General features: G+C 36.1%; 6 protein-coding genes and 1 pseudogene across 8 annotated transcripts; 3 read left to right on the top strand and 4 right to left on the bottom strand.

Annotated features, from left to right (window-relative positions):
- Nucleotides 1-5,871: 5,871 nt before the first annotated feature.
- LOC108327910 (putative serine/threonine-protein kinase) lies at nucleotides 5,872-11,902 on the bottom strand. Of its 2 annotated transcripts, XM_017561642.2 has the most exons (7): nucleotides 11,501-11,897; nucleotides 11,304-11,419; nucleotides 10,105-10,208; nucleotides 9,810-10,020; nucleotides 9,364-9,601; nucleotides 7,806-7,956; nucleotides 5,872-6,408 (listed from the first exon to the last, which is right to left on the bottom strand). In XM_017561642.2, exons 2-7 carry the CDS (start codon nucleotides 11,377-11,379, stop codon nucleotides 6,049-6,051), a joined length of 1,140 nt encoding a protein of 379 aa, XP_017417131.1. In that variant the 5' UTR covers nucleotides 11,380-11,419; nucleotides 11,501-11,897; the 3' UTR covers nucleotides 5,872-6,048. The 2 variants fall into 2 exon arrangements, with proteins under 2 accessions (XP_017417131.1, XP_052728913.1); XM_052872953.1 differs by having other exon boundaries at nucleotides 9,873-10,020; nucleotides 11,304-11,902.
- A 19,340-nt stretch (nucleotides 11,903-31,242) lies between these two features.
- LOC108328625 (uncharacterized) lies at nucleotides 31,243-33,572 on the top strand. Its single transcript, XM_017562512.1, has 3 exons — nucleotides 31,243-31,945; nucleotides 32,065-32,823; nucleotides 33,264-33,572. The coding sequence occupies exons 1-3, from the start codon at nucleotides 31,316-31,318 to the stop codon at nucleotides 33,336-33,338; spliced, it is 1,464 nt and encodes a 487-aa protein (XP_017418001.1). The 5' UTR covers nucleotides 31,243-31,315; the 3' UTR covers nucleotides 33,339-33,572.
- Nucleotides 33,573-35,836: 2,264 nt separating this feature from the next.
- Nucleotides 35,837-38,169, top strand: LOC128195295 (nucleolin 2-like). The gene is made up of 7 exons (XM_052872537.1): nucleotides 35,837-35,890; nucleotides 36,405-36,512; nucleotides 36,621-36,737; nucleotides 36,930-37,007; nucleotides 37,111-37,209; nucleotides 37,352-37,444; nucleotides 38,137-38,169. The coding sequence occupies exons 1-7, from the start codon at nucleotides 35,837-35,839 to the stop codon at nucleotides 38,167-38,169; spliced, it is 582 nt and encodes a 193-aa protein (XP_052728497.1).
- Nucleotides 38,170-55,651: 17,482 nt separating this feature from the next.
- LOC108327747 (uncharacterized) lies at nucleotides 55,652-59,741 on the bottom strand. Its single transcript, XM_017561441.2, has 6 exons — nucleotides 59,452-59,741; nucleotides 59,110-59,256; nucleotides 58,906-59,017; nucleotides 57,952-58,066; nucleotides 56,656-57,609; nucleotides 55,652-56,199 (listed from the first exon to the last, which is right to left on the bottom strand). The coding sequence occupies exons 2-6, from the start codon at nucleotides 59,234-59,236 to the stop codon at nucleotides 55,972-55,974; spliced, it is 1,536 nt and encodes a 511-aa protein (XP_017416930.1). The 5' UTR covers nucleotides 59,237-59,256; nucleotides 59,452-59,741; the 3' UTR covers nucleotides 55,652-55,971.
- Nucleotides 59,742-62,007: 2,266 nt separating this feature from the next.
- On the top strand, nucleotides 62,008-68,500 carry LOC108327325 (pentatricopeptide repeat-containing protein At3g61520, mitochondrial). Its single transcript, XM_017561041.1, has 2 exons — nucleotides 62,008-62,112; nucleotides 67,562-68,500. The coding sequence occupies exons 1-2, from the start codon at nucleotides 62,008-62,010 to the stop codon at nucleotides 68,498-68,500; spliced, it is 1,044 nt and encodes a 347-aa protein (XP_017416530.1).
- A 609-nt stretch (nucleotides 68,501-69,109) lies between these two features.
- LOC108328508 (protein yippee-like) lies at nucleotides 69,110-72,000 on the bottom strand. Of its 2 annotated transcripts, XM_017562384.2 has the most exons (7): nucleotides 71,841-72,000; nucleotides 71,458-71,579; nucleotides 70,318-70,407; nucleotides 70,154-70,197; nucleotides 69,685-69,793; nucleotides 69,535-69,590; nucleotides 69,110-69,374 (listed from the first exon to the last, which is right to left on the bottom strand). In XM_017562384.2, the coding sequence occupies exons 2-7, from the start codon at nucleotides 71,551-71,553 to the stop codon at nucleotides 69,290-69,292; spliced, it is 480 nt and encodes a 159-aa protein (XP_017417873.1). In that variant the 5' UTR covers nucleotides 71,554-71,579; nucleotides 71,841-72,000; the 3' UTR covers nucleotides 69,110-69,289. The 2 variants fall into 2 exon arrangements, with proteins under 2 accessions (XP_017417873.1, XP_017417874.1); XM_017562385.2 differs by lacking the exon at nucleotides 70,318-70,407.
- A 14,582-nt stretch (nucleotides 72,001-86,582) lies between these two features.
- LOC128195294 (uncharacterized) lies at nucleotides 86,583-93,759 on the bottom strand (annotated as a pseudogene).
- Nucleotides 93,760-113,104: the final 19,345 nt, after the last annotated feature.

The raw sequence follows: 113,104 nt of genomic DNA, 5'->3' as shown, positions 1-113,104 counted from the left end.
AGATCATTCAGTCTTTTGTTGTCACTCAAGTGCCAAGTGTATCTATTTAATAATATATGTTTATGATATTATTCTTACACGTAATAATCACCATGACATCTCCTAAATGAAACAACATATTTGTTACTACTTTCAAACCAAATATCTTGACAAACTCGTATATTTCTTGGGGATTGAGATAGCATAATTCAACAATGGTATTATTATATATCAAAAGATGTATGCATTGGATATTTTACAGAAAATTAGGTTAATGAACTCAAAGTTTGTTGACACACCCATGGACCCTAATACCAAACTCTTACCTAATTAAGGAGAGTCTTTCTCATATCCTAATAAGTATAGAAGATTATTGAAAATTTGAATTATCTTACTATTGACATTTCCCTTATAGTTAGTATGATGCATCAATTTCTTAATTCTCTATGTGCATATCATTGGATCAAGTCATTCATATATTAAAGTAAATTAAAGGATCTCTTGGAAAATGTTTGTTATATGGTCACTGATGTCCATGTCATGCTCGACTCAAATTAATGTTACAAATTAAATGCAGTATACTAGGCAATGACTCCTAAGTCGTCTCTCAAGGACCAATTTTAGTTCAGTCAAAGGATCAAACATGTAGTGGGGGGTTTTTGAACAGTTTTGCGAATTTAAAATAATAGCACAAATGACTTAGATTAAACAACGATTAAAAATGTTTGGTCACTAGTTCAATTGCAATGTTTTCTATCCTTGATTAACAACAAATTACACGCTCTTCTCACTACTAATCCAACACAAATTAACCAATTGAGCGAAGGTTAATCCGATTTTCAAATATTCAAATTAAGCTAACGCAATGCAAATATCTAATAAATTTTGCACCACCACAAGTTAAGCAATTGTGGCTCTAATCAACTAAATGGAGATTAAATACAAATTATGTAATTAAGCGTGTAACCAATTGCAAGCACAGAACAAATTATACGATGCAAGGAAAGATGAGCAGAAACACAATAATAGAACAATAATCTCAAAGAAATGATGCAATCTCCCTAGTGTCCAACCAAACAGAATAATGCTTCCATTAAAACGAGTTCAACACATCAAAACGATTTAGAAAACATTAGAGCATAGGCAAAACAAAAACGAAGAGAGCAAAATGAAAAGAAATAAAAACTGAAAAAAAACAGAAGTGCAGAACAGAAGCGAAATCACTAAAATGAAATTGGAAGTAAAACAAAATTGGAATTAAAACTGAAAAACAAAATTACAAAACCTAAGAGCACAATTGTTGTTCACGTTTTAGAGAAAATAGAATGAAATAGAATGAGTTGTATAAGTTGTGGCTGTATGGGTTCAAAACCCTAAGCCAGCCAAGTCAGCCCAATAATTGAGCTTCTTCCTAATTGACCAAAAATGGGCTCGATGTTCAAGTTTACCCAAAATTAAAAGAAATAATTACAAACTAAATTAAAAACAAATGATGATGTGGACAATATTAAATGACGTGGTAGCCCCTCTTGAAGTCCAAAATATAATTCCAAATTTTGCCCTGAAAATAATAATGGGAATAATTAAATCCAGATAATACAAATTAATATAAAATATGAATTACTAGTCAAATTAAGCCTAAATAGCAAAAATGAGAAAATAATGGACAATTAAGCACAATTTAATAATTAAATTTGGTATAAAGAGCTAAGTGAATAGGACAAAATAATGATTCATCAATCACAATAACCGTACAAAGTTTTCTATTATTCAAATGTTGATTGGACATGATCTCCTTTTAATAGAAATTTACTTTCAAATATTGTGTTTTCATTGGGGTAACTTGATTTCTCGGAAGAGTAAGAAACAAAGTGTTATGTAAAGATCTAGTGCAAAAGCAAAATATAAATATATGGTCTTAGCCACTTTTGAAAGTGTTTGGCTTAAAACATTACTTAAAGAGTTTCAATTAGGAGATGTCACTCAAATTATGCTTATATCTGACCATCAAACTGCTCTTCATATTAGTTATAATCTTGTTTTTCATGAAAGGACCAAGCATATTGAGATCAACTATCATTTTATTCAAGAAAAAAAATATATTTAGACATTGAGACTGATTTTTTTAACTTAAGTAGATATTTTCACTATGTTTACGAAGACGTAAAATTAATTATATTTGTAATAAGATTGATATAATGATTTATATGCACTAGCTTAAGGATTGTTAGATATTATTAGTTACAATATATTATGTTAATTACAATATTATATTTATTTAGGCTTAGCACATATTTTTCTTTGTTATCCTTCATTATAAATATATTACCCTATATGTATTTTCTAAACAAGGAAAATTAACTCTACATTATTTTAACACCATATTCCTTTTCCAAGTAGAGCTTCTTTGAAAATTATGATGTTTTTAACCTAATTGTCTTTGACACCTTTGGTGTACAAATTGTCTCTCATTTATCTTAATGTATTTTTCTTCTCTTTCATTTTCTTTTTCTATAGAAACTTTCCTTCAATACTCATTAACTCTATAGACAATGAATTCCCTACTTGGGTTGTCATTAAGGATGCAGACATGCCTTTTTTGTGTCGAATGAGATGAACCATCTGCTACGAATCCACTTGAAATGGTGTTTATATGTCCCTTAAGCGGGGCCATCTCTCTTTTGCTCCTGCTCTGACTTTTGCGCCTTGATGATTCCCTCATCCATTGGGCCCCATACTTTGTTCTTTTGGGACTACATGTTGGGCTTTGTTAACAAGGTGAACTTCTGTCCAAGCAGTCCTTCTTCACGAATTGCCTCAAGTGGCTAGCTTTGGTGAGCTTTTAAATTTTATCTCTCAAGGATAAACACCCTGTTTGGTTGAGATTTCTCTGATAAAGGCAATGCTTCTTCCCATTGGCATTGGGTGGGGTCAACTTCTTCTTGGGGATGGACATTAAGTTAACATTGAGTGTCTCTTCTAAAATTTTGGCTTAAAGCACACTTAGCGGGGTGTAATTTCTAAAGCGACGACCATATTCAGTCTTTCTTTACCTTTGGACGATTTCTTGTTTGTCCCCTTCTTTTTTCCTCTTGGAGATTCCGCACGTATCTTCTTGCGGAAGTCCCTCACATCTTCCACTTGCATGTATTAGGTCACTCTCTACCTCAGATTGTTCATGCTCTCAATGTGCTTCATACATAAGTTGTCGGTGAACAACACTGATTGTAATGTTGTGATTAGATGATGCATGGCTACATATGAGTTAAGGTTTTGGATTTGCAAAGAGACCTTTATGAACCTCTCTATGAAGGCCCGTATGGACTCTTCTTTCTTCTGCCTAACATTGACCAAAGCGATTGATGTCAAGTGATGTGGTCGGCTTGTTGTGAATTAGACTCTGAAATCTTACTCGGATGGCCGCAAAAAAATTTATGGAGTTAGTTAGCAATATAGAAAACCAGGGTAGGGCTTCCCCTTTAAGAAAGGTAGAGAAAACTCGACACCATATGGCATCACTTGTAGTATACAACGTCATTTGATTCATGAAGATCTGGATGTGCTTATTCGAGTCTGTAGATCTATCATACTTGTCAAACATTAGCATCCTCCGGTTATCGGGCAAAGGGGTCTCTATGATCCTTGTGATGAATAACAACAGAATGAAGGTGCTAACAATTGTGATAGAGTTAGAGTGGTGTTTACTTGCACCGAAATTGTTCGCCTGAACTATTTGGTCTAGCTTCTCCCAAGGTTGTTTAGTTGGTCCTAAGAGATGGGGTGAATGGCGCAAGAACTTTACCACCTTTCTCTTGCCGAATGATTTCGTTCTCTATCCACAGTGCTTTTATTTCTTCCTCATATTTCCTCTACATCTCATTCATTTGCCTTTGCATCTCATTCATTTGCCTCCGCATTCTCTTTATCATTTCCATTAGGTCCATCTAGTTTTTAACAATTTCCTCCGGTGCTAAGTTGCTTACCATGTTTCTTGTGGTTATCCTGTGGGATTCAAAAGTTTTCACTCGGCCCCATAGTGGACACCAAAATATTTCGGTGTAAGATCAAATGCCCATTTAAAACAATTTTCACATTGTTTACTCTTCAATTGTCATTTCTTTGCTTGGATAATCTGTTTTCCAACCGACCAGATGTACCCACTAAAGATACTCTAATACATAAATCAGTTCAGAATCGACTAGTTAAGCAATTAATATTATAATAAATGCATTGTAAAAATTTCAACAACAATATTTCAACACGTGTTTATAATTTTGTTCATGAAGTTTTGATTAGGATTGACTTAATTACGACCCAATTTAGTCTAAACCTAATTACTGACTTAAATTAACTAGATGATTAGATCATTCTAATCGTACTCCATCAATCTCTTGAACGATTGATCATAACATCTTAATCTATAATTGATACATATACTAAAGAATGTTTTCTAGTATGTTATGTGATGCCATTAAAAATAAAATAGATGAAACACAAAGTATTCAAACCGAATATTTTAATTATCAATTTATAAAAAAAAACACATGGGTGCCGTGCTTATATACCTAACGTAAGGTATAACTCATTTTTAATTTTGACATGTATTTATAACATCCTTATTTTTTTATCCTTATTCATGTAAAATATTTTGAATTTGATCCTAATACATATTGTAAAATTTTAATTTGGTCCCTTATATATACATATATTTAAACTAATCTATAATGATTAAATTAAAATGATAAGAATTGAAGGTATATTAGATGTTGGGATTAAATTAAGAATATATTAACCTAATTTCGATGGTCAAACCCTAACAAACTAATAATCTCAACTTCACACACTTCTTTTGTTTGTACAGTGTTAGGCACTTCTACTTATGTCGTTTGTTGCATTTAAAAGCCTAGGCCAACCATCCTAGACCTTTGTATCAACATGTATTCACAAATCAACATTATATCAACATCACATCAATGAGACAGATCAACATGTATTCACAAGCAGTGTTCAAAATCTGGTGGATGAAACTCAAAATTTTGTGTTCTTCTCGTTGCAATCTATCAAATACAACAAACATTTTTTTCTCCTAATAGGGTAATAAATGATAATATCTTACCAAATAGTAAAAAAAATTCTTAAATTAAGTAAAAAGAGTTAAATTGAGTGAAACTTGAGATAAATTTATATTATTAGTAATTATTTTATGTATTATTTCAACATGATGTTTTAATTATTTATTATTACTATTGAAATAAACAACACAAATATTTTATTAATATTTACAGTATAATTTATTATATATAAATATTGATACAATCTTTACATTATTTGGATCAACATTTTCTCTTTCTTGATATTTATACTTTCTGCACCTTTCATAAAACAAAACGCACACTTCCACAGTCTTTTCTTCACTTTTCCCCGTCTCGTCCATTTCGTCGCCTAAAATAAACACATCTTCTTGAGAATGAATTAAAAAATTATAAATATGAGAACGTTGGTGTGTGTGGACAAAGAACACAACGCATTCACACATTTATTTAGAAAGGTGACTCAGAACATGTTTGTTTGAACGAAGTTTTTATGAACTTTTATGACAAAAATAAAATGAAATAAAGTTCTTATAAATAAAAATTAATTTATATATAATTAGTTTATAAAAATTCTATCATATAATTAATTTCTCTAAATTTTTTGGTTTTAAATTTTACAATTAAATTTAAATTAAAGAAACAAATTCATATTTTTCTCTTATTTCTAATGAAGAAATCCATCCATACAATTTTTTAAACCCTGTGAAATTGACAAGAAAAACATAGACTATATGAAAAACCCTATATCTTTGAGGATTGACAAGAAACAAGACTATTATCACACTACTAACAGCAGAAAGAAAAAAGAAATAGCAAAGTAAAATAAGTATAAAGCATACACACACGTATACATGCTGATGAAATAAGGCCAATTCTCCCACGATCATATATTTCCTTTGGAAACACATTGATCTTATTCCTAAAACTATAATGCTAAATATTATCACATTCCACTATTATGTAAGTAACACCATCATCATCTTGGAAGCATCTCTGTCACAATATCTGTACCACTGAAGTGAGCTGAAGCTGCTTCATGTGGATTTCCAGTTTTTCTGGGCTTGATTGCCTGAGATGATGTCTCATTCAAAGAACCACCCCTTTTTCCAGTGCTGTGCCATCTGTATATTCCAGGCTCAGTCAAAGCCTTCTCATTAAGATGAACTTCTTTGGAAAGCATTTTCAATACTTGTTTCATGCTTGGTCTATGCTGAGCAGCTGATTGGGTGCAAAATAGAGCCACCACAAGGAACCGATACACCTCACTCTCATCATACTCACTTACTTCTGAATCAACAAGGTCTAGAAGCCTATTTTCTTCTTTCAGCTTCCAAGCCTGCATTCATGAATGATGAGTCAGGAGAAATCAACATATTTCTGCTCTTTTTTATGATCAATAATAATATAAAGGGATGCATCAGTTTTATTTTATTTTTTGAGTTATGTTCGTCAGGGGAATTTACTGAATGAAATTTAGTCCTATGAAAAGGGAGGTTGACTGAGAAAGATTCTGGAGGAAGTTATTAAGAGAGATCTCATGATAAATAATTTATCTGAAAATCTGATCTTTAAGTGAGCTGAATGGTGTTTCACAATCCATGTAACCAACCTCATTAAGTGGGAAAAGACTTTTGTTGTTTTCATTGTTGTGCATTTTGGTTTTTTGGCTACTCAAGATACTGGCTAATGTTTTTCCATGTTTAATATCACACACTGCGAGGAATTCAAGTATACAGTTGAAAATCTCGCATTGGGTAGACATGACTGAGATAAACAACATATAAAGAGAAAGTTTCTCAAATCCATTGCCTTGAAATTTTGGGTTGGAGGTGACGTAAGACCCAACATCATTTCAACTTCACAATAGGCTAGGAAAACAAGATGTGATAGTAAAGCTACTACATTCAACTTCTGATGATTTAGTGTTAGTTCAAGAATCCCCACTTTACTTATCCATTCTAAGCAATGATAAAACAAAATGTAGGAGACGGCTAGGTGTTAGTCGAACAGTATGGATATGAAACAAGGAAAGCTACATACAACTAAGAATTTTATAAATTAAAGGGTAGGAAAATCTCAACCTTGAGTAACCTTGAGGGAAAAATTAGGTTTTCCATAAAGCCTCTCTCTAGGTCCAGTTCACAAACTGTGTAGCATCTCATGGCTGCTCTAAATTGCTATATTTTGCTATTGATAACTATGCTGTTAGGCTGAAATTTCTATCTTGTGTTCTAAATTGTAGGTTAGTAAGTAACCAATGTGTTGAGTGTGTGAGCTGGTATACTTTAATTAGGCAGAAGAGGCCAAAACTCAAAGAATACTTGCTTCTGAGTAGTGAATAGTGAGAATCTCACCTCTTGTTGGGGGACTGGACGCAAGTTCCAACCTGGCCAAACCAGTATAAAACCAGCTGCACAATCCTTCTCTCTATCTTCTTTATTTTAATTGATATTGCTAAGCGTCTGATTTTCTGGGTTTATCAATTACCTGTCTGCTAAAAGTTTTATCAGCACTAAATTCTTAATCAAGTTTCAGTTTTAAGTCTGTTATACAAGATAACGTTTTGAAGGGCTTGATTAAACCACCTTTTCAAGCATTCTACTAGTATTTATGACTTTATTTATCTTTATGTGCTCCTATATATCTTGAAATTAAAGAAGCCAAGAGAAGATCCTAGCATGCATTGTATCAAATCAATATTAATCATACTCGAGAATAAAAAAATATATATACCCATTCCACCAAAACCAAATAGTCCTCATCAAATGCAGCTATGCTACTACTTTTCCCACTGATTACTTCAAGCATGAGAATCCCAAAACTGTAAACGTCTGCCTTCTTTGTAAGTTGTCCCAGAAGTGCATATTCTGGTGCAAGATATCCCCTGCAACAGAAAAGGTAAATTTGGTTTAATATTATGGCCAAGTCTCTTATAAAGAATTATAAAAAATGTAACTAAACTGATAAAACGAGGGAGATAAAGATACAATATCTTAAGTTTCCATGTTGCAAAGATGCTACTTTAGCCCAATAAACATGAGAAATTACAGACAGTTACTTCTAGTTTTGCACAGAACAGCTTAGTTTTTGGTTTAAACCTCCTTTCCCTGTCCATTCTTTTTGCTATCCTACTGTGTCAAACATAACATCTCAAGCACAGATTCTTATTGCTAAATAAATTATAGAATCACATGAGTTTTTCTGTAATGTTTCTAAAATTTATCTTAATTAATGTTACAATAATAGAGAAATCATCAGTGTATGTAAAGATTATGAAACAACCGAATGCTCAAGTAATTTGAAGCATATTACTATTTTAGCAAGACTGAAGTCTAGAGTGATTTCATGATGTGACATGGATGAGAAACAGAATTGCTTAGTTAATACTTAATAGAATACTGACAGATTGATAAACTAGACGAACATTATTCTAAGCATAAAAATCACACTCAGTAGAAATACAATTGCTGTCCCAGACAAACTCTATTACAGAGAATATTCTATGTTCACAAATTGAAAATAATAATAATACACCTATTTCACACTACACCCTACCACCCACATTTTCAATGGTAAAACTGCTCCTAACTTTCTACCCAAAACTGCCAACAAGACAGTTATTATTAAACATGTTATGATAATACACAATCCCTAATAACTCTTCTACTGATAACTGCAACCATGACAGTTATTTATCTTCATTGAAATCCACTTTCAGACAATAACAGTGAAAGCCAATGGTGCTCCAAACTCAGTTCCCATTGTTAATCTCGGTTCAATAGTATTCATATTGTCTACAAAGATTCATAAGAAATTATATAAGTTAAGAATGCTGATAACTTTTTCCTTCAAAAATCTGTGTCTGGAGATTAACATTGGAGTTCAAATGACTGCAGAAAGGCTGAACTTATGTTAGGTACCTGGGTTTGGAACCTAACAAGAACACACTAAGAAGATAGAAAGAACAATGAAAGAATGAGTTTCTATATTGAAATTGAGAATGATGTACACTGATAGCGCTAATGGAGGCCTAATCCCCCTCTTAGCCCTAACGGAGGCCTAATCCCCCTCTTCTGGCCAAAGTCCAGATTTAGAAAATAATACTCAATGATGCCCCTGACAACATAACAAGGTCTTATTTATACAATTTCTCCACCTTCTATCCTAAACCCATTACCCATTATATCTTCTTACCCTATATCCTAACAACTTACGTACAAGCAATTACTAATAGGGAAAATCTGGCACCAGTTAGATAAATGGAAACATTAACAGATATATATGTGCTTACACAGTTCCTGCAACTCGAGTACTAACATGGGTGACATTGTCAGGAAAAAGTTTTGCAAGACCAAAGTCCCCAATTTTCGGATTAAAATTCCCATCCAACAATATGTTACTGGCCTTGATATCCCTATGAACAATGTTTGGTTGAGCCTCTTCATGAAGAAAACGTAGACCAGAAGCTGTGCCACGACAAATAGCAGCCCTCTTTGGCCAATCCAGAGCAACATATTTACTTTTTGAACCTGTAAAAATGTTCTCCTTGCATTAGCATAAACCAATTCATATATAAACCCTCGATTAGTTTATTTAAGCAGTATCATACATCATGGAAACTATCAAACCCTTAATTCCTCATAACCAAACCAAACAGGGAAGTCACTAAAAACTTTCAAACTAATCAAACTTATAAAAGAATCATATCCATTATATTTAAATTGTACTAGTATTTACCAAGCAAAGAGCTTGCAAGGCTATTGTTCTCCATAAACTCATAAACCAGTATTCGATTACTACCCTCAATACAGCAGCCAATCAGTTCCACAAGATTTGGATGTCGTATATTTGATATCAAATCAATTTCTGTCATAAATTCATGAGCCCCTTGTTTAGACTCAACAGAAAGAGACTTGATAGCAACCCGAGTACCATCCCTTAAAACTCCCTGCAAATATTAATGACAACCAGCAGGTAAGCATTAGAACAAACAAAAAGAACGAAAATCAAAACTGATAGTCATGACTCTCACCTTGTGGACAACTCCATAACCTCCTCCACCAATTTTGCACGATGGGTGAAAATCGTTTGTTGCTGATCTCAATGAGTTATAGCTAAACTTTTTAGTTGCAACAGCTGTTGGATCACAAACATAAACTTAGATAAATCACAGGATTTAAAATTTTCAAAAAGACAGTACAAAGAAATCACGAATGCAAATTTGGGAAAGTATGTCCAAGTCAAGGTGTCTCACGTGAAACAGAGATATATGCATATTTTGCTTATATGATTTGCAAAAATTTATACTCTTTGAGGGTATTAAAAGAATACAGGTACATTACATAAACAAAAAATAATGTAACCACACGATTGCCAGGAGCTTATGTTAGCATCTTCAGTAGTAGAATTTCAATATTACTTCTAACCATTTTAAGTAAAATACTTCCCATAAAGTTATGACTCGGGGATACTAAAGTGGTTTAAGAGAGATAAATGATAATTCTTCTGGTAGATCTCTTGTTTGACCTGCAATTAATAATTTTCAGCAATAGATAGATCCTGGCGTGTTATAAACATAGAATCTGCAAGTGACCATGTTTGCCATTTTGACTGCAGGGGAGTGAGAACTAAAGAAACTAACTGTATCAATAATTATGCCACCAAATGACATCCTAACACTTAGTTTTTTTTTTTTTAATTTAACACTATTTGCATGCGCAATAATAATAATTCAAAACATCATTATCCAGGACTTAAGCCTTTTCTTTCTTGAGGAATTAAATAAAACTATCCGGTCAGTACATCAAAATCAATTTTGAAAGCATAAGGTAATTACTATCAACATCCCTCCAATCCTCCACCTAGCCACACAGTTCACACAAGAACCTGTTACAATTTTATATAATGTTGTCTTCAGGTTCTCGATTGTGGAAATTGACAGACAGAAAAAAAGAAAAATCTTTCCACAAAAATGCAGTCTCTGCATTAAGAAATCATCCCTTCATTCCCACCAATAAATAGGCAATTGAAACCTTCGTAAGAACACGTATGTTGCCCTTTCAGCAGGAAATATATAGAAAGGTGAAAGCGAGAGAAGGATGACCAGCAGGCATGAATAATGACAAGTACAAATTCAGCAACCTATTCAATTTGACACAAACAATTGACCCATGCTGCAATTTGTTATAGGCAATTATTATCACAATTCACAGATATAATCCTTTTTAGTACCTTGTTCATGTGGCTGGTCCGCAGGATCATCCCTCCTTCCAAAACAATTCAAAGCACCAAAACAATTACAAAACATGGCTATGCCCCAGCTCCAGTCTCCTAGGCTCCCATTAAACCTTCAAACACCATTTATCCTTCAAATTTATCTCACACACCAACGCCACCAAGTATGAAAACAAAACACTCAAGCCAACTACCTTGGAAAACATTGAAACAAGTTGCAAACTTGAATACAAAGCAGGGGCAAAAGACTTCACAGCATGATTTGAATCACTCTTAGACCCAAAATCCTACCCTGAATTTTCCAACTGATGGGGGCTTAAAAGGGTTGAAAAGCTAAGGTTTTTAGTCTCACAAAGAGAAAGGTAAAGCGTTTATAGTTTATTAGAGGCAATAGTATTACCGGGTTGGAAGGAACGTGTGAATCCATAAATGCTTAGGAAATGGAAAATGAATGAAGGGTCAAGGAAGCTATCAACGGCAAGGAGCGACAACAAAGATCTAAAGAAGTAGGGGTTAAACTATGAAAGAGACATGTAACTGTCCAATTTTTTTTCCTTGCTTTCTTATTTTTTTTTTCCTATTGATATATTTCCTTGACAAAATGAACCATAATGGATTATAAAATGACTAAGATTACGAAGACAAGAAATGACTAAGTCAGAATTCAGAGAAAAGAAGAAAATGAGAGAAAGACAAAAAACAAAATCAGAGAGAAAACATAAAGACTGCGTTTCTTACTTTCTTTCATAAAGAGAGACAGTGATGGTTGAAAACTTATGTGATTTGGTAATAAATGTAAAAAAAGTTGGTGGGACCATATGGCTAACATCCACCATATGAAACTATGCGTTTTGCATGAAAGCACAGATGACTCGTGTTTCGAAATTTCCCTTCCTTCAATTGTAAAAGTATTTGGGTTGATGTATTTATTAATTTTGGATTTATTCACAAACACTACTTTTATCATGTATATACGTTCCTTCTAGCTATCCTCATTGATCAAAGCACATAACCATTTACAACATAGTTCTAACCCGTGATGAATACCTTACAATTCTTGCTTCTAGCTATCTGAGTCTTTGTTCTCCCTTATCACACTGCAGCTGCAACGAGCCTTCTTGTTCTTCCTCACGTTAACAAGTTCTGTGGCTACTGGAACTCATGTGGCAAGGGTGTTAAGGTAAACGAGTCTAGTCTAAGTGAGAAGGGGATCACAGATAATAGTGTTGGATGGAAGATTAAGGTATTCTATGAATGGTGTGAATTGGTATGAAGGACGGTAAGTCCATGGAGTAAGGAAGGCTTCCATGTTAATAGGACAAGAAGGTTGTGAAGTAGGAAATGTGGTAAATAGACTTCTTAAGTTAAAGACTAAGATGACACACTAAGGTATTAGGTAAAATCAAAGTAAGCAAAACAAGAAATTAAACTTTTATACTAAGCGGCGCTAAGTTTGGTACAAGACGCACGTAGAGTCTAAAATTGTTTAACTATTGAAATGATTAAAAGAGTTTGGAAACTTTTTGCAATTTATGTTAAACGCTGTTTGTAGGGGTTATAGTGTCGGCAAAGAGTGTTTATCACTTATAGATTTTTTTAAAGCTTTTAGAAACGAAGTAAAGGGATAGCTGAGATGAAAACTCGTTTTTATATTGATTTACTCAAGTTTTCCTTTAATAACTTTTAAAGAGTTTCAGTAAGGTTTAATCATAAACAATTGGTTCCTGACAATTTTTCTCAAATAGGTCTCAGTTATTTTTTGTCTCAATTAGGTTCCTAATTATGAAAAATTCATGCAATTGGACCTCGGACATTAAATTGGTTGAACGACATTAAATATCAGCTGACGTGGCACAATGACATGATTTAATTAAAATACGTCGCAAACTTAGAGCATTTTACATGGGGCAGTGATGTGGATTTTGATATTTTAAACATTAAAAAATTAGTAAAATATAATTAAAATCAAATTGGGAATTTGGAAGGAATTTGCATTTTGTGAAATTAGGGTTCACTTATACCCTTTAAGGTTCTATCCTCCAAATTGGGGATTGATTGAATGAAATTGAGGATTGATTGAGCAAATTTGTTGGTTTCTGGTTTTCTACAAGTGGTTCCCATGGCAACACGATTTGGAAACTCGTTGTGACTTATGCGATTTGGCTTTTGCGTTTTGGGGTAAGCTTCTTAGTGGTTCGATGAAGATTCTGTGGTTGCTGTTTTGCGAGAGAACATGGAGGATAGGGCTTGTGAACTGTTTGTTAATTTGTGGTTAAACGAACCTGTGTTTGTTTTCGCAAGCGTGGAGGTGTGAGATGTCGACAAACTCGCATTTTCTGTGAGGAAGACGATGAAGGCACGGTGGTTTTCATTGTGGTTACTGGTTTGGGTGCTATGGAGAAGCAAGGTTGCCTTCGCCATTCACAGTGTTTTCATGAATCTGGTGGTTGATGGTGGCACGAGGATGCGAGATGGTGGTTCTGTTTAGGTGGATTACCACCGTTAATGGAGGATTTTGCATTGGTTTCTACGGTGGCTAACTGTTTTGATGGTGGCTAAGGTTTTTTATGGCTGAGATGGTTTGGTTTTGCGTGAGAGAAAAAGAAAAGAGAGGTGAAGGAGTGACCTTCGCAATGACTTGTGAGTGATTATTTTCCTCATCCTCCAGTTGTCAATGAAATTCGTTTGAGCGTTGTCATCACTAATCCATCCTTCAAGATTTGGACCACGATACATATTCTTCCTTCCGATAGTCTTGATCCTTTTTCTTTGAGAAGACAGAGAAGTCCGTATATAACTTATATACGGATAAATCCGTATATAACTTATATACGGATAAATCCGTATATAAGTTATATACGGATTTATCCTGATATAATTTATATACGGATATATCCGTATATAACGTATATAATTGTTTTAGAAGAGCTGAAAAAGTCATTTACAATACCCTGAACATGCCCAATTCATTTCATACAAACAGACCTGGACATTATAACTAAACATTCAAAATTCATATAAGCAAACATGGACATTATACATTGCACATTGACATAGAAATCCACAAAGGAAACATTGAAGATGAATACATAAATATTGTTTACATCAAAATATTCCAAGATTAAACATTAGGTAAGTTCATATGTTCTGCTTCTAAATAAGTTCAACAGTAATGGAAATTAGTTGTATAAAATGCCTAATAGTGCATAAAATTATTTTCATCTTGTGGTTGGTGGTCTGGTGATTGTTGTTCTTGAGGTTGCTGTTGTGGAGGTTGTTGTTGTGGAAGTTGTTGTTGTGGAGGTTGCTGTTCTGGAGGTTGCTGTTCTGGTTGGACATCATTAGGTGCTTGATTTTGAACTTCAGAATTTTGGAAGTTTAAAAAGTCTTGTGCAGCTATGGCTGCTGAAGGCGGAAGGAATGGCAGGAGGATGCCAATAAAGCCTTGAAAATTTTCAACCTGGTGACCATATTGTTGTAACTGTGATTTAAGTTAACAATTTCTTCTGAATTTTGTTTTTAAGTAGAAGAAAATGCTTGTGTCTGTTCGATGTAACTATCGACACAGTCATCTTGGGAACTGACATTTCCAATGCCGTATACACGTCCCTTGTATTTTCCACCAACAGCCTCTAACCAACATCGGTTTCTCAATCCTTCCTCCTCCGTAGGGTCTAGAGGACTACATCCTGAGGCACCAACAGATGCAGTCTCAAATCTTATTTATGCAAATTTTGCTTGAAATTGTTCCTATTAAATGAATAAATATAATAAGTAAACCTAAGGTTTAAAAACCAAGAATGTATAATGTGATAGAGTTAGTAGAAACTTACATGGGTCCGCCTAGACCTTTCGTCCACAAATTCCCCTGTTGATTGGCGAATATGTGTTTGCTGAAATATCTCATCAACATGCACAGACCGACCAAGCTCTTGTGACTACAAACAAAATGAGTTGTTAATAAACATTTGTAAAATTTATGATTACAAATTTAAGAAATAAAATGTACAAGTTACATACCAAACGAATAACATGCTCATGCACGCTAATAGATCCTCTAGTGTGCAAACAACCACCATTTTTAGATGTTCGATTCTTCTTAGTTGTTTCACACTTTTGTCTATAAAGTGGCATGTTCCACTTTTCCAGAAGACCATTCCAAGTATCCTCCCCCAGCCAATGAGGGTTTTTTCCTAGAGTTCTACATTTTTTATACATCTCTGAGTATGAGATGCCTTGGTGTGAAAATTTGTTTTGACCTTTTCCTCATCTTTAGGCTTCCATGAAACCTTTCTCTGTTATATTAAAAAGAATAGGTTTGAATAATAATAAAAATGTTGAAATCTTTATAACATATACATGTGGTCTAAGGAATAACTAGTTTGGTGTATGATAGTGAGAAGTGTGTACCTTAAATCGGTCAAAGAAAACATCTCTAGTTTCCTTAGGGATTTGTCCCCATGTTAGCCATGGCTCATCAAACTATTGCTTGATGGTGGTTGTGATTGCCTTTGATGCAATTCTTGTAGGATAAAACCTAAACCAAAATTAAACTCGAACATTAGAATAATAGAACAATGAATTGTGTGTATATATATATATATATTAATTGAGTTAAATTTTTTTGTTACCCTCCTCCAACGGGTGTAATCATTGGCCGACTGTTGGAACATTCTTCCTCGTCATTATTGGGTGAACTGGAATGTGGATCTGCATCCACTGTACCAGGTGATGGTGCAATATTTGTGGGAGTTGATAGGTTAGAACCAACATTGGGAGAGAGTGATGCCATTTGATTAGTAGGCACTTGGTATGAAGTGGGTGTCAAGACAGGTGTAAGACCCTAGAATCTCATGAACTTACCTAGTTGTAAAAAGTTTAAGTTATAATGTAAAAATAAAGTGCTGTCAGACTTGACATGGTTTACTATTTTAATTATAACTTTTTGTAGAAAATATCAATTTAGCTGATTCTTCTTTTATTGGATAGTACACTCAAAGAGCTTCGATTTGAGTACTCATACGCATATTTTCGACTTCGGTAAGGGGGTCAACCGGACTGTCAAAGTTGCGGTAAATTTTGCTGTTGGGGATTTGCGTGAGCAGTAAATTTTTTTGGATTGTAGGCAATGTGAGCTGACTTGGCTGCGGTTCCTTTTGTGAGAATATTTTGGGGACCCTTTCAGACATTCCCTCCATTTTTTGGGGCTGGAAAGGAGTATGGGGCATTGTTTTATTGAATTATCATTGCTAAATAACAATTCCATGGGTCCTAGTGTGTCTAGGAATCATTTCCTTTAATTCCAAAGCTGAATGAGTGTTTTGGACAGCAGAGAAAGGCTCTTAGCAAGAGTATTTCGAAATTTCTAAGTGTGCTAAGTGTGGAGGTTGTCTTGGCCTGTGAAAGAAGAGAGGGATTCCAAGAAACTAGAGTTCTACCAAGGTTGTGGAAGAGATCAAGTTAAAGTGTTCAAGGCAAAAGGTAAGGGGGTTTAACTTGGGATCTAACATAGTGTATGATGGGTAGAAGGTAACCATACAAATTGTTTCATGCTTTCTTCCTTGTGTGTTGAGATTAAATTTAACATGTTGAAGCATGTGTTTTTCTTCTTGGTTGTGAGTTTTATGAGTTTGAGTATAACATGAGTTTTGGATATAAAACGCAGAATCTAAAACTGAACTGTTGCGATTGTTCCCAGATTTATTTGAGACCCTTCCCGATATCCAAATCAGTCTTGTGAGTAGTCAAATTAAAGATAATTGAGTCTAGTTTACAGAAAATCAAGAATTAATTCAATTGGAGTTCGGTAGAGAGAGTAATGAGCAAAACCATAAGCAAAGGTCAAAACTGAGAAGACCAGAGAGTGGTGAACTTTTCCGCTTTTTAATAATTTTTACTGCAGCTAGCCCTGTAGTCCAAAAATTTAGATTTATATGTACAAAGAAAGATATTTGAGTCTAGTTTCCAGGAAATCAAGAATCAACTCAATTGGAGTTCGGTAGAGAGAGTAATGAGCAAAAGAGTCATCAAAGGTCAAAGCTGAACATACCTGAGCGTGATTAATGTTTCCGAGATTTAATGATTTTACTGCAGCTAACCCTGTAGTCCAAAAATTTAGATTTATATGTACAAAGAAAGATATTTGAGTCTAGTTTCCAGGAAATCAAGAATCAACTCAATTGGAGTTCGGTAGAGAGAGTAATGAGCAAAAGAGTCATCAAAGGTCAAAGCTGAACATACCTGAGCGTGATTAATGTTTCCGCGTTTTAATGATGTTACTGCAGCTAGACCTGTAGTCCAAAAATTTAGATTTATATGTCCAAGGAAACATATTTGAGTCTAGTTTCCAACAAAGCAAGAACCAACTTAATTGGAGTTTGGTAGAGAGATTTATGAGTAAAACAGTCAGCAAAGGTTAAAACTGAGAAGACCAGAGCGTGGTGAAAGTTTCCGCTTTTTAATAATTCTACTGCAGCTAGCCCTGTAGTCCAAAAATTTAGATTTATATGTCCAAAGAGAGATATTTGAGTCTAGTTTCCAATAAAAAAGAAATGAACTCATTTGAAGTTATGTACAGAGAATTATGAGTAAAATAACAAGCAAAGGTCAGTGTGGACAACATTCAATTTTTTACTCGTTGGGAATACTTATCTACACTCTTTGGCCAAGAGTGTGGGTAAGAGGGTATTGAGAATTCTCTTCCATTGTTGGAAGAGGAAAGAATGAATTATGAGAATGAGAGGACTGAAAGAGATTGAGGTTCGAGTGTGATGGTGAAACTGTGAGAGCAAGCGTTCTGTCATTTCCTTAGAATTCTTGTCGAATCGATGGTGTTCGTATTGCGATACGATAGTGTGTTGAGTCTCTGCGGAGACTGAGATTCGAGTGTCACCCTTTCCTCGTGCGCGGGGACTAGAGGGGGTTGAATGTCTCGCCCAATGACTTCGGCTCGTGTGAGTATAGTGCTCGGTGGGTGCGCCTAACCGAAGTTTTTACTCGTAATTCCTTGAGAGGTCGGGGAGATAGGTCTGAAGTTGCGATGGAGGACGGCTCGAATCGCCCTGTTTTGCGAAACAGGTTTGATACGACAAAATTCAAGGAAACAACAGAAGCTTGAGTAAATGATTGAGTTGTGAGCTTAAAATTGTGATGTATTGTAATATTATGATCTTGATAGTCTAAGTGGTGATGGTCTGAGTTACGAGTTGAATATTGTGTTGTATTGTAAGGTTGTGACTAGGATAATCTAAGTTATGATATTTTGATATTTAAATTATATGCTATGTTAGGTTCCTCGTTACTCACCCTGAAATGTTGTGGTTGTGGTTTCCACCTACGATGATCGTACTTGTACGGGAGTAGATGGCGTTGCAGATGAGGCAGAGATGAAGTAGCACGACGAGAGTTATGGGAATGACTATGGGGGACTTATCATGTTTTAAGTAATTTTATGTTTTTGAATATTGAATTTGATATTTGTAAGGTTTTAACTTTATGTTGTAAGACGCTTAAACTTTATGTTGTAAGACGCTTAAACTTTTGATGGTTTATTTCCGCGATGTTAAAAAAAAAAAAAATTGGCGTAAAAGTTTTGATTTCGTTATTTTCTAGTGGCACCCTGATAAGGGGTGTTACAACAGGCCCTTGTATTGGAGATGAAAGAGAGGTAGGTGTAGATGTATGTGGAGTGGGATTGAAGTCGGGAACTTGTAATGGGAATGGAACAGATGTACTAGTGGAGGTAGAGGTAGGGGTAGTTGGTTGACTGCTTGAACTAATTTCATTATTGAAACGCGTAATCAACTTGACTTCATAAGATTTCTTCCCCTTCCCCTTATCAGATTTTCCTAAAGGTGGAAGAGGAGGGCCAAAACCCCCTGATGACATATTCTTGAAGGTGCAATCATGGAATTAAGAGTGTAAACATGATTCAATCAACAAAAGAAAATATGTTGCAATGGTAATAATATAAATTACATGCCAGAAAACAGGATTCAATCAACTTTTGTGTAATTCACTGTATTGATATGTTAGGTTGCAGAACTTTAAAAAATAAAATCAAGTGTCTACTTAATTAGACAAAACTCTTCTTTGTCTAACAAATCAAAAAAGAAATTGTAAGACACACCCATAATAATGCTATGGAAATTTGATGTGTTAAAACTAACTTGAAGACATATAAATAAGTGTAATTGAAGACAAAGTACAAAAGTTTCACTCTAAATTGATTAGTGGTGATGATACAACCAAAATGAGGGAATTGTGCATATATTGCTACTGGAATCCGAGAGGAAACTGGACAACAACTTGTACCCATATCTTTACTTTAAGCAAGATCACAAAAAACATAATAATTGTACCCAGGGAAGATTAAATGTGAGATGGTCCCCAAAAATCACAAAAAATTAAGTTGAAGATGGAGACTATAAATTCTTATAGAAGGGTGGGAGTTAAGTTAATAAGATTTTTCCATTCAGCATGCCACACAAAAATCAACAGGTGTTTTTTATTGGAGATATATTACAGCATTTAAAAACATTGTCTAAAATAATAGATGAAGGAGAGGATGATGTAACAAGATTTTTATTTATAGAGGGAACATGGTTATCATGGGCAAACTTGCTAACACTAACAAGATTTTTATTTATAGAGGGAACATGTCAAAGATTTTTCAGATAGAAAGTGACATGTGGTGTAGTATGTGAGGCAAAAGTAGCAGAACCAAAGAACTATACAATCAAACTTTGTCCATTCCCTAGAAACACATTGGCATCTCCTTCAGTAGGAATGGCTTCCACATGATTGTTAGGATCAGAAGTACTATGATGTGAAGTTCTTGAATCTATGAACCAATTTTGAGATTGTTAGGCAGGAGTATATTGAAGGCTGAGTTTGTTGCTGCTGCTGCTGTTGTTTCCTCATCAGATTAGGCTTTGGGAGTTCCAAGTCCTGAGCCTCCAATAAGGTTTGTTTCCAATCAAGTCCACTGCTAGAAACCTGCTTAGAACTTAAACCCATGGCTAAATAAGATCTATCGAATCGTGAAAGAAGAATCCAAGTTATTGGAAATCTTTAGCCCTTTGATTGAGATGGGAGGAGAGAAATGAATGTGAAGTCTAAGAAGATGAGATTGGAGGTTCGAGGCAAAAGGGTGTGGTGGAGGTATAAGGAAGTTGTGTTTACTGGATTGAAGAAAGGCCTATGAAGGTGATAAGAAGAAGTGAGCATATGTTTTATGAGATGTCTATAAGTAATGGGTATTTATGACGTTATTAAAAATTACTTGAAGGTTGTGTGTGTTGAAGGGTTTGATTACTGTTTGTGGGGGTAGTTGTAGACGAGGCAATCCTACAAAATTGAATGCAATCTTTGGTAACAACAGTTGTCAAACACTATCAAACACTTACATCATTTACTCTTGTAATCTCATATATTTGTTAAGGTTCTTCAAGATGGAGCCCTACCACAGAACAACTCATGATCTTAGAGCAACTCTACAGGAGTGGCATTAGAACTCCTAGTGACTCACAAATTCAGCAAATAACCACACACCTTTCTTTCTATGGTAGGATAGAAGGAAAGAATGTTTATTTAAGGAACCTATGTGTCTGCAATTAAAATCAGTGATGTATACTGCACAAAATGACACACATGCATTAGGATTGGGGAACAAGAGTGAAAATACAATGAAGCAAATACAATTGAATCCTACATTGGAATCCTACAAATCTAAACTGGACAACATTATAAATGAAGAAAAAATAAATGAACAGAACACGCCCTAACTCTATTCAGTGCTGGAACTTTGACATTCATCTTCATTGTCATCTTCATCTTCTCCCTCTTCATTGTATTCTTCTGATTCAATTGTATCTTCATCCATTTTCCCTTGAAATGATGAAATATTGTTAGGGTCCACTTGTTCAAGACCAGCTTCTACATCTTGTAATCGAACAACTTCTTCAACTTCAATGACGTCATTAACATGTGACATTTCCTCCACTTGGTATGGCACATCGATTTCTACATCATTAGAATCAATGCGTCCTCTAGGCTTCGTCTTTATCGCAACACATCAACCTCTTTTGTCCGTGCGTGATGTAGGATATGGTACATAATAAACTTGTTATACATTATGTGCAATTATAAAAGGATCAAACAACACATATCTTTTATCCATTCGAATATCCACAATGCCATACTTTGAATCCACCCTTGTACCTACTCTTGATGGATCAAACCAATCGCAATAAAATAATACAATTTTCTTCTCAGTGGTTGTTGAATTGTATTCCAACTCATAGATGTGTTTAATGACACCATAAAAATCATCTTGACCTCCTTCTGTTAGCCCTTTAACATGAACCCCACTATTTATTGTCCTTTTGCCCTAGCTCCATGCATGGGTATGAAATTTGTATCCATTAACAAAGAAGGTGTGACATTCCTTTACACACCTTAAAGGAGCAAGTGATAAATCTCTAAGATGTTGGTTCCTCACACTTAAAGGCTCGTCATGAACCTACGATTTAGAAAGGATATGAAACTATTCAATAATGTAATCATTAAATAATTAAGGAATAAATGAATGAGTAAGAATGATTGGAAGTCGTACTTTTTGCCTGAACCACAAAGGGAAATTAGCATGTATGTATGTCGAACTGTTTGACTCAGATAGTTGATAGCTATGTAAGAATGAGTTGTCGACATATATGACGAGATTGGATCAAAGACAATTAAATATATCAGTAAGAAATATTTGGGAAATATAATTGATTTAGGAGGCTTACTCAAGGTAAGGTTGAACTTCATTGCAATTGATCAAAACATGAACATGAGCTGATCTCAATTCTTCATCACTTAACCAATGGGTTGATTCCCTCCCAGAATGACGACCAGGTTGGTCAAACACTGATAATGTTGTCGTAAGGTTTTCTGTTTCAGTGTCTACTTCATTTCTACTGCTTTGTGGTGTTAACATGAAGTTTTTGAAATAGTGGGAACAAAAATGAGTTGTCTCTCTGTGCAAGTATGATGCGCAAATAGATCCTTCAACCCTAGCTTTATTCTTAATCGAACGTTTAGCATATCCCATGAACCTATAATTACGAAAGTGACATGTTAGGATTTTTGAATTATGCCAAGTAAATTGAACAATAAGATGTCATGTTGTCACCTTTCAAACGGGTACATCCACCTATAGTGGACTGGTCCACCAAGTCTTGCCTCATATGGAAGATGGATAGGGAGATGTTCCATAGAATCAAAGAATGAGGGAGGAAATATTCTCTCCAGCTTGCAAAGAATGATTGGAATCTTTTCTTCCATCTTCACTAGGTCATCCTCGTTCAATGTTGTAGAACACAAATCTCTGAAGAAATGACTTATCTTTGTAATGGGATTGAGAACATGAGCCGGTAAAGAACTAAACGCTATAGGAAGTAAGCATTCCATAAACACATGACAATCATGACTTTTCATCCCAATGAGCTTTCCCCTATTCATATCAACACACCTTGACAAGTTAGAAGAATATCCGTCAGGCATCCTAAGATCTTTTACCCAATGACAGTCTTGTTTTGTTTGATCTACTGAAAGTGTATAATTTGCTTTTGGCTTGTACATGTTTCCATTGCTATGACTTTTTAGCTCCAAATCTTTTCGTCTACAGTACAAAGATATATCCATTTGTGCCTTTTCATTGTCTTTTGTCTTTCCCGCAACATTCATCACAGTGTTGAAGATGTTGTCAAAGAAATTTTTTTCAATGTGCATGAAATCAAGATTATGCCGTAACAAATTATCCTTCCAATAGAGCACATCCCAAAAGATGCTTCTTTTCGTCCAATTATGCCACTCACCGTATCCATCAATTTTTCGTGCACCATTTTCAGTTATTTTAGGATAACCGTTGATTCTATTCCAAACTTCTGCTCCCGTCAGATATGGTGGTGCATCATCCATCTCCACTTCCCCCTTCATGAAAGAATTCGTATTCCTCCTAAAGGCATGGTCATTCGGTAAAAACCTCCGATGGGAATCAAACCACAAATTTTTTGCCCCATGATATAATCTAAAAGCCTTTGTATGCTCCATGCAATGTGGACATGCCAGTTTACCATGAGTGCTCCAACCAGACAACATACCATAAGCAGGAAAATCATTAATTGTCCACATCAGCATGACCCTCAAAATAAAGTTTTGTTTCCTTGAAATATCATATGTTATCACACCCGTCCACAACTTCTTCAATTCATCTATCAAGGGCTCTAAGTAAACATCTATGCCAACCTTTGGATTGAATGGCCCACGAATGAGACATGTCAAGAACATGTAAGGTTTAGACATGCAGATTTCTGGAGGAAGATTGTAAGGGGTGACAATAACTAGCCAACATGAATATGATATATTTGATGTCTGTACATATGGGTTAAAATCGTCAGAGCATAAACCGAGTCGTACATTGCGTGGCTCGATACCAAAGTTAGGATATACACTATCAAAGTGCTTCCAAGCCTCTCCATCACATGGATGACGCAAAACACCATTCGTCGACCTGTTTTGATAGTGCCATGTCATATGTCTTGTAGTTTGTGTTGAGGCTTACATTCTTTGTAGTCTAGGAATTAATGGCAAATAGAACATTGATTTCACAGGAACTTCTTTTGTAGTTGTTGCTCCCGTGTTACGTGGTTGATATCTTTGCTTTCCACAAAATTTGCATTCAAGCAACGCGCCATCATTCTTACCATATTCATTATCATAGAACAACATGCAACCATCCACGCAACAATCAATCCTCTACGATTGTAATCCCAACTTTGAACACACTTTTTTGCATCGTAGTATGTTTTAGGCAAACCTGATTTTATGGGTGTTCCATCCATAACCATTTTTGCAATAAAATCTAAGCATTGGTTAGGGATATTCCAATTTGACTTGCAAGCTAATAGCCTAACACACATTGATAATTTCGAGTCTAATGCTCCTTCATACAACGGCTGGTTTGCATCCAACAAAAGATTATAAAACCTTTGTGTATCTTCATTCGGAGCCTCTTCAATGTTATCTGAAGTAGTTGCTTGACACGACTCATTTTGCCTAAGAGCATCATGCACCATGTCTTCCATTGTCATAAATTGGTTAATTGAACCACTTTCCGTCTCTACACCCATCCAACTTTCATGATTCTCTACATCATCTTCTGGCATTCTTTTCTCATGATCCTCCCAAATGAAATAATTAGGCTTGAAAGCCACCTTGTAAAGGTAAATCTTGACAACTCTTTCGTTCAAAATCTTTGTACAATCGCACTTTAAACATGGACATCAAAGACCCCCATCTTTGCGATAACGTTCTTGTTCACAAGCTTTAGTTATAAACTCTTCAACACCTAATACAAAAGACTCTTTCAAAGCACCTCTTCCTCTATGACACCTATCGTACATCCATGCATGATTTGGTGGAGCACGATCCATGTTCTGTACATAAATCGATTACAAAAAAAATTAGCCAATGCTTAATACACGTCTCTATATTATGACACGTGACCTATCAAATGGCTTCCTAAAGAATAACCTAAATTAATTTAGGTCCTCTTCTCTCTATCTTACAATGTTTTTCAACATGTCTCTATCCTACTACTTGTTTTGTACATGTACATCACTATGTACAATATTATTGTTTTATATTAATCACTATGTACAACATTGTTTTAAGCTTTGAATATAGAAGGATATTGGCCAACCTACAACATTGATTTAAACCTTTCGCTACAACCAAACATAGTTAAAGAAAAAACAAATTAGGGTAGATAGAGGTTGCTGTGTTTAATTGTTTAGCCAAATAATTTTAATCCAAAAAATCCACATTTAAAGAACTAAATAACCCTCAAAATATGTTACATACAGTTGCATAGCCATACATTTCCAAAAGTACAATTATTTATTGGTTATGGTCTTACTAGGAGCTTTGGTTGATTGTCAAAATAAGCTTGTTGTATACTGGATTGCAAGTACCAAGTGCAACTACAAAAGAAACAACATCACATATAAATTTATAATAAAGTAATAAAGGGGCAGTCAATTTCAAATCCTTTTATATCAATAGGAAACTTATTAACAACATTTCCTCCACTAACTAACAGATGCAAATAAATAACTAAGCAAATCAAACATTTATGAAGTTGAGGATTTGTTCAAATAGTACACAAGGTTAGTAGGATTCCTTGGACTGTGTTAAGAGGAAGTGTGTTTAAAGTACAAGGGAGTTCACACTACAAATGAGTTGAGAGTAGAAGTAGATGAGGGTTGATCTGGAAATAGTGAAGATAGCTACTGTTTTCTTTGGGTCTTTGAGATTCTGTTATAGTATTGACCGAGGACAACCTTTAACTCAACTAAACCAACTAATGGATGACAAGGTGGAAGACAAAAGAAGGACGTTTGGTTCAAGGCAAGGTTGATCCGTATAAGTGATAAATTCCAAAAAGCTAAAGTAAAAATCTGTTAATGAAAGGCCATTATTTTATACAAAACTTAGGTGAAACCTTAAAACTATAAGAAATGGGTTACAATATGGGAACTTGTGCTGAGACAAGGTTCAACCATCTCAAAAGTATATCAATTATACAAAACCAAATATGCATTGTCATAAATATAATTTATTTTAGCACCTTAAATTCCTAAATTTACAAAGTCTTAAAGTATATTCATGTTATATGCTTGAATGTAAATAAACTCTATGAATCACATATATAGGTATGCATTTTGTATAAGTTAAAATGTCAATTCAATATTTCACCTTTTCTCTTCTTGACAACTTACTAGGAGCTTTGGCTGATTATCAAAAGAAGCTTGTTGTATACTGGATTGGAAGTACCAACCTCAAAAGTACAACTGCAAAACAGATAACATCACATCTTATTCAAAAAATATCACATTGGATTTTCTTATTTTGCTAAAATAAGACTAAATTGTCTACATTTCATCATCAAAAAATCTGCACTAAAATAGAAGAAACATTTACAGACAATAAAGTCAGTCTTGGCTACCATCATATACACATCAATTTTAACTACAGCTAACTTATACATAATGATGTTCATCCTCTAAAATTAAAAAACTATTGTCCTTTTAAGTGATCCCAGGTTTTCTTAGGAGGTACAAAGAGAATGCAGATTATTAACCCTTTTAGGATCAATACAAGCGAGAATCCAAGAACAGATAATGAGGGAAGTAGTTGAATTTAACCAGCCACATACACTGAACCAGCCACAAAGATATAAAGCCACCTACATTGATATGTTTATTTATTTATTTTACTTTCTTTAGGAAGGAAAAAGGGAAAATGCAGACAAATGACTTTTTATACAGAGGTGCTCTCTCAATTTTGTCTTGGTAGAAATAGGTTTCAATGTGACTATGGGAAAGGAGGGAAGTTGAAATAGTAAACTGGGTGAAATATCTATACAAAGTTATGATTTTTACTGTCATAAGACATAAGTTAGAGAGTTGTTACCTTGTGAAAAGTGGTTCTTCAGTATGAAAGTTGAGTGCTCCAAGTTTTAGGTAGTTGTGCATTTCTTTACCAGTCAGTTTATATATTTTAGTAGTGTTTATTATTCATGCATTCTGGTTTCTTAACACTACTCTGAGAATACCTTTTGGAAGTACATTGCATATTAAAAGTACTTATTTCGATCATATTTTTTTATAAGTTTTTATGGTTAACAAAACAACAAAGCGACTAAAATTTTAGTTTCTTATAGTTCACACTTACATTCTTCCTATGCTACATTTTAGGGGAAATATATTGGCTAATGTTTAATGGGACAGGAGGCTTTACCATAGAAGGATAGTGTGGTATGATATGGTCAATTGGTGAAAGATGTTAAAATCTTTTCCTAATATTCTGACAATACAGTCAACACTTATGGATTGAACCTCTACACTCAATTATTTCTTCACTATGGGTCCACATTGGAGAATTGAACTTTTAATACTTAAATGAAATGACTCCTAAACAATATCAGAGGAGCAGTTGGAGCGGTCTTCTAATATTTCCTATATGGGTGTTGGATTTAAAAAGGAGGTTATGTGATGTTTCTTTTTGCTACTACATCAAATTCATGAATGTTTGTTTCTTTTTGCCTCAAACATCTTTAGGAGATGATTGTATAACCTTGGTACCTGAAGGTGGTCTTACTAAGGGAATTTCTATGCCAGGATCAACCATAATTTCCAATATGCCAATATCTGATCTGCTTCCTATGCCTAAAGACCCTCATATATGCCAACAGGTCTTAATGGTCAGACTGGTTCATCAGAGCGCACACAATATAACTCTATAGAAGATCTTGGGTCAAGACGTGGTACTAACACAATATAACAGATTATAAAACATGTACTAAACCACATCATTTCCACTAACAACCGAGACATACAACAAACAATTGTACTAAAATAGAAGGTCATCATGAGAAGACAATACCCATTTTCAATCATATCCAATAAACACAAACCCAAGTCTAACGAATTAATACCTACCAGGTGCAGAAGGCAATTGGAGCTCCACCTTTTCTCTTCCAATGCCAACAAACCAACCTAGGGTTTCACAAATCGGGATTTCCAACCTCCAAAGAAACAAGAACAATAATCGGTCAATGTAACATTATATATACTACGAAAATGAAGGAAATTTAGATTACTTACCAGATGAAGGTTTCAACTAACCACGGAGGCTGTCCTATAGTGTTTGCTGAACGACATTGTTTCGGCAACGACGCACAACCACATTTAGGGAAAACACTTCCAAGCCCTTCAGTGCGTTCGATGGAAGAGTCTTTCACTGTGTTCGACAGAGGAGACTTCAAGTTAGGGTTCGAGAGGGGTTCGAGTAGGAGCAGTAACATAGAGAAGAAGGCTCCATGAGGGAGAACAAGGCTCGACGAGGGAGAAGGTTGCAGTGAGTAAGGACGATTAAGGACGAGAATGAGGCATAGGTAGGAGTGGAGAAGGACGAATAGTTAGGGCTCCAGAAAGGGGAGAAACTTTGGCTCGAGGGATGGAGGGAGAACAGTGATACAAGAGTCTTAATCAGCTGTTCTATATTACTTAGTTTTATGTTTTAATTACCAATTATCTCCATATCCGTATGAAAAATCAGCGGCTAAATATTTTTTCAACTTACATACGGTCTTACATACGAACCTATCCTTGGCAAAGCTCCTGCCAACACGCACCAATTTTGCCCATCGATATTATATACGGATAATCCGTATATAACATTTTTACCCCATTATATACGGATTTTTCCGTATGTAAGGCTATTCGACAGATCCGTATATAACATCCCTATTATATACGAAAAAAATCCGTATATAATAATCCGTATATAATTGGCATTTTTCTTGTAGATGTGGCACGCAAAGACGTTAATAGGTGGACTTAAATGATTTTTTAATTTAAAAAAAAGTTTAAAATAAGGTATGCTACGAGAACGCGAGAAACCCTAGGTCTCCATGGTGCTATGCGACGACTCTTGAACTTGGCTTCTGGTTTGCTTGCAGGTCTGATTGTGGTTGCAGGTGGAGGCAAGCAGCGACACGGTTAGTGGTGGAGAAGAGTGGCGATTCGCGATCTATAGCAGCGGCGTATGGTGGACGATTCTGTGGTGGAGATTTGACAGTAGTGATGCTGGCGCGACGACGATTTGGCTGGTGCGTGGGTGAAAATGTTGAAGATTGGTGGTCGCGACATAGCAAGGGATCGCGTTGGGTGATGGCGCGAGAACGAAGGTCGAATCGTGATGGGTTGCGATTTCCATGGTGGTGGTGCTGCGGTGTAGAGCTGGCCTCAATGGAGGGCTTCACGATTTGGATTTTGGGTTCTACTTTTTTGGGAATGATTGGCAGGTCCGGTGAGATGCGAAGGTGATGGAGGTGCAACAGAAGGGAGAAGACGCTTTGGTGGTGGCGCGTGATGCGTTGGAGAGGACGGCTGCCGGCGAGGATGGTTGCCGGCAAGGATGGCGGTGACAACGCTGGATGTTGTGACGGCTAGGGTTTCTTGGAGAGAAATTAGTGTTTGTTTGGAGATAGTGATGATGACGTGTCAGGGTGGTGATGTGGCAGAGACTTTTTTAAGCTTTTTTTAAATTAAAAAATCATTTTTGTCCACTTATTAACGTCTTTGCGTGCCACGTGCTTATGAGATGCCACCTCACCTAGTCATTAGGCAACACTTTTAACGTCGTCCACAGAATTTAACGGTAAAGGATTTTATTGATTTAATTTTTCATAAATAGAGACTCAATTGAGAACTTTCAAAATATGAGGACCCAATTGATATGAATATGCAAAATAGGAATATTCAAAATGATTAAATCTTTTTTTTGAACGCTTATAGAGTCGTGTGTGGACGTACATTTGGTGGTTGGTACTGAGTGTTAGGTACAAAAAAAGTCTCACATCGCATAAAATATGACATATACATGGATTTATATATATATAAGATACACCTTTTAACAAGAGGTCTTTTGGATATCTTACTAATGAAGAGATATATAGATATCTGTGTATATTAAACCTACATAACAAATGAGGATCCAATTGATATGAATATGAAAAAATAAAAACATTCAAAGTGATTAAATTTTTTTTTGAACGCTTATAGAGTCGTGTAGACGTACGTTTGATGGTTGCTACTGAGTTATGGAAAGACAATTTAATATTTTGGACTCTTTCTTCAAGTTGTAACTTTTATCTGCAGCGCAACTCTCAAATTTTCCGTTCTGGACAATTTGGTTCCAAGCTTTCATAATGTCAGAAAGCATTTCTAGTTCTTTACTCAGTGAAAGGGATTATTGATTCAACTGTCTCAAAGCTAGAATAAGATTGTAGTTTATAAACCCTTTGGTTTCCGTGAGTGATACATTTTGAAATATTGGCGGTGACATATCACTTCAATTCTTTCTTGAAGTGATACTTGAAGTTAAAGAGCTTGGTATATCCTGTATTATTAATCATTACATTCTTTTGTCAAATCACTATATTAATTGATATCTTTTTTTTACGCTGCTCTATGCTGTTGGACTGTTTCGTAAATTTAATTGAGTGTTTTAGGAGTAAATGAAATTATGTAAATGGATATGATATCATAAGTACTCTATTATTTTTTCTGATAAAAAAATTGAACAAATCCGTTCCAATTCTGAAAGTCATTAATTGCATTTGAAATCAATTTTAATTATAAGAAGAATATTAAAGAGACTATATAAAATGTCCCTTCTATTCCATGTACTTAAAAAAACGAAAGCTAGAATTGTGTCTTCTAAATATATTATAATTGCGGATAATAATTTTAAATTTTTTAATAAAACAATAATATTTGATAACATTTTCTTTTTATAATATTTTAATATCATTATATTATTCTATTATTAATTTAAAATTATTTTATAATTAATAATAATAATTATAAATACTGACATAAACTAATTACATAATAACATATAAATTATATTAAAACATAAATAATATTAAAATGTAAAGTATTGTTATCCTTGTGTAAAATATAAGTTGGACAACCGGGTCATTATATCTAGTGCTGAGGGGAATAAAATTGAAAGCTAAAATTCAATTATCGGGAAAACTTTTGGTTGACTCGGTAATTGGAAATAAAACTGACAAAATTTGCGTGTAGAGGCAAATTAAGATCATTAGAAATGATAGTGAGTTATTTTTGGAACCATGCAATAATAATAGATATTTGATCAATCCTAGCATCCTAGCATAGCTATTCCTATAATTCTCTTGGCTTTCTTCTTTTCTTTAAATATCTTTACAATTAATGAATTTTTACAAAGAAACAAGTTCATTTTACAGCCTATGTTTGCTTACGTTTTCCGTATAAATACCTGAGCCTCTTGTGAGAAAACAAAAGAGATACTTTCTAGCATTTTAGAACAAAAAAGTTTAGATACTTGATACTTGTTTTCATTCAACTACAATGGCTGCTGTTGGAACCGAGGAACGTATTACCTTGAAGCTTATGGTGCTCAAAGAAGAAAATAAAGTTATCTTTGCGGAGGCAGGTAAGGACTTTGTGGATGTTCTGTTTAGTTTCTTAACATTGCCATTAGGAACCATTGCAAGAGTTGCGCGCAAGGAGTCTAAGTTGCAGCCATCTGAAGTTGCATCTCTCAGCTCGCTCTATCAAAGTGTAGAGAATCTTGACAAAGAGTGTTTTCCCACAGATACCTGTAAAGAAATGCTACTGTGTCCCAGAAATTCAATGGAAGCTTATTGTAGGAGTTCGAAGATAAACATTGACGACACAGAGCCCACTGAGTATTTCGTATGTAGCAACTTGATCTGTTGTAGAGACGAACCCCCTGTCTTGATAAGCACCTTCAGAAATAAAAGGTGCAGATGTGGAAGTATGCTAGCAAAACCTATTTCTCCTGAAACATTTGACTCCTTTGATGGTTTTGTTCAGACTAATTCCAGTTTCATGATCACGGACGATCTGAAGGTTTTCCCGAATTCATTGGATAAAATTATTAATGTGCTAAAGGACAGTGGAATAGAAAACATGTCTTTAATAAGCGAAAGGACGGTGAATATAACTAAGAATCAGGTTTGTAGTTGAATTTGAATTTCATATTAGGGTATTGCTTATTAAGTGATTCACTTAAGACTGTTTATTGGGTATTGGGTGTTGCTCATTATTGCTTATTCGAATTTATTGTTTTTTAGGTTGTGGATCTGCTGAAATATTGTTTCTGCTCAATATCAGTTTTGACAGATTTGTTCTTAGAAAAAGGAGGGAGAGATTACAGGGAGACATTGCTTAAAAGAAGAAGAATCACTCCCTGTGATCTTAAAGCGAATAATTGTGATGGAATCATAGTGAAAATAGTGTTAAGAAAATCTACTGGGAAGATATTGTTTGCTGAAGGAAAAGCAGATTTTGCAGACTTTCTTTTTACTTTTCTGACTATTCCTTTGGGAGCGTTATGTTTGATGGGAGGGTGTCCTTACGTTGACAGTGTTGATGGTTTGTATAAGAGTGTTGTTGATCTTGATGAAGATTATTTTACCACAAAGGAAGTAAAGAATAAGTTTGTTGATCCTGTTCTTGCCCCACAATTCAAGTTGCACAATTTGCTATCTTTAAAGAATGGTGATGTTCCTAATTACTTTTGTTACGTTCTGAATAACGGATACTTTCGTAATCGCGTAATCGAATGGACAATTAGAGCTTGTTCTTTAACTCCCATACATAAGGTAGTCAATGGAGTCTCTGAAAGCTGTGTGGCTTCGGAGTTTCTCCATCCCCTGTCTGATACAAGTAACAACGGTAAAGGCTATGTTAAAGGACCGACAACTTATATGGTAACTGATGATTTGGTCGTGACGCCATCGTCCTCTCTTTCTGTTGTGTCTTTGCTGAGGACTATGAACATTCCCCGTCATGACTTACAAGAGAAAGTAGTTAGCATTGGCAAAGAGGAGGTAAGTTTAGTAGAGAATAAAAGGATTATGCTTTTTAATTATGTGGATTGTAATGTTTTTCAATTTTAGGTTAAAAAACATTTTTCTTCTATATAGTCTGGTCCTAACCAATTCTTAGCTTAGTTTCTACCTAAATTTTTCATCTGATGGTTGAAATGTTAGTGTCATCTCTGAATGTATTTCTCACTTTTTTCTTAATTTTTATTTTTACATATAATATATCTTAGTTTGTTTTACATATTTTAACATATCTGTCATATAAATTTTAATTTGTTTTACCTAATATGCTTTTTATCTGGTGCATGAACTGTTACTGACGTATCTTTTCACTTTTTTTAATTATATTTTTTACATATTTTTTCAATATATTTATATAAAATGATTAATTAAAAATACTCAAATTTGTAAATAAATATTTGAAGTTTATGGTGTTGTTACAGGGCGTGCGCATACTACAGGCCTCATTGAGTTCTAGATCAGCCCTAACATTAGGTCTCAGCCACTTAACCAAGTGAAGAAGGAGGACAACTGAGCTATATAAAGTAGCCCTTTTGTTTCATGCTTTTATATTATTTTATTTTCCGCAATTATATTTCTGCATTTAAAAATGTTCTATTGTCGTACTATTTATTTTGAAGTTTGGCAGTAATTTCGGTGCTTTATTATTTGATATTTCTATTTTAGTTGGATGATCTTGATCATGTAATGGAGAATGTCTTGCAACGTGAAAATAGTTTATTTTTAGGATTTGAGAGGCTTTTTAGAAAGTATCGTAACAGTTGTTTTTTATTAGTACCAAGGGCACTTGTGATTGCAAATGTTTTTTATTAGTACTAAGAGCAGTTGTCTTTCATTAATTGTAATATCTTCAATATTTTGCTCATTTGCTGATGAAATATTTTCCTTTCTTTTTCTAAATTTTATCTTTCATATATTTCACTTCGATTGTAAAATTTAGTTTCATTAGCTATACTTAAAATTTGAATGAAATGAAAATGCAAATATATTAATAATAATTTCGAGAAATTTCATTTTCAAACGTATGAATGCTTTGTGATTGTATTCGGTCTTGGTATTTGTTGTGTAAATAAAAAAGAATAAGTAGTCTTCCAAAATTTATATAAATGAACTCTTAACCAGAGAGAGAAACATAGTATATCATTATCAAGTCAGCCTTGGAATTTTTTAGAGTAGATTCTTTTACATATATATTATCATTAGATATTATTTATCATCATCTATATGATCTTTATTTCCTCAACTAGATTTTTTTCACAATTTGTTTTTCAGGCGAAGCAATATAATTTTATTCTAGAATTATAAAAGTGAATATTTAAAATAATAGAAATATAGAAATTTTATTTAGGAAATTTTTTTAATTAGAAAACAGTAAGAAGTAGAAATTTAAAAATATAACAAAATCTTAAATTTTTTAATTAAAATTTATAAAATAAAAAGTGTATTAAAATTTATCAAAAAAGTGTAATTTAGAAAACTAATATAAAAATAGAAGTTGGAGATTTTTTTTGGAAGACCATATTTTGATGTAGTAACAAAGTCATATTACACTACAAAAACATTCAATTTTACCATAGGTTTATTTCCGGCGGTTTGGGAAACCTCCGCTAAGTTTTGGCGGTTTCGTAAAACCGCAGTTAAGTTATAAATATTTTAAAAAAAAATCACTTTCGGAGTAAAATATTATTTTGGTTAACCTAATCTGCCTTCCTTAGCGCGTTTTTATTTTCCTTCACTGCCGTTTTGAGTTCATCTCTTCATCTCCACTTCAACTCTTCATTTCTACTTCGACTCTTCATCTTTGTCGGCCACCATCTCCTTCACGCCGTCATTCACTGCGCCACCTTCATTAGATCTCCATCTTCTTCACCTTCCAGCCACCACCTCGCGCCCGTATCGATCACCGTGAGTCATCAGAATCAACAACAACGTCATTTTTGTTCCCTCATTGAATCAAAACGCAAAGCCCTAAATCACTACCACAGTCTACGAATAGATCAACCACAAATCACAAATCAGCACCTGCAAAAAACCAAAAATTGCAATCCGCTACCACGAGCAACATTGCGCCACCCAAATTGTGAAAACACAGTTCCGTCTTGAAGAAAAGAGGTTGAAAGGGTTTTCTTTTTCTTTTTTAAGGGTTTTTGTGACTCACCATTTCTTGCTTCACTCAAAGTTTTTCATGGTTCTACTAACGAGTTTCATGACTTACCTTTTATTGCATATACACAAAATGAAAATTTAAGCTCTAGTTTGAAAAGGGAAAGTCCGGCTGCGGCTGCATCAAGCTCTGTTGAAAAGCTTAAGGCTTCAAATTTCCCAGCTTCACTTTTAAGAATTGCTTCGTGGAAGGTATATTCTAGATATAACTACTTGTCTCTAGAATTTTGGGAAACTATTATTTTCATTGAGTTTTAAATAACTCAAAGATGTCTCTCTTTGTGGCAGTATAAATTAAAACATGAGGGTGATTTAGTGGCAAAATGTTACTTCGTTAAACAAAATCTAGTTTGGAAAGTTCTTGAAGGCAAACTAAAGAGAAAAATGGAAATCCAGTGGTCAGATATCATGTCACTTAAGGAAAATTGTCTTGATATGGGACCTAGCTCGTTGACTGTAGCTGTAATTTGTTCACATACCTCTCTGTATACTTACTTTGAGTGTTCTTTTACAATGCAATAATACAAACACGTATGTTGTGGCTGAATGTTCAGTTTCATTTTCATTGAACTATTGATGTGTTTGTGTATTGCAACTCGCAAGACAACCTTTTTTCTTCAAGGAGACTAGTCCTCAACCTAGAAAGCATACACTATGGCATGTTTTTATAGTCAATCATGTTTTTGTTTTGTGTAATTTGAGTAGACAGTGAAGAAGAGGAGGAGGAGGATCTTCCAGTGAAAGGTCAAGATAATGGTAAATTTGTTATGGAAATAATGACTTGTTTTTTCTTATCTGATTATGTGATAATTTCCATCATTGAAAATTGTATATGGATGATGATAGCGAGAGTGATGAGGAAAGTGAAAGTGATGAAGAGATCCCTGTGAAAGGTACATCCCATATATGTGTTTGATTGTTGTACATTGTAAGAATAATGTTAGTTCACTTATTCATTCATTAGTAAGTCAAATACTTGAGTGTGGAATGGCTTCAAAAAGCTTTTTTCTTCTCTATTTACATGATGCATGTTTTATGAATTTGGTATTTGGTTTCAGTGTTAGTTTATAGTTGGTTTTTGTTTAGCTTTGTTTTCTTCTTTTTGTGACAAACCCCGAAAATCAAGAAGGTGATATGAGGAGTTTCAGGATTTTGACGTTGCTACTCGTTCTTTAGAAAAATAAGTTGTTGAATTGCAGATAGAGTTATTGAGAATATAATTACTGTTTTTTTATATTCATGGCTTCATGCATTAGTAGGCCTAACTTTCATGTGATCGTTATCGTTTCTCACTATTTTTTATTGTTATTTGGTCCAGAATATAAATTTTACGTCAGTTGAAATATCACTCACATTTGTATTTTTATGGGCTTTGTCATCTTTTTTCTTTTTGGTTTCAGAAACCTGCTGCCAAGAATGGCTCTGTAACTGCCTCTGCAAAGAAAGGCAAGCCAGCTGCAGCTGCAAGCTCTTCTGATTTATCTGAGGAATCCTCTGACGAGGATGATGTGAGTAACACGTTTCATCATGTCTCAATTGGAGAAAACCAACTCAGTATTTGGGATTTTTGTTTGTTGAAATATTTACGGTTCCTCTTTTTTCCATATTGTTTTAAGGTTCCAAAAACTAAGGCGGTCCCTGCTGCAGCAAAGAATATAACTTCTTCTAACAAGAAAACTCAGCCAAGTGGAAGTTCTGATTCTGATTCTAATAGCAGCTCTGATGAGGACGATGTAAGTTTTATACTCAGTGGGACATCACCAAATTGTTGTATATTTTATCTGGAATTAAAATAAGAAATTATATCAAGTAGATTGTTCAGTGTGTTTCTGTTTGGACAATCTTTATTTCGCCAATATATGTGGGAACATTGTGCAATAATTTTCTATTTTTTGTCTCGTGGTTTACTTGCTTGATAATATTAGAAAAAGAAAATATCTGCAACTACAAAGCTGCCTGCTTCATCAGACGATGATTCAAGTGAAGACTCTGATGAAGACGATGTAAGTTGTGGGTGATTGGATGCAATTGATAACTGAGCTTATTTTACTCTTACAAATTTGTTATTGGGCGTTATGTTCTGTTCTTATAATTGTTAATATACAGGATGTCAAGCCCTCTGCAACTGCTGTGTCAAAGCCTGCTGTGTCAAAGAAGAAAGTTGATAGTTTTGATTCTGATGATAGCAGCTCTGATGAAGACAATGTAAATTTACTAATTTTATTTATCTTTTAATAGTGCTTTTTGGTTCATGTTCTGGAAATCAAATGATTAGTTGTTTGTGATTGTTTTTATCAAGTAAATCAGATATTGAACTTAAACAAACCCAATGTCTCTGTGTTTCCAGAAGAAGGCTGCCAAAAAGGTTTCCAATGCCAAGTCAGTGCCTGTGTCTAAGCAGCCTGTTAAGACCTCAAGTACTAGTGATTCAGATGAAGAGGTATTTTATTTAAATCTTCTCCGTTGGTTTTGGTTTTATAGTTTTTAATTAAATTCATCTTTTCTGATATTTTGGTGATATTTTATTTAACTAAATTCTTATTGCAAGTATTTAGAGCATTATCTTCAACATCTTGGGCTGTGTTCCGAAAATAAATAAAATGAACAAGGACAAAATTTGCATGGCAAAAAGTAGTGGATGGAAGTTGCTTGGGACCTTGTGGCTTCTGATCATAATGAAGTTTGTTCCATTTAGGAATTGATGAAAGGAACCTTGTGATTTTATAGCTGTAGTGATTCAAGTTCGTAAGCTACTATCGGTTAATTCCTGTAATTAGACGTTTCTCCTATCTTTTCTATCTTTAATAAAAACAACTTTATTATCTGATTCATTCCCGTATTATTTATATTTTATCAATATATTTTTCCTTTAATTATTTAATATCATCAACTCGTCATATTTTCATTATATATTTTTAACTCTTTAACTACTAATTTAGGATATTAATTGGCAACACAAAAAACAGTAATAAAATATATGAAAAATATTTTTTTAAGAAAACAATATGAAGTGTCAAATTTGTAATTATTTTTCTAATATAATTAATAGGTAGAGACATTGTGATAGCAAGAACGTTTTTGTCAGATAAAGGATTCTAGCTTGATATCTGGTAAACTTCCCTCCCATTGCAGGTTATTCTATTCAATGCTTTGTTCAGGTCCTAAACTTGATTCACACCAATTCAAGGTTATTCTTGGTGAGACTACAGCTTCTGGTAAGAATATCCTTATCTATTTCTTGTTCAAGTTGTTCCTGCAAATGTCAACCATATTCTTGATCTTAGAAATGCATGTGTGTACTGTACATATAATTTGACACAACTGATATAATTAAATTTACAGTATTTATATCAGTGTTTCATTTGTTGAATATATATATATATATAGCTATATATATATATATAGCTATGAAAATATCATTGACGTGATGATAAAAAGGTTATTTATCATTATGTGATATAGCAAAATATAAGATTAGTGTGGGACACACTCAACACATAGCCACTTCCTCTTAAATCACCTCAGAATTAATGTCTTAAGAAAGCAGGGTAAGAAATAATCTAACAAGATAAAAAATTAAATAGATAAATAAAAAGAAAGGGAATTAAAAATATAAGTTATAATGTGAATTCAGTCTTTGAAATTATAAATAATCTCAAAATTTAATCCAACTCAGAACTGGGATATAATCTGATTATATTATACTGGATAATACTACTCTTTAGTGATAAAAACAGTAGCAATACCCTCTTTACAAATTATATTATATATACATGTTTTTAATTTTAAATTATCAAATACAAATTTGTAAAACTGATTATTATTTTATATTATATAGTAGAAAAGATATAATAAGAAGCAGGTCATCCCCAAATTATTGCTTCTAAATTCTATTGAATAAAATAAAAGAAGTCATTATTACGAAGTTAAAAAATTAATCCATTTCACCTCTGTTCAAAAATAAAATGATTTCTCGATTAATTGAATGTCATACATGAGACTGGAAACTAATTGAAAGATTGAAAAGATACACTGAAGGGTGATGAAGGGGATACATGTGGACCTGAAATGGTGTTTTATATGATCATGTAAACACTAGGAGGATGTTGCACATATGATTTTTTTAATTGTTAAATTTATTTGTATGATTTTTTTATTAAATATATTATCGACTAACTATTATGTTATATTGTAGGTATCTGATCAAGAGAGTGGGTCACACAATGGATGTAATGAAGAAAAAAAATTAGATATTGTTATTGAATACTTTTATGAGTCATATTTTTAGTATTGAACATCTATATTGAACATAATGAACCTGTTTCTTTTTAATTTTTATGTATAATTTTTATGTATGAACAATTAGTTATATGAATGATATTATGTTGAACAATGTAGTTTATTTTATGCAATATTATTAAATTTTAGTTCATATTAATTTATTGTTTGTTTTGTCAATAAAATCATTTTTATTATAATCTAATTTTATTACAATAAAAAAAAATGAACTATACAAATTCCCGGCGGTTTTAAAACCCCGGTAAACTAAACCATCAAAAATAGGGGCGATTTTGAGATAACCCTAGTTAGTTCCGGCGGTTTTTGAGTAGCCCCGCTATTTCCGGCGATTTTGATGAAACCCCAACTAATTCCGGCGGTTTCTACAAAACCCCTGGAAATTCCGGCGGTTTCTGGAAACCCCCGCTAATACTGGCGGTTTTTTCCAGAACCGTCGGTACTTGCTTGGCGACGGACGTTTTCCCACCGGTTTTTCTAACCGCAGGAAATATGATTTGCAGGGGTTAAAACCGTCGGTAATATTTAAAAAAACCCCCGGTAAAAATACAGATTTTTGTAGTGTTATCCTTGTAAATCTTCTATATGTTGAAAAAAAACTCCCAACTGTTTTATGTAAAAAAACATTTAAAAACTACAAAAGAATTAGAAAAGGAAAAACATCTTGACATTTAATTAATTAATAAAAAAACACTAACCCTTTACAAGTATTTTTTACATTTTGTAAGATTCTATTTTAATACAATAAGACTATCAAAATAAAACACTACATAGAAGATAACTTACCAAACTACAGACTATAATTGAAGAAGATTTTATACTTGGAGAACAAAACTCTATCTATGTGTTATCACTATGAAAGCATGGTTGCTTTGAAGTAATTTTGATGATGAGACAAGTAAAGACCTCAAGAATCTATATTGTAAATGATTAAAAGCATTTTGTAGAAACAATTGTATAAGATTAATTGTTCATTTGTAAAAGTACTTAGAAAATTTCCTATATAGTGTTTCATTGCGTAGATAATCGATTATCTCAAGTGATAATCGATTATCACGAGTCAATTTAGAAAGAGTTGCTTGCGCAAATAATCGATTATTGCTCAAAATAATCGATTATCTCTATCTGATTCAGTATTGCCCAAGTCGCGCATATAATCGATTATCACTTATGATAATCGATTATCACCGGTAGTTGAGATATGTCTTTTCAGTTTCTGACCTTACATAGACTTTGGATTATAAATAGAGGTCTTCACATCTCTTAGAAAAGAACTTTTCATTCGAGAGTATTAGAGTTGTGTGTCTAAGGGAAGCTCTCTGTGTGTGAAAAGGGAACTAATTCATTTGAGAATACAGAAAAAATCTAAGGAAGTTCTCAAGTGTTAGTGTTGCTCGAATCAAGTCTTGTAAAAAGGAGAAACTTGCGTTTAGTGGGTCTAAGGTCGAAGCGGTTTTCTTCAAATTCATTGAGCAAGTTCTTCGTTCGTTTGTCAAAAGAAGGTGTTCTATGTTCTTAATCTTTATTTCATCTTATTTTAATCTTTAAAAGATATTTTAGTGAAAAAGTTAATCACTATTTACACTTATTAACAACTGGACGTAGAATTTTTTGATTTGAACCAGGATAAAATATTTTATGTGATTTTCTCTTACTCTACACTTTTAATTTACCAACTGTTTGATAAAAGTCTCAAAAGAAAATCACGATTTTTAAAAGAACCAGTTCACCCCTCCCCCTTGGCTTTTGACCGATACATGTTCTTTCTCTTTAAACATTTCATGCAATACCGGTTGTTCCTACAATTGGTATCAATAATGCCGTCAAAATGGATTGAAACCCGTGTGCCAACCCGGCTCACCAGGGGTTTGAGTCGAGTTAGGTTGGAAAAAATGCAAAATTTTTTATGCGAGCTAATTTTGACCCGGCTCACTAAGAACCCGGGTTACATGGGTTGAACCCGTGGTGGGTCGGGTTGACTCACCAAACCACCTATTTTTTTTTAATTAAATCAAATTAATTATTTAAATTCTATTTTTTTATTGAAATCAAATTAATTAAATTAATTATTCAAAACGCACAACCTTGACTTAGCAATAGAGCCTTTCGCGTTGTTGTCTTTCCAAAAGTTCCCCTTTGCAAATAAAACCTTAAGATTATAGATTGAATAATATTATAGATAAAGATAAAGAAGAAGATTCTTCAATAGAACATAATACTGTAGATTTATCCATTTAGGACTCCAATTTAATACATGGATAATATTATAGATTGGATAATTCAGGAATATATCATTTGTTTTATCTTGTTTTTAGACCTATCTACAAGCATGACAGTTTTATCTTGTGCTATATATTTTTGTTAACGGCTATATATAGTTTCTTGGTTAAACAGTTGTGTATGTCTCATTAAACTAAATTGGCAAAATTTTATGCTTGACAGCTTAGAATATATGTAACAATATATTTCTTTTGTTTCATTTTCTTTTATATCAATTGGTCCAATTATTATTGTTTCAATTTGATCGATCAAAGTAACATGTTATAAGAATCTCAGAAGAAGAGGGTGAAAAAAAAAAGTTAATTAAGTGAGTCAATGAGCCAACCCGTTTAACCCACCAACCCGTGGTGGGTCAGGTCGGGTTCAAATTTTTTCGGCTCACTAATAAATGAGTTGGATTGGGTTGGCTCACTAAGTGGCCAACCCGTGGTGGGTCGGGTTGGGTTGGGCTGGGTTACCCGTTTTGACAACTCTAGGTATTAGAGCTTGCTTTGATAGTTTTTAAAATTTTTCGAAAATGGGCAGTCATAATCAAATGTATACAGAGGGTGTTTCAATTGATAGACCTCATTTGTTTACGGGGGGAAATTATGCTATTTGGAAAATAAGAAAGCAAATATTTTTGGAGTATATTGACAAGGGTATTTGGGAAGCTGTTTTAAATGGACCAATTGTTCCCATTATTACTATAAATGATATGCAAGTAGAAAAACCATTTTTACAGTGGACTATCGATGAAAACAAAATGGCACAATATGATGTTAGGGTTAGGAATATAATTTTATCACTAAACCTTGATGAATGCTTCAAAGTTTCTATTTATGAAAGTGCTCAGGAAATGTGAGAATTTTTAAGAGTCACTCATGATAAAATCATAGATGTGGTTAAGTTGACGTTGTCTGATTCAAGCTCTACATCAAACTCCTTAAGCTCAAATGATTCAAGTGAGCAAGAAAATATATGCTTAATGACCAACATTGAATCATCTGGAAGCTAACACTTGAAGAAAAAAAAGGACAATCAAGGCTCGTCATCAAGCTTCAAATGTTATAGATATGGTGAAAGAGGCCATGTGAAAGTTGTTTGTCTAAACAACAAGAAAAGTGAAGAAAGAAAGGAAAAGAAAATTCACAAAGAGAAGAAGACCTACATTGCTTGGAATGATAATGACTCAAGTAGCTCAAGTGATTCTGTTGAGGAAGCAAACTTGTGTTTGACAGCTAATATTGATGACACTTCAAGCCAAGTAAGTTGGTCTAGCCTTGACACTAGTGAATTTGATTTACAAAAGGCTTTTCTTGAATTACTTGATGAATTTGAGAAATTGAATGCTGCTCATAAAAATTTGAAAAAGGAATTTAAAGATTTGAAAATTAAGTATGAGAAGGAATTAGATGAAGAAGTTATTTTAAGGAATAAAATCTGCAATTTAGAAATGAAAGATATTACAAATGTTGAACATCCTGTTGAATGCCTTTCATGTAAGAGTCATATGCTTGATATTGATATTCTTGAAAATATGCTTGAAGTGGCAACAAGAAATAATAATGTTGAAATGCTTATATCTATTAAAAATATTTATAACAATAAAAATGTTCTTAAAAGTAAGAACCAAATTAAAACAACCCATAGGGTATAGGTTGAAAAAGGAACTTTCTATTATAGAAATTCAAATGTTGTCACATGTTTTTACTGTATGAAAAAGGGGCACACTTCTAAATAATGTAGAATAAAACATTTTGATGTTCCTAATGAAAAATATGCTTGGATTCCTATTATAAAGTAATTTGTCTCTAACCTCAAAGGACCCAAATGAGATTATGGGGACCAAAACTCTATTGTTTTGTTTTGTGATAATGGTTGAAATACCGTTATTTTTATACTTAATTTTGATATTAAAAACACTCTATATGATTTAGAAATTAGCTTGAACTCATGTTTTTGCTTTAGTTTTGTGAATAAGAGAGTTGAGGTTATACTTGATGATTTTATCACTAAATTTCCCTAATTTTGTAGGTTATTGATATGATTTGGAAGAAGAGTAAAAGTACCAAGGAGTTGGAACTCAGAAAAGACAAAAACAGCACCAGACCGAACAGTAGGATGCGAGAGAATCCAAACCGAATGGTTAAGAATCCAGACCGAAAGGTGAAGAAGATAGACCGAATGGTATGAATGTGGTGGAACCTAGGCCGAACAGTGTAAGCAAGAGAGACAATTTCCGAACGATGCAAGGCTGGCCGATCGGTTTGTGAAAGGAGAAGCTGAGTGAAGTGGTAGAAGATATGTCGAACGGTCAACAGTGTACGGTCGAACGATATCAAAGTGAAACCGAACGGTCCATCACATTTGCTGAATGTACTCTGCACCGCATCACGCTTGGGAGCCTCACTTAGGGCATTGAGCGCTAGCGAAGTGGGCTTGGACCCGTTTTCTGTTATTTAGCGAGCTTGAACCTGATTTCTGTTATTTTTCTGGTCTATTTAAGGACTTGCACGTCCTAGGAATTGTATCTTTTGATGGCTTGAGCACAAAAACACACTTTTCACCCCTTGGGGTAGATTTGGGGATGTGACAGCTCTTCTCTTCTTTCATTCTTTCATTCCATTGTTCATATAGTTTCTCCATGATAATGGGGAACTAAACCTTATTTGTTGTTGGGAAAGATGTAACCTCTTAAACTCTCATGTATTGAATTGATTCTTATTATAAATGTTTTAGTTCATTAATTATTAGGGTTTTTCCTCTACACTCCATGCATGCTTTGTTTAACTCATTCAATTGCATGATCAATTATTTTGTCACTATGGACACATATGAGAAAATCTAGAATTGGAGAAATTCTCCCAAAAGCAATATTACCTAGACATAGGGATAGGAGGGTTGTGTTAGCAAAATGATGAAGATGAAGTTTTGATGATATCCAAATCAAGTCAAGAACAACCAAGACTCATGAAGAATGATCTTTTGAAGACTTGTAATCTTTTGTAATATTTGTATGAACATAGGAAAATTAGTAGTTTTATGTATACATTCAAAAGTAATGTAAAAATAAGCCAAACAGCAAAAACTGTGCAGTGCTAATCGATTAACAGAGGGTGTTAATCGATTGTTCCAGTGCGCCATGAAGAAGCCCAGCATTGCAGTGTTAATCGATTAACAGAGGGTGTTAATCGATTAACGTTAATCGATTAACAAGGGCTGTTAATCGATTAACACAGGAGCCGTTTGAAAAACTAGCCGTTTTAAGAGCCGTTGGACTATCCGTTGGGGTGCTAATCGATTAACCACTGTAGCTAATCGATTAACACAGTGAGAAAGGCTGAAAACGAAAAATGGAAGAGTCTTTGGATGAGTCTATAAATAGACTCTCATTTTCTCTCAACAAGAACTTGAGAAACTCTTCCCTTGTGCTCATATACTCAGAAACTCTTGAGACTTGTGTGTTCTTGTTCGGCTTGTGAAACTCTTGTCTGTGGAGCTGGTGAAGTGCTGCTACAGTGACAGAGGAAATAGCCGGTTCATCCTTGGTGTGTCTAAGGAGGTGTTCGGAAGAGAATCATCCTTCGTGAAGTATTCGGAGGAGGTGTTCATCCTTCGTGAAGTATTCGGAGGAGGTGTTCATCCTTTGTGAAGACTCAAAGGAGGTGTAGTTTCATCTCTTGTGGTATCAAGAGAGGTGGTTTCTAAACTCTTACAAATTGTATCTTTGTGATTGTAGTTTGTAATTGTTTTGTGTTAGTGAAACTGTTTATCTTGTTTTGAGATAAGCGACTGGACGTAGGATTGGTAAGATCCGAACCAGGATAAAATCATCTGTGCAAATTTCTCTCAACCTTACTCTCTTTATTTGTCAATATTAATTGCTAAGTAAGTTTAATTGAGTAGAAATTAAAAGGCACACGTTTGAATTAAAAACCCTCTTGGTTTGTTATTCCACGCTAACCATTCCGCTGTAGCCGCTCCTGACAATTGGTATCAGAGCTTGCTTTGATAGTCATTCAAATGGCGGGATCGCATCAAACCTTCGCAGAGGGTGCTTCTATCAATAGACCCCCACTATTCACAGGTGAAAATTACGCATTCTGGAAGGTTAGAATGCAAATTTTTATGGAATCTATTGATATAGATATTTGGGATGCTGTTGTATCTGGTCCTTTTGTTCCAATTAACAATATGCAGGAACCAAAGCCCCGTGACCAATGGACTGCTCAAGATAAGAAAAAATTTGGTAATGATGTAAAAGCTCGTAATATTATTTCATCTGCTTTAACTGTTGATGAGTTTTACAGGATTTCTATTTGTAAAACTGCACAAGAAATGTGGGAAGTACTTAAAGTAACCCATGAAGGTACAGATGATGTTAAGAGAGCTAGAAAGAATACCTTAATCCAGGAATACGAAATGTTCAGGATGAAGCAAGGCGAAACAATAGTAGATGTTCAAAAACGCTTCACCAACATTGTCAATCATCTCATTGGACTAGGTAAATCTTTTGATACTGATGAGCTTAATATAAAAATTCTGAAATCTTTAGACAAGTCTTGGCAACCAAAAGTGACTGCAATTTCTGAGTCACAAAATCTCAACACAATGACCATGGCTGCATTATTTGGAAAGTTGAGAGAGCATGAACTTGACCTCGGAAGACTTGATGAAGAAGAATCAAAAGCCAAAAACAACAAGAAGAGTTTGGCGTTAAAGTCGGAGGTTGAAAGAAGCAAAGGTAAATCAGAAGATGAAGACTCAGACGAAGAAGAAGAATTGAGACTCATGATAAAAAGACTCAACAAGTTCATGAAGTCTAAAGGTAAAGGAAAATTTAGATACGAAAAGAAAGATAATCTAGTATCTTCCTCAAATTATCGATGCTATGGTTGCGGAGAAAAGGGGCATCTAAAAGCAGACTGCCCAAATCAAAAGAAAGGTGAAGAAAAGAAATTCTTCAAGAAAAAGAAAGCGTACATCGCATGGGAAGACGACAATGAGACCATTTCAGATTCAAGCTACTCAGATGAAGAAGCAAACATCTGTTTAGTGGTGAACGACGACGCTGGAAGCCAAGTAAGTACATCTAGCGATTCTGATAATTCTAGTCAAATTAGTGAAAATGAATTGCATGAAATTTATGCTGCTTTAATAGTAGAATCTGAAAAATTAGATAAAGCCCATCAAAAATTGAAAAAGGATTTCAAAAATTTAAAGTTAAATTTTGAAAATATTTTTGAAGAAAATAAGAATTTAAAATTAAATTTGGAAAATATTTTTGAAGAAAATAAAGATTTGAAAAATAAAGTTTTAATTTATGAAAAAGGTAAATTTACTAGTAGTGATAAATGTGCATCTTGTGTTAATCATAAGAAACTACTAGAACAAACAACCTCAGGAGAATGTAGTAAAACTAATGAAAATAAGGTTGTTAAAAATAAGTATGTTCCTAGAATTAAAAATAAGCATAATTATAGAACCCGTAGAACTTGGGTAGAAAAAGGAACAACTTATAGGAACACAAATGTTGTATCATGCTTTTATTGTATGAAAAAGGGTCATACATCAAACAAATGTAAACTTAAGCATTATGGTGTTCCAAGTGGTAGATATATTTGGGTTGTAAAATGATTTCAAATTTTCAAACTAACCCAAAGGACCCATACAAAATAGTTGGGTACCTATTGTTTAAAATTTAGAATTTCTTTAAAACAATATTTAAGAAAATATTTTTTTAAAAAAATTGTTTTTATTCTAAATATTTGAAAAGAAGAATTAAGAAATTTTTATTCCAAGGTAGATAAAACTATTTTTTTTAATATCTTCTAATATATAAAGCATATATAGTTTTAAATCGGAAAACATTTTATGTGTGCATGTTGTCTTTAATGAAATTGTAGACCTTGAGGCAAAATCTCTTGAGTCAATTGAATTATATTCTGGCAATGATGAAGATTTGTAGAAGACAACAAATGAAGCAAAGAATGATGACAATCCTCAAGATGAAGATCTCAACAATGTTTTATAAGCTCTTTCTCCTAAAACTATTTGCTTTAAATATCCTATTGTGCATGTTTGAATGAATCTTTAAATCTGAAATATTTTTAGCTCATATGCATACATACTTTTATTAAGGGGGAGTATTATCTTAGGGGGAGAACATCAAACACAACTTTTTAATTATGATCAAAAAGGGGGAGAAAATGTTTAAAGCTTATTTGCCTATTTGTGCTTATTCACTAATGCACCTTTTCTTCCTTAAGTTGTGTTTTAAATACAGATTATTACCAAAAGCTTTAAATCAAGAAGATTTTGATCATCATCAAAAAGGGGGAGATTGTTAGCAAAATGATGAAGATGAAGTTTTGATGATATCCAAATCAAGTCAAGAACAACCAAGACTCATGAAGAATGATCTTTTGAAGACTTGTAATCTTTTGTAATATTTGTATGAACATAGGAAAATTAGTAGTTTTATGTATACATTCAAAAGTAATGTAAAAATAAGCCAAACAGCAAAAACTGTGCAGTGCTAATCGATTAACAGAGGGTGTTAATCGATTGTTCCAGTGTGCCATGAAGAAGCCCAGCATTGCAGTGTTAATCGATTAACAGAGGGTGTTAATCGATTAACGTTAATCGATTAACAAGGGCTGTTAATCGATTAACACAGGAGCCGTTTGAAAAACTAGCCGTTTTAAGAGCCGTTGGACTATCCGTTGGGGTGCTAATCGATTAACCACTGTAGCTAATCGATTAACACAGTGAGAAAGGCTGAAAACGAAAAATGGAAGAGTCTTTGGATGAGTCTATAAATAGACTCTCATTTTCTCTCAACAAGAACTTGAGAAACTCTTCCCTTGTGCTCATATACTCAGAAACTCTTGAGACTTGTGTGTTCTTGTTCGGCTTGTGAAACTCTTGTCTGTGGAGCTGGTGAAGTGCTGCTACAGTGACAGAGGAAATAGCCGGTTCATCCTTGGTGTGTCTAAGGAGGTGTTCGGAAGAGAATCATCCTTCGTGAAGTATTCGGAGGAGGTGTTCATCCTTCGTGAAGTATTCGGAGGAGGTGTTCATCCTTTGTGAAGACTCAAAGGAGGTGTAGTTTCATCTCTTGTGGTATCAAGAGAGGTGGTTTCTAAACTCTTACAAATTGTATCTTTGTGATTGTAGTTTGTAATTGTTTTGTGTTAGTGAAACTGTTTATCTTGTTTTGAGATAAGCGACTGGACGTAGGATTGGTAAGATCCGAACCAGGATAAAATCATCTGTGCAAATTTCTCTCAACCTTACTCTCTTTATTTGTCAATATTAATTGCTAAGTAAGTTTAATTGAGTAGAAATTAAAAGGCACACGTTTGAATTAAAAACCCTCTTGGTTTGTTATTCCACGCTAACCATTCCGCTGCAGCCGCTCCTGACAGGTTGGTTGCCTTTAAGCTTTTGTGTGAATGTAATGCATGATTAATTGTTAGGGATACAAGACATTATGAACTAGTAATTAGGAGTAGGCTTTCTTCACCGAGATATCAGGTTTAACGTAAATTAGAAAGTGACATTAACATTAATGAAGAAGATGAATTCTTATATGCATGAGAGTGATTAGGTGAAATCTAAACCCCAACAACATATTCATCTCATATTTTCAACATCATCCATTCACCGTTGTGTTTAGCCTCAATTGATCAAATTTGCATTCATGTTTATTTTTATTGCATTTGCATTCAAAACCCCAAAAATTGTTCTTAAGTCTTAATTGGTTAAGCGATTACATAACTGTTTAGTATTGTGAGTCTCTTGGGAAACGATACTTGGTCTTACCATTTATTATTACTTGATACGATTCGGTACACTTACCGGAGTGTTAACATTTTGGAGGTTAAATTTTAAAAGGAAAAGAAAGTTCTATGGTATCTTGGTAATTTTTATGAGTTCTGAAATAATTTATGAATGTTAGATGTGTCTTAAGAAGGAAATTTGGTCCAAATTTGTGTTTTTCGGAAATTAACATGCAATAATCGATTACCAGGGGTGATAATCGATTATCTCGATCTCAAAATATGAACTTTTACAATTTGGCTCACAAATAATCGATTATCATGAGTGATAATCAATTATCTTAAGTTAAAACGTAAAAAAAAGATAAAAAAAACTTTTTTTACATTTTAAAAATGTGTTTTTCATTTTAAGGAGAATATTACATTTAAGGGGGTGTAATTTTAATGAATTAAAAGGACCTAAGTTCTTTTTGAATTAACTAATTTAGGGGAGCATAAAGCTTAGATAATTTTTTGATTATGATAAAAAAAAGGGAGAAATTCTTTGATTGACATCTTTAAGACAACTTGTGATAACTGGTACCTATTTGAGGGTGAGATATATGATTTTGTTGATATCTTGTTAATTATCTCTATTCTGGATTAATTACTCTTTTGGCAACTCACAGGGACCATCGACTGCCCCCACAGATCACCACCAGGCTTTCCAGTGTGCTTTGTCCTCACTCGCACACTTTCCGGGAAAACTTCCCAGAAGGTCACCCATCCCAGAATTACTCCAAGCTAAGCACGCTTAACCATGGAGTTCTTATGGGTCAGGCTACCGAAAAGTAAATGCATTTTGGTGATATGAGTAGTCAAATCAATTCCTTTAAGTTATCCTTCAACTGTATAGTCCCATACCTACACAGTCTCCAGATCCCTCTCATTCCGGTGTATGTTCGATTCGTCCATGTACCCCTTCCACCCGAAGCTGTCAGGAGCCGCTCCTTGTCTGTGCCCCCTACACCATGCTTCTTGCACCGGCGTCACTCCCCGCCCTCGTCTCCGTGCCCGGGTGTCACATGCCCACCAGCTTCCGCTTGGTTCGTCCTCGAGAGAAAACCAGAGAAAAAAAAACATGTGACACCCGGGCACGGAGACGAGGGCGGGGAGTGACGCCGGTGCAAGAAGCATGGTGTAGGGGGCACAGACAAGGAGCGGCTCCTGGCAGCTTCGGGTGGAAGGGGTACATGGACGAATCGAACATACACCGGAATGAGAGGGATCTGGAGACTGTGTAGGTATGGGACTATACAGTTGAAGGATAGCTTAAAGGAATTGATTTGACTACTCATATCACCAAAATGCATTTACTTTTCGGTAGCCTGACCCATAAGAACTCCATGGTTAAGCGTGCTTAGCTTGGAGTAATTCTGGGATGGGTGACCTTCTGGGATGGGTGACCTTCTGGGAAGTTTTCCCGGAAAGTGTGCGAGTGAGGACAAAGCACACTGGAAAGCCTGGTGGTGATCTGTGGGGGCAGTCGATGGTCCCTGTGAGTTGCCGGGACGTTACAACCTTCAAGAACATGACATATCACAAGCCTTCAATAAGTTTTTTATCATCATCAAAAAAGGGGAGATTGTTACCAATATGAAAGCATGGTTGCTTTGAAGTAATTTTGATGATGATGCAAGTGAAGACTTGAAGAATCTATATTGTAAATGATTAAAAACATGTTGTAGAAACAATTATATAAGATTAATTGTTCATCTGTAAAGTACTTAGAAAATTTCCTATGTAGTGTTTCATTGTGCAGATAATAAATTATCTCAGGTGATAATCGATTATCATGAGCCAATTTAGAAAAGGGTTGCTCACACAAATAATCGATTATCATGAGCCAATTTAGAAAAGGGTTGCTCACACAAATAATCGATTATTGCTCATAATACTCGATTATCTCTGTCTGATTCAGTATTGCCCAAGTCACGCAAATAATTGATTATTCCTCAGGATAATCGATTATCACTTTTTGAAAACCCTATAACGGACACGAATAATCTATTATCACTTGATATAATCGATTATCATTGGCAGTTGGGAGTTGACTTTTCAGTTTCTGACCTTTAGCTTATATATACATTTTACTAAACCTCTTAGAGGTTTAACTAAGTCCTTTGACAATACAGAAAAAGTCTAAGGAAGTTCTCGAGTATTAGTGTGCTCACATCAAGCCTTGTGAATAGGAGAAGCTTGCACTTAGTGTGTCTAAGGTCGAAGCGGTTCTCTTCAAGTTGATTGAGCTGAAGTTCTTCTGTTCGTTTGTTGAAGGAAGGTGTTTTCTGTTCTTTAACTTTTGCTTATTCGATTGTAACTTTTACAACTACATTTTAGTGAAAAAGTTAATCACTGTTTATAGTTATTAACGAATCACTATTTATAGTGATTAACGACTAGATGTAGAATCTTTTGATTTGAACCAGGATAAAACATTTTGTGTGATTTTCTTTGTTCTACACTTTTAATTTACCAACTGTTTGTTAAAAGTTTTAAAAGAAAATCTAGTCTTAGAACAAAGAATCATGTGGATCACCACCACTTAGAATGATACCATTCACACTTTCTTTCAAATTCCAAAATCTAGATTGGATTCAAATTCTCAAACAAAAAATAGGTTAGGCTAGAGCAAGATGATGGTCAGAACAGATCAGCCACTAAAACAGTTAAACACAAGGCAATGGAGATGACAGAAGAGTAGACTTTACTCAAGAAAACTCTAGACCATATGAAATAAGCAATTAAAAGCAACAATTAAAGAACTACAGATCAGATTTCACATGCATCAGAGACAATACCAGGATAATCAATCAGGACAAGCAAGAAACAAGGCAATGAATAAGGTGAGCACACAAACAGAACCTAAGAAGGGATCTAGAACAGATTAAGAAAGCTAAAAATGAACACGCAATTGAATCAGATTGACAGATTTAATAGATTGCATAGGATTGCATAGCCTTTTATGTGTAAAATCAACTTGTCATTTGACTTTTTCATATTGTTTTGCAATATCAGTTATGCTTCCTAGGCTTTTACAACAATCTAAAGCACATTTAGTAATACATATACAAAATAATGTTGCCTGATTCAAATTGCACACAAAAAAATGAGCTCAACAAGGTGGTTAAACCAATGAAAATGCACATAAGTTGTTCTTGCACAATGTAAATTGTCACAACAACTTTGTTTGACTAAAATGAACTTGTTTAAACTTTCATTTGGGTCAGAAACTGATTATTTCAAATATTCATCCATCCACTTCCCAATTGTGTAGAAAATAAGCCACTTGACCACCACTTTGGACTTTTCAAAGATTCAAAGGAATAGGCAATATTAAAAATGACTCTAGGAAGTGCAATTAGATTTAGCTAAGGTGGAAACAACAACTAATTGATAATCAAACTCAAACCAGAAATTACAAAGAATTAAGCACGGTGAAAAGCTCACAAAGTGAATAAAATAGTGAGGTCTGCTTCTAGTTTAGAAATCGAGCTATGCCAAGGCATTTCATTACACATTTGGTATGCCTAACCTTACACAACATAAATAAGATCCAAAACAACTTTGAACACAAACCAACAGTTTTAAATGAACTCAAATTTGTAGAAATAGATTGCATTTAGTGATAAGAAATGATATTAAAAATTATGCACTGACTCACTATCACCAAGGCTAGATTTATAATATTAAGTGGAATATTTATTATCTGAATAATTCACTACCATTCTACACGTCCACCTCAACCTCTTTTTGCACTTCAACTTGTTCCTCCCCATTTCCTTCATCACCAGCCTCAACATGTGTCAAACCTCCAACCCCACTACCCTCACCACTCTCTACAGGTCCTTCAAAAAGATAAAGAATTTGATTGACATCATTTCTACAACCTTTGGCTTGTCCACGCCATGTACAACAAACAAGTTTACTTTCCCAAAATATGTTTCCATGTTCATCATATTCATTGCCCCTCTATCATCATACAACTTATGTAACATATCATGTATACTATAAAATAACTCTTTTACTTCAATATACCCCAGATATTTAAGGGCACCTAGTATTTTAAAAAAAAAACTCCATTTATCGGATTCAATGTCCTAATAAGCTATCTCCCCATTTATATACTTAAAAGGCACTTCTTTTATCAAGATTCCACCGTGGTGGACCACTATCTCAAACATTTCTTCAGACATCTCAATCCCTACCTTGCAAATGGAAACTGGATCCACTAAATTAACTTAAAGTAACACCTATGGGACCAATATAAACCCTCAAAACACGAGAACTTTTACCATACTTTAAACCCTTAAAATGCGACAACTTTAATCATATTTAAACCCAAACCGACAAGGAATTACAAAACAATTACAGATTGAACATTTAACCAAACAATAAGAGATAATTACAACATTTAGACCATGAAGAACATGCTCAGTCAAAGAAAATAATACATTTAGCAAAAGTAACCAATTCAATACAAAATTAAACCCTAACACCCAAAACCAACAAGAACAACATCAGGTTAAGAACACTTACCTGACCTACGCTCTTTCAGTTACAACTTCGATTAACCACGAACCCAATTTGAAGACCAATTTCAGTAGATTCTTTAACCCCAAATCGCGAATTGGTTCTAACCTAACTGTAATTTCATTTAACCCTAACTTTAACTTTTCCACATCATTAAATTTTATTTTTAAAATGTACACCTCAATTGACCTAAGTTTACCAACAATGAATAATTGAATAGCTCATGCACTTTTGGTTAGGGTGAACATTATACCGTTAGCGTTTTTAACACCGTAAGCAAAAAGGACCAATTTGAACCGTTTTTATAAAATATATGACCATTATGAACAATTAAAAAATAATAAAACTACTTTGAACACAACTAATAAAACTAGGGACTAAATTTGGTATTAAACCTAAAGAGCCAAATAGTTTTACTCTTCTTTAGGATAATACCTTCCACTTGTGTCATGATTATGATATATACATTCTTCCTGTTTCGAATAATCCATTCAGTGACCTTAGGTTTAGTGACATAAGTTTGGTGGAAATTATAAATGTTGTATTTAGATCATCATCAAACATGAATTTTCTTATTTCCTAATTTTTAGGCTTCACTATTGCTTCCTACACCATATTAAATTTCCCCTATCATCCTATCATTCTGGATTTCATTTTCCGGAATACATTAAATCAAATCCTTGCATTTCTTGAGAGACAATCATGCCAATCCTATATTATGAAAATAATTTTCCAGAAGCTTTTGATGGGATACAACGAGAAAATTGATAGGGTGCAGAAAGCAATAGTCTTTAGGCTTTGACCTTGGTCCATTTGCTGTTGGGCCAACTTATCTTCTTAGTGCAAATTATCTTTCTCCTTGGTCCATTTGCTGTTGGGCCAACTTATCTTCTTAATGCAAACTATCTTTCTAGATTTCCTTAATTATTATGCTTAGTGATGCATCACTGGTGTTAATCAAAGGGCTTTCACAAAGTATGTAATTGATCGTGGTCTAGCTTATTTTGGCATTTATATGTCCTAATCACTGAGATACTGAGAGGCTGAGGTGCTTGAAAGTCGAGAACCATATGTAAGTACAACATATATTGTTATATTTATATATTTATATATTTATTGTATCTTCATGCTTCCTATTAAGACTAATATAAAAAAACTCTATTATTCTTCATTATCATTTGTCTTCATCCTTTGTCCTGTTATTAACGTTTAAGAAAATATACAATAAAAAGTACCAAATAGATATAAATACACAATATAATACCTATCTCTATCCCATTTACAAATAAATAAAAAATAATTTATATATTACCGTCTGCTATATAAAAATATTTATGAGATCAGAATTATTTATTATCTCTAATAAAAAAAGTCAATAATAGTTTGAAATCACTGGAAAAACTTATAAGTGTCAAAGTGGATCAAACTCGATAAAATTAATTTAATAGTTCAACATTATCAATCATGGTGAACTCAAGAAATAAACATTTAACAAGAACTTGGTTTAACTCCAGTGACTAAAATCCAATAATAATAAGAACATAAAAAGCCAGTAAAAAATTGTCAAAATGTAAAAGTAATTTCTTTTTAATATATAAAAAGTAAAACTATATTACAAGAATTTAAAATATATTTAAACCTAAAATGAATTAACTTCTTTTTTTCTCTTTTATAATCTAAAAGCATATCTCATTTTCTAAACCAAACATATCTCTCTCCTCTTTTTTCCTTCATAAACCAAACAAAGCAACAGTCGTAGATTGGTGGGTAAAAATTGAACGAGATTTTCAATGAGTAGTTCAAGGTTCGGTACAAACAATCCTGGCAACACGAGCATGCTTAAGTGTTTTCCTACGACAAAGCTCATAAAATCTCTGGATGCACACTTGTATTGTTTTAGAACTCTAGTAGGCACAGATATACTACAAACTTTCTTCACTGCCACATCTATTTGGAAACATGGTCTCACATGAATATCTGTGTTGCTCTGTTGCACCTCATACAAGTAAAGTGAGTAAAACAGTAATGATCATGCCTAGCCATCAGGGAATGATCATTCACTTCCAAAATCATTTTCTTCAATCTCACTTCCATCATAGGATATGGAGTTGTTATTTACACTTGGTTCAGAGCTGGTAGTGCTGCTTGTGGCAAGTGGGGAATCAGAAACACTCACTGTCCTGCTCTTTAAGGAACTACCTGATCTCACACTGTACATAGAGGAAGCTGGAATGCTTGTCACAAGAGGCCGCAGATTTCCCTGGATGCTTCTCCTTATGTCCTGTGGAAGACAAACCAAGCACACTCTTGTAACTTGCCTATTGAAACACAAGTATATTGCAGCATAATGTGTATCACTTTAACTGCTGTTTAAAGCTGTAATCTAATTCAGATCCTCAGCAATCTTTGTTTTTGTCCACATTTTGTTGCAAGTTCTAACATACTTCCACTATATCTCAAATGTACTATATACCAGTATTAATGTTAATATCTATTTACTGAAGCAACAAAATCTATACTTTATATTCATTATGTTACTTGATATCGTGCATGAATAAATTTTCCTTGGTATATATGGACATGGCAAATGCTATTGACATCTAAAGAACAGAAATGACTATTGAAGTCTGTAAGCATTAATATCTTCATTCTCATGATGTTGTATTCATCAACCAAAACTTCATAATCTAATTGATTTCAGATCAAACATGAAAAATGGAATAAATGGAAGACGTACCATATGTCTCATTGCCATATCCAAAGACTTCTTTGAAAGAGTAGTTCCGAATCCAGAGGTACCAGAAGAAGATTTTCCGTAGGCATTGTCACGAGAAGAACGATGGTCATCATGTTTTGGGGGAGCCAGCTTCCTCATGTTCACTACTCTCTCAACCATCTTAGTCCCAATCACAACTGGGCTTTCATCATTAGCATCGGTGAAACGAGCTCTGCTCAAAACTTGCATAGAGGTGTGATTATTGTGGACCAACCCTGTTGAAGTTCTTCCTTTGGTAGGTGTACTTGCCTGCCTTCTAGATTTTCCATTGCTACTGGCGTCAACAGAAGATGATCTAGAATTTGGCGCTGCAGGCCTAGTCCTTGTGGCTGAAGCTGGTCTATCTATCAATGATGTCTTCAAATTTGGAGGAGCATCAAGAGAGAAACCAGGCATTTGAGAGGGTTCCCAGGGTCTAGATCTGACCGATGGAGAGCTGCCACGTGATGGCACCGGATTCTTAGCAGCTGGAGGGCCAGGGCGTGCCTTTGATGCTGATGAAGGCCTAGTAGGAGGAGCTGATACTCCAAATGCCTTTGATGGAGTTGATGATCTAAGTGTTGGTGTTGCTGATCTTTGAGATGTCTTGGGGGGTGCCAAGGAAGGCCTTGTAGTAGTAGGTGTTGAGGACCTGGAAGTGGATCTTGTAGGAGTGGAAGATCTCCCTGGTGGAATTGATGACTTTGCAGATGTTATGGTAGCCCTGGAGGTAGGTGTGGAGGGCCTAGAGGATTTGGCTGTTGAAGGTAATGTTGGCCTTCCAGAGGGGGTTGAAGATCTTGAAGTAGCTGAGGTTGGAGCTCCAGATGATGAAGGTCTCCTACCAGATGTGAAAGAACCTATTCCTGGCACTGATGCATGATGTTTAGAAACTATATTGCTTCTTGAACCAGGTTCTGATTGGATATTAGCCACCTGACATACAGAATACAACATAAGAAGAAAGTGGAAAGCATTTCATAAATTAAACCTACCAAAAAAGGAGAATATATTACTAGAAAATGAAAGCAAGATTTAAACCTACCAAACAGTATTTTGAACAAATGCTTTATTACTAGTTCAAGTTTATAAGAAATCACAAAAATTGATGAGCCTCACTTCTGATTTAATGAATTTTACATATGGTTTCGTAACTTTAAATAAATTTCAACTAATAACAGACACGATTGTGTAGACAAAGTCTATGCTATGAGTATGTGCATCCAACTAATTGTTATGGTTTAGCAACATCTAAAAATCATATACAATGGTGCTTACCCTAGGTTTCAAAGCTGTTGGACGAGCATTATGAGTCTCCTGTTCACTCTTCACTGATATTTGTGACTCTTTTTCCAAAGTAGGAAAAAGAGGTGAATCTGGTGGCGCAAGAAGCCTGATAACAGGAAACTTCTAGTTAATGCAATGCAATCATGATTGACCAAAATGGTAATGTAATATAGATGCAGAAACTAGAAATGAGGTCAAATACAAAGGTGCTAATATATGTGTTATGCAACTTGGTTCTTCTCAGTATGTAGGGTAATTGCTATAGAATAGCATACCAGAAAAGTCGAATAAACGAAAGGATGAATGCACTGTGCAAAAAATATAGACTTCATTTCTGATTCCTCCTCTAAAGGTTTGCATTTGAAATCATAAAAGAATAACATTAAGGTGATCATAGATTTTCTTTTCAGCGAACTGGCATCAATGTCACAAGAAGACACGTGAAAAGTATTACGATTTGTTTCTTAGGAGAAACATTCAGCACATATTCAAGCATGCATTGGAAATTACAAAGCTCCAATGATATCAGGGAGAGTGTGATTTCAGATAAAATATTTAAGAAACAAATTAATTATGAATTATTTATCCCGGGTGGTTGATAAGAACAGGAACATAAAGGTGGAAGTTGGAGTTAGATGTGCAACCAGAACTCGTCATTGACAAAATTGAAGAGGATAAGAATACTTTTCAGCTTCGAATGGGGACAGCTGAAAAACTCAACAATGCACTTTAATCATTCTAAAAAACTCGCGAATCATGGAGTTTCACTTTTTCTATTATGACAGCTTCCATCTAGACTTGAAGAATTTCTATACATCAAACTTTACACAAAACCAAATGCTCAAGAAAACCTTGGTTCAATTAACTAGAATATTCAAGATCTGTAAACTCACAAATCCAAATCACGCACCCCACCAGCAATCAAAAGTTGAAGTCGAAGATTACCATTCATAGTCAGACTTGTCATTCTCTGAATTCAAGAATTCTTCAACCCCATGCTTCCTTGGTGGCACCGAAGACACGATCTTAGAATTGATGGAGCCCCCGTGATTGGATTCTGTGGTCAAATAACATGACACAGAAAGGCATCGTTAATGGATTATAGAACACAACAAGTGCCACAAAAAACATGATACGAGAAAAACATACCCAGATTGGACAAATCAAGTTCTTCGGAGTTTTGAAGGAGAAGAAGGTTGTTTATCTCATTCTCTTTCTCTCTTCTCCTCATCTCGAGGAACAAAGAGAGCTCTTCATCTCTCTCCTTCATCACCATCACCTCAGCTTCTCTTCTCTCTAGATGCCAAAAAAAAAAATCACGCTTAGATTATCCCTTCGAGCCAAAATATCCCCTCAAGCCAAAAACCAAGTGCAAATCACCAAAGCCTTATGCTTTCAGCCAAAACTTAATGATGGAAAGCCTAAAAATTGACATGACGAAAGATGATCCAAAAGGGTGTGGTAAAAAGACACTCAACAACTATCAATTACCGTTATGCAAGGAAATAAAATTTGGGTCAGCACAGAAATTTTCTGCAATAAGCTCAAGCTAAGAACTCAGCTGGTGTTGGATGAAGAGTTGAGTCACGTGTAGAAGGAGGATTGAGTGGCGTCTGTTTGCGTTGGAAGAGGAAGAACCTATTATTTTTATTCGAAAACGTTTGATTTGGTGATTGATGAAGTGCCTTGACAAGGTTGGACGTTGCAGTTGCAGTTGCTGTGCAACTTTGTCTGGTTGGCATTCAGATGTTTGAAAACGGAAGACATGTAATAATAAAAACAAAAGATTTGAATTCAATTTCTGAAAGGTTTATTTATTTGTTTCGCTGACACAATTAATGCCTTTTATTAAAATATTTTGCTTTAATTCTATTTTGCTTTATTAGTAAAGTTTGTCCACCGGTTTTGAGGCTAATGACAATGCTGCCACTCCAGAAAAATTGTTTGAAATGGTAGAAAATTAAACACAAACTATTTAAAATATTTCTTTATAATTTTAATTTTAACTTTAAAGTTCCATAAAATCTATATTTTAATAATTTTTACTTATATTCAACTTTTTAAAGTTAAAAAAAATATTCTTATGATTCAAAATTTTGTTGAAGATTTTAGAATATTAATATAACGTGAACATGTTTCAATGAAATGTTATATAAGACTCAAATTTTAATTTTATGATATTAATTATGATAATTGTATTAGGATGACCTAAGATGTATTTATAATTGGTAGAAAATTAAATTCAACAAGCAATTTAAACACATCCCATGATTTCAAAGAAGAAAAATGTAATCTAAAGACTATTATTATTTAATGGAAGAAATGTTACCAAACAAAATCAATAGTCTTTACATCTCATCTACATTTTTAATAAATATTTGACTTTTTATGAAGATAAAATATAATTAATATTTTATTAATAACAAGCGTTGAAAATATGCTTAAAAAGGATAATAATTAAACGATCATAAACTTATAAAATACAAAATATTTTTTCTTACAGAAAAATAGACAGGTAAGAGAGAATAACATGAATGGTGGCTTAGATTAAACTGTACGAAGGGAAATAAATAAAAAAAACATGAACGGGACATTTTCTTAGAACTTTAAAATATTTATGTCAATAATATGTAAAGAAAAATTTTACACCGACAAAAGCTTTTAAATAATTTAATTAAATAGTAAAAGAAAAGTAAGAAAATAAAAAAAATGGACTAAACTGTGGATGTAATGAAAAAATAAAAAAGAAAAAGTTATGGAAAAAAAAGTCATAAACATTTATGAAACAACAACATTATTCTCATGTAAATAGCCTGTAAATAAGAATTACATGCCCAAAAAAAGTAAAATTGTAAAAGTAAAACACAGAAAATGGGCTAAAAAAGATGTTACAAGTGAGTAAATAATTATATATAGAATTAATTAAGAGTTGACATCTAGTAATTTTTTGTATAATTAAGGTACCAAACTTGTTAACAAAAAGCTAGGGTGAGATTCATTTGTTTAGGTATCTTTTACCATTTTCTTAGTGGTTTGCATAACGTGCCAAACTAAGTTAATTAATGACAGAGTCCTTTATTTTTATTATTGGATAAAGATGAGTCTTTTAATTTGAAACATGTAGGGCATTATCATTCCAAGAAAAAATGAGTCTAGAAAAAGAACAAATGCATGCACCTATGTACTAAAAAGTGAAAAAAATAAAAGAGAACAATAAACATAAATTCTGTCCTGTTTGTAATAGCATAAAAAAGTGTGAATCTCAATCACTTTTGTCCTTCTTGCCATTTTTTCACTAAGCATTACACAATTAGTTGGTATTTTGCTATAAATGTGTTAAGTGCCCACAACACATTCTTCCATTTTAGACTTTTATCCTTTCAAATGAAAATGCATATCAATTCAATCACTCCATTCTTTTTTTGGGTTGCTCACCTTTGCCTTGTAAAATATAAAAAAAGTTGAATGGGAGAGGTTTCCAACTCCTAATTTAGACTTAATATTTCATATATTATTATAAAGACAAAGTCTAACAAATGTTGAAAATTCTAATAAATTTTATCTTATTAAATTAATTTTATGAGATTAAATTTATTTTGAGTTCACTTTTTAATACAATATAATTTAATGTTTATTTACACCTAGATGACACAATTTAATGATTTTAATATTATATTAAAGTAATATTATTTATTTTCAATACAATTTAATCTCATTTATATATGGAAACTAATTTTATTTTTATATAAGATTTCCACCATAAAAAATACTTTATATATTAGGTATATAGTTTATAAAAAATGGACAAAGACATTCTCTAATGCACATCACCACATGTAGCATCAATGTTATGACCCAAATGGAGTATAAATAATTTAATGATTTGTGATATAGAATGATTCAAAATTGAAATAGGTTAATTGGGTGGAAATTCAAAGTTGGGGGGGTAAGAAGGTAAGATGGGAGTCGCACGTTTAAAAAATTATGATGGGTCAAAGATGAAACGTGGGCTGTTGGATTCCTCGAGATGTAGAAAAGAAGGATCGGATGGTGGTGAAGGGAGAGAGAAGATGGGTCCTCGTAAATCGTGCGGTTCAAAATTTGGATTGGAGGAAGACGCTCCTCTGTGATTTTGAGGGTCCCATTGGAAAGGCATAGATGTTTTGTTTAATGAATTTGCAAATAACATTTATGATTGGCTCTGAACTGCTCAACCATCATCACTGAATCAATGCCCCCACACCCTGCCAGGTTTCATCACCATCATAAATATTTTTTTTTTCATTTCATTTTTTTAAAAAATTTATTATTATTCCTATTTATAATTTTATTTATTCAGAAAATAGTTACACTTTTATTAAATATTTTATGTTTTCATTTTTAAATTATATATATTATTTTCTTTACTGACTATTAATTAAATTTAATTTTTATTTTTACTTAGAATTTTATACTTTTTGTTTACGTGAAGTTAAAGATAGGTAACAGAAGTTAAAAATAATAAAAGTATACGGATCAGTAGTGATAGAGGATTAAATAAATTATAAAGTACGTAAAAACTATATTATAATTAATAAATGATAAACATCTAACATAGATTATTTTAGATCAATTTATTAAATACTTTTGTGTTACTCAACCTAAGTTATTAATCCCATTCTATGATAATCTCAATTCAAATAAAAGTATAAGAAAAAGTTCATTTCTATTATTATTAAAAAAAATTGTAAATCAAAATTTCAATTTCTTTAGATGTGCCGTTAATTAATTTTGTATTTGTGTGGAAAAAAAATTCTTACAGTTGTTTAGAAGTTTCTGTTCCATATAAGTAATTAAAAATACCTTTTTAAACATGTTTTTGTAGACAATTTAATTCTTAAAAAAAAAGTGTAAGTATTATATTATGATGTGTTTTTTTTTTTATATTAAAAGGTGTGCACCCTTTTTCTCAACATATTTGAGTATATAATCTTTTATCCATTTTTAACATTTTGTTAAAGCTTTGCTAAAACAAAATATTTTCAAGCCTTTATTTCTTACTAACAACAAATTTAGTTATATTGTGACTTTTAAAGTATTTACTTTGCTTAGAACTCCTCGCCAAGAAAAGCTACATTGATGTTGGAAGCAATGTATTAAGTGGGTAAAGAATAAGTTGGTAAGTTAAAAATATTTAAGTATATTTTTAATTAAAAATCTTTTGAAGAATATTCTTATTGATGCTAAGTTAATTGAACTAAACTATGTATCTTAAGAGCAAAAGTGAATATAATATAGCACTCAAGTGTTTTAGGATAAAGAGAATATGTGAGTACCTTAACATTGATAAATAAATTGTTTGTTTTTAACATTAGAGAAGTTATCGTAATACTAATATCTCCCAAGGAGGACCAATGTAATTTACTCTCCCTAAAACCTTTTATTTTAAAAAAAGAAGTTTTTACTCAATTGATAAAGTAAAACGGTTAAAAAATTGATATTTTTGGAGACCAATTTGTTCATAAAATCATTTAGAAATTAAAATAACAAAAATAATATATTTCAAGTAGTTGGCTAAAATAAAAGTTCTACATAACTTTTTATGTTGCTCTATTTTAATATAAAAGGAAAGAGATAGATAAAGGAGGAATGAAGATACTTAAAGCTACTATTTTTTCTTTTTTTACTAAAATGTTCTCTACATTACTAGAAATCACTCTTAATTATCAAATGAGTAAAAACTTATGATTTATAAATGACTGTTTTTACTATAAATATAAGATTATTACCATGGTTAAGTGAAAATTGAAATTAGTTTATTTTTGAAACTTTGATCTTCTTAATTTTATAAATGTGTGAATTTAGTTCTTTTAATAATTTTATTTGACATTTTAAATGCATTTCATGATAATATTTGAATTATTTACACTTTTTAACACATTTTTTTGTTCAATATTAATTGAGAAACATATTTGAAACCTCAGATAAACCTAACAAAATTTGATTAAAATGGATAATTTCACACAGTTCTAAAAGTGAGAAACTAAATTAATTCAAAATTTCAAAAAAGAACTAATTCCAATTTTCATTTAAAGTTAACAAACCAAATAAAATAGTTCAATAAAAATGGGATGCTAATTGAGTGGGATGAGTGTAGAGATAAATTATTTAGGTTTATTCCCCCACATCTTCATAATATTTATTTTTATATCTAATTAGTATACAATTTTTATTTTATTTTCATTCTTATGGAAAATAATAGTATACCAACAATACATGTGTTGTATTTATTCTTTTATTATTTTAAATATTAATTAAATATTTTAGTGATAGAAAATAAAAATTATAGCAAAACAAATTAGGATATTATCTAGTATTTAATGTTTATAATATATTTAATATTTTCTCTAATGTCAAATATCAAGAAAAAAAGCATAACTGTATAACGATTAAATAAGAACAACAAAATAACAATTGAATAATATAAAATAATTATAAAAAAATCACATATGTATATTAGAAATAACTTAGAAAAATAAGAATAAAATAAAAGTCAACATAAGTGTGCTAGATTACCTAATAAATTAAAAAATGTTTTAATAATTTTAAAAAATATGAATACGAGGAGAAAAACAAGTATAATAGGAACATGATGAATATGCTTCATTTTCATTTCATACCCAATTTAAAATATCAAGTATATTTGTACTTATATTTTTATCCTGTTAATATAGGAATTCGTGTAAAAAATTAGAATGAGTTTGAACAATATTAATGAAAACACATTAATTTGTCATTCTTATTTATTACACTATTATATAAAAAAATTCAATCAAAAGTGAGTAAAAGTCAAATATAAAATTGTACAATTCTTAATCTAACTAATGGTAGGAAAAAAATCAAATTGTCAAATCAATATAATACTCAAAATTTATATTATTTTAAGTTTATTTAAATGAATTCATCCATAATTCAAATTTATATTTTTGAATTTTAAGTTTATTTCGTTTAATTATATTTTGATCAAATTTAGATTAGATCATTCTTTAGATTTTGAAAATCCAAAATCAAGGTGAGTTTAAATTGAACAAAGGCGGTTGATGACCAGATTAAGCCAAATTAGATTGGCTCCAAGGTTGAGTAGAGTTAATTCAGACTAATAGTTGAACGAAGTTAGCCCAAGACAAAGATCGAGTCAAATCAACCTAGATAGTCGAGTCTCTTGAGCTAAAGATCTAGACGAGTCGGTTCAAAATGAAGATCGAGGTTAGTCAGTTTGAGACAAAGGTCAAATCGAATTGGCTTGGACCAAAAGGTCAAGCCATGTTGATCAAAGCCAAAAAATTGAGTTGAGCCAGCTTGTGGCAAAGGTCAAGCTGAGTTGGTTCGTGCTAAAAAATCATGTCGAGTTAGCTCAATACGAAGATTGATCTGATATGATCCGTATCAAAGGTCAAGCTGAGTCATTATGTGTCAGAGATTGAGTTGAGTCAGCTCGTGTCGAAAGTTAAGTCGAATTGGCTGGAGCCAAAGGTCGAGAAAATTCATCTTGGTCAAAGGTCAAGATGAGTTAACCCGGGTTGAAGGTTGAGACGAGTTGACCTAGACCAAAGTTCAAGACGAGTCGATCCGAGTAAAAAGTCAAGGTGAGTCGGGTCTGGTGAAGAATTAAATAAAGTCATTGGACCCAAGAATCATCTCAAACCCAAGGTTTAACAGTGTTATTGAAGTCAACATGGACCTAAGTCAAGCTAAGTATATCAAAGTGAACTTAAGTTAACTTTGACCAATATTGAAGTGAGACAACCCAAACTTAAGTCAAATCGATTAAACTAAACATAAGTGAATATAAATTGGTTTGAATTCAGAATAAAATGAGTCGATATAACTTATAATTAATTAATGTAATAGTTAAATATATTAGATTAATCTCATTAAATTTTATCTAACTGGGAAAGTAGATACAATCTAAATTTAATCGAAAGTTACTTTAAATTTAAATTATATCTAGAATTATTTTGAAAAATATAAGTTATGAGCACTGATGAATATAATATTTAACTCCTCTCTGCAGTTTTTTTAATTTAGTTGATTTTATAAGTGTCCTCTCATCCTAATCCTTTGTTAATTAGGATCGCATCAGCTATGAATATGTATTCAATTTTGTGACTAGTGTTTGAACAAGTACCATTTCAAATAATTTTCAATGGTTCCTTACATAAGCTTCTAAAGAGGTTTTCGTGGAGAGGGGGGAATGAGAAAAGTGTGGGCAGAAAGGAATTTCATTTCCCAAAAGACCAACTCATAGGTGTGCACAACTCTATGTGAAAATTAAATAGTGCATAAGTAGAAACAGACATGTGATTAAGGTTGAGATTTTTAGATTCATACAACTTTTACTTTGTAGCTTACATATATATGGAAAAACGCTTTCTTCTTTTCTTTTACTTAGTAGTGGCACAAAGCCACTTATATACTTCCACCTCCTACTTAGGGAAATATTTCTAAATGCAAAACTTCTTATATTTAACTCAACATTTCACAAATTAATTTTTGGATGTATAAATTTTCTGCATATAGTTTAGAAAAAAATCTCACTCATTCTATTATTATACCAAGTTAGTGGAGAATACTCACCAAAGAAATGTTTGTGAAAAAAATGATAGGCGTTACTAGTTTTTATAGATCGATTCTAACAGTTAAATGCAAAGAAAAAGAATTGAAATATGTGATAATCAATTTTTTTATGCAATTTTTTATTTTTATTAAATAATTTAATTATATTTTAATTAAGTATCTCAATTCAATATTTTAATATTAAAAAATAGTGTTATTTATTTGCTTTCAAAAAATAATCCGCTGTCAACTTAATCCAGTAGAAATTGTAAAACTTAAATAGAAAATTGAAAAAACATAAACTGAATATCAGGATAACCAAATTCTATTATTGGATTGAATTTAGATTCCCGATGCAATTTTCTAAACCGATAAACCAGATTTAAATGTACACACTCTTATATTCTAAATTTAATGATATGTGTGTATAAAAGAAATCTAATGTAATTAAAACCGAATATGGTTTATTATAATAATAAAAACAGTAGTTTCAAAAAATTTACAAAAAATAAGAAAGTTGCTTTGCAAAGAGTAAAATAATACCTACTAATTTGCATAACTAATACTTTTGATACTCAATGATTTATAGAAGTATATATTTGGAAAATTAAATCAAATTACTCTAGTATTTGAAATATAGTAATAAATTATATAAAGAAAAAGAGGAAGAATTAGCTATACGCTGTTGTTTTTGAATTTTGAAAAAGATTGAGAACTCAATTTCTGCAAACCTGACAGCATATTCAGGTCCATCACTTCAATAAACTTTTTGTTTCAACTTGGAAACAATTGGTACAACAATTATTACTTAATAATCATCACAGTATTTTTTTCCCACAACCATCATTTCTTTTAATTTTTAGGTTTAATGTCTCCGTAGGTCCCTATTTTAGTCATGAATGTCAAATAGGTCATCTTTCTTTTCGGCGTTTCAATTGAGTCCTTGTTTTTGTAAAATTGAATCAATTACAGGCCTGCCGTTAAATTGGACAAACGGCCGTTACAGTATTGGTTACGTATCTTCGAAGCTTCAGACCATCTCCTCCTTGTCACTCTCCGCTTAAACTCCATTCCCAAAGCCCTCGATTTTATCAATTACCTCAGAAGCAGAACAGAGCACCACCAAGCCCTCTCTTGTGTGTTCGAAGGCGCTCTTGAACTCGCTACGCAGCACCCTAATTCGCAGAAAGAGCTTCTCATGCTTCATAGTTACCGAAAATCCAATGGTGATAACATTGCTCTCACTTCCAGATCTGCTTTCCTCCTTTTGAAGTGCCTAGGGGAGGCCCAAATGGTGGACGATTCGCTTCTTCTGTTCAAGGAGCTCGACCCCTGTTCCAAAAGTTCCGGAATTTGCAACGAATTGCTTAAGGGGTTGTTTAAATCCGGTTGCATTGATGATGCCCTCCAGGTGATTGACGAAATGCTTGAACGGGATTCTGATTTTCCTCCCGATGATTTCACGGGGGAAGTTGTTTTTGGGGTGTTGGGGAAGCAGGAGCGCCATGGAAGAAGCTTTGCTGATAATGAAATTGTGGGGTTGGTTACCAAGCTGTGTGAGCATGGAGTTTTCCCTGATGCGTTTAAGCTTACCCAAATGATAACGAAGATGTGCCGGCACCGGAAAAATGGTGTGGCGTGGGATCTTTTGCATGTTGTGATGAGATTGGGTGGTGTAGTTGCGGTTAAAGCTGCGTCTTGCAATGCTCTGTTAACTGGGTTGGGAAGGGAGAGGGACATTCAGCGGATGAATAAACTGATGGCAGAAATGGAAGAGATGGGGATAAAGCCCAGTGTTGTGACCTTTGGGATTCTTGTTAATCATTTGTGCAAAGCTAGGAGGATTGATGAGGCACTGGAGGTATTTGATAAGTTGAGCGGCAAAGGAGAAGGTAATGATAGGTTTGATGTTGAGCCTGATGTAACGGCCGTTTGTCCAATTTAACGGCAGGCCTGTAATTGATTCAATTTTACAAAAACAAGGACTCAATTGAAACGCCGAAAAGAAAGAGGACCTATTTGACATTCATGACCAAAATAGAGACTTACGGAGACATTAAACCTAATTTTTAAATGATTTCATTTATATTTTAAAACAGTAAAAGGAAATGTTTCAGTTCAAATTAGGAATGAATACATAGAACTTTTTAACCAGTTTAAGTTTAACCCACAAAACCCATCTTTTGAAAAGGTCAGAAAAATAAATGTATTTTTAAAAAAATCTATATCTAACTCACAAAGTACGTGGTTTCATTAATTTTTGTTTTGAGGAAAAAAAAAGTTCTTCACTATATGATTCTTTTTCTTTCAGTTTATTTAACTAAAATATGCTATACTAACGACAAATACACGTAAACCAATTCAATTATTAAAACCAAATATTACTTTCTCTCCGTGACATCATTTGTATTTGGGGTCTGGTTTTTGAAAATTATGTACTAAGTATAAAAAGTTAGATTCTTACGTTTTTCATGAAAATATTCTTATGAGAAACTTGGTCAAAAGACATCTCTAGAAAACATGATTTCTGATACAGAAAATATACTTTACAAACTTTAAATTTCTAAAAGAACTAATGAGACTTGTCCTCCAAGAAATATGCTAGAAGCCATTGATATGTTAACATTACTATCAAATAGAACTCAACTTTCACAAGCACTGAGATGTGCAATGCAAATATAGCAGTTCTAAGCTGAGGAAGAATGTACAATTTAAACATGGAATGAGCAAATTTTCAAATATCATCAGCATCACTTAATGCAGCATGAGCTTCTTGAGCTGCCATATAGAGGCTTCCATCAGGTCCCAAGACCTTATACCTACTCAATAATAGAGCACTTTCCATCAAAATGTGAACTAAAGAAGGAATCATTTTTCAAAAAACACAGTTTAAATGCTGTTTCTCACGAGTTTTTCATGTTGCTCTTCGGTAACAGTTGTAGAGTGTGCCTGAATATAATAGATTAATTAACTGTTTACCTTTCAAGGATGAACTTTCCCTCTTTGTACTTTTGACTCTTCTCATAAGCAGCCTCCTAGAATGAAACAAAGTAAAACATATTAAGAGCAAAAAAAATTTATAAGTAAAAGGTAAATAGCAAAACATGAGCTTTGGAAACTAGTTCTTACATATTTCCATCCAACAATGGAACCACATACAACACAGAATAAGTCAACAACAGTATGCAATCCGGTTATCATCATCCGTTCTTCTTTCTCTCCAATTGTCACATTCACACTGCCATAACAGAGATTAACAAGATGCTATTTGAAGCATTCATATACGACAAACAACTTCTAACACTGATCTTAATTTTTCAATTTTCATCTGGTGCAATTGCAGTACTGCTGCATTCAAGATTTGGAAAGATAAGTTTGTATCAAAAACATTTCCAATTCCACAGTAAAGTGACTTTCAATTCTTTATTGAAAAGGAAATTTTATCAGTAGAAGAGGAGGTATGATACCAGAGCCATTATGCATAAGTATATTGGCTATATACATTATTGCACAACAATCGTACAAGAATAAAGGTTCTACATCCACACCAAGTAATGCTTATGTTAATGTGGCAGTGAGGAAGTCAAGTAACACTTACACTTTATCAAAAAGATAAGCTTTTCCATGCCTGCAATGGAAAGACTAAGAAAAGAAGGGGCTTAGAATGTATATAAGTTCCAAATTTTAATCATACATTTAGTCTGCAAAGTGCACTGTACAATCAAGGATTCAATTCAAATACATATTGGCAAACGTGAATACCTCCCAAAGCAATATGCAGAACACCAGGTAGAGAAATCCAATCCCGAGCGTAAAAAATATCATGACTTTGATATTTTTCAATAAAATCATCTTGCAATAAATAAGAAAACCTAAAGTGATTCTCTTTTCCCTTCAACTTTACCTACTACTACCAGTAGTGATCCACGGCAGTGGACAAAAGAAAATATACATTGGCAACAAAGGGAAGCAGGAGCACCAACTATTCTAATCTTTCCCAATACTTCTCTCAGTTATAAAAGTGAATTTTGCAAAAAGTATAGCAGAATCAGGGAGATAATAATCTTAATGCCCTAGAAGTTTCATGTGAAGGCATCACATACCAATTCTTAAATAGATTCAAATCAAAAGATAGTTGGCAAATAAATTACTGATTGATGTGATTTAAATACACTGAGATACAAAATCCATAGTTTAAACAAGTCCAGATAGGGATGTCAAATGACAAAAAGATTTTACCATGTTCCTGACACTAGCAGCAGGATCATTCAAATATAAATGCAGAATTAAATTAGGAAATTCCATCAAAATGTCAATTTTAGAAGTCTTTAAAGATATATAGCGTATTTGAAGATGTCTTTCACACACTTCATCCTCAATTTTGTAAGAAACACTAATGAACTAGTACCGAAGATGGCTAAAAGTAGAACATCAACAAGTATCTCAAAATTGGAACCATATATAAATATGTTTAGTATTTGAAAATTTTGTAAGGGAAATTCTTAATAGTGCTGTGTGTATTCCTAATAGACTGTTTAGGAGCACCATTCTAAGTGTTAGCATTGTTTGACACAAACACTGTTCTGAAATGCCACCGTTTTATAATCCCAACAAGATAAAAAATATTAACTGGAGTGGATATCTATCTGATATTTTTCACACCCCACCTGAGTTTACCACACACTATGTTCTTCCATTGTCAACCTCTCTCTGGGGAGAATCACTACATTCCTCTCATTATGATCATCCAGTAAGGAACAAACTACAAAAATCTTACATAAATATATATCAACTAGTTATTTAGTTAAAACCCATAATTGTCACTTAAAAATGGTACATTCAGGCACCAAGAAATCAAATTGAAGTTCAAGGGAAGGAAAAATAGAGAGAAGATTTAAAAACCTTGGAGATAATGTCATCATCAAGAGCAAAATGTGTTTGGCAGTGTTTGCAGCAATAGAACTTTCCTTCCAGATTGATCAAGAATAGTCTTCCCATGACTCTCTTTACACCAATCTATCAACCTGGGATCATCCACAAAACAGTTAACCAAACACTCTTCAAAAAACCACCCGACAAAAGAAAAAAATAAAATAAAAGTCGCAAACCCAAAAGCAAAAAATAAGAAACAACCCTGATAGAGTCAGGCGCAGAAAATCAGTAAAAATTCGAAATTTAAATTGAAAGCATGCAATGTAACCCCCAAAAGCAAAAAAAGCATTAAAAAGTTAGAATAAGAAAAACGTGATTGTGAATGAGAAGATGGGTTTTGATGGGAAGGTTACCAAGAAAGAGAAAGAGCAGAAAGGGTATTGTGAAGGGTAGAAGAGTGGTACAGCAATATAATGAATGAATATCCTAATTCTGGAGGTTGTCAATTACAATGTGGTATGCTTAAGCCTTGAGAATGATGACACTAGTTACAAACTTTGTGTGCCTTCTTCTAAGGCCTATGTGCATCTCACCTCAATAATTAAATATTATATTTCAAAAATTTCATTTTAGAATGAATGACAAGTACTTCAACGGTTTAAAAGAGTACGAGGAAGAAATATTCATATCTATACTGTGCAATATATACTATTGCATTTTCGGTCACTAACATAAATGGTTTTTATTTTTATCTTATTTTTCATTCTTTAGTAACCTCCTTATTTTATTATAAAACTACAATATATTATTTTAAATCACAACTTTGTTATTATTAATCTTTTTCTTTCCTTACAAAAAATATAATTCAATTTAGTTAAGATATATTATGTTTTGATTATGAGTCACTCTATTATTCCATTTTTAGCAGTTTACAAATAAGACGTTATAAGATTGATAAAATAAAAAATTCCACTGTAACACCATCTTTCAGCGGTGATGCATCAATATCTATATCTTATCTGTTCACACTCAATAAGATGATCATCGCAAAAGAAACAAACAAAAATACAAGAAAATACTAAAATAAACAAAAGGGTAAGCTAATGTGCAAAAAGATTTTTATAAATAATTAAATCATCTAGATACACCTAAGGTAAGCTCGCTGAAAATATAAATAGTACCAAAATACCCAATAACATTTTAAATTTCATCACATAACTTTCACGCATTTATACATGAAATCAAACTCGTCTAGACTAAATTTATCTAGATCTGTGACAAAATATTACTTTACCAAATTAACACACAAGGTTAGTCTTTATCACGGTCATAAGAACTTTGAGACCATCCTTATGACAAGACCTCATACCACTTTCATCACCTAATCATTCTCCTCTACATGTATGAATGATTAACAGAGTTCAAGATGACTATACAAAATGGAACAATCCTTACCTCAAGATACACCTAGAGATTTACACACAAGATAGGATTTCCTCCCTAAAAATCATTACATCACCACCAGTGCTTTCATACCATGATTTAACAAACTAATATTCACAACAATATTCAATGAAACGATAGTACTCATAAACATACATAAATTTGATTGTAAATCTATCTCAAATAGCCTGATAAGAAAAATAATTCAAACATACAAACTGGTACTCAAAGGTGGCTCTTAACGCCAAACCTTTCGCAAAAGGTGATGCTCAACGATACGAGTGATGCTCAATGTCATTCTTCTCATAAGATTGGGCACTCAGTGATACAATTCTGATGCTTAGTTGTCTAGAGTTGAAATGGTCGCTCCATGACTTGCATTACAAAGACGTCGCTCAACAGTACCCTGATGCAACTCAACAGTACCATGATGCAACTCAACGCTAAATCATTTGCAAAAATGGACACTCAGCGTCACCCTAACGCCTTCTGAGTGTTATAACATATATCAACACTTGTATTTTTGTGTTTTTAAAGGAATTTTTACCTTTTCAATTTATCAAAGTGGTACTCCTATCTCAATGAATTAGTTCAAAATAGTTTTAAATATTAAACTCATACCAATTGACCAATTACCCAGATTATAATTTTCTTAAACACACAAAACCAAGTCCAAACCAACGAGTATTTATGAATCAAACATTCAAACCATAAATTCAAATTCATCAAATCTTAATCATAGAGCTTTGTCATGTAATTTAAAACTCACACACCAATGACCTACTATCCAGTCAATTCACCATACAATCCTACAATTAGAAATTATAAGATATTTATAACTTAAAAATAATACAATTAGCTTCCCTTACTAAACCAACAACTCACAATACCCTAATCAACAAAACTCCTCCCAACTTGCAAGATGCTTTATCTACCCATAGAAACCTCACAAGAACGATCAGGACATAGTTATGATCACTTACTATCAATGACTCATATAGATGACTAAAAACATGCAAGAAAGTGGAAAAAAACTCACATGTAACAGAAAAAAACTAACAAAAGAGGTGAAACTCAACTTATGCAAATAGAGAAATTGATTAGTTCAAATTGAAGAACTCACTACAAGAATTAATCCTACAATTGGTTCTTCAATCTGACACCAGAGAGGATGAACTCTTAAGAGAAGTCAAAAGTGGTTTCTAGAGATAATGTTTAAAATAATAAAAATTATTAATACAAAATTATTTATATTAAAACTTTTTAATATTAAAATAACTCATTCTCAATGTTTTTAAACCTTTATCACTATTAAATGGTTATTTTTTAAGTCTTTACATTATTATATTATTGGAATTAGTTAACTTTTATACAATGCTTTAAATATCTAAAAATTTTGATTAGTAAAATATACATATTTTACAATATTAATATATCAAAATCAATTATTTGAATATTATTCAGATTTCTTTTATACTTTTTTTGTCAAGTTTAAAATATATGAATAGACTTCAAATGGATAAAACATTTAACATTTAATATTCAAAATATATTAAATATTTCATAATATTATCTTTGTTAATGATGTCTTTTACCGTTATAATATTTGTAAATACACAAAAACTTTTTAATCCAATTATATATACGAAATTATGACAATTAATAATGTATGTTATGTTTTGTAATAGTTTTGTGTACATTTATTTTATTTTCATATCTATAAAGAGGACCACCTTTTTAAGTTAATAAAATAATAAGAAACTACTATATATGATACATAGAAAACCACAATACTTTTGTATAACCGTGATGCTATAAAAGCTAACAAATAAGATATATTTTGGTAACTATTCATTATCAACATATTCCTTATAATTTCAATAAAACTTTTAATAATCACATTGTTATATGTACTAATCGGTGTCGCACCCAATACAAATTTGATGTGCAATAAGAATGCAGTATAGAATAGGAAGTGACTCCTAAGTCGTCTCTCAAGGACCAAATATTGTTCAAGAATTAAGTCAGTCAAACACGTAGTGAAGGGGGGTTGGTGAAGAGTTTTTTGAATGCAAATGAACTAAATTTAAAACACAAATGGTAATGCTAAATGAAAATGACACTGAACACGAATTCAAATACATAATTAAAATGGTTGGTCATTAACTCAATTACAATGTTTCCAATCACAGATTAACGACGATTACACACTACGCTAATCCAAATCCAACACGAATCACCCAATTAAGCAAAGGATAATTCAGTCTTCAAAATTACAAACTAAGCGAATGCAATGCTCAAGTCCAATAAGTCCTGCATCATACAGTCTAATCAACTAAGTGAAGATTACACACCGATGAGGCAACTAAGCGTATATCCAATCGCAAGCACAAATTAGATTGAATATTGAGCCAAATCAGAGCAGCAACATAACAATTAAAGTGCAAGAGTCTCCTGAATAAACTACTCTAACCTCTAATGCAACAAGAATGAATCAACTAAGCGAAGACCAATCATGCTATCATAATCACGAACTAAGCGAACGCAATACACCTATTCCATCCAATGTGTTCTATACAGATTGATCAACTAAGCAAAAATGCAATCACCAATTGGGCAACTAAGCGTATACCTATTGCAAGAACACAATCAGATTTCATAGAATGCCAAGTAGAGCCGAATAAACACAAGTGCAGTCCAAAAATCTCAAGGAACCAATGTAATATCGCTAACAACCAACCCAACTAACTTAAGTTAACATTACAACTAAAATATCAATATCGAACAGAATAGACAACATTAAAGTGAAAAATGCGTGAACCAATTGAAAATGCACTAGATAAATAAGAAAACTCATTCAATACTCTTAAATGCACGTTGGAATAAAGCTTGGACTAAAAGAGTAAGGCTTAGCTAATAAATTATTTGAACATTGCAACAGCTCTTGCAGCTCGCCTATCCCTCCACGTAGACGTGTGCTCTCCAAACAATCTAGCACTGCTGGCGCACCTCCAAGGTAATTCACCGTGCCTTTATTTTTTTAAAAGAAAGATAACCCACTGCACCGCTTTTGCCTCAAATGTCCACATCCATGCATAAGCCAAATGAAACGCCGTGACCGAGCGTTGCTCTCTACCAAAATTTCATCATCGTTCATTCCTTTAAAAGCAAGAAAATCCCAATCCTGCTGCACTTTCTACCAAGCTCCACGTTTCCATGCACCCTTACTCCAAAATGCCAAAATGAATGCTTTATAAATCACCGCTTCTGCCTCAACGCTGCCTCATTTTCTTCTCCCCTCACCGAGTCTTTTCAAAATGGAAAATAAAAATGTGTTTCTCCCAACCAGGCCGTGACACCTTCTGCTGGACGTGAACCTCCCTTACAAAATAAAATCATCCACATGCCTCCGTTTCATTCTCCTTAACACGTGCACACCAAAGCTCTCCAAAAATCAGCGCCGCATGTGCCTCCATGTGCTTCCTGAATCAACGTGCACCACACTTCACTCTCAACGCTGCTTGCAGCCGTTGTAGCTGTGTGCTTAATCTCCAGCAAAGAAATGAAGAATCAATAAATCACCGTGTGCGCCACTTCTCAAAGAAAAATGTAACATCGCTTCTTGTTTTTAAAAGCCAAAATGAAAAATTGCTTCTTTCTCTCCATGTGCACACCAACGCTGCTCCATCATTAATCACCATACACTTCTCCTTTTTAAATGAAAAGTGTGCCTCTTTTAAAAAGGAAGAAAAACCCCTTGACATGACCCTGGACACCGTGCAAAGATGAATGACCGCTTCCATCTAAAAAGAAGAATATGCTTCTAAATTTCCATCATCCGCTGAACCGTCTGCACCATTTCTCTCAATGAAAAAAAAATTAAAAGCTTTGCTCCAAATTGAAAACGTAACAACGTGCACTATTTTTCATTGAATGAAAACTTAAAACAACGTTCAAAGAAAAAGCTCCCTCAGGGTGGTGGCTGGCTGCCCTTCAAATTAAAGTTTTTACCCTTTTCTGTGGGGTGACTGCACCAAAAACCTAGGGTGTCAAGTTACTCACCCCCACTTTTTGGGCCTAGTCTACTTTGCCCAAAATTAATTCAAAGGGTAAAAGTTGATTCAAAAATTCTAAACCACCAAATTACAATATAATTATATCTAAAATGTCTATGCGGAGGATCTTGAATTATGTGAAAGCCTTCCAAATGTCCCAAAATGTATTTTCAAAATTTCTCCTGCAATCAATTATGAAAATAATAAGCTCGGATAATTCAAATTAATTAAAATAAGAATTTTTGGTCAAATTAAGCACAATTAGCCAAAATGGAGAAATACTAAACATTCATGCACAATTCCCTGATTAAATCTAGCACAATAAACTAAGTAAAGTCAAGAAAATATTGACTCATGTACCATGTAAAATTTATTCTTTTGGTGTTTATTAAACTAAAATAATTGTTTTCTTAGTGTCATCTTTTAAGTAATTATTTATTCTATTTAATAAATTTTTAAATTTAATATCTTTTAAATAAACATAAATTTTTATAATAATTTTTAATATAACAAATAAACTATCGTTTTTATTTTAAAATTATTTATATTTATTTTAATAACTATCATTTTTTTACCTTTTACTATAAAAAAAATATAAATACACATGCACATATATTTTCACTAATTTTAATAATTTTTACTATCGAAAATATAACCGCCATCCAACACTTTAGTATTACAATTTTTTTATTATGCTCTCTTATAAATTTTATAAATAAAGATATGTTATCTTTTATTTTATATGATTTTACTTATTATATAAAAATAAAATAATAAATATATTATTTATTTATTGTATAAAATTAAAAATTCTATGTACTTGAAATTTAGTTTTATTTAAAATAGGAGGAATTATATTTTTAATTCTTGTTATTTTGTTAGCTTATTTCCTTTTTTTTTTCTCCACTATATTTTAATTTATTGCTTTGTGTTTCTTAAATTGATATTCTTTATTGTAAATTTTAAATTAGAACATACAAATATTATAAAAAATTAGAACTTATATAAGAAGATTTAGAGCTGTCAAAGTAACCCAGCCCGGTCTTCACGGGTTGGTCACTTAATGAGTCAATCCAATCATGCTCACTTATTAGCGAGCCAAGAAAATTTAAAACTGACCCGACCTGTAAGAAGCTAGAAAATAAAATATTAGAATAGATATACGTATTAAAATAATGAAACCGAGTATTTTTATTTCAAAACAATCTTATAATATAAATAGAATTTTCTAAAGCTCGCCTCATTATCTAAATATCTTCTATCTCTCTAAAACACTATTTTCTTCTCTTTCTCTCACATCTCTCTAACTTTTTTCACGATTGGATCATCTGTTTGATGATCAGGAGGTGTCGAAACGATCCTTGCATCAAGGGCTACCAATCTGACCAATCAATTGTTTGAATCAAGCAGGTAATTGGTAAACCCCTTTCTTTGGTGCTTAGGGTTTTTGATCCTGTGAAGGAGTTCTGTTTGCATGGACCAAGATCCTCTTTCTTAAATTCTTAGTTCAATTTTAGGTTCTAAGGTTGGTTTTTCTCACCAATTGGTGATTTGTAGGTGTCGCAACCGGAATCGCGACGAGACGACGATCCAAAAAGAAACGGGTTTGGAAAAGAGATTTGGAGTCGCCACCATAGTTTATTCTGGAAAACTACGGAAAAACCATAAGATAATAAGACACGGTCCACGAAAACCAGATTTTGGGTTCGGGAGTCGGTTACGTGTAGGGAAGGTATTAGCACCCTACAACGCCTGCCCGAAGGCAGTACCTTTAACTAAATGCACGAATATGATGTGGTTTTCAAAATGTTTAACTAGTCCCTAAAATAAAATTCTAAATAAACAAAATATATTTTTTAGTTTTTCGGGCCCGACAAGGATTGACCTTGCTCCTACGTATTCCCATTCAAAATGAGAAATCAGGGTTACGTAGTTTTTTTTGAAACTGTTTGAGAAATTTGTTTGGAAATTGTTTGAAAATTTGTTTTGAAATGATTTTGGATTTTTGGGAAGTGAACCTGACAAGGTCTAGCCTTGCTCCTACGTATCTCCACTTTTGATGGAGAATCAAGGGCAACGTAGTTCTACAAGGCAATATTGTTTGTTGATTGAAATTGTTGATGTTTTTGGTTTTTGAAGATTTTATATGTTTTTGGTATTTTTATTTAAAAAGGTTCTTAGCACAAGGACGATGCGAGCGATCACACGTGTGCTTAACCTTTAAAACGCATTTTTTGTAGTTTTATTTAAGAAAGAGGAAAAGGTTTCGGCACAAGGACGATGCGAGCGATCACACGTGTGCTTAACCTTTAAAACGTATTTTTTTGTAGTTTTATTTAAGAAAGAGGAAAAGGTTTCGGCACAAGGACGATGCGAGCGATCACACGTGTGCTTGACCTTTAAAACGTATTTTTGGTAATTTTATATAAGAAAGAGAAAAAAGGTTTCAGCACAAGGACGATGCGAACGATCACACGTGTGCTTAACCTTTAAAACATATTTTTTGTAATTTTTAATTATAGAAGAGAAAGAGGTTTTAGCACAAGGACGATGCGAACGATCACACGTGTGCTTAACCTTTAAAACATATTTTTTTGTAATTTTATTTATAAATATTTTATTTTTAAAACAAATAGATATTTAGAAGAAATAAATAAAATAAAATAAAAAACAATAAAAAAACAATAACAACAATAGAAATGATAAAAACAAAACACATAGTGGGGTGCCTAAATGAGAAAGTGGGGCTGCAGAACAAAATTGGGGCTCCTCCGGTTTATAGAAACGGAACGGGCCTCGACCCAAACAGAGGGGGGGGTGTGGATGGAGTGCGCGTGTGGCAGGAAGAGAAGGAAGGTAAACCGCACCAGGCCCAAGATCTCTTAACCCTAATCAGAAACCCATTAGGGTTCCTCCAACTTCATCTCATTTGTGTAGGCAGCCCTGAGACCTAGGGTCATTTCTTCTGAAGGAAAGAAAACAGAGACGCCCATCTCTGCCACCCACGGCCATGACCCAGCCTCCCCACAAACCGGCCACCGCTAGCCGCGGTTCGCGGCGTCGTCAATGACGACAGACGCCACCGGAGCCATCGCCGGCCCCGACACCACGTTCCCCTCCTTCTTCTTCTCCTCGCGCGTGAGAGAAAAGCGCTTCCGTTCATCGCCGAACACCGCTTCCTCCGAAACCAGCCACTGCGTTACCGAAACCAGCCACCGCGCCACCACCTCTTCCGGTCTTGGCGTCGGCGGCTACCCCAAGCGCCACCGGAACCGTCTCCAACCGCGGCGCCTCTCTCTCGTCCCTCTTTCTCGTCTTCGCCGGCAATGGGGAGATCCCCTTCCCCTACATTTTTCACACAACACTGCCACCAACCGAACTCCGACAGTTACTCCCCCTTTATTTGAACTTAGAACTTGCAACCGACGATTATTCCCATAGCCCTCTGGTATCCATTTTCTGTTTTGAGTGCTGGAATGAAGTTATGTGATGGGAAGCATGGTTGGGGTTAGGAACCAAGTGAGTTCTTTTCTGTTTTTCAGGTACAAGATGGGGGGAGAATGGAAAATGATGAAGAAGGTGTTTCTCTGTCCCAGTGAAAGAGGAATCAATCTGTGTATGTGAGGAGCAGAGGGGTTCGGTTCTTTCTAAGACTGGAAAACAATGGGTTTGGAACAGAAAAGAGGATTTAGCTTGGGTTGAGGATATGGAGGAAAAATGGTCCGGATGGTTTCAGAGGGCTGGAGTCAGTGCACCTGGCCGCGGTCATGAGGTGTAAAGATGAAGATGAAGGTGATGAAGGCTGCTGGATGTTGGCCGCGTATACGAGTGGGGTTATGCGGTGTTATCGGTGACACAAGGATGAAGGCGTCGGAGATGATGAGGAGGGCGTGAATGAGATAGGCCGTTTGGCCGGGGGGGCAAGGTGTTGGAGGCGAACGTTCGGGAAAAGAGAAATCCCGAGAGGACGATTGAAAGGAAACGGGGATGAGGGTAGACACTATACACTGGGTATTTTGATTAACGTGAAGTCACAAACAGCTATGTAATGATCAAACATCTTTCATACGCATAACATCATTTATTCACACCCAGTCTCACATTCATATCTAAATACGTAAACAGAAGCATGCATTCCCATCGGACACGACCAAGAGTTTAGATAAAGAAAACTCACCTCCGCAGCTTTAAGACGTTTCTCCTTCTGAGTTCTCCTTCTTCTCTATTCTCGGCGAGAAGTTTCTTGTTCTTCCAGGGATGAATCCTCTTCCTCTGTCTCTTCTTTTTCGTAACCCCTTTTCTCCTCTGACGAGTGATGTCCTCGGATAGCCACCAGGATACCAGTATCCAGTTGAATCAATGTTTTTCTCTTTGTTTTTTTTTTTCTTTCAGCCCTCCTTTTTTTTTGTTGGCCAAGTCCTCTCTTTTCTCCTCTGTGAACTCTCCTCCTTTTTTTGCTTTTGTGATTTTTGGCGTTAAGATGATGGACGTTGGCTGTGAGGTCAAGATGTTGGGTATGGTGATGGTCGTTGGCCGTATCTATTGGTTATTGGAAATAGGTGAAGATGAGGTGGTTATTCGTGAGAGGAATCCAAGGTTGGGGTTGATGTGGCTACGGTGGAGGGGAGTTTTCGGGTGTTTGAGATGGTGGCTTGCGAGGGAGGAGAAAAAGGTTGGAGTCTCTCTTCTGCCGAATCCAGTGAATCAGGATCTTCGTTTTCTTTTTTGTCCTCCCCCCTTCAATCCGTGGAGTCCCCCAAATGGTTCTGGTGGTAGTGGTCCCAGGTTCTCCTTCCAAAGAAGAAAAGCCCAAGATAATGGGTTTCCTCGTGTTCCCCCAGAATGTTCCCGTGAATGTCTTCCCAAGAATGTTCCTTCTCTTGAATGGCGTAAAAGAACACTTTGCAGCTCCAGATGGCCACCCGTGGCAGACAACCCAGAAAGTGAAAGCGTCAGAGAAACCCATACTGTAAGCCGCCACTACTTTTGGACGCTCGTCAGCACTACTCTTGGACGCTCGTCAGCACTACTCTTGGGCGCTCGTCAAAATGAGATCCGCTAACGAGCGCCTCCAGACTAACGCTCTTGAAGGATAAACGAAACGACCACTCACGAAATGACCGAACGCTCAAAACTCGAAACCGAACGTTCAAACCGAACGCTCACAGAGAAACCCATACAGCCCGAACGCTCAAAACTCAGTTCCCAAAATGAGACCGAACGTTCACAAGGAAAGACTGAGCATACCGAACGCTCGCAAGCTAAACCACTATTCGGACGATCGGCAAATAGGGAAAATGAGCGCCCGTTCTCATTGGTAAAAAACGAACGACATTCAAAACTATCTGGACGAGCGGTACAACAGTGATAGGACGAGCGCTCCAAACCGAGGACGAACGTATACTATTTGGACGAGCGTCGCTTTGCAAGAACGAACGTCCAGAAGAAAGATCGAACGAACGCTTTAATATTTGGACGAGCGTCCCAATAGCCCAAGTGCCGAACGCTCGGTCAAAACATAAAACGAACGAACCCTCTAAAACATTGAAACACACGGACCGAACATTCACAAACCAAAAACGAACGTCCAGAAACCAAGAACGAACGTATATCAGAAGATAGAACGTTCAAAGAACGCTTTACTATTTGGACGAGCGTCGCAACAGTGATAAGACGAGCGATCGCACAGAGCGAACGACGAAACCGAACGCCAGAGGACGAATGTTTGAAAGTTGGAACCATCAGGACGAACGATTAAGACGCTCCTTACGAGTGAGAACGAGCGGCAGAGGATGGGGACGCCACCCATGCCGAACGCTCGTTAAGACAAAATACCGAACGCTCAAAACACGCTTTACTATTTGGACGAGCGTCCAAATACTCCAACTGCCGAACGCTCGCTCAAAACAAAAACGAACGAACGCTCAAATTATGAACGAACGCTCTACTATTTGGACGAGCGTCGCGATACTCCAAATGCCGAACGCTCGCTCAAAATGAGAACGAACGAACGCTCAGATTATATGAACGAACGCTCTACCATTTGGACGAACGTCGCAACAGTGATAAGACGAGCGCTCGAAACCGAGGACGAACGTCCTCAATAAACAGTATGACCGAACGCTCTTTCTTCTTTCCCCCCTTTTATTTTTATTATTATTATTATTATTTTTTTTTTTTATTTTTATTATATTTTTTGCAAATAAATTTTATTAATCTACCCGGACGAAATTGAGTGTTGACAGCTGCCCCTCTTTACTTAGATTTTACTAGATCATATGACAAACAGAGTTTTCATATTATCAAAGTAAAAGATAAGTAAAGATAAAAACACTAATTTCGTTCGGGTTTCAAGATAAAGAAAAAAAACAAGCGGGGAATAAAACAAATGAACAGAGTTGAGAGCAATGAGGTGTGACAACCTCGTGGACGGTGTGCCCACCCCATGGGTGGTGAGTGAAAAATCCGAATTTGATCGGGTCCGACCATTGCCCTGCAGATGGTTGTTTTGAAAATTTTGGACTGACCATTGCCAATGCAGAGGGTCATTTTGAAAAGTTTGAAATTTGGACCGACCATTGCCATGCAGAGGGCCGTTTGAAAAAGTAAAAATTTGGACTGACCATTGCCAAGCAGAGGGTCATTTGGAAAGTTTGAAATGTGGATCGACCATTGCCATGCAGAGGGTCGTTTGAAAAAGTAAAAATTTGGACTGACCATTGCCGAGCAGAGGGTCATTTTGAAAAGTTTGAAATTTGGACCGACCATTGCCATGCAGAGGGTCGTTTGAAAAAGTAAAAATTTGGACCTGACCATTGCTAATGCAGAGGGTCATTTTGAAAAGTTTGAAATTTGGACCGACCATTGCCATGCAGAGGGTCGTTTGAAAAAGTAAAAATTTGGACTGACCATTGCCAAGCAGAGGGTCATTTGGAAAGTTTGAAATGTGGATCGACCATTGCCACGCAGAGGGTCGTTTGAAAAAGTAAAAATTTGGACTGACCATTGCCGAGCAGAGGGTCATTTTGAAAAGTTTGAAATTTGGACCGACCATTGCCATGCAGAGGGTCGTTTGAAACAGTAAAAATTTGGACTGACCATTGCCAAGCAGAGGGTCATTTGGAAAGTTTGAAATGTGGATCGACCATTGCCATGCAGAGGGTCGTTTGAAAAAGTAAAAATTTGGACTGACCATTGCCAAGCAGAGGGTCATTTGGAAAGTTTGAAATGTGGATCGACCATTGCCATGCAGAGGGTCGTTTGAAAAAGTAAAAATTTGGACTGACCATTGCCAAGCAGAGGGTCATTTTGAAAAGTTTGAAATTTGGACCGACCATTGCCATGCAGAGGGTCGTTTGAAAAAGTAAAAATTTGGACTGACCATTGCCGAGCAGAGGGTCATTTTGAAAAGTTTGAAATTTGGACCGACCATTGCCATGCAGAGGGTCGTTTGAAAAAGTAAAAATTTGGACTGACCATTGCCAAGCAGAGGGTCATTTGGAAAGTTTGAAATGTGGATCGACCATTGCCATGCAGAGGGTCGTTTGAAAAAGTAAAAATTTGGACTGACCATTGCCAAGCAGAGGGTCATTTTGAAAAGTTTGAAATTTGGACCGACCATTGCCATGCAGAGGGTCGTTTGAAAAAGTAAAAATTTGGACTGACCATTGCCGAGCAGAGGGTCATTTTGAAAAGTTTGAAATTTGGACCGACCATTGCCATGCAGAGGGTCGTTTGAAAAAGTAAAAATTTGGACTGACCATTGCCAAGCAGAGGGTCATTTTGAAAATTAAAATCTGGACTTGACCATTGCCATGCAGAGGGTCGTTTTGAAAAAATTGGACTGAAATCGTTGTACTATCTTTTTGAGAAATTCTCTTGTGCGTTAAGGATTTTCGAAAAATACCTTGCTTATTACGAAATGCATGATGTAATGTCATGAGGGTGCATGAATGCATGAACACACACATCCTTCTTTTCCTGTTCCTCTCTTTTTTTTTTTAGCACCCTTCTCTTAATTAGACTGCCCATGTTTGGAACTCGTTGTCAAACATCGTCATCAAACTTGATGTACGTTCAAAACGTAACCATAGAGAAAATGGCAAGAGACTGTGAGCCCTCTGATGAGAAAGAGGAAGGTGTGACCATGAGTTCAAATTCTCTTTATCGCTTCCTGCAATCCAATTGGGCTTGAACCCGGGAAGGTGAGGAGAAATATGGACAAGAAGTAGATAGCTGAATGATTGTATGTGGAGCTAACATTTGTGTTCTCCTTACCTAGGGAGGTATGGTTAGCGTGGAAATGTGTAAGGCCCCCAAGACTGCCCCAACTTTGCTGTGTAGGCGAAAAGGTTTGGGTAGGAAGGACTGCCCCAATTGGTTTGATTTTCTTTCGTATGCTGCTGGCCGGCTGGCAAAGAGATCCCTTCTTCCTGAGACATTACTTTTTCATTTTCAATTTTTGGACAAATTGCAAGTCATCACACATTATCGCAAAATTAAGCTTTATGAAAATTTGAGCAAACATTATTCAATCCGTGTGGACTTTATTTGGCTTGTAATGTGGCTAGGGCTAGAAGGTATCAAAAGAAAGGGTTAAAGGTCCAAATGAATGCTTATCAGATACATTTTTTGAAACAAGGGTTGTCATCTAGCATTGTGTCAACTATTAGACATTTTGAGCACTTTGCTTTTTTTTTCTTTTTTTTTTCTTTTTTTTTTTGAACTCCATTTTTTCATTTTTTTTTCACCATCACTTTGTGATTTTTTTGTTCTTTTTTTTGTTTTTTTTTTTGTTCACTCTTCTTGATGAAATTTCTTCGTTTAATCATTGAGTACTCTTCATTTGCATCATGAGTTGACTCCTACCTGATGACAACCCCTGCTTGGGGATAATTTTGAAAAGGATTTATCTTTGACTCAAACAGGGTAACAATGGATTTATTAGTGTGTTTTTTTTGGATAAAGAAAGGAGGCCACACATCATTTTGAACTCTGATTGCTTTATTTTCAAAAGGTTAATTCTACGATTGGGTGACCTCAGCATGAGTCCTTTTTTGAAAGTTCTTTTGTTTGTCTCAAGGGATTTGAGGATCACCCTACTAGCGCAAGTGAGGAAAATTTTGGCCAGGCCAACCCGCCCCCAGTGTTATATTCACGACAATCCTTTATTTTGAAAGGAAATGAAAAATGTTATGGGCTCAATGCGATATGAAAGAGGATGCTTTAACGAGAAATGAATACAAGTCGCCCCGGAAACCCTAAATCAGGAGAAGACCCCACATCTTTGCCATTTCAAGTTTTTTTTTTTTTTTTTTTTTTTTTTTTTTTTTTTTTTCTTTTAGAACGTACTATGTCCTAGACACCTTAATTGACAACGAATTCAACATCTGCATTTTTATTCTCTCTCTTTTTTTTAGTCTTCCACGACATCCCTCATGAACGAGCTTGTGCCAACCGAAAATACCCGCGATGCCTTTACTCATGTGTGCTCAATTATCATTGCCTTTATTTTCCCTTATTTACCTAAAAGCTCAGCGCGACATGCAATATTTCAATAAGCGTGCGAACAAAAAAATGAATGAAACCGTGCAGTATTTATTGAATGAAATAACACAGAGTACAATGAATTGTAAAGATCATGTTAATATTCCTTAACAGCATTCCCCCATCACGGAATCATCATGCGTAAAACTTTTTGACCGCATCCGAATTAACCGGTAATGGTAACTCCTCTCCATCCATCCTCGTGAGAATTAGTGCCCCGCCAGAGAATGCTTTCTTCACTACGAATGGCCCTTCATAATTCGGGGTCCACTTGCCTCTATGATCCTTTTGTACAGGCGAGATCTTCTTCAACACCAGCTCGCCTTCGTGGAATTCTCTTGGATGCACCCTCTTGTCAAATGCGTTTTTTATTCTCCTTTGGTACAATTGTCCACGACACACTGCCGTTAACCTTTTTTCTTCGATGAAATTGAGCTGATCAAATCGAGCTTGAACCCACTCAGCTTCCTCTAGTTGGGTTTCCATCAACACTCGTAAGGATGGAATTTCCACCTCAAACGGAAGTACTGCTTCCATCCCATACACAAGCGAGAAAGGTGTTGCCCCAGTTGATGTTCGTACCGATGTGCGATATCCATGTAGAGCGAAAGGAAGCATTTCGTGCCAATCTTTATAGGTGACCACCATCTTTTGTACAATTTTCTTAATATTCTTATTGGCAGCCTCTACCGCCCCATTCATCTTTGGACGGTAAGGGGAAGAATTGTGATGATGAATCTTGAATTCCTCACATAACTCTGTCATCATCTGGTTGTTCAGGTTAGTGGCATTATCAGTGATAATTCTGTTAGGGAGCCCGTATCTACAGATCAACTCCCTTTTTATGAATCTGGTCACCACCTTTCTAGTCACGTTTGCATAAGAAGCAGCCTCCACCCATTTGGTGAAGTAATCGATCGCGACTAGTATGAAACGATGTCCATTTGACGCCTTCGGCTCTATAGCTCCGATGACATCTATCCCCCACATCGAAAACGGCCATGGTGCAGACAACACGTTCAGAGTAGTGGGTGGCACATTGATATTATCCGCATACTTCTGACATTTCTCACACTTTCTCACATGTGTGCAACAATCGCTTTCCATGGTCAGCCAAAAATAACCAGCTCTCAATATCTTCCTGGCCATCGAGTGCCCGTTCATGTGGGTGCCAAAAGTACCCTCGTGCACTTCTCTCAATATCAGCTCAGCCTCCTTTGCATCCACGCATCTGAGGAGGACCATGTCGTGATTTCTCTTGTATAAAATATCCCCACTCAAGATAAAATTGCCAGCCAATCTCCTTAGCGACCTCTTATCGTTTTCAGACACCTTCTCAGGGTATTCTCGTGTCTTAAGATAATGCTTGATATCAAAATACCAAGGCTTACCATCTAATTCCTCCTCGATGAAATGACAATATGCTGGCTCTACATGACTTTTCATTTTAATCATTGGTAAGTTTGCATCTTGGTCAACTTCAAACATTGACGACAAGGTAGCCAAGGCGTCTGCCAATTGATTTTCTTCTCGAGGTATATGGTTAAACGTGATGGAATCGAAATACTCCATTAATCCACTGATGTAAACCTGGTAGGGAATTAATTTTGTATCCCTAGTCTCCCATTCTCCCTTCAACTGGTGGATGACCAAAGCTGAATCTCCGTATACATCTAGAACTCTTGCCTTAGATTCGATTGCCGCCCGAATACCCATAGCACAAGCCTCATATTCTGCAATGTTATTCGTACAATTAAAACACAACCTTGCTGTCATCGGTATATACTGCTTTCGTGGAGAAACAAGCACTGCCCCTATTCCATGTCCCATCACATTCGAGGCTCCGTCGAATAATACTGTCCATGCTTTTTCGTCTCGGTCTTCTTTGTTCTCTTCTAGTAGAGCCATGATGTCTTCATCGGGAAATTCAGGTTGCATTGGTTGATAATCACTAATGGGTTGATGAGCCAGATATTCTGCTAGAGCACTACCCTTGATGGATTTCTGAGTAACATATACGATGTCATACTCTGACAATAGCATCTGCCACCGAGCTATCCTTCCAGTGAGAGCAGGCTTTTCAAAAATAAACTTGATAGGATCCATCTTGGATATCAACCATGTAGAGTGACTCAACATGTATTGCCTTAGGCGATGAGCAGCCCATGCCAATGCACAACAAGTTCGCTCTAACGATGAATATCGTTGTTCACACTCTGTGAATTTCTTGCTCAAGTAATATATTGCATGCTCCCTTTTTCCAACTTCATCATGTTGACCCAATACGCAACCCATTGACCTTTCCAATACAGTTAAGTACAAAATGAGTGGTCTTCCTGGCTCTGGTGGGCGTAGTACGGGAGGGTTCCGTAAGTATTGTTTGACTCTCTCGAAAGCGGCCTGACAATCCTCATTCCACACCACAGCTTGATCCTTCCGTAACAACTTGAACAATGGTTCACAAGTAGCAGTTAATTGGGAGATGAATCTAGCAATGTAATTCAATCTACCCAAAAACCCTCGAACCTCCTTTTCTGTCCTGGGCGCCGGCATTTCCGTTATTGCTCTTACTTTGTCAGGATCAACTTCTATCCCTCTTTGGCTGACGATAAAGCCCAACAATTTTCCAGACTTTACTCCAAACGTACATTTGGCCGGGTTTAACCTCAGTTTGTACTTTCTCAATCTCTCGAATAACTTTCTTAAGTTGAGGACGTGTTCTTCTTCCGATTCAGACTTTGCAATCATGTCATCCACATAAACTTCGATCTCCTTGTGCATCATATCATGGAAAAGTGCCACCATCGCCCTTTGATATGTTGCCCCGGCGTTCTTGAGCCCGAAAGACATCACCTTATAACAAAAGGTCCCCCACAAAGTGATGAAGGTCGTTTTTTCCATGTCCTCAGGCGCCATCTTAATCTGATTATACCCCGAGAAACCATCCATGAATGAAAACAGCGAGTACTTGGCTGTATTGTCAACTAAAGTGTCGATGTGTGGTAACGGGAAATTATCCTTCGGACTTGCACGATTCAAATCACGATAGTCGACGCACATTCGAACTTTCCCATCTTTCTTAGGCACCGGTACAATATTCGCCACCCATTGTGGGTATTTCGCCACAGCCAGAAATCCTGCGTCGAATTGCTTCTGTACCTCTTCCTTAATTTTCAATGACATTTCTGGTTTCATTCTTCTTAGTCTTTGCTTGACCGGAAGGCATTCCTGCTTAAGTGGGAGCTTATGTTGCACAATATCGGTATCCAACCCTGGCATGTCATTGTAAGACCAAGCGAACACATCCTTAAATTCCCTTAGTAGGGCTCGCAGCCCTTCCCTCACTTCCTTTTTCATGCCAGTGCCGATTTTTACTTCCTTTATCTCTCCTTCCTCTCCCAAGTTGAGCTCTTCAACATCCTCCTGATGGGGTTTTATCTCTTTAGACTCTTGTTCCACTAATCTCAAGAGCTCTGGAGAGGGTTCCGGATCATATTCGTAATCATCTTCCGTATTATCGACAGGGTGCTCAAAATTAGGAATATCGACATTGTTATTTTCGAAAATTTCATTGTCATATCTGCATTATTTGAATTTATGAAAAAGAGAATAAATAAAAGGGAGAACCAATGACGAATGCAAAATGATGATAAAACACAAACAAACACAATTTGATTATCACGCTGAGCATAAGAACTAAACGTCAACCCGTACGTCTTGAATCCTAAAGCCCCGGGTGAAGCTATAGGATTAATTAAAACTATTACATTTCATTCATATTAAGCATCACGGGTAGACTCAGAGTTTCCCAATTGTTGAGTGGTGCAGCTGGGGAGCAAGCCCGCACGAAACTTGAGCATTCAGAGCTATCTTCATCCTCCACGGCGGCTATATGGCCCGCGTTGATGCATCCAGCACTACGAAAGCTCTCCTTGATGTCACGAATACCAATCTTTTCCACCCGAGGTTCACGCCTTTCTACACGAGCTAGACCGCGCTCTCTCCTTTCTTCCATCAGCCTTCGTTTGTCCTCTTTGTTGGGCTTGTAACCTAGACCGTATCGGTTTCTATTCTCAACGACCTTTAGGGGGAAAGTTCGCCCCTGCCCATGCTTGCCTAAACCTCTACCAGGTATATACCCCTCTTTCAGCAAGACCTTGACCATCATGATAGAAGCACGTGACAAATGCGGGCTTACTAGGAATGGTTCCACATAGGCATTTCCCACGATCTCCAATGACTGGAAGGCTGTTTCAAGAGCTTCCTCGGCCACCTCAACATATCGCGTGGACGATGGTCCGCTCACAAGGAGGTCCTCCTCTCCTGATATAATCACCAGCTTATCTCCCATGACGTATTTCAGCTTTTGGTGTAGTGTGGAAGGCACAACTCCTGCGGAATGGATCCACGGGCGACCCAACAAACAACTATAAGCCGGGAGGATATCCATAACTTGAAAGGTCACTTGAAAGACACAAGGACCGACTTGAACAGGCAATTCAATTTCTCCCATCACCACCCTTTTACTGCCATCAAATGCCCTCACAATCATAGAGCTTGGCTTCATATGTATTCCATCACATGGTAGCTTCTCCAATGTCGATTTTGGCATGACATTGAGAGAGGAACCATTGTCCACCAAGACATGCGCTATAACGTGATCTAAACATTTCACTGAGACATGAAGAGCCTTGTTATGACCTTTCCCCTCAGTGGGTATCTCCTCATCAGTAAAGGTGAGGTAATTATTAGCGATGATGTTGCCAACGATGCCCTCAAACTTGTTCAACGAAATACCATGCTCGACATGAGCCTCACTGAGTACTTTCATCAACAACTTTCTGTGAGAGGTAGAATGCATAAGCAATTCTAACAAGGAAATCCGAGCGGGCATGCGATTCAACTGCTCCACTACTTTATACTCACTCTGTTGAATGAATTTTAAAAATTCGCAGGCCTCTTCTTCAGATATTTCTTTCTTTTCTTCCTCGTTAGGGGTCTCCTCTACCTGCGCGCCCTTTCCTTTTAAGACCTCCCTAGCCATCGCGGTCATTGTTGTTTCATTATTATTGGTCCCCTCTTTTGTCACCATTGGTGACGCGAAGATTCGACCACTTCTCGTCATCCCACCTACGCCTGTTATGTTCTCAACGGCCGAATCTGCGCCTTTTCCCTCATTTAACACACGTGCTTCATACGTCCAAGGGACAGCCTTCTCGCTTTTGTAAGGAAAGGGAGAGGGCGCCCGAATGATGACAGACGGCCTTTCTTCAGTCACTGGCACAGGGGTAGTTCTAGTGAAATGGATCACCAATGGCTCAGGCAAAGTCACGTCGGATTCACCGCCGATTTGTGCGAACACTTCACCCTCCTTATCCTTGCAGCGTACTTGCATTAAACTTCTATCCAGCAAGTCCTGTAAAATATCTTCAAATTCACCACATTCCTCAATAGAGTGTCCATCGTGTGGATGAAGTGCGCATGTTACATCCTCGTCACAATCGCCTTTTAAAAGGCCCACCTTTATCAACGCCTTAAAGATAAGTTTCCTAGAACTTTGGATTTCATCCGCGTATCTTATCAGCTCATGTTTTTCATTCTCGACGGCATTCGTCGAGGCACTCCCATGCCCAGCAAGCGGATTAGTCTCGACGCTAGGTTTATCTTCTTCAAACTTTAACCACCCCGAGTCGATTAAAGTCTGTACTTTGTGTTTAAAAGCCAGACACCTCTCAGTTGAGTGACCAACACCTCCCCCATGGTAACTACATTTGGCTTCTGCATCATAACCCCTAGGGTACGGAGGTTGCACGGGCTTCATCGGGCAAATGGCAACCAAACCCCTTTTGATGAGATGGGGTAACAATTCTGTATAAGTTGTAGGGATAGGGGTGAAATTAACAAATTGGTTCCTTCTCGGGTAAGCGTTTTGGCCCGCATTCTGATTTGGCCCTGCAATTGCCCCAGCCCTCCAAGTATCAGTTGAGGGTAATGGCGGTTGACAATACCCCTGTTGTTGTTGAGGCCTGGCTTGATGAGCAAACGCCGCATTGGCTGCATAAGGGGGTTGCCCCGCATATGGTCGGAAGCTATGAGTGGGAGCTCGACCTCCCCACGCAGGCATTGCCGATGCTGCATGCACATCCCCTTCCTTCTTCTTTCCCACATTGAAATTGGGTTTTTTGTAATTCGCAGTTGCGGGCGAACTGTATGCAATTTTCCCACTTTTAACCCCAATTTCTATCCGTTCCCCTATTATAATGATATCGGCGAAATTAGCAGATACATTCGCGACCATGTGCTCGTAAAATGGCGGCTGGAGAGTGTTCACAAACATTGCCACCACCTCCCTGTCATACAAAGGCGGCTCAACTTGTGCAGCTAACTCTCTCCACCGTTGGGCATATTCCTTGAAAGTTTCGTTGCCCTTCTTTGACATATTTTGCAGCTGCAGTCGATCCGGTGCGATGTGCGTGTTGTATATATATTGCTTTATAAAGGCGTCTGCCAGGTCCGCCCAGCAACGGATTCGAGACGGCTCAAGATGGGTGTACCAGTTCAATGCTACCCCGGCCAAACTGTCTTGAAAAAAATGGATGAGTAGCTTATCATCGTAAGCGTACGCAGCCATCTTTCTTCAGTACATGGTCAGATGGCTTTTCGGGCATGTATTACCTTTGTATTTCTCGAATTCCGGCGTTTTAAATTTGTGCGGTATCATCACCCCGGGAACCAGGCTCAGTCTTGCAACGTCTCCGAACCCAAAGCTTTCCACTCCTTCTATGGCTCTAAGTCTTTCTTCCAGAAGTTCCAACTTATTTTTAGTTCCAACGAAGCTATCCAATCCCCTAACTGTTGTGGTATGCGGCGCACCCCCGGCTGAAGGATCCTCCTTGACCATTACGTGTGGCACTACAGTTACCCGCGTTCCCTCCACTGCGGTCGACTCATTCGTAGTTATGGGTGCCGAAACTAGGACAGGGCCCTGAGTACCGATGGGCGGTCCACTGATGATTTGGGGGAAAGAGAAAGACGCATCTTCTGCTTCCGAGTAATCTCCCATAGGGGGAGTGTATCCTGGGGGAAGGCCATACATCGGGAACGAAATCGATGGGCTCAAAGCGTTAAGCTTTGGGGGATAAGGGGGGATATTCCCTTCGATTCGTGCTGACGAGGACTCTCCCGCAGTCTTAAGAGATTCTAGAGCAGTAAGGATCTGACCCATCTGGTCCTTCAGCTGACTGATATCGGCTTTGATAACTTCGTGGGCTTCCTCCCAATCTTCCATAATTCTTGAATTGGCCCGGGTTCTGTAGGGATGTCGTGGAAATTTAGCCGTTGTCCCTCACTCGTACTGCTTTATTATTTTAATCGAATTAAATTAGATGAGAATGAGATATGCTAAAGAAAAATATGATGCATGCTAGTGAAGGGTGGAAATCACAGGATCACGATAACATCAATGATGGAAATTAACACAAGTTGGTACCAAACGAACATTTTGCACCTTTCATTTAAAGAAAAATTCAGTTCAATACATTGCCTAAAGGCACAAAATACAATAGTCTCATTTACACATCACCCCTAAGCTCGAACGATGAAAGATTTCATCTCGCCTACCAACCATTTACAATGATTAATAAAAAGTTTGATTTCTTCCGGCGGGTTACAAAAGTGGGTACTAGCTTCAGCGGCCAACACCATCTTGGGGATGTCCTCAATTGCTCCGTTTGCCAACATAGCCAATTGAGAAAAACTCCCCTTCCAGTGCTTCACAGCCTCTTCTTGCTCTGCGATGTGATCTTCCATTCGCTTCACCAACGCCCGATGCCTTCCTTCAAATTCTGTCGACCTCCACCGTTCCTCATGTTCCTTAATATACTCCTCCATTTGTTTTATAAGAGTTCGATGCTCTTCTTCTGCTTCTGCTAGCTTCCAACGTTCCTTGTTCATATCCGCCTCAAAAGTCATGGCCATTTCCTTCATCTCGTGCCCCGCTCTTTCTACCTGAATCTGCGCTTCTCTTAGCCTTTTCAAGGCCTCTCGTTTATCTCTTTTGGCCTCTTCGTAGAGGCACTTCCACTGTTTTCCCTCTTCTAACGCCGCATTTTTTTCTTTCCTTCTCATGGCCAGCTCTTTGCTTGCGGCTGCAAGATCTTGTTTTAATCGGAATGTGTAATCTCTCTCGGCCTTTTGATTTCTGACAATTTCTTCATAGGCCTGTGCTTGTTCTTCTTTGCCATTCCTCATATCAATAAGATCATTGCGCGCAGTTTGTAATTCCTTTCCTAACCTAGCATTCCTCTCCCTCAATTTTTTTACTTCTTCCTTCAATTCTTTCATCTCTTCACTCTCTAGGTCTCGGGAGGGCTCTTCATTAACCGGCTGATCACTGATTGGCTTGAAAGGCAATTTGACTTCCCTCACCCTCTCCAGGATCCATGTATGATAACTAACTTTGCTGTCCACCACTCCCAGCCTTAGGTCCCTTTCCGCTCGCACAACGCTTTTCCAAGCACTTCTAACTTTCCTCAGTGTCTCAGTGAAGTGTCCATCCTCATAATAGATGAATAGCGTTGTGAGGTAGTCCGGTGAGGGTGCCCCCTTCATGGGATGTCCGAATTGCCTTTGAACCAACACAGGGTTATAATTGATGCAATATCGGGTACCTATGAGGGGTACATTGGGAAAGTTGCCACAATGATAGATAGAGGGCTTAACCGCAAGCCAAGGAAAACGCCACTTTACTTTTCCTCCATTCAAACCGGCAAAGAATTGGGCCCACTCATTTCCCCCTTTGTCTTTAAGCCCCTGGTGTGACGGATCTTCTGACGAACACCTGCCATCAACCGACCCTTTACATACACGCATAGTCATCCATGCATACAGCGCCGGCAAACAACACAGAATTCTCTTCCCTTTCCTCTCATGGCAAAAACTCATGGTCCCGTAGACATCCGCGAGGACTGCAGTCACAGGATTCTCCAATCTCGTCTTTCTCGCCACGAAGACATCTATTGCGGTATAATCCACAAAGTCTTCTATTTTGGGGAATAAAACCACGCCGTATATGGTGAGAGCTAGCACATCCATAAAAGTCTCCCAGTCTTCCTTATCAGCCAGATTGTGTAGGTACTGTTCCAAATATCCTTGTGTCAGTCCACGTACCTGATTCCTTGTTACCATCCTGTCTTCAAGTTCCTTGAGAGGTACTTTCATTATAGCGGCAATGGTAGGGATAGCGGTGTGATGCTCTGAATGCTGGTACGGAGTGGTACCCTCTAGTGGCAATCCTAGGATGCGCTCGAACTCCTCTACAGTTGGCGCCAGCTGAAAATCTTGGAAGGTGAAGCATCTTAGTGGAGAGTCGTAATACTGTGCTAGGGCTGTGATAGCAGGCAACTGTACCTCAACTTCCATTAGGCTCAACAAGTCTCCATACCTCTTCTTGAAAGCTCCTCTTTTTATGGTCTTTAGTCGTTTGCCTAAACTTATGAGCCCTGACAGATTTCCCCCATGAATCCTCAGGCGGGGTTTCTTCCTTAAAATGATAGAACCAGTCTGTGGTGTGGCACCAGAACTCGTATCAACTTCCATCCAGTGAGACCTCAAGTGAACACCTGTGATTTCCCCTAAAACCAGCACGTCACCCAATGATGTATGAATATGATGCATGAAAATACAGTGAAGTAAAAACAATATGATGAACAAAAACGCATGCATGGTATGAGAATGCAAAGTCATTATTATTATTTTTTTGAAAAAGAACAAACAGTGTGAGAGTTACAGGTATATACATTTCTCCCTTTGTGCCCTAATAGAGGTTCAACGCTTTGGAGTTCAAGGTCAAGTATATGCAATCTCACAAGGATGGTACCCTGAACCTAAAGATCAATGGTCACTAGAGCTATGGCTCTTTTCATCGTTTCTCCACAACAGTCAGAGTAATCAACTAGATGTGGAGACACAAATGAAGAGAACAGACTCTAGCTGGGGTTCTCACGATAGCCAAACAGGAAGTATGTCCCAAGTGGCACCACTACACAACCCCTCTATTTCTATGTTGCACTCAGACCCGGGTATAGGGTCCCACTCATGATATGCATAATGTGTGTGTGTGAAAGGAGAATGCAATTGTACACCCCAAACCCTCACCTGCAAAACAACCAGAAAATTCCCAGGCAGATATAACATGCTTTCTATCCTAGGGTTCAATGTAATCAAAACAAACACATATACAATTATGACAAATATCAAACAAAGATAAAGAAAAGAAAGGGAAGAAAAACACAAAGAAAAACCACATTAAATTCGCACATCTAATTAAATGGCCTGACTCTCTGGCATCCCCAGTGGAGTCGCCATCTATCGCAACCGGAATCGCGACGAGACGACGATCCAAAAAGAAACGGGTTTGGAAAAGAGATTTGGAGTCGCCACCATAGTTTATTCTGGAAAACTACGGAAAAACCATAAGATAATAAGACACGGTCCACGAAAACCAGATTTTGGGTTCGGGAGTCGGTTACGTGTAGGGAAGGTATTAGCACCCTACAACGCCTGCCCGAAGGCAGTACCTTTAACTAAATGCACGAATATGATGTGGTTTTCAAAATGTTTAACTAGTCCCTAAAATAAAATTCTAAATAAACAAAATATATTTTTTAGTTTTTCGGGCCCGACAAGGATTGACCTTGCTCCTACGTATTCCCATTCAAAATGAGAAATCAGGGTTACGTAGTTCTTTTTGAAACTGTTTGAGAAATTTGTTTGGAAATTGTTTGAAAATTTGTTTTGAAATGATTTTGGATTTTTGGGAAGTGAACCTGACAAGGTCTGGCCTTGCTCCTACGTATCTCCACTTTTGATGGAGAATCAAGGGCAACGTAGTTCTACAAGGCAATATTGTTTGTTGATTGAAATTGTTGATGTTTTTGGTTTTTGAAGATTTTATATGTTTTTGGTATTTTTATTTAAAAAGGTTCTTAGCACAAGGACGATGCGAGCGATCACACGTGTGCTTAACCTTTAAAACGCATTTTTTGTAGTTTTATTTAAGAAAGAGATAAAGGTTTCGGCACAAGGACGATGCGAGCGATCACACGTGTGCTTAACCTTTAAAACGTATTTTTTTGTAGTTTTATTTAAGAAAGAGGAAAAGGTTTCGGCACAAGGACGATGCGAGCGATCACACGTGTGCTTGACCTTTAAAACGTATTTTTGGTAATTTTATATAAGAAAGAGAAAAAAGGTTTCAGCACAAGGACGATGCGAACGATCACACGTGTGCTTAACCTTTAAAACATATTTTTTGTAATTTTTAATTATAGAAGAGAAAGAGGTTTTAGCACAAGGACGATGCGAACGATCACACGTGTGCTTAACCTTTAAAACATATTTTTTTGTAATTTTATTTATAAATATTTTATTTTTAAAACAAATAGATATTTAGAAGAAATAAATAAAATAAAATAAAAAACAATAAAAAAACAATAACAACAATAGAAATGATAAAAACAAAACACATAGTGGGGTGCCTAAATGAGAAAGTGGGGCTGCAGAACAAAATTGGGGCTCCTCCGGTTTATAGAAACGGAACGGGCCTCGACCCAAACAGAGGGGGGGGTGTGGATGGAGTGCGCGTGTGGCAGGAAGAGAAGGAAGGTAAACCGCACCAGGCCCAAGATCTCTTAACCCTAATCAGAAACCCATTAGGGTTCCTCCAACTTCATCTCATTTGTGTAGGCAGCCCTGAGACCTAGGGTCATTTCTTCTGAAGGAAAGAAAACAGAGACGCCCATCTCTGCCACCCACGGCCATGACCCAGCCTCCCCACAAACCGGCCACCGCTAGCCGCGGTTCGCGGCGTCGTCAACGACGACAGACGCCACCGGAGCCATCGCCGGCCCCGACACCACGTTCCCCTCCTTCTTCTTCTCCTCGCGCGTGAGAGAAAAGCGCTTCCGTTCATCGCCGAACACCGCTTCCTCCGAAACCAGCCACTGCGTTACCGAAACCAGCCACCGCGCCACCACCTCTTCCGGTCTTGGCGTCGGCGGCTACCCCAAGCGCCACCGGAACCGTCTCCAACCGCGGCGCCTCTCTCTCGTCCCTCTTTCTCGTCTTCGCCGGCAATGGGGAGATCCCCTTCCCCTACATTTTTCACACAACACTGCCACCAACCGAACTCCGACAGTTACTCCCCCTTTATTTGAACTTAGAACTTGCAACCGACGATTATTCCCATAGCCCTCTGGTATCCATTTTCTGTTTTGAGTGCTGGAATGAAGTTATGTGATGGGAAGCATGGTTGGGGTTAGGAACCAAGTGAGTTCTTTTCTGTTTTTCAGGTACAAGATGGGGGGAGAATGGAAAATGATGAAGAAGGTGTTTCTCTGTCCCAGTGAAAGAGGAATCAATCTGTGTATGTGAGGAGCAGAGGGGTTCGGTTCTTTCTAAGACTGGAAAACAATGGGTTTGGAACAGAAAAGAGGATTTAGCTTGGGTTGAGGATATGGAGGAAAAATGGTCCGGATGGTTTCAGAGGGCTGGAGTCAGTGCACCTGGCCGCGGTCATGAGGTGTAAAGATGAAGATGAAGGTGATGAAGGCTGCTGGATGTTGGCCGCGTATACGAGTGGGGTTATGCGGTGTTATCGGTGACACAAGGATGAAGGCGTCGGAGATGATGAGGAGGGCGTGAATGAGATAGGCCGTTTGGCCGGGGGGGCAAGGTGTTGGAGGCGAACGTTCGGGAAAAGAGAAATCCCGAGAGGACGATTGAAAGGAAACGGGGATGAGGGTAGACACTATACACTGGGTATTTTGATTAACGTGAAGTCACAAACAGCTATGTAATGATCAAACATCTTTCATACGCATAACATCATTTATTCACACCCAGTCTCACATTCATATCTAAATACGTAAACAGAAGCATGCATTCCCATCGGACACGACCAAGAGTTTAGATAAAGAAAACTCACCTCCGCAGCTTTAAGACGTTTCTCCTTCTGAGTTCTCCTTCTTCTCTATTCTCGGCGAGAAGTTTCTTGTTCTTCCAGGGATGAATCCTCTTCCTCTGTCTCTTCTTTTTCGTAACCCCTTTTCTCCTCTGACGAGTGATGTCCTCGGATAGCCACCAGGATACCAGTATCCAGTTGAATCAATGTTTTTCTCTTTGTTTTTTTTTTCTTTCAGCCCTCCTTTTTTTTTGTTGGCCAAGTCCTCTCTTTTCTCCTCTGTGAACTCTCCTCCTTTTTTTGCTTTTGTGATTTTTGGCGTTAAGATGATGGACGTTGGCTGTGAGGTCAAGATGTTGGGTATGGTGATGGTCGTTGGCCGTATCTATTGGTTATTGGAAATAGGTGAAGATGAGGTGGTTATTCGTGAGAGGAATCCAAGGTTGGGGTTGATGTGGCTACGGTGGAGGGGAGTTTTCGGGTGTTTGAGATGGTGGCTTGCGAGGGAGGAGAAAAAGGTTGGAGTCTCTCTTCTGCCGAATCCAGTGAATCAGGATCTTCGTTTTCTTTTTTGTCCTCCCCCCTTCAATCCGTGGAGTCCCCCAAATGGTTCTGGTGGTAGTGGTCCCAGGTTCTCCTTCCAAAGAAGAAAAGCCCAAGATAATGGGTTTCCTCGTGTTCCCCCAGAATGTTCCCGTGAATGTCTTCCCAAGAATGTTCCTTCTCTTGAATGGCGTAAAAGAACACTTTGCAGCTCCAGATGGCCACCCGTGGCAGACAACCCAGAAAGTGAAAGCGTCAGAGAAACCCATACTGTAAGCCGCCACTACTTTTGGACGCTCGTCAGCACTACTCTTGGACGCTCGTCAGCACTACTCTTGGGCGCTCGTCAAAATGAGATCCGCTAACGAGCGCCTCCAGACTAACGCTCTTGAAGGATAAACGAAACGACCACTCACGAAATGACCGAACGCTCAAAACTCGAAACCGAACGTTCAAACCGAACGCTCACAGAGAAACCCATACAGCCCGAACGCTCAAAACTCAGTTCCCAAAATGAGACCGAACGTTCACAAGGAAAGACTGAGCATACCGAACGCTCGCAAGCTAAACCACTATTCGGACGATCGGCAAATAGGGAAAATGAGCGCCCGTTCTCATTGGTAAAAAACGAACGACATTCAAAACTATCTGGACGAGCGGTACAACAGTGATAGGATGAGCGCTCCAAACCGAGGACGAACGTATACTATTTGGACGAGCGTCGCTTTGCAAGAACGAACGTCCAGAAGAAAGATCGAACGAACGCTTTAATATTTGGACGAGCGTCCCAATAGCCCAAGTGCCGAACGCTCGGTCAAAACATAAAACGAACGAACCCTCTAAAACATTGAAACACACGGACCGAACATTCACAAACCAAAAACGAACGTCCAGAAACCAAGAACGAACGTATATCAGAAGATAGAACGTTCAAAGAACGCTTTACTATTTGGACGAGCGTCGCAACAGTGATAAGACGAGCGATCGCACAGAGCGAACGACGAAACCGAACGCCAGAGGACGAATGTTTGAAAGTTGGAACCATCAGGACGAACGATTAAGACGCTCCTTACGAGTGAGAACGAGCGGCAGAGGATGGGGACGCCACCCATGCCGAACGCTCGTTAAGACAAAATACCGAACGCTCAAAACACGCTTTACTATTTGGACGAGCGTCCAAATACTCCAACTGCCGAACGCTCGCTCAAAACAAAAACGAACGAACGCTCAAATTATGAACGAACGCTCTACTATTTGGACGAGCGTCGCGATACTCCAAATGCCGAACGCTCGCTCAAAATGAGAACGAACGAACGCTCAGATTATATGAACGAACGCTCTACCATTTGGACGAACGTCGCAACAGTGATAAGACGAGCGCTCGAAACCGAGGACGAACGTCCTCAATAAACAGTATGACCGAACGCTCTTTCTTCTTTCCCCCCTTTTATTTTTATTATTATTATTATTATTATTATTATTTTTTATTTTTATTATATTTTTTGCAAATAAATTTTATTAATCTACCCGGACGAAATTGAGTGTTGACAGTAGGTTTTCTAGGTTTTCCTTGCAGTGTAAGAACCTGTCGGGGTTTCTTTGGACGTGCAAGTTTGATAGAGGTAAGGGAAGTTAGAAAAATTGATTTCACATGTATGTATGTTGTGTAAATTGATGGTATGTGAATATTAAACTGTTTGAATGTGAATGTTAATTAGTGTTTGTGATAATTTAGGTATTGTGGTTAAATTAATGAATTTTATGAAGATAAGTAGTTGAGATTAATGTTGAATCTGTGTGAAAGTGTTATTGTTGTTGTATGTGGTAGTGATGAAGTGAATTGTGTGATTAATTTGTTGAAGCAAAGAGTTATTCTTAGTTATAAGTCATTGTAGTCTAAAGTTGAGGTTTAAGGTACGAAAATGGTGAGAAAGGGGTTGGTGAACTGTTTTGATTATTTTGGAATAAGTTATGAACTGATTTGAATCAAGTGTAACACTTTTTTATGTTAGAAAATTTAATTAGGAGGGTGTGGTAGTAATAAGGTAGAGTCCTACTTTGTTTAAAATTTAACTTTGAGGAAGTGTACTAGTGAAAATTTGAGTTTGGGTCTCTGTGTGTGTTTGGTCAGTTTAGAAAATGTTGGGATGTCAATTGGGACATGTTAGAATCCCTAAGTTACTTGAAAATGTACAAAAAGTGGTATAATGCAATTTGGGTTAATAAGTTGTAAATTGTTGATTTTTGAAACTTAACTTTGTTAGTAAACACTTGAGAATGATTTTAGTAGAGTTTAGACACACTTGGTTGAGTATAATTAGTTGTATAACACAATCTAGTAGGGTTAGAAGTTGGGAAAAATACTTACAATTGGTCATTTTAGGTTAATGTTCATAATTTTGCAGACTCACTGAGCGAGTGGAGTCGCTCAGCGAATGGAGTCGCTCAGCGAGTGGATGGGAGGTGTGACACACTGTTTGAACTATCGCACAATGAGCAGGGTCACTGAGCGAGATGTTAAGGTCTGGGATCATTTGGAGTTTAATAAGCTTGGCGAGCTGGGTCGTTGAGCGAGTGCTGAGGGGGTCTAGACCATTGTTTGGAGGATTCGCCTAGCGAGTTGTGTCGTCGAGTGAGAGGTTGGGGTCTGGTAGCACTGGGATTTTATTCGATCAGTGAACAGGGTCACTAAGTGAGTGGTTTGGAGTCTGGGGTTATTGTCTAGAGGATTCACACAACGAGTAGGGTCACTAAGCGAGAGCACTTTGGGGTCGCTCAACGAGAGGTACGATTATGTATTGAGGCATATGAGTATCAATGTCGTGAGTTGTGATTCAAAGTGAAAGTATGGTTTCAAAGTGGTAAAAGTAAGTTCCAAAGTCAGATCTCTTGGTGAAACTCAATTATGTTTAGAATGATTGCAGGAAGCTCAGTCTTGGGGGTTATCCTGAAACTCCAATGGTCATTCATTCTCACGTAGAGATGATTGATCCATGTCGTGAGGAGTATGCTCCAATGACTTCTAGTATGCTCCAAGGCCTGAACAGACTAACCTTGTGAGTGTGGTAGGGTGAAACCCATTGACAATGGCTTTGCAAAGCAGTAGAAGCCACCACAAGTGCACAACCCGCCATAGCTCGATAATCATTCTAAGTCCGGACGGTCAAAGTCAGTGTAGTGTCATGCATAAAGTGTTTTTGTGATGGGAATGACTATGTATGATTGTATCAAATGTAGTTGATGAATATAATGATTGTTCTTTTATTTAAACTAGCTTACCCTGTTGTTTATGCTCGTGTTTTGTATTTGTTGCGTTCTTTCCTTTGTAGTGATCATCATGTGGGTGTGAGTAGAGGGAGATGATGTTTCCTTGGAGCAAGTGCTAGATGGAGGATATGCCACAGTATAGTTTAGTTAGAATGATGTTGTACAAAGTTTTGTAATAGATAAGTTGTATGTAAAGTTTTAAATTCCATAGTTATTTTTGGAGGACTGTAAAGTTTATACTTTATATTCTAGTCTATAACTGTTCTATCTTATTGATTATGTAATGACTATGATATGGTTAATTGCTATATTTTGGGATGTTACATTTTTTGTATCAAAGCAGTTCTTTCTAGGAATCCGGTAGGTTATGAGTGTGTTATGTTGTGCTTGTGTACTCTTAGCTATGTCTAGTAGTTATCCTTGTTTCTTTGAGTTGGACTAATGACTTTTCTCTTTGTGTAAGCAGAAGATGGCACCTAGGTCTCCTCCTCCCCCACCCACTAATCCTGATGCACTAGAGATGATGAGGATGATTGAAGCGGTGCTTAATGCAATTTAGCAACAAAACGCTACATTAGTTCAACAAAATACTATGGCTTTACAGTAGTTGGATGCTGCCAGGTTGTCAACAGAGACCTCTCAAAGGAAGTATTTGGATCTCATGAGTAGTGGCAGGGTCGCAGCTGGACCATCATCATCTTCTTCTACTCAATCTCAAGAGTGAAGTCTTGAGAGTTTCTTCAGCATCGTCCTTCCAAGTTTAGTGGAAAAGTCAGTCCTGACGAAGCAGATTAGTGGTTCAAGGATATGGAGCGGATATTTAATGCCAAGAAGTGATCGGATGAGAATAGATTGGCCTTTATGAAGTACTTATTATGCGGGGAAGCCAGTGATTGGTGGAGTAGCATGAGGATGCTATTGTAGGGCAGTGCTACTCCTATCTCTTGGGAGTTGTTCAAGAAGAATTTCTACACTGAGTACTTCCTGGACAATGTCATATTTGCCAAGAAGATAGAGTTTTTCCAATTGGTGCAAGGGAGTATGTCAATTTTCTAGTATGTTGGCCGGTTCAAGCATCTAATCAGGTTTCACACTTTGACTGTGGATGAGGAATGACAATGCAAGAAGTTTGAGAACGGCTGAGGGGTGACATCAAGCTGTTGGTCACAGGGTTATGCATTAAGGAGTTTCTTGCCTTGGTTGAAAGGGCAAAGGTGTTGGAGAAGACGAAGAAGGAGGTTGAGAGTCATAAAACTCAGCCTTTGAGGATTGGAGGGCCATTTGGGTCCCGAGGTAGCTTCAGTTCTAGGAGGACTGCTTACTTTAGGCCTACTTCCTTTGGGTCTAGGGGTTCGTCCTCTCAGTATTCCGTGTAGTTAGGGTAGTCTAGGCACTTGGGGAGTGTGCGATGTTATATTTGTGGAGGGCCACCTTCAGTCTGTATGCACTCAGATGACTGGTTATAGGAGATGCAACATTTGCAGAGCTGAGGGTCATTATGCCAGCGATTGTCCTACGGTTAAGAGGATAGGTCAACAATCACATCAGGTTGGGAGATCTTTGCAGATAGGCGATGCCAGACCACATGCATCAGGCTGTGTGTACGCTTTGTGATGAGTCAGTATTTTCTTGACTTCACCTAGTTTATTGTGCTAGAATTAATCAGGGAATTGTGCTTAAACGTCCGGTATTTTTCCATTTTTGCTAATTGTGCCTAATTTGATCAGAAATTCTTATTTTAATTAATTTGAATTATCTGAGTTAATTATTTTCATCATTAAATGCAGGAAAAATTTTGGAGATACATTTTGGGACATCAGGAAGAATGCAAATAAATTCAAGACTCTCCACACAGACATTTGAGAATTAATTAAATTGTAATTCAGTAGTTTAGAATTTTTGAATCAACTCTTACATTTTGGGTCAATTTTTGGTATACTAGATTAGACCCAAAATTAGAGGTTAGTGTCTTGGACCCTAGGGTTTTATTGTGTGGACCCCACACTTATTAGAAGGGAGGACACACGGCCAAGGGCTACAGCCGCCTCTTGCCACTCACTATCGCTCGGGGTCTTTGGTTCTGAGGTTTTTGTTTTTGAACTTCTCTTTGGCTTTTGAACGCTGTCACGGTGGATGAATGGGAGAGATATTTTGAATTTTATTTTCATTCTGCAAATGTTGTATTCATGAGAACCATGTTTTCTTTAATTTCTCATTCAATCAAAAATCACAAGGGTACGTCCAGTATTGTCCCAGCACGGTGATTCACTACTTTTGAAAAGCGCATTCTATTTTGTCCAGTAGCTACCGCGTCTTGGATGGAGAGGAAGGCACACGCTGATTCCGGTAGGCTGTTCCAGTAGGCTGCACGACGAGCACGAAGATTCAATGAAGGAGCAGTTTGTTGTGCACAATTATTCATAGATAAAGAGTCTCGGTTTTTATTCCATCACTTTCGCTTATTTAAAAAAAGGCTTTCAATTGGAGAGGAAGCGGTGCTTCATTATTGGGTGTGATGGCTGGAAGAAGAAAAGCACGCTGAAGTGCTGCACGCTCATTTCATTCGGAATAGCTGGAAGAAGTGAAGGCGCTGATTCACGTTTCTTTTTGGAAGCACACGTTTATTCAAGCAGCTGCTACGTGGATCTGTTGGAAAGCACATGGTGATAAATTGCTTTTGAAGCTTTCCTTTCATTTCGAAGAAAGAGGAGCCACCACTGTCACAGTTCATTGGCTGCCACGTCCCGGGAAAAGTGAGCTGGAAGCATTGATTGAAGCATGAGGTGTCACGGCTTGGTCCAGCAGCATGTCACAACACACGACTGCCATGTCTTTGGAGCTGGAGGGAATGAGGCACCGAGAAAAAAAAAAGGGAACGCTGCAATAAAAAGGGGTGCTGATTTCATCTAGCACACGTTGGGCTGGAAGAGGTGCACACGGGAATGTGAGCTGGAAGTAGATTAGGTTGGAGTAGGTGTCACGTCCAGCAAAGGGGAGAAGTCACATTAATTCTAGCACATTTGGAGCATCAGCACGTGGATGAGCAGATTCTCATTACATATTTTTTTTCATTTGGTTTTGTCCATGGAAGTAGAAGGCAGCTGTCACGTTTTGGGAAGAGGAGAAAGTTGATTTGAAAGTGCTGCTGGATGAGAAAGGCTACCCCACTTTCATTTTTGGAATTAATACTTTGCAGGTTTATTTTCTTTGAGAAATGAAGAGGTGATTTAATATAAGAAGCAATTCATTTAAGAAGTAGTGTGTTGTCACGGCAGGGGAAGAAATTAGTTTGGCTGACTTGGTTTTCTTGGAGAATGAAGCACATGAGTCACGGTTAATGGTAGAGAAAAATTTATTTTCTTTTATTTCTTTTGCCTAAGAATGGCTTGCATTATAGGTTGAATTGATTTTCTTCTTTTGGGTGGTGAATTGTGTTTGGATATTTATTTGTTGCAATGTTCAGTTTAATGTTTTCATGCACTGGAATACCGTCAATCATGTTTAGTTGTGTTTAATTTCCAATTTAATTTAAGTTCAATTACAGTCACAAACCTTTCATAACCCCCCCACTTCGTGTTTGATCTGAGACTCGAACCACAATTTGGTCCTTGAGAGACGACCTAGGAGTCACTTCCTAGTACTGTACTGCATTAATTTTGCAATCAACTTTTGTGTGAGGTGCGACCCTCTCAACACTTTGTCAGGTTTTGAGGCAGCTAGTTCAGGTAATCTTATCATCGGGTGTTGTTTGTTACATGGTAGGAGTTGTTGAGTGTTGTTTGCTTTTGGAGCGATGTTAAGATATCAACAAGTGTACCGAATCGTATCAAGTAATAATAAGTGGTAAGACCAAGTATCGTTTCCCAAGAGACTCACGACACTAACCATTCATGTGATTACTCAACTAATTAAGACTTTTGAAGAACAATTTAGAGTTTTTGAATGCAAGAACAAGAAAGTAAATATGAATGCACTTTTGATCAATTGAAGAAAACACAAAGTTGGATGAATGATATTGAAATTATGAGATGGTTATGTTGTTGGAGTTTAGAATTCACCTAGTTTACTCTCATGCATATAAGAATTCATCATCTTCATTCAATTGTTAACGTCACTCTCTAAATTACTTAAAACTCGATCCCTCGGCGAAGAAAGCGTATCCTTAATTACTAGACCACAATCCCTTGCATCCCTAATAATTAATTATGCATTACGGTTAGGAGCTTAAGACGATCAATCCTCTTATCCCCATCCCTGGGCAATATTGCTCTTGAGAGCAATTCTCCAGAACCTGAATTGTAAGATACCTCCCTATACTCATGCAAATCATACATCATGCCATGAATGAGTTAAACATAACAAGCATTGAGCAAAGATACCCTCTCTAGGTCAATTCTGTCAATCCAGAGAAGTGAAGAACATCTGAATTTTTGTCAATTCTGTCAAAAGATACCCTCTCTCGGTCGAGCAAATCCTTAAATAGGGCTTAATTGGAGCATGGGCCAATGTTGACACCGCTCAGCGCCCCTACTTTGGGCGCCCAAGCGAACTTGCGAGAGGAGTGGCGCTCAGCGTCCCATGGAGGGCGCTCAAGCGTGAAACGTTACAGGAAAGATGGAACTTGGCGCCCCAAAAAGGGTGCCCAAGCGTGAATGCAAGGTTCCAACGTTGAGGGTTAGAAAAAGGGCGCTCAAGCATGAGTGCGACCTTCTGCAGCCTTCTCTTCTGGTGCTCTTTTTGCCTTTATGAGTTCCAACTTCTTGACAACTTAAGTCCTCTTCCAATTCATCCCAATTTCCTACAAAATCAAGGGAATTAGTGATAAAATATTCAAATGAAACCTCAACTCTCTTATTTACCAAAATAAACCAAAATCAAGAGAACAAGCAAGTTTCTAAGTCAAAAAGGGTTAATTTGTTATCAAAATTTACTCTCAAATAACGATGAAATCAATTGTTATCAAGCGACACACTCTTTTGTGTTTGAGGCTTATGTTGAAGAGCTGGGGTTGGTTGTGAGAGAGCTACAATATGATTTGACTGTATCTACTCCCACTTTTGGGTTGGTTCGGTCATCTATAGTGTGTGCAAGGTGAACCTTATCTGTTTACCTTTGCAAGGCTTAGAGGTGATCTTAAGGATGGATTGGATTTTTCCCAATCGTATCATTATAGACTGTGGTGAGAAGAAATTGATGTTTCCTAAGGTAGAAGGGCTAGTTTTGCTTTCTTCAGGACAGTTAAAGCAAGAGTTGTTGGAAGGGTCTTGTTGTTTTCTTGTGTTATCTCACTTGGAGGTTGATCAGAGTGGGCGGAGTCTAGATCACTCAGTTGTGAGTGATTTCTTGGATGTGTTTCCAAAGGTAGTGTTAGGATTGCCACCTTAGAGAGAGGTTGAGTTCTTTATTGATCTAGTGCCAAGTGCAGGGCGAGTATCAATAGCTCCTTATAGGATGACTCTAGCAGAGTTAGCTAAGCTTAAACATCAGATTGAAGATTTTCTTAAGAAATAGTTTATTCGGCCGAGTGTTTCACCTTGGGGTGCACCTGTGTTGCTTGAGAAGAAGAAGGATGATAACTTCAGGCTGTGTGTGGACTACCGACAATTGAACAAGTTAACCATCAAGAATAAGTATATGTTGCCTAGGATTGACGACTTGATGGATGACGTGCATAGAGCTACAGTGTTCTCTAAGATAGATATGAGGTCAGGTTATCACCAAATTTTGGTAAAGGTAGCTGATGTGCAAAAGATAGACTTCAGGTCCATATATGGTAACTATGAGTATGTAGTTATGGGTTTTGGTGTGACTAATGCTCCAACCATTTTCATGGACTACATGAACAAAATCTTTAGGTCGTTCCTAGATAAGTTTGTTGTTGTCCTCATTGACGACATACTTATCTATTCCAAGACTCGTGAGGAGCCTGTGGAGCATCTTAGGACAATATTTGGGGTGTTGAGAAAGAAGAAGTGCAATTCTTGGGGCACATGTTCTTAGTTGGCGGTATCTCTGTGGATCCAGCAAAGGTGCAGGCGGTGCTTTAGTGTGAAAGTCTGCCATAGAGATCAGAAGTTTTGTTGGGTTGGCGAGTTACTATCACAAATTCATAGAAGGATTCTCTAAGATAGTGGCGTTGTTGACACAGCTGACAAGGAAGGATCAACCTTTTGCTTGGACAGACCAGTGTGAGATTAGCTTTCAAGAGCAAAAGCAGAGGTTTACTAGTGCTTCTATATTGGTGATCCCGAACACAAGTAAACCGTTTGAGGTTTTCTGTGATGCTTCCTATCGGGGATTGGGCTGTGTTTTGATGCAAGAAAGGAAAGTAGTTGCCTATACTTTAAGGCAAGTTAAAGTTCATGAGAAGAATTATCCCACTCATGACTTAGAGTTGCCAATAGTTGTGTTTGCCATGAAGATATGGAGGCACTATCTTTATGGTGCATAGTTTCAAGTGTTCAATGATCAGAAGAGCTTGAAGTATCTCTTTGATCAGAAGGAGTTGAACATGAGGCAGAGGAGGTGGATGAAGTTTCTGAAGGATTATGAGTTTGACCTACTCTATCATCCAAGGAAGGCGAATGTGGTTGCAGATGCATTGAGTAGGTAGACAGTGCATGTGTCTGCATGGTTAGGGAGCTAGAGTTGGTGGAGAGTTTTAGAGATTTGAGACTGCATGTGGAGTTAGATTCAGATAGTATCAGATGCAACAGTTAGGTAGTGTCGAGTGGTCTGATGGGCCGTATCAGAGATAAGTAGTTGTCAAACGTCGAGCTATAAAGGTTAGTGGGTTTGATAGGTTCTAAGCAGGGCAAAGATTTTGTCGTAGGATGTGATGGTATTTTGAGATTCAAAGGCAGGGTCTGTGTTCCAAATGATGGTGAGCTGAAGTGATTGATCCTTGAGGAAGGTCATCAGAGTCATTTTAGCATGCATCCTGGCATGACTAAAATGTATCAGGACCTCAAGGAGTGTTTCTGGTGGTCTGGGATGAAAGGAGATGTAGCACAGTTTGTTGCTTCTTGTTTGACCTGTCAAAGGGCTAACGTGAAGCATCAGAGACCTGGTGGTTTGTTGCATCAATTGGCAATTCTTGAGTGGAAATGGGATAACATAGTTATGGATTTTGTTACACATTTTCCACGGATGGTTAAAGGTCATGATGCCATTTGGGTTGTCATAGACAAGTTGACTAAGAGTACTCACTTCCTTGTAGTGAATTTGAGGATGTCGATAGCAAAGCTTGCTCAGTTGTATATCAGAGAGGTAGTGAGACTGCATGGTGTGCCTTCTAGCATTGTATCAGATAGAGACCCGCGGTTCATGTCGAGATTCTAGCAATCGTTGCAGAGTGAGTTAGGCAGCCGTTTGTAGATGAATTCATCTTATCATCCCCAGACTGATGGTTAGTCAGAGAGGAAGATCCAATAACTTGAGGATTTGCTAAGGACGTGTATATTGGATCACTTGGGAGTCTGGGATGAGGTGTTGTCGTTGGTGGAGTTCACCTACAATAACAATTATCAAGCCAGCATTTTATGGCACCATTCGAGGAACTGAATGGGAGAAGATGTCAGACGCCTCTGTGTTGGTTTCAGGAAGGAGAATCTGTATTGACTGAGCCATATTTGATTCAGCAGACAACAGAGAAGGTGAAGTTGATTAAGGAGAGGACGAAGGCGTCTTAGAGTAGACAAAAGTCCTCTGCGGATCAGAGATGGAGACCTTTCGAATTCGCAGTTGGGGAACATGTCTTTCTCAAAGTAACTCCTACTACTAGTGTAGGAAGAGCCATTTGTGCTAGGAAGCTATCTCTTAGGTTCATTGGTCCTTATCAGATCTTGAGACGAATTGAGTCAATGGCGTATGAGATAGCCATGCCACCCCAGTTGGCGAATCTTCATCCAGTATTTCATGTCTCACAACTTAGGAAGTATGTGTCTGTCCCCTCTCATGTGCTACAAGTGGATGATGTGCAAGTTAGAGAAGGTCTCTCTGTGGAAGTGCAGCCTGTTAGGATCGTAGAGAGCCAGACTAAATAACTTAAAGGAAAAACCATCAGTCTAGTTGTTAAGATGTTGACAAGTGTACCGAATCGTATCAAGTAATATAAAATGGTAAGACCAAGTATCGTATCTTAGAGGACTCACGACACTAAACAATTATGTAATTGCTTAACTAATTAAGACTTAAGAACAATTTTTGGGGTTTTGAATGCAAATGCAATAAAAATAAACATGAATGCAATTTGATCAATTGAGGATAAACACTAGAATGAATGGATGAAGTTGATAATATGAGATGATAATGTTGTTGGGGTTTAGATTTCACCTAATCACTCTCATGCATATATGAATTCTTCTTCTTCATGAAATTGTTAACGTCACTCTCTAAATTACTTAAAACTCGATCTCTCAGCGAAGAAAGCCTATCCTTAATTACTATACCACAATCTCTTGCATCCCTAATAATTAATTCTGCATTACGATTAGAAGCTTAACACGACCAAACCTCCTATCCCCATCCTTGGACAATATTGCTTTTGGGAGAAATTCCCCAGATCGTGATTCGTAAGATATCTCCCGATACTCAGACAAATCATAAAATATAACAATTTAGCAAAGGAGAAAATCCTTAACAATTAATGAAATAAGCATATAATAATTCAAAACAAATTCAAATTTATGAGAGTTTAGAGGTTATATCTTCCCCAACAACAAATAAGATTAGTTCTCCATCGTCATGAAGAAACTAGATGAACAATGGAATGGAAGAGATAGAAAAACCCTAGAAACTGAAAAGGAGAGCTCCCACATCCCCAAATTTGCCTCCAAAGGGCGAAAAGTGTGTTTCTGTACTCAAGCCATCAAGAGATAACAACCCTAGGTCATGAAAGTCCAAAAAGGGTTGATTTAATAGCAAAATTGAATCATAGATAACGGTATTTTCAACCGTTATCACTAGTCAGAGTTGTCTGGGATATTAGGACAAGTGACTTTATCTGGGAGTTAGAGGGAGTCATGAGAGAGTCGTATCCCACCTGTTCTCTAGTAAGTCTAATTTTCGAGCTAGAAAATTATTGTTGTTGGGGAGAATGTAATAACCTAGAAAATAGAATATTAGAGTAGATATGTGTATTAAAATAATGAGACCGAGTATTTTATTTTAAAACAATCTTGTAATATAAATAGAATTTTCTAAAGCTCACCTCATTATCTAAATACATTCTTTCTCTCTAAAACATTATTCTCTTCTCTTTTTGTAACATCCCAAATTTAGTAATATAAGACTTACAAAATGAAACATTACATGCATAATGATAAGACAAACTACAGATTTGGTGAATAAATTTTCACCTGAAGAACAAGATAACTACCTATACTATCAGCTTCACTTCCCCCCTTCAGTTGCTCCAACTGAAAAGAATGTATCCTTAAGCTCACACCAATCATGTGATCATCGCAAAAGAGAAACACACACAAAGACAGGCAATAGAAAAGCAAGGGTAAGCTAGAGTAATTTAATTAATCATGTTAACATGCAATTCATACAAACATAAAATACAATTATACGCATACAGATATCATATAAGCATGTTATAACCGACCACTTTACTCTGACCGTCCGGATAAGTATGAATATGAGCTATGGTCATTCGTGCACTCGTGGGAGGTAACCTGGAAACCTCACGATTACCATAGCTGGAAACTCAAGCTGTTACACGAGGTTAGCCCTTCATCCCTCACTGTAGCTAGAAACCCAAGCTACCACATGAGTTTAGTCTGTGAGCTAGAAACCCAAGCTATCATGCGACCAGGCCTCTTGCTATTCTCACCACATGCCTCACCATTCTCTACTT

Source organism: Vigna angularis, chromosome 2 (assembly GCF_016808095.1).
Source record: "Vigna angularis cultivar LongXiaoDou No.4 chromosome 2, ASM1680809v1, whole genome shotgun sequence".
Taxonomy (NCBI): Eukaryota; Viridiplantae; Streptophyta; class Magnoliopsida; order Fabales; family Fabaceae; genus Vigna; species Vigna angularis.
This window is presented reverse-complemented; position numbering and strand designations above follow the sequence as displayed.

Excerpts from the sequence above, each read along its gene's own strand:
- LOC108327910 (XM_017561642.2), bottom strand. The coding sequence starts at position 11,379 with ATGTTTTGTAATTGTTTTGGTGCTTTGAATTGTTTTGGAAGGAGGGAT. Across the intron at positions 10,021-10,104 it reads GTTATGGAGTTGTCCACAAG|GGAGTTTTAAGGGATGGTAC; the intron begins GTGAGAGTCATG and ends TAATATTTGCAG. Across the intron at positions 7,957-9,363 it reads ACTCGAGTTGCAGGAACTGT|GGGATATCTTGCACCAGAAT; the intron begins GTAAGCACATAT and ends TTTCTGTTGCAG.
- LOC108328625 (XM_017562512.1), top strand. The coding sequence starts at position 31,316 with ATGGCTGCTGTTGGAACCGAGGAACGTATTACCTTGAAGCTTATGGTG. Across the intron at positions 31,946-32,064 it reads TGAATATAACTAAGAATCAG|GTTGTGGATCTGCTGAAATA; the intron begins GTTTGTAGTTGA and ends ATTGTTTTTTAG. Across the intron at positions 32,824-33,263 it reads TTAGCATTGGCAAAGAGGAG|GGCGTGCGCATACTACAGGC; the intron begins GTAAGTTTAGTA and ends GTGTTGTTACAG.
- LOC128195295 (XM_052872537.1), top strand. The coding sequence starts at position 35,837 with ATGGATGATGATAGCGAGAGTGATGAGGAAAGTGAAAGTGATGAAGAG. Across the intron at positions 36,738-36,929 it reads GCAGCTCTGATGAGGACGAT|AAAAAGAAAATATCTGCAAC; the intron begins GTAAGTTTTATA and ends TGATAATATTAG. Across the intron at positions 37,008-37,110 it reads AAGACTCTGATGAAGACGAT|GATGTCAAGCCCTCTGCAAC; the intron begins GTAAGTTGTGGG and ends GTTAATATACAG.
- LOC108327747 (XM_017561441.2), bottom strand. The coding sequence starts at position 59,236 with ATGGTGATGAAGGAGAGAGATGAAGAGCTCTCTTTGTTCCTCGAGATG. Across the intron at positions 59,018-59,109 it reads ACTTGATTTGTCCAATCTGG|AATCCAATCACGGGGGCTCC; the intron begins GTATGTTTTTCT and ends ATTTGACCACAG. Across the intron at positions 56,200-56,655 it reads ATATGGCAATGAGACATATG|GACATAAGGAGAAGCATCCA; the intron begins GTACGTCTTCCA and ends TGTCTTCCACAG.
- LOC108327325 (XM_017561041.1), top strand. The coding sequence starts at position 62,008 with ATGGTGGTGAAGGGAGAGAGAAGATGGGTCCTCGTAAATCGTGCGGTT. Across the intron at positions 62,113-67,561 it reads TTGAGGGTCCCATTGGAAAG|TATTGGTTACGTATCTTCGA; the intron begins GCATAGATGTTT and ends CGGCCGTTACAG.
- LOC108328508 (XM_017562384.2), bottom strand. The coding sequence starts at position 71,553 with ATGGGAAGACTATTCTTGATCAATCTGGAAGGAAAGTTCTATTGCTGC. Across the intron at positions 70,198-70,317 it reads TCTGCATATTGCTTTGGGAG|TCTTTCCATTGCAGGCATGG; the intron begins GTATTCACGTTT and ends TTCTTTTCTTAG. Across the intron at positions 69,794-70,153 it reads GCTTATCTTTTTGATAAAGT|TGTGAATGTGACAATTGGAG; the intron begins GTAAGTGTTACT and ends CTGTTATGGCAG.